Genomic DNA, 144179 nt, shown 5'->3' on the forward strand with positions numbered 1-144179 from the left:
TCCTGTTTCAAGAGGTGAGGGCCAAGATTCTATTGTTACTGATTCTCAGATTGCAGATTTACCTTCAAACAGAAAGGACTGTGGATTTCTCTACTGTGGGGTTAGCTCTGCTCTGTTGCTGCTCTATTATTCTTGTAAGGGCACACAACCTCCAAATCATCTGCTGTTCTCTCCTCCCTTCCTGCCTCAAACCATTGTTTCAGACAGGCTGTCCGGTTCTCTTCCTCCTCCTTCTCCTCTTCCCAAGGCCCTTGCATGTTTATCTGTGCAGTGGAGTTTTCTTAAAAGTATAAGAAAGTGTGAATGGTAGCAGATAAAACTTTATGCTTGACCCAAAGGCTGGCCAGTCAGCACTCTGCAGAGCCAAACAAGCAGGCTTTCCCTAAAGCTTGGGCCAAGAGGAGGGGACATTGTACTTTTGCCCAAATGTGGTGAGTGCATTTCCACAGCAGGATCACTGCTAAAATGAGGTATGCCTGTATGAGCATTAATCCCTTGTTCCTTAATGGATTCTTTTTCCAAAATAGAAAAATTAGAAGGTTTCAATTACCGACTTTTCTGTGCTAAGGCTATCTTTACTGCTGTCTCCTGTGATCTCAGTAGACTTAGGCTGCAGTCCTAAATCCACTTACTAGGAAAGTGAGTTCCCTTGAACTTGGTGGCACTTGAGTCTAAGAAAACCTGAACAGGGCTGAAGTGCTAGTGTTCACTGAAGCTTTATTGGAGTTTTTCTCCTTTCTAAACAGTGAAATTATGCCATTGTACACATGCACCCATTCATCATAGATGCCCTGGGTACTGCTTGTCTTACTTTCTTTTACCATAAATGAAATTGGCCATGCCATTATTAGTCTCACCTCCACCTACTGGTTTTTGCATGCAGTAAGTACATCATTTACTGGGGCTGGCAAGGGCTGGCAGGCTTCCTGCAGGCATCTCATTGGCCATTGTGAGATCAGGATGTTGGGCTACACGGGCCGCTGGCCTGACCCAGTAGGCTCGTCGTCTTATGCACAACTGCACATATTCATCCTAGAATTGCACCCCTGCAAAACAAAAACGTTGCAGGAGTGTAGATGAATGAGCAACTTGTGAAGATTCGAACAGTGTGGGACAAAAGTTAATGAAAGGTGACACTTAATGCTAATCTGAATATACCCACGAGCCATTTTAGAGGTTGATTAGTTTTATGAGGTTCCTAGGGGATTTTAACATCCATGCCAACACAACCTTACAAGGGGCCGCTCGGGACTTCGTGGAAAGCATGGCCTCCACGGGGCTGTCCCTGAATAAGTTTGGCACAATTCATAGTCATGGACATGCCTTAGACCTGGTGTTCACTTCTATGGATGTGGGTGATCTGACACCAACTAAAAGTGAAACAAAAGAAGTGCCATGGTCGGATCACTTCCTGGTGCAACTGGACTTCTCTGTGACCCTTCCCTTCTGCAGGGAGGTGGGACTGATTTGGATGGACCCCAAGATCTCCTGCAATCATTTTGCAAAGTTTTTTGCAGATAAAGTTGCTCAGATTCGGAAAGAGATAGACCACCATGGGAGCAGGGCCAGGGCGGGAGAGAGCTAGAGTCCTGCCTAGTCAAGTTGCATGGGATCAATTCCAATCTGTTACCTCAGAGGATGTGGACAGGCTGCTTGGATGAGTGAACAACCAATTGTCTCCTTGATCCTTGCCCATCCTGGCTCATAAAAGCGAGCCAGGAAGGGCTGGATGATGGACTTGGTGGGATCGTGAATGCTTCTCTCTGTGAGGTAGGCCTCCCAGACCAGTTGAAAGAGGTAGTCATGAAACTGCTTCTTTAAAAAAAGCTCTTTAGACCCGGCCAATATGGCCAACTATCACCCAGCTTCAAATCTACCATTCTTGTGCAAGGTGACTGAGTGGGTGGCTGCTGAACAACTTCAGGCATGCCTGGAGGATGTGGACCATTTGGATCCAGTCAGGATTCAGGCCTCATCATGGGACTGAAACTGCCTTGGTCATGCTGGTTGATGACCTCCGGCATGCTAAGGACAAGGGTGAAAGCTGTTTCCTAGTTCTGCTGGATTTCTACTGGATCTCTCAGCAGCCTTTGATACCATCAACCATAACATGCTTCTGGACCATCTAGAGGAGCTGGGGGCACTGTTATACAGTGGTTCTGCTTCTTCCTCCTGGACCATGTCCAGAAAGTGATGTTGAGGGATGAGTGTTCAGACCCCCGGGTTCTCACTTGTGGGGTGCCTCAGGGTTCCGTCCTCTCCCCCATGCTTTTTAACATCTATATGAAGGGCTGGGAGAAATCATCAGGGGGTTTGGGCTGAAAGTTGATCAGTATGCAGATGATACCCAGCTCTACCTCTCTTTTAAATCAGAACCAGTGAAGGCGGTGAAGGTCCTGTGTGAGTGTCTTGAGGTGGTTAGAGGATGGATGACAGCTAACAGATTGAGGTTGAATCCTGACAAGACAGAAGTACTGTTTTTGGGGGACGGGACGGGCAGGTGTGGAGGACTCCCCGGTGCTGAATGGGGTAACTGTGACCCTGAAGGACGAGGTGTGCAGCCTGGGAGTCATTTTGGACTTGCAGGTGTCCATGGAGGTGCAGGTCAAATCTGTGTCCAGGGCAGCTGTCTACCAGCTCCATCTGGTACGCAGGCTGAGACCCTACCTGCCCGCAGACTGTCTCACCAGAGTGGTGCATGCTCTAGTTATCTCTCGCCTAGACTACTGCAGTGTGCTCTATGTGGGGCTATCTTTGAAGGTGACCCGGAAACTACAGCTAATCCAGAATGCGGCAGCTAGACTGGTGACTGGGAGTGGTTGCCAAGAGCATATAACACCAGTCCTGAAAGACCTTCAGTGACTCCCAGTACGTTTCCGAGCACAATTCAAAGTGTTGGTGCTGACCTTTAAAGCCCTAAACGGCCTCGGCCCAGTATTTTTGAAGGAGCATCTCCACCCCTATCATTCAGCCCAGACACTGAGGTCCAGCGCTGAGGGTCTTCTGGCAGTTCCCTCCCTGTGAGAAATGAGGTTACAGGGAACCATGCAGAGGGCCTTCTCGGTAGTGGCACCCTCCCTGTGGAACGCCCTCCCATCAGATGTCAAAGAAATAAACAACTACCTGACTTTTAGAAAACATCTGAAGGCAGCCCTGTTTAGGGAAGTTGTTATTGTTTGATGTTTTATCGTGTTTTTAATATTCTGTTGGAAGACGCGTAGAGTGGCTGGGGAGGCCCGGCCAGATGGGTAGGGTATAAGTAATAAATGAGGAATGCCAGAAAAAAATAACTTAATGGAAAGACTTGCTTCAATTATAACGAGAAACTAAACACTACTCTGCATACTTTGATCTGATGCAAACTACAGCGACTTGTGAATGCTTGCAGCCAAATGAGCTGTGTAGGAGAAAACAATTTATTATTCAATGTTTTCAGAATATTACGGAACTTAACGCAATCTTTTAATTCTAGCACCTTATTACTAGAAAAGCAAGTCATATTTTTTCTTTCTTTTTTCATCTTTGCCTGATACTCTTGACACTTTGCTTCATCAGCAATTGGAGCTGGCAGCATGATGACCCTTTTTTGTGTGACATGCACCTGTTTTTCAGCATTTTGAAAAGAGCCTGAATATGGTTTATAGTGCAGGAGAGAATTTGGGTTTGTTGTCCTCTCATTTGCTTGAATCTGTTGCTCCTCTTCTGAATTTAGTAGCAGACAACTTGGCAAGCACAAGAACCCTAAAGGGGCTACATTTCCCCCAACAGAAGTTATGTGGCTTGAACAGTAAAATTGGAACAAGTGTGACTTTTCCTAGTAGTTGTTCAAGCTGAAAACCTCTATTCATAAGAGATTGTGGCATCTTGGGGATTTACATCCTTTAACATGCCTGAAATATGATCCATGTTATAATCTTACTTGTAAATAGTATATTTTCTAACTTAAAAGTGTGGTCTAACCCTGTTAAAAACCAGTTTGCCATCAATTTTAGTGGAGGTGCAATGCCCCTTTTTTAGAGAGAGAGACAAGGCAAGTAGAGGCTAGTGTTGTTACTAGGTTTCGACTCTAACAACTGTACCCCTCATATTTCATCTCAGTAGAATATTGTTCAATAGAAGTTCTTCATGGCAGATAACCATGTTTGAATAGGTAGAGTGCTTTTATTCCAGTAGGGTTTGGGGAAGATCGTTCAGACTGTAGGAGTTCTATCTTATTTGTTCATGAAGCTTTGTCTCTTGCTAGAGTGCTTTGTGGGTCTGCAGTATCAACATTTCAGTGTGAATAGGGAAACTATAAAAAGTTTTGTCTTAATTATTTGAAGTAGTTGAGGTGATCATCTGTCTTGTAACTTGCTCTGTATTCACAAAACTCCAAAGGCTTTCCTTTTTGTGTACAGTCAGTTGTTCTGGTGAAGTGAGCAGGTGTTCAGTCATCAACAGATGAGCCTTGAAGTCTGTCTGTCAAGTCTCATTCAGAGTTTTACCTTATTCTTGTATCGACCAAGCCTTTTAAAACCACATTTTTCTATGTGTGTGATGGGTAGAAGTTTCATCCCCCCCTTATTAAAACTGTTTCCTAGTTAAAATCTAGGAGACGCCTCAGTGAAAGGGCAATTTTCCTATGGTGCTCAATTTAGATGCCCTTTTCTGTGAAAGGCAATCAAGATCTAACAAAGGACTCCCACTTGTGAAACTTAGCTCTCCAACCCTTGGACCTTCTTCTCAAGATCTCCTTTGGCTCTATACAACTCCACAGAATGCAGCTACTGAGCCCTTTTCTACCTTGTTTCTGCACTTTTAAAAAACTGGAATTGCATTTTGTATTAAGTTGTTGTACAGTCTCCTTTCCTTCCTTCCCTATGTTCTCAAATGCTGCTGCTGCACAGGCAGTTGGCTACCTTCTGGAAAGCACCACTATGAGGGCACCACACTATGATGCTGCTAGATTGGCGGGGTGGGGCAAAAGGGGTAAACACCTATAAAATAGGTGTATAATTTTGGGCAAGGGATTGTTCTACAAGCTCTCTGTAAAGTTAAAGCAGGAACTAGTGGTAACATACTTGTTTTGACTTGCTTCTAAGTTGGACACACATCACATTGGATATTTACATGTTTTCTATTGTACTCTTGTGAATATTTTAATACACTTTTTCCATTAGTGGTCTGTTGTGTGTTTCATAATTTGTCAAGCATGAGATATTGAATTGCCTTTGCCTTTCACATACTTCTGCTACAAAGCCAAGATTCAGCTTTGACTGCAAGTGCTCAATCTAGCACTGTGCATAGTGCTCAGTATAGGAGAATATGCTTCAGGAGTAGCCACCGACTACTCTCATGCTCTTCCATTAACCTAGCCGTTACTAGTGATGGGCAAACTGACCCCATTCAAATTCACAATTTGCTTGCTAACTTACAAAACGAACATTATGAATTTGGTCAAAACATCTGTTACAAGATTTCCAAGTGTTTTCACATTTAAACTTACAGTAATATAGCATGGTCAGTGTATTATTTTTTAAATTATCTTTTAAAAATTGGAGTTAAAGGCTAGTTTTGTGTACACCCCCCGGAAACAAAGCTACATAGTCATGTACCACCATTTCCAGGATGCTTTTCAGACCCATATTTTAAAGTATGTGGTAGGAGCCACACTTCCTAGTCTCACAGAAAAGCTTTTACATTTGAGGAAGTTTTTACAAATCAGCTTCTCTCAACCATGGGTCCCACAACTCATAATCCCTGACCGCTGGTGCTGCTACTTTGGGATGGAGTTGGACTCAAAGGTTGAGAAAGATGTTGCTGGACTGCAACTCTTATCCTTGACTATGTTGGCTGGGGCTGATGGCAACTGGGATCCAACATCTGTAGCCCACTGCATTGCTTACCCTAATTTAGTTGAACAGGTCTGGTCAGTTATCAATACCTTTTAACTTTTGAAAGACTAGAGTACAAGTTGTCTTCAGCCTTTTTAGGACTGCAACCCACAGTGAGGCCAAACTGGTTTGGGATCCACAACTTTTTATCCTACGCAGGTGTGGTGCTGCTGTGACATACCTTAGATTACTGTGACCCAGCAGTGGGCATTTAATAATGATTAGGTCCCCACCCCGGAGTACAGAACTTAGTATAGCTCAGCACTGATTATACTTCAGAAAACTGGCCACTGCTCCAACAGTTCTGCCATGTGAAGATACTGATTTTAATCTAAAATGTTTACCGTCTGTATTTCAGGCAGAGGGATCACACAAAGCGTATTATGAATTTTAAGTATTTTTCCATCTTCAACATCTTAGTCATGACTTAACTGTGGCATGAAAAATGTAAATCAAGTTGGTCCAGTAGCACCTTCATGCACAAGGTAGTTCCTCTTGCCAAAAAGATGTGTGTGCCCAATTATCACCAAACCTACCCCCAACAGCTGTAACTCCTTACACTGCATCAAATGCTACCGAAAAGGCTGGTTCCCTTATCCTCAAGAGGAGTTTTGGGGGAAGGGGTATTCTGCAACCACAACCACTGCTCACAGCCCTTAAGTTCATGAAAAACCTACTGAAGGTATGTAGCTTAAGGTTTTATTGTTTAGTAGAAGGTTTTATTTCCATGTAAAGAGACTGCTTTCTAAACTTATAGAAAAAAACATGCTCTACCAACTTTAGTAAAAATTCACACAGGGCAAAATGAACAAGATTAAATCTAGGTCCCTTGGGAAGTTGCTTTGCAGATGAGATCTGAGGAGCTGAGCTTGAATTTCTACTTCTCCAATTCTTTGGCTTTTAGGTCTTGGTTATACCTGTCAGAAAAAGAATAGCCAATTATGGTTACAGTTCAAGGTTTAGGATACATATTTTAGCTTTCCCAGACACAATCTGGGTGCATGTGCTTCCAAGGAGGGGTTGTTCTTTGCCAAGGTTAAGATATCATATATGACTATTGGTTGTGGCAGAGGAGGGGGCAGTGACAGGAGCAGTTTTTCCCTCCTCCCCTTTCATGTTTTCTGATTATTGTTGACTTTTTTTTGGGGGGGGGTATATTTCAAGGAAGCATTTGCTCTGTTTACAACCAGACACAAAGTGAGGGAGCACTTATTGTTGCAAGGTAGGATATCTGCTTTTGAAACCCTGCCTCTTTTACAATTTCACAAATATTTGTAAGCCACTTTTTAAGATGTAAATCCCCTTTAAGCACTATTTGAAAAGTAGTTTTAATTATTCTATGTTAAAAGTTGGGAGAGGGCATATAGGTAATCTTTGGTAATATTACAGCTGATCTGCACTGGTTTTTAAAAGAGCCTGCAGTGCAACTCAAGGTGTTCATTTGGCATGGACCAAGTCTCCTCTACCCAAGGACTCCGCTCAATTAAGTAAAAATGCAAAAAAATAAAATAAAATGCTCCTGCTTAACTGTCTTAGTGTCACCTAGAAGCTAGAAGAACAATTAATGTGTGCCAGGAGCAGCCAGGGGCACTTACCTGGCCACCCTGCACTGGCAACACTGTGGTTTGTGGGAAAGGGAGAGAGGACAAGAAAGGCATTTGGCATTTACACTGTTCCAACCTCCCCACCACTACACCCTTCCTCTTCCCCTCCCAGTAATCTTCAGTGATGCTGGTGCCAGGAGGCCAAGTAAGCATTGCTGCCCATCCTCGCCAAACATTTTTGCTGTGTACACAAACTAGTCTTTCTAGAATGCTGAACCCTTAAGAATGGAGAATAAACTTAGGTAGGTTTATTCTCAAATGCTAATAGGAAGCTTTAGATTAGATCATAATTTAAACTAGCTACAACTGATGCTTATTCTTTATACCTAACATTGTGCTATAGGATGGCTTCTGCCTTTACAACTGTTGCAGTTCCAATACTCAAGACAGAATATAGACTAGCACAACACCTGATGCAAATGGACTGCTATACCCAATTGTGATCTATTTTACCAGGATATTAAGTATAACCACTGGTGGTTTGGATCAGTAAGGGATAATGCTTAAGCTTCTACATCCACTCTACAACTATGTTTTGGCAGGAGGGCCAGGGCAACATTTGCATGGCTTCAAAACAGTTTCTCAAACTGTAGAGGCTTGGGAGGGGAGTCAGAGGGCTATCATGTTATATCTTACAGAGGCAGTCAAGGCTAAGGATCTGACTGTGTGGGATATGCCACAATTCCTAAAGGGAGGAGAGGGTTGCTAGCTCCCAAATTCATATAGCATAGTTACTGCAGATGCTGAAATGGAGCAGGAAGCAGGTGGAAGAAGAATAAATAGTGCAGAAGGATTTAAGAGCCTGGCAGGGATAGGCGGGGGGATTTCCACTGCACAAGCCAAATAAAGCTTGAATATTGAGAAATACAATGGTTTAGACTGGGGATTGAGAAGCCTCACAGGGAAAGGTGTGGGAACAAGCCTCTTGGTTGCCCTGCCTTGAGTAGCATGGCAGCAAATGAAGTTTCTCTGTCATCACTCCCCATGACAGAACATTGGATGTTTCATGTGCTGTTAAAGCAAATGAGTCATGCCAGGAAAAAGGTTGAGAAGCCCTAAAGTGAAGAAAGCGGCTCAGCTAGTCTGAAGAACAGATCCTAGAATAGGCTACAACTTAAAGTCTTCTGACCTACTTGCCATACCTACCTCCATATACGGTATAGCTGAGAACCTCCAGCACAGCCAACAAAGAAGTTAACTGTAAAGAGACCCCAGTTTTTAGGAATAATAACTAGAGAATATCTTGACCAGATAAGACCTGTTGGATCATAAAGAAAGCAAAGGTTTAATATCAAGTAGATTTATTAGTACCAAAGGTCAACAATGATTGTAGTATCAGATGTTCAGATTCAGAGAAAAGTTGCATCTAAACATGATAGAAAGCTTCATGCTTATGCCATTCAAGTTGAGTGTTCTCAGTTATTTGTGAGCCAATTATCCCCCCCCCCATACTTATAGAATGGAAGGTGGCAGCACTAGGAACTGGCATCCCAATCCATAATGTGTTACATGGAAGCAATAACTGGTTCTTTCCTCCACAACTTCTATTATCAGCTGATGATTTTTTTAACATTTAATTAAAAAATAGTTAACAGTGAAGTGAGAATAAACATACCTGTGGCCGTTAGCACAGCAGATTGTGATGTGCTGAGTTTATCTGCTGGTCTGGTCATATCAGCCATTCCAGCACATACCAAGCCCTATAAAAGGAAGTAGCAGCCAGCTTTAGTGCAGTATTATAGCAGTGTGTCTTCATTAATTAGAACCTAGTCAATGGGAGTTATGGGGTGTTAGGGGAGCAGTAGCACCTCTGGTGAGGAAGACATTGTGCTCATTCTGGGGTAGTTTGTTCATCTTTAGTCCCTACCCTTCACTCGACTCTCACTTGTGGCTCCTAGAAGCTATCAGCATGCAACAGTAGCCACACCCTAGGAATGGCTTCAAATGGCTGGCTAAACCAGGTGAAGGTAACCAATGAGTCTCAAACCCTCAGTGTGTTAGGAACTTCCCCTGCATGCAAAGCCAGGCTCTGTTAGATTGAGCGAATGAGACAAATAGTGGGTCCAACGGTCAAGAAGGTAGATTTTGCATGTACCGGAGCAGGAACTGAGAGGGCAGATGGGGCTTGTCAGTCTGGGAAGGCAGCCCATCTAGGAGAAGGAAAACTCAGATCCTATACCTCTGCTGCTTTGTGGGATATCTTTGCGAGAAGAAAAGGTTAAGCAGTAAACCCTACACAAATTCAGAGTGGTGTCCCTAAGACAGTTGGATGACACCTTGTATACCTCCTGGCAATTCCTGCAGCCAAGCTGGTGCCAAACATATTGCTCTGCTTTCCTTTGAACCACATCAGCAAGGCCAAGAGGGAGGTCTTGTTGTCTGGGCAGCCCAGGACCCCCATACACACTGCCCAGGTTTATGCTCTAGGGAGGTCAGCTGGGTGCTGCTAACACAGCAGTTTGACTTCACCCCTGGAGGCGCACTCCCGTGTCTCTTTAGACAGACGGATTCCAGCAACAACCATTACTATAGTTCATGTAATTCACAATTTAAGAGCTAGAGTAACTCCCATGTTTAGGGGGCATGTTACATGGGAGGAAAAGTTGGTGGAGACAAATAAGAAATTTTAGCTGGTTTGGACAGCCAGCTGAATCTTGTGATTCTTAATCCTGTTGAGTGGATTAAGTAGGTGAGGTGCAAATAGTGGCTTGTACTACTGCAACTGAAAAAGCAAGAGTTCTTGCTGCTTTCAGAAAGCCTCCAATGTGCTACTTCGGGAATAAGGTTTTGCCTTTTTCCTGTGCTACAGGTCAAAATATATGATTGCCACTGCTGAGTGTATCTGATATTATTAGGCTTCAAATACACTATAATTGATTGATGAAGAAGCATTGCCCATTGTCCCAGACATTCCATACTTGTACAGATGAAGCAAAGCAGCTTTGCCTGTTTTAACTGAAAAAGTGCAAAGAGATTCATCTCTACAGGAAAAAGATGGCAATTATACAAGGCTGGTCCCAGACAAACTTGACACCCAGCTAAGAGTTGTTTGAGTTAATTAACATATTGGGCAGGAAATATTTTCTAAAAGCTTTGGGACTTGCTAGAGAAGACAATACAGATTTCTTGTCACTTAAAGCATCAGTGAATACTTGGGAATTAATAAGGAGAGAGTGTTGCAGAATAAAGGTGCTACAGATGAAAAGACCCTGCACCTCATGCTCACTCACCATGCCTCAAAATGTTAGGACACTGAGCAGAAGAAAGATCATACTACACAGGAAAGTTCAAGTGGAAACAAATGGCCCTTGAAATATCAAGGCCTAGGTATTTTAAGGGCTTTGTGCATCAAAACCAAATGCAATATTTAAGAACTGGAAAGTTGTGTTTCCCAATTCCAATAAGCAGTCTTGCTGTATTTATATTAAATGTATGCCCTACTGATATTAGTGGCTTCCAACTAGTGACTATATAAAGTCGCCAATGCCATGGTTGTAAGGTGTAGGTGCAACAAAATAGCACTATGCTAGTTCAGAGAGAAGACATGCAGTGTTAGTACCTAGTTTAGTAGAAATTTCTGCTAAACTGTCAGATGGCATTTCAACACAATTAAGGTGGGACTTATTTCTACATCTTTCTTCCAACATATCCAAATGCTTCTCATGGACCAGCAGAATTCAGGCAAGAAGAAAGAGTTGTCTGTCTATATATACAAACAACATAATTATTTTTAGTCAGCTTCCGTTAAAATACATGCACCACAATTTAATTTATTCATGTATAGCCTGCCCGTCTCCCACAAAGGGCTCCAGGGAGGAAACAGAGTGGAATACATTTTTTGAGGGTGGGGAGTCTTGTGGCACCTTAAATACTGACCAATTTATTATGACATAGGCTTTTGTAGACTACAGTGCACTCTTTTCAGATGTATGAAGTATTATCTTGAGCTACATGTATTGGGTGGGGGAGAAGTGTAAAACAGTGAGGTCAGAAGCAAATGAAATGCAGTACAATAGTGATAATTACTAGCAGTGGCCAGTCACCACAAAAAATTGTCAGTAGTACAAACCTCTTCTCAACTTACCCATTTCATAATAGGGGCCCAGAAAAACACTGTTTTAGGACCTGAAAGAGAAATATTTCATTAGCTACATGACTCTGCTGTGTGACAATTTGCACAAAACCACTGAATTGTGTGAATTATTAAAACAGCAAGTAGCCTTGATGCACATGCACCAACAGAATGGTTATGTTTTACACTACAGCACAGGGGAGAAGTGATAAAAGCTCTTCTACTGAGGTGCAATCAAATATATGAAAACAGGAAATGGGAGTTATGACACAAAGGACAGTTTTACCAAAGTGGTGGAAGAAAATGCAGATGACACCCACACACATGAAGAAATATTATCCCCTGCCCCAACACTGCTGCATTTGTCCAGAGGTACCAGGCACTACTTTCTGCCATGATGAGCTGGGGCCCCCATCATGTGTGGGGCAGGAACAAATATTTCTGTCTCTAGTACAGTACTTGTTAACAGTGCAATAACTACAACAGATCCACAACGTTGCTTTTCTCCTGCAACACAAGTTTTGCAATTGTCTGTTGATCCATTTTTCCTTATGTGCAATCATAATACTTATACAACTCTGTTCAAAGCACTTCATGAGGAATCTGACACCAAGCTGAATGCATATTCTGCTACCTACCTTCTGTTGTCTGACCTGTTCAAACTACTTTTGTACCTTTTTTTGTAGCACCTGAAGGTTACAAACACTTCGAGGTGTAATTAAAAGAAATGCAGAAAACAATGTTGCTCCTATGGAAGTGATGGCCAATTTCACGATTCTCTGGAGCCATTCTTCTTCAGAGATTAAACCAAGGTCTTAAAGAGTACTTTGCCATACAGTGTAACCTTTTCACAGGTGGTTTATATAGCAGCTTAATTAAGTATGAACCCCAAAATTGGGATTCCCTCCAATCCCGTGCCAATTTTTTGCAGTCATTTTGCAGTGTGAACGCTGCATTACCAAGTAATTGCTACATGAATTGGGGATCATAGGTATCACCCGGAAACCCAACACTGTTTGATTCACTCCAACCCTTTTTGTAGCAAAACCCTCACCTTTTGCAGCACCTCCAAAATTACTTTACTGTCTTACTCATTATGGGGCCATACTAGAGTTACTGTTCTTCACCTTTGTTTTTCATTGAATGTATGAGACTGGTGAACAACCACTAAACAACAGGACAACTGTCTGGCAAGCTCACATTGGTGCTAATACTCTGTTTTTACTGTATATTAAGTTTAAAACACACTTAGAAGATGCCCCGAAGAGCTCACTAGGATTGCCTTCTGGGAAGCAGAACTTGCAAGTCAACAGTTACTCACTTGTGAAGGTGCAGCAAGATGTGGGCATTTCACTACAAAAAGGTTGCAAAACCATTGCAAAACTTTGGTACTGATTTAAAGAAGAACTTCTATAGAAGTTATTCTAGAGTTAAGCTATGCAACTTGGAGAAACATTAAGTCAAGATGTTATGTAGGTAAATGAAGATGCTACTTTCAGTGATGGGATTATTCAGGTTGTTTTTTAAAAAAATCATTATTCCTAAATATACTTAAATTTGTTGCAATCTGTACATTTCTTGCAAGACAGCAGCCCAATTATTCTTGATGCATTTGAGGAATTCTAAAGAGCTTTCTATTCAGAGGAGCTACACAAAGAACAAATGGAAAGCTCCAAGTCATGTGGTACTGCTGCCAACACCAACTTTCTATTGCATAGCAACAGTCACGAAAAGCAGAGATGGCTACTTTTCAGAACTTTTCATGTCCTTTAGCAAGACTGACAAACTATCATGAAAGACAGAAAAAGTACTGAAACAAGCATAGATAATTAGGGTGTTTCACAAACCAGATGTGACAGGATTTTCCTCAGCTACTGCAGCTTGTATTCTAGGTAAAATGTCACTTATCAAATTAGGCCATCAAACTGACCTGCACCATGGACATGACGCAGATTTGGAAAATATGCCTGAATGCCAAGAGCAGTTCAAACTTGGACACTCAGTTCAACAGGTATGAAACTAAGCCACATCTTTAGTCGAAACCTTTCCTTTAAAAATGAGCCAACATTTGTCAGAAGCTCTTGAAGAAATGCTTTTTGGAATAAACTTTTTGCTACATGTGGACAGTAAACTATTATTCCATGAATTCCCTTTTCCAGAAAGTGAAGATGACATTGTGAGGAAAGGAATCTGCAACACCTGACAATAATGTATTGTATTCCTTTCATTGCTTGACTTTACTTCAGAGCCTTAATAATACAGCAAATATATGAACTACTCATAAGGTAGGTTTCACAAACATTATGTCAGTAATCCTCAGCACTATTGAGTAAGTTAGAGCAGCACTGTAATTTGCTACTGACAGAATCCAGAGCAAACGCTGAATCAGATAGTCCTCAATCTAAAGTCAGGAACTATACTAAAGTCATGACATGCAAAACTAATTTTAAATTTGCATAAATGTGAAGTAGAGTCCCAACTTCAATTTTAAAGTACAATATGACAAGTTTTGCACTACTATAATTCAGTATTTGTATTCACACTTCCCTGACAGACTGGTTTATTTCTTCTGCAAGCTTCTTTCACAAGAAATAAATGTTTCTGCCATCAGGCCTTTGGTATCAGTTGGATCATCTTTCATGCTCCTTGGTATTTTTCATTTGTGTAACAGGCATAGTACTTTACTGAATACAAGTCTCCCAATAAAAGCTGAGACTAAAAAGTAGCATAATGCAGGAACATGTTATGTTCTGCACAGAGAATTTACATCCACAATTAAGTAATGCAGTTACTGATGTATAGATAAGGTTAGCTTTTGCAACTACCAGAAAATCTTATGAAAAGTGATTCCTCTGTCCAAACACCACAAACTGGCTTGCACTAAAGAGTGGCAAAGGAAGAAATAATCTTGTTACCGTAATTGATTTTTGTCTTTTTATAAAGGCCATCCACAAATGAAACCTCTAAAGATTTCACACTGGAGAGATAGTGAAGCCAAAGAAGCCAGTTGCAGATAAAAAAGGAAAGATAAAGAGCTGCATGTTTAAAAATGGATTATAAGTAATGATAAGAGAATACAAGTACTTTCCCCAGTAAGTAAATCAAAGGGTGTTTATGGTTAAATTCAGTCTAGAGGAAAAGTCAACATCAGAGTAGGAATTTGTAATCAAGTCTACCAGTTTCCTAATTTTTAGACTATTTTGCTATCCAGTTATGTTGTCGTATGGTTGCTGACAGCCACCAAGAATCACAATGTTTTAGGAAGTTTTGAGAAAGAAAAACCTAATGGCAGTTTCCACCGAAAACCTATATTTCAAAAGCCCCTTGAATGAACAGAAGAGAATCTCCTGACAATATGATAAATGAGGGATGGTGTGGGGGGGGGGGAGGGATTACTTCCTATAACTCACTACTTTTCTTTCAACGTGCATGGGAGTAAAGTAGTCGGCTACCTTTCTAGGACCTACTGTATAATTTCTGCGGTTAGGCAACCATTAAGGCCACCTCTGGATTTTAGTGGGCCCTAAGCAACAGAACTGCAGAGAATCCTTTCTGAACATGCAAGTTTTTGAGGAGCTGGTGCAATCTGACTAAGCAGCATCCCTTCACAAGAAAATAATCTTTTAAAGGAGCAGACAGTTGCAAGATTGACCCATGCCATGTAGGAAAGCCCCAACTTTATCCTCTAAGCTGACCTGCTTCAATGAAGGACAGGCATCTTGAATTTTAAATAGCAGCACAGAAAGAGGACTTTCAGCAGGTGCAGATTCTCTTACCCCTACATGACAATTTCTCTTTGCATCTGGTCACCATAATAAATCTCTCTCACCATTCCCAGTGAAATAAATGTTTGTTTTCCCAGAAGCATCTGTGTCAAAGAGGACAAACAGAACTTTGACTTCTATGCAGCCTTTGTTAAAGACAATAACAATTAACCTGCAGGAAGCAGAAGCATAGAAGGCCTGGTCTCAGGCTGCACAAAGAAGGCTAAAAAACTGCAACTCAGTGTTCCACAAAGCTTGCCTGCCCATCACCATGGAAGAAATGCTACCACCTTGCAGGAGTTCTCAAGGACAGAGACTAAACCATCTACTTTGCCATGTCTCCAAGTACTAACCAACTCTTGACCTGGGGCTTTTAAATTTTATTTCTACCCCACTCTTTTGCCAAAGAATTCTGTCCCCACCCTGGCCTTTTCCTACTCTCCATAATCCTGTGAGGTAGGCCAGTATGAGAGATGGCAACTGGTCCAAGGCCAACGGCCATGGGGAGATGAACTCCAGTCCCTGGTCTGGAGCGAGCAGAATGACCAGATACAACACAAGCGCACATTTTTCACTATACTAGGGTGGCCTCTCCAGGTTTGTAAGCGGGGAACCGAGGCACTGGAGGGTGGGAGGGGGCTCTGTTTTGTTTCCACGCATATATTATTTGTTTTCACAAATAAGGGTTCTCTCTCTCTCTCACTCAGACACACGAACACACTTTCACATACACCATTTCACGAGTTATCCCCAGCTGGCGAGCAAGGAAACGACCTCCCCCATCTCCTCCTTCCCTCAAATACCTGCCGGGTGGTTGTACAAGGGACGCAGCCGGGGCGGCAACATGAGCTCGATTCGGTCCAGGAACCGGTGGTAAGAGGCACGAAACCCCGCGGCGGCGGCCGCCATTCTGTGTGCGGGTGACAGCGGCTGATGCAACGAAACCCCCGCTCGACCTGTCGTCGTCCTCCTTCTCCTCCGTCTGAGCAGAGGAGGGGGGAAAACACAAAAACCCACAACCCCTCCTCACGAACAGAAGCAGGTGGTGGGGCGAGCCGCTGTTCCTGATTCTGATTTGTTCACGGACGAAGCAAGAGGCGGGGCTTAAACAGCTGGCTTTCGCGTTATTGGCTAGCTACGACATTACCGGCTTTGCCACCCGACGTTGATGACATTCTTGCGGTCAATTGGCGTCCTCTTTTTATGACGGTATGAGCGGCGGACGATGATTGATGACGATTCAAGCAAAGCTTTCGGGGACCTGGCTCTCAAAACAAACATGTCCGCCTTCAATGTTTCTTTCCCTCACCCAGGATGGGTTTTGTTTGAAAAAGGCTCGTTAAGGGTAGTGGTTGTTGCCCTTTTAACTCCCCTGCTTAGACATCTTTGAGCACCCCGTGTACGGAAAGCGTAAGAAAAGCCGATAAGGCGGCTTTCTTCCGGTGTCCAGACCCGTACTGAGGGGTGACCGCTAAACGGCGACACGGACGTCTCAATGGCCATTTTTGTGACCGTGAGCGGCGGTAGGACGAGGGGCCGGGTGAATTCTCGCGATATCCTTTGCGAGCGGATCCCTGGATGTGGGAGGAGCCGAGGAGCAGCGAGGGGAGGAGCTTAGGCTGCCGTTGCTGGCGCCCGACAGGGGTGATATTGTTGTTGAGCGGCGGGGTGGTGGTGGTTACGCGCGCGTAAAGCGCGCACGCGGGTCTCCATGGTGAAGGAGGGGGAGGGGGCGGCCTCAGCAAGTGGCAGCGACTGATGTCGCTGGCGGCGGCGGCGGCGAGTCGGATCCCCCTGGTCAGCGCGCGGTGCCATGTCCCGGGGCTGCTGTACCCACCTCCTGTGGGATGTGAGGCAGCGGAGTTTGGGACTGGAGGAGCCCGGCCTGTTGCGGAGGCGATACCTAGGTGAGGAAGGAGAAGGGCGAGAGGGCGGGGTCTGAGGCGCTGGGGGGAAACTGAGGTGGTCGTGGGTCGCCCTTGGCCCCCCCCCTTTCTCCGGCTGAGGGGAAGGGCGCGCTGTGGTGGGGCTGCTTCGCTGACCCCCAGCCCCCTCCTCGGTCATCGCTCGGGGCGGGGTGGGGAGAAGAGGCGGCCCTTCAGCTATGGTGGTCGGCTCCATAGCTGACCCCATTCCGTCCTTCTTCTCCCTCCCCTTGTATATACAGCAAGTTTCCACGACGGTTTCGTGAGGGGGTGGGGATGGGAATGAGCGTCGGGTCCTTTTTGGAAAAGCAAAACCGAACTGCGACGGCACGAAACGTGCAGAAGTATTTCTAGTGTGCTTGTCTCTCTTCACGGATAATTCCCCCCTTCCCCCGTTTGCACTACGCTGGGAGATTTTTCTGAAATAATTTGGGGAGTGGCGTTTCACTCCCTCTTTCTGCAACTTCCCCTTCATCTTTGGATGCTGAGTTGGAACTCGATAGTACTTATTCTATGATATATAAATTTTCTCACACACTTGCACCCCCAGCCCGTGCAAAAAGTCGCAAAGAGAAATCAGAATGGCTTAGTGTCTCTGCTTGCCATTGCCATGAGCTAAACAGGCTGTGGATGTATTTAACTGTTGAAGGCATTTTTAAGTGTCATAAAACTGTACCTCCCATAGATCCCCCCACAACTCCCTACAAAGAAGAATGTAGCACGTGATTGCTTCTAGTATATTGATTCATAGAAAAGTTTGGCTGTTTTTGTTTGTGTTAACAAATCTGCATACATAAATAACTATATCATGCATGGTTTCTGGGTATGTTTTGTCTTGGGCAGTGATAGCTAGTTAAATGTTAAACTTTTTCTATTAGAAAAATACTAATTTCACTGCATTTTCTGAAAGCATTACAATATTGCTACAAAAATTGGATTTTTTCTTATTTTAATTCAATTTTTGATATACAAACATAAATATTCTTTGGACTCAAGACAGCTTACTTTTTTATCCAATACGGGAGGTCTTCAATCTGTTCTTTAAGATATTGCTGAATATGTTACTTTAAAAAGTAGATGAAAATTTATATGACGACATATATTTGATAGTTTAAAAGCAAATGCACCAGTCTACAAGGGATATTTGTTCTCATGACTTTCATTGATCCGCTTCCTACTGAACTTGTGTTTGATATGGATGGAAGTGAGGCATTCATCAGTGATACGCACCAGAGCACAACTAGATTTGGACTTGTGCCACAATCTTTTCCCCACATGTTTTATTACCTCCCTTCCTCTGGGAATTGGCTTCAAAGTGAAATTTAAGACTATTTAAAGGCGTTATCAAGTAGCTTTCCCCACTCTGTTCTTTATCTATGGTCTGATTGACATCATTGTCATTAGGTATAGAATCACAGATCTAATTGGCTAGAGTTATCTTATGTTGATAACTTAAGTGCTATAACTAAGTGTAAGTTACTAATAACCATGTGTTAAGTGTAGGAATGAATTGGGGAGGCTAATGCTCAAAGAAGTATTTTATTACTGCAGAAATATTGACTATGTATTTCAGTTATTATTTAATTGGAAGAAAGGGGTCTTCATAGATTTTACTGCATAGACCACCAAAAACAGCTCACTTGAAAAATATTTTTTACATCACTGCTCTTGCTTTCTTTTCTGTATTACAGCAAGGGCACAGGAACAGAGTGATGACCATGTTTTTTTTTAAGTGATCTTTTGGAGACGGTCATGGCATGTTACCTTGTTTTACTGTTTGAAAGTTTAGTTTAATTTAGAAATGAGTGCTTAAGATGAGAGAACTCCTTTGTGTATTTTGATCCAATATAGCTTTTAGATGTGTATGACATAAAGTTTCAACATATTCTTTGTTATATTTTATTTACACCTTCATGTTTTTCATTACAGTAATAAATAGTACAGCTAAGTCCCATTCTCTATTGATTTGCATCAAATGGTTGCTTATACAGTCATTTTATGTTATCTTGTTGCAGATTTAGAGTCAAAATATGTTAAAATGCTATACTTGTATATCTTGAAACATACCTAAAGAGAAACACATATTTACAAGTTAACTCAGTAACAGTTTTGAAATTCCTCAGTCATTGTGGCTGAGAAATCTGTTAAAATGTACTTTATATTGACTTGTTAACATTTTGAAGGAATTGACCTTTCCCCCAGAGAACATCAAATCCTAGAGACATGTAGAATTATATAAGTTTCATAGGCCACTTTTTACTGAAGTAATCACCTAAAGTGTTTGAGAATCTGTAAAGAAAGTAGCTAAATCTATAAGCCTTCTTGTCCTCTCTTTTGTTCTTAAAGTGGCAAGTGGACTCATTTACCTATGGTGTTCCCAACCATGTAGATGAAGGAAACAAAATTTCCTATTGGATAAAGGAACTGAAATAAACACAGTTTTGAAAAATATGTTTGTCACAGCCTTTGTCAAAGAAATTGTTTCTAATTGTAGGTTATGTGTTTGGGATATAAAATAATAATTGTAGGTAATGTTTGGCTATGTGATTCTATATATTTGGAATTTAAAAGCATTTTTATATTGTGTTCACAGTAACTGATTTTGAATTAAAATAGCCACCTGTAGCCTGAGTTAAATCAGCAACCAATATTCAAGTCTGAAATTACCTATTTTATTCCTATTGTACTTATTTTCTAACAAACCTGCATTTGTAGTAGTGTAGGTATTCATAGGTAAAGGTAAAGGTACCCCTGCCCGTACGGGCCAGTCTTGCCAGACTCTGGGGTTGTGCGCCCATCTCACTCAAGAGGCCAGGGGCCAGCGCTGTCCGGAGACACTTCCGGGTCACGTGGCCAGCATGACATCGCTGCTCTGGTGAGCCAGAGCTGCACACGGAAACGCCGTTTACCTTCCCGCTAGAAAGCGGTCCCTATTTATCTACTTGCACCCAAGGGTGCTTTCGAACTGCTAGGTTGGCAGGCGCTGGGACTGAGCGACGGGAGCGCACCCCGCCGCGGGGATTCGAACCGCCGACCTTTCGATCAGCAAGCCCTAGGCGCTGAGGCTTTAACCCACAACGCCACCCGCGTCCCGTAGGTATTCATAGCTTTATTTAATTGCCACACTTTCAATGCCACACTGAGCAATGAGAAAGTATGAAGCAGCTTTCTAAACTCAATCTGTGTGGGAGGAAAGAGCAGTGACATATTAAAGCAGCTTGGGAATACTCTAGGATCCAACTTTGTCATTGATGCCCATGTGGTTCAAAGTGCTTTCTATCGGCTGAGGCCTATTGTAGATAGAAGTGCAGTAGAAAGTTATCAGTATTTTGGTATAATCCAGATTACACTGCAGCAATGTGTTTTGTCTAGGACTGCCTTTGAATACTGTTAAGTAATGAGCTAGTACAAAATACAGCTGCAGATTTTTGATAGGGACCAGCCAGTTGGACCATACCTCATAATTTCTTAGATATCTTTACTGATTATTGGTTACACAGCTTTGGACAAGGGCTTTTGGAGGTATGCCGGCTACACAGCTAGTAGGCTAGTGCATCTAGATCATTGTGGGATTTGCACCTCTCTGTGTTCCCATCTTCTGAGGTGAGGGGGTAACAGGCTGTTTCACTTGTGATGTCCTGCCTTTGGAATTCTTTTCTCAGCAAGATCTGCCTGGTGCCTTCTTTGATACCTTTTTTGCTGCCACAATAATACGTTTTCTGGGCTTTCAGTTACTTTTCTTTTGGTTTCAACTTTTTGACTATGATTTTTATTGTTGCTGCTTTTAGTGTTTTACCATTGAGTTGTTTACAACCTTTTTGCTGTTTTAAATATTTAAATATTTTGTACTGGCTTTGTTGTATGAGCATATTTATATTGAAGGGCACCATATAAAATTACCAGAAGAAAGTTTTGTCATACTCATTTACAGACATACAGACAAATTAAGCAGGTGTGGAAAAAAGCAGCAACAGTCCTAAAGCAACGTCAGTGTAGTGGACTCAACTCTGAAATTTCTATTAAGTATCAGACAACAGCTTAAAACAGTTTCATTTCAGGCCTTTGCATCATGAACATGGTTCTAATGCTCTACGCTGATGTTTTTATTTATGTTTCAAGTTTTGTGCGTTGTACATTTTTTTTATTTGTAAGCCTCTGAGATGTGGTGAAAAGCAGTGCATATTTTTTTAAAAAAGAAACCACCACCACCTGTTGTATGAAGTCTGCTTCTGACACTGTCCCAAAAATGTAAAATAGCATTCTCATTATTTGGCCACATTGTCCTGTTAGCAATCCTGATGGTCTGATATGCTCACACTGTCATGAAGGTGGTTGCACCAAGTTTCTTCAGAGAGATACTTTTGCATTAAATAGCAAATCTATAGCAATATCTATACATTGCAATTGCCTGTATGTTAATTACTTGGGCTATATCTAATGCTGTAGCTCTGCTGGTGCAAGGGACTTGCATGTGTACATTGGGACTTCCATTTCTTCTCTTCTGTCCTGCGCCCTCCCATCAGCTCCAGAGGGTTGGGGGATTCTGCTGGTGGGTTTCTGCTGGCGGGTTTCTGCTGGCATAACATTGTCTACAACCCAGTGCAATTAAATATTGGATCACAACAAAAAGCTTTAAAAAAATAAAGTCAAGAGTTGTTTAATATTTAAAATATTTTATTTCAAAACACAGCTTTATTAGGAAATACATCTTTTTTTAAAAAATGTAACACTCTAGTGGGAGCAGGGAGAATGAAGAGACTGTAAGATAGACTGAAGAAGAGTAAACTAAATTTTAGAGAATATGTGGCATATTGCAAAATATTTACCATAAGCAACAGTAGTTAGAAGTATAATTGTTTAAGAACGATCATAGATTACCTACCTTCTTATAGCATAATCTTTAGTTCATAGCACTGCAGCTTTAGTTCATAGCACTGCAGCTTTTATTTGTGCTATCAAGTTCATTATTAATACAGTGGCATTAGTTTAAAAGGGGCTCTCTAATGCAGTTTGAAAAAGTTTATAGGTCTTGTGAGAGTTGTTTGCTTAGCATTGCATTCCATGTAGGATGGCACAACTTCAGCATGCTTGGGAACAAGACTAGAGATACTTTTAGAATATAGCCTTGCTGCTCTCACATCTGCAGATATGTTAATTTTAGAGGTTTGTAAAGTGAATAATGTTTCATTTAGGTCATTTGCTACAATTTAAGTATAGTAGTTTACCTAGCAATCTTGACAATGACCAAGTAATATTTTTTGTTTGGAAAAAGTTCAGTGTAGTAATTTTAGCAAATATTTAGTTATTTTAACACATGGTGATTTTAAAATAATTTTTAGATTCAAAGCAGATGGTATTCCTGCTTGTATTCATGATTGATTGATGGTGAGGAGGGCAATACCATATATGGGCGACTTATCTAGACATGTACCTGATATATAAAACATGGTGTGTTGCTTTGCTGCCTAAAGGCCAGTGTTATACTAAATCTGCTATTTTAGCCGTGCCATACGTACATGATAAAAATAATATGTTTGGCATTCATTCCTCAACATTTTTGACAGGGCTATAGTGCAACCAAGGTAAGTGTGTTGGTAGTGTAGAGAGGTAAATATACCAGAAGAAGTGTCTCCACCCTCATCATTCAGCCTGAGGTTCAGTGCTGAGGGCCTTCTAGCGTTTCCCTCCCTGCAAGAAGTGAGGTTACAGGGAACCAGGCAGAGGGCCTTCTCAGCAGTGGCGTCTGCCCTGTGGAACACCCTCCCATCAGATGTCAAGGAAATAAACATCTGTCTCACTTTTAGAAGACATCAGAAGGCAGCCTTATTTAGGGAAGTTTTAAATGTTTGATGTTCTGTCGTGCTTTTAATTCTGTTGGGAGCCTCCCACAGAGGCTGGGGAAACCCAGCCAGATGGGCAGGGTATAATTTTATTATTATTATTTTAAGCCCCCACCTATTTGCAGTGTAGTCTGGACACAGTGAGAACTAGGCCTAAGTCCTTGGTTTGCTGCAGAGAGCGTGAGCTTCTGCTTCTGCTAATGTTTTCTACACAATATGAAACGTGCAAAATATACCTTTTATGGTCACTTAAACTTGTAAAAGCATATAGCATATTGAATTCCCTTTGTCATCAAACTTAAGTTGCTTTTGTGAACTTAGTATTTTAAATATTTGACTTAGTCTTGCTGTAACACTGTTTACCTCAGTTAAAAGCTCAAGTGATTGTAACATTATCAGTGACTAAACAGGAAAGGTTATATTTAGCCATGCACTCATTTAAGATCTGTAGTATGTCTGAAAGTGTAATACAGCTATCAGGATTGCTACAAACAGAATTCTTTCTACTTGCACAATAGTTTTTCCCCTGTTCCTGGGTGAGAGGAAAATACATCTCAACTATTGAAATTAAAATGGGAAATTTATACTTAAATTTACTTATTGAAGAGTATTTTTAAAAGGTGATAATTCAATTAAAGTATAATGGTTGTGGTACTCAGAATACTTAAAAGTTTCAGAATTATCACTTCCCAACATCACATAGAATACTAAAATCTGAATTTTCTCAGGGTTTTTTTTTTTTATCCTGTTGGGGACAGATGTCCTCGGTGCTCTGAGCAACACTGAAATTAACAACACGTATATTGATCTGCAAAGAATAGCCAACTGTGCTGCAGGAATCACTCAGTGATCCACAATATATCTGAAGCTGTCATAGCTCTGGAATCACTGTTAAATAAAACAAACTGGGAGTGTACAATTTTCTTCAGAGAACAGCTAACATGCTTTTTTTTATGACGACCGTATAATATTTGCTAATGATTCTATGTAAGTGGAATGGCAAATACATCATCTGGTGAAAAAGATGACATAAAATCAGACTGGAAAGGAAGATATTGAAAACAAAATCATGACAATTGCCTGAAAAGTCTTGTTAAAATCAGTGTTGAAGAAACTGAAAAAGCTAAAAGCTATATTTTGGCAACAACAAACACATTTGACTAGAAGGGCAATAGCAGCATAAGAAAGATGGTATGGGCCAGCTTTAATAGATATTCATTGCATGATCATGAGTTTCCAGTGAAGACTTATAAACATAACTTTACAATACAACTATCATGCCTAGTGTGATAATTTTCTGGAATAGATGTTGTATAGGTTATCTATGCTATAGTGCCTGTACAAGCATATATGGGTCAGTCATATGGCTTATTTTCAAAAGAGAAAGTAGATTTCCTTGCCTTAATATATTTGATCTTGAGAGATCAAAAGCTTCTGCTTGGCAAACCTAAAATGCTTTGGGCCAATCCAGTGGCAAATAGAATATAACATTGATTGCATTTAGGGAAAAACAGGTGAGGATGAGTTGGATATGGGCAATTCCTCTGCTTACAGTGCTCATCTGATGTTAAGTATTAATTTCATAAAATGAAGGTTTTAATACATTCTCACAAGAATATATTTAGAGTGGAATTCAACACTTTTATTCACACAAGTCTCTTTCACTATTTCATTCTGCAGCCTCTATGTGCCCCAAAATCTGTTCCAGAGGGTCCCACAACTTCCAAAGCAGACTTTGAGGTTGTGGGGGTTATAAGGGAGAGGAGTGGAATGCGAAGTCTTACTGTACAAATGGAATGGACTCGGGCCCTTCCAGCTCTACAATTTTATGATTCTGTGGAATCTGTTCTGCATGTTGGATACAACCTTAAGTGCAACCTGTAATGCTTTTAAGACTGGTAGACTTGATTTATGTTTACATGGGTCTATTTGTAGAGAAAGCTTGTCCAAGCAATACTAGTTTGCTTTTATATGATTGAAACTCATACTGATTTGTATGAGTGGAAAGACATCTTAAACCTTTTAATTCCAATGTATTCATTTACATGATTGTGCATGCTTCCTTTCCTCATGGTTTTCTTTGCACAATGTACCAGTAATAATTCATATATTTAAGTGCTCTTGATTCTAGATTAGGGCATATGATTGTTTTCTCCCAAAAAATCACATAACAGCTGAGCAGGCATATGAAGGAACTGATTTGTGAGAGGAAAATAGCTATCTAGAACTCTTATTTGCCAACAGGTGGATACAAAGTAGCTAATATTTTACCTTAAAGTATGGGGCCAGTGTCTTACCATATCATACTGAATCTCGGTCACACAATGTTTTTGTTAAAGCAAAGACAACTTACTCATTTGGCAGTGTTCACTCTTGTCCTTGCAGATGAAACAACAGGAGGGATCAGGGGCATGTGGGATGTGCTATTCCTCAAGGAAGGGACACCAGGGAAAACCAGGACATTTTAAGTGCTGAGGCCTGTGGGGAAATCTGCTCAAGTTTGGGGGCGGGTACGTATTGCCTCTGACATTGTACTGATTGGGTGATGATGCATTATGGTTCTTCCACCTGGACCCATTTTAGGATGGGTCAATGCACGCATGGCTGGATGGAACTGAGAAGGAGTTCACCCATCACCCAGAAAATCCCATTACCTTTAGGAAGGTTCACATTGTGCTTTAAGAATCTTAGCTGTAGAGGCAATGCAATACCTTCCATAGAAAGAAAGAAGGCACCAGTACATATATATTTATAAAACACACGTATATTTATAAAGCATTATATTTTATAAATATATTAAAAAATTACTTTTGTAAGTATATAAACCTTTTTGCTAATTTTGCATTTTCCCCTCCAGGAAGGAGAGAATTTATCCAAAGATTAAAACTTGAAGCAACGCTGAATGTGCATGATGGCTGTGTAAGTGTTTTTTTTGTTTGTTTGTTTGTTTGTTTGTTTAAAAAGAATGCATGCTTGAACAAGAAGTTAAGTAATGGCAACTGGCATTTCCATGACAAGATGAACATGAGCTTTTAGTATTCTTCCCAGTATATCTACTTTATTTTATTTTATTCCCTACTGAAAATTTGTTGTTATAACACATTTTTAAAAACATGTTAGGACGTACAAGATTGTTCTTGTAAGTGTGGTAAGAATTTACTTCTACACCGCCTTATTCTTACTCAGGTGAGGGACCATCTTTTAAATAAGTAAAGGAACCAAGGGAATTATTTATTATAACTATTGCAATAGGGCAGAGCTCAACTTAATGTGATTGTTCTAGCCACTTAAGAAGAAGGTCTGACACGAGGAGCATCAGAACAAGGGATTTATAGGCACAGCACACAAAGAGTCATAAACATCAAAACATAACATTCTTAAACATCCTTCTACATACATCATGAAAGGTTACAGGTAATGGGATGTTTAAAATGTAAGGCTCCTCTGCAGTTACCTTGGGGTACCCCAAGTGCCCAGGTCATTTTGACCTCAAATGTTGCATTTATGTCACTGTTCCCCTGGCAACTAGACCTTTGGCTGTGTTCTCTTATCTCCCAGGAAGCTTCAAGGATAGCTGATTTTACACTCTACAGCAAACTTAAGGTAGAATAACATCCTGGAGGGCTATTTGTGCCACTTTCAGGGCCAGATAGGAAAGGAATGCAGCATAGTAGTAATAAAATACAGGCACACAAAATCAAGCATAATACATTCTAGCCAAAGGTTCAATACAATTAATATTGGAACATTTTTTTTAAAAAAATTACATCCTGGGACTCTAATTCTTATATCACAAGGAATTTGATCTTGTGGAATAAAGGTTTGTTGGGAACATGATAATTATTTTAATTTTCATACATATGTTTTAAAGAGTAATCAAAATATAAAAAAAATAATTTTGATATTTTCTTTTATCTCTAAAATTAAATTCTCCCGTATGGTCTTTCTCCATAGACGAGTTTAGATACTCAGTTTTTTATTCCGGGGATAATTGATAAATGCCCCAGTGAAAACGAGTTAATTTAGGCTGCAACCCTATGCACACAGGGTGGATTCCAAAATTATTTGAGTGGAAGTCTGTTCCATGGAAGAATTGGATACAATTCTTGCCCCATTTTTGTCCCTCACCTTGCCTGCCGCTTTTATGTGGCCCCTGAAAAGTTGCCCAGAAGGGAATGTGGCTCTTGGGTTGAAAAAGTTCCCCCACCTCTGTCATATGTGATGTTCTGCTGTGGTATGAACCAAAGAGACTGCAAGTGTGAGAGAAGTACTGCTCATGCAGCTGAATATACAGGTGTGCAAGTCATACAAAGTATATGCATAATTATCTGAGTTGTGTTGTTTTCTGGTAAAGTTAGATAGTTTGCATCTTAACATTGTTCGCCCCTTCTTTAGATATTAATTATTGTGTTAAATACTTGCTTACAGGTGAATACTATATGCTGGAATGATACAGGAGAATATATTTTATCTGGATCTGATGATACAAATCTTGTAATTACTAATCCATATAGTAGAAAGGTAAGTCCCTTTATCCATTTTTCTGAAAAGTTAAAATGTTATTATTATTATTTTTGTAATTGAAAGCTCTGTTTTTTGTGACATTGCATATATCATGGATTGCTTGGTTATTCTTTCAAAATAGTACATCTGTCCTGTGTAGGACAGTTACCACAAAACATATTAAGTCCACCAGCTCTGCACAGAAAGTTTTCAGTATTATCTTGATACCATGATTTCTGCCTTATTACTCTTTATATTGTCAAACCGCCCCTTACCACCTTGCACTGTACTATTGTGTTGTAGAGCAGTTGCTAGAGCTGTGCATTGGTCAAAGCCTTCAGTTATGAAATTAGCTGGGTGGTGTAGAACCATCCAGACTGTGGTGTACCTTTTTGGTCCAAAGGGCCAGGTCCTAATCTGTCTCCATCCCTGCAGGCCAGCTTTGACAGATGGCCAGGATGACCCACATGTCCAAATCCTTTGTGCAGCACATTCTGAGCATCTTACAGCCAGTGGGCTGTTTGGGCTTGGGAACCACAGTGCAAGGGGCTCTGTGCTCACTTCTTCCCAAGTGCCAAGCATAGGGGTGGCAAAGTTACTTTCTGCAAGGATTGACCGCACAATCAAGTTTCATATTGAGAACTCAGCTGCATATCTGTGCCTCTATACCTGCCCCACATCTGGTGACAGGTGTGGGGCAGATGGGTGTTATTTGGGGAAAACTCTTTCAGGCCAGAGATTACTTATCCCTGGTGTAGAACAAGAGATTGGATTATGAAGATAAAATAGTATGGTAGCCCGCTTTTTGGAATAAGGTGAGAAAGATGTGATCAATATTACCGTAATTAAAATGTTAAGCTAATACAGTAATCCTTGTTTTCTAGGTTTTAACAACCATTCGCTCAGGACACAGGGCAAATATTTTTAGTGCAAAATTTTTGCCATGCACCAGTGATAAACAGATCGTGTCCTGTTCAGGAGATGGAGTCATTTTTTTTACCAATGTTGAGCAAGATGCTGAAACCAACAGACAGTGCCAATTCACATGCCATTATGGAACTACTTATGAGGTACTGAAAATTAATGTTTCTGTTGTATCTTATAACTATAAAGTCATGAGTGCTGACTTTTGCTTATCTATTCTTTTTCAATCTCGGCAGTTTAATAACCTAAAGTTTGGCCCAATAAGATAATATGGTCCAAATTTTCTTGTTTACATTCACCTATTATTTAAGAAGATTGCCTGGGCATGATTTTTTGTACCTTGCCTTTCAGTCTTCTAAAGAACACCCTCCCACCTCCAAAAACTATTTGTATACTATAAGGTAGTCTTACATTATCACATTGCTTTTGTTACAACTGATTTGAAACGCCTCTCTATTTCAAAATCAGCTTTCCATGAGGTGTGCAGGTGGGAGGATATTTTTCAAGGAAATAATCTCAAGCCTCCTTGCATACACAACTTGTTCTATGGTACTTTGGATCCTGGCTTTTATTTTCACTTGTTTAAGGCTGTTGCCATTTTAAAGTATACAATTTGCTTACATTTCAGATCATGACAGTCCCCAATGATCCCTATACTTTTCTATCTTGTGGAGAAGATGGCACTGTGAGATGGTTTGATACTAGAATCAAGACAAGTTGCACAAAAGAAGATTGTAAAGATGTAAGAGACACTTTTATAAGAGGGTGTGAATAAAGAGCTATATTGTTTTCAGAACCTGAGATCTTATGATCCTGGCCTGTTTTGGTCCTGATGCTGTGAAATCTAGTGAGGTGACCATGAACTATATGAAGGAAAATATAATTTGTTATTTTTGAAATATGTATTACTTATCTGTCATAATATTGAACAGATATGAAAAAATTGATTTGGTTTGAATTCAGGCTTTTTATGAACTATTTGATATGTTACAGCACTTTGTTATGGAGCATCCTTAAATTCATTGATAATTAGATAAGATAAGAATCAATCCAGCTGTGAAAATAATTTACCAAATTCTTTGACTGTAATAGTAATAGGATTTATTTTTCTAATTTATACAGAGTTGCTTCCAAGTATGCATTTTACTTAACTATTTTACCTCATTTTTATAGGCTATACTCAGTATTGTTCCTTTTTATCTTGAACCTATTTGCAGTACTTAATCTCATTGCATTGCTCTTTACATCCAATTATCTGTACATAAATCTATTCTAGCCCAATCCTTTTAAAGTCGCTTAGGCAATCCCTGCCCCTTGTGATTCACTTTCTGACCTCTTTTTATGAGAAAATCTTAGACAGATGAAAGCTTTGTGTTTACAGCTGCAAGTTGATGTTACTAAACAATGCTTTTGTTTGCTTAGTCTTTTTGTTGTTGCCATACCCGTCTGTTGTCCAATAACATGCTTAAAATATATATTAACAAGGGCCAGAGTTGGCTTTTTCTAAAACACAACCATATTGATTTTTTTCTAGGATTGTATTAGTTGGTGTGATTTAATGCCACTTGTTCTTGTACATTTTAAACAAGTGCAATATTTTCCTTTTGTTCTAGGATATTTTAATAAACTGTAGGAGGGCAGCCACCTCTGTAGCTATTTGCCCTCCAATACCATATTATCTTGCAGTTGGTTGCTCCGATAGTTCAGTAAGAATTTATGATCGACGAATGCTTGGCACAAGAGCAACAGGTAGGACAATACTTGCATGATACTGTAAAACAGCTGACTTTTGAGTACCATAGTTGAAGATTATAGGATGTGAACCTCTTAATGAGATGATTTAATGAAAAATATATTTTCTGCATAAACGCAGAACTTCTCATAATTTTTAAATTTATACTCATGAAAACTTGTATCACACTTTAGAAGGTATTCTGTAATGTGGACTGAAACGTATTGATGTCCTAAAGTGAAATTTTGACTATGATTCAGAGGCATGTATGCACATTGGCATTATTTTATGTCCCATAGAGCAATTCTTCTCTCTGACCTGCTCTTTAAAATTGACCTTCTAAGAACAGTTTTTAGGTTTGCTACAAGAGCTGCTGGAAATTCCAACTTAGGGAGGGGGGATGGATTCTCTCATTGAATAAATTTGAGTGAACTCCTTTGATTTGCAGCCTGGTAAATAAATGAAGAAATTCTGCTGTTCTTTCCATTTAGTGGTTTTGAGTATTAAGAAATGATGGTGGTCTCAGTGTTCATGGTGCTTTTCAGAGAATATCAACAAAAGGGCAAGCCCTGGCCCTTCAAAGAACTGACAATCTAAAATTTGACTAGGGAGGAATATTGAGGCAACGATAAATGGGAGAATATGAAAAAAGTCCAATTACATGCATTTAGGCTTGATTTCAGTAAAGGATAAGAACTTGAGTTGTGCACTTAATGTAACTAAAAATGCCTAGAAAAGGCTGCAGAATGTGATTTATTATTGCTCTACTCTTTGTTAGAAATTATGAGGTGAGGAAAAAGCAGATGGATAGATGGATAGGATAGAAAGTTTCCATAGGGAGAGTGAGGTTAATGTAAGTACTGTGGAATTATTTTATAGTCTCATTGTGATAGTAATACTTTGAATCTAAATTTCTGTTTAGATAAAATATTCTAACTAATATTAGTACAGTTTCTGTTTCCAAATACTGTACGTGATCCCAGTTGGAAATTATGTAGCCAACTTGGTAATGTACAGTGGTGCCCCGCAAGACGAACGCCTCGCAAGACGAAAAACCCGCTAGACGAAAGGGTATTCCGTTTTGGGGGCGCTTCGCAAAACGAATTTCCCTATGGGCTTGCTTCGCAAGAAGAAAGCCCATAGGGAAATCTCCGGGGACCTCTTTTAAATGCTGGCGGTGGGGAGCAAAGTCTTTCCCCCCCCTCCGGCCTTCAGAAGAGGTCCAGGAAGGCCGGCGGGGGCCGAAAGGCTTTGCTCCCCACCGCCAGCATTTTTAAAGCAGTCCGGGATAGCAGGGAAGCGCTTCCCACTATCCCGGACGGCTTTTGAAGGCAGGCAGGGGGGGGGGGAGCAAAGACTTTTGCCCCCCGCCGGCCTTCAGAAGAGGTCCTGGACCTCTTCTGAAGGCCGGCGGGGGGCGAAAGTCTTTGCTCCCCCCAGCCGGCCTTCCCGGGAGAGCGGAAAAACGCGCTGCGATTCTCCGCTCTCCCCGACGGCTTTTGAAGGCAGGCGGGGGGGAGCAAAGACTTTCGCCCCCCGCCGGCCTTCAGAAGAGGTCCTGGACCTCTTCTGAAGGCCGGCGGGGGACGAAAGTCTTTGCTCCCCCCCACCTGCCTCAAAAGCCGTCCTCTGCTGTCCCAGGGTTTTTTAAAATGCTGGGGGTGGGAAGAAAAGCCCTTGTCCCCCCCCAGCCTTCAGAAGAGGTCGGGGGACAGACTGTCCCCAGACCTGGTCTGAAGGCGGTTTCCATAGGAACGCATTGATTGATTTTCAATGCATTCCTATGGGAAACTGTGCTTCGCAAGACGAAAAACTCGCAAGATGAAAAAACTTGCGGAACGAATTAATTTCATCTTGCGAGGCACCACTGTACAACAATATTGCGTAACCAATCACACTGGATATGTGGCCAGTTTGGAATGACAGTAGACAGCTTTTACTCTGAATTGGTGAATGCTTTCATTTCATTGTGCCCTCCAAAAATCAGCAAAGAGGAGGTACTGTGTATGTGGCTTTAAATTGTAGCAAAATGGCAAGTAACCGGGGCATAACTGAGGTTTATAAAAGAATGCAGTGTGTAAAAAAATAGACACATTTTAGGACTAATATACACAGTACAGGCATCCGTTGCGTGTAATTTACTTGCGCACCACCATGTATATGAGTGGTGCTAGGAAATAAAAAATTCAATTCAAACCTGGAAGTGGGGGGAGAAAGTTGAACAGTCCTTGCAAAGGGACCCTCCCCAGAGCCTGAAGAGGATATCAATGAGGACGGAGGAAGCCCCGAAGAGACCTGAGGTGCAGCAGAGCTTTGTTTACACTGCTCATCCTCCCCGCCTAACCACTGATGGGGGTAGTGCAGCAGCAGTAGCTGCTTTCCCATGCATCCTCCAGCTTCCTGCTGGCCCCAGAGCTTCAGTTGTACTTGTGGATGTTTTTGGATATGATATATTTGGTATGGATCGAAGAGAGAGTGGTAGAGAGGGTGTTTAGAGGGTGCTCTTGTCGTCTCTATGCAATTTCAGTTATGCACACGGGGTCTTGGATGGTAACTCCCCATGTAAGTTGGTTGACGTTCTTTAGACAATTCATAGTTAGCTTTCACTACCACAAAATGTGATGGATTAGACCAGGGTGGCCAACTTCCAAGAGACTGTGATCTACTCACAGTTACAAACTGGCAGTAATCTACCCCCTTTTTGGGGGTCCAGGTCAAAGTTGAGCTTTTTTTAGGAAGGAAAGATCATGTAGTAGAAGGCTCATTTGTAAATGAAGGCTCATGTGTATTAGAAAATTAATTCAATTATTTTTTAATGTAGGTAATTATGCAGGCCGGGGTACCACAGGATTAGTGGCGCGTTTTGTTCCTCCCCATCTGAACAACAAATCCTGTAGGGTAACATCTCTATGCTACAGTGAAGATGGCCAAGAAATTCTTGTGAGCTATTCTTCAGATTATATATACTTGTTTGATCCCAAGGATGACACAGCTAGAGAACTTAAAGTTCCATCTTCAGATGAAAGAAGAGAAGAAGTAAGTGTTCACAAATTTGGCCCCTGTCAACTTGTAATATGACTGACCTTCCATTAAAACACCATAAAATTCGCTAATTTTAGATGACTGCTTGTATTGGACAAAGAAAATCTATCAATTGTATAGTGTTAGATCGTGATCAAATTACAAATAAAACTGGGAGGTTTCTCATTTGCCATGGTGTTTTGGTATTCTGAATATCTTCAGATGTAAACCTACCAGTCTGTTCCAAGCTATGGCTGCAAAAACTTTCTGGACCAGTTTACCAATATGTAATTCTACTCTAGATATAGAAGCAGCCATGTGTTGATAACAGAATGTTTCCTTGAAGACAGAAATAGCAACATGAAGAGTTCTGGCACTATATGTGCCAGAAGAGTTCTGGCACTATATGTGAGAATCCATCAATAATATTACCCCTGCCCCCAAAACTGTCCTGTCCCACATATGAAAAAAGGAAGTCTGTGTTGTTAGCAAGCTATATGTAAACTGTGAAGTTTTTTTAAAATATAGAAATGTTGATATATAAAAAAATAGTTTATTAAATGTCTCCTCCCCACCGCCAATAATATTGATTCAGTCATTTCAATAAATTGTACAAAATGTGATGGCTAGAATTCAAAAGAACCACACTTGTTTCACATGCCCTAGGGCTTACGTTTATTCAAAAATTGCCACGCCACATCCAAATACCAATACTTGAAAGTAAGAGAAGTGGTATCCTGAGGATCATTTAGTCCAAGCTCCTGCAATGCAGGAATCTCAACTAAAGCATCCATGACAGATGGCCATCCAGGCTTTGCTTAAAAACCTCCCAAGAAAGAAGAGCCCACAACCTCAGGAGGGAGAGGTTCCACTGTTGAACAGCTCCTACTGTTAGAAAGTTTTTTTTGATGTTTAGTCAGAATCTCCTTTCTTGTAACTTGAAGCCATTAGTTCAGGTCCTAGTCTTCAGAGCAGGAGAAAACAAGCTTAGCTCCATCTTCCATGCTACAGCCATTTAGATATTTGAAGATGGCGATCATATATCTTCTCATTCTTTTTTATTCCAGGTTAAACATACCCAGCCCCCTCAACCATTCCTCATAAGGCTTGGCTTCCAGACCCGTGATCATCTTGGTTGCCCTCTGCACACATAGCATGACAGGAATGTGACTTAGTGAGCCTTGAGCTTTAGTGTGCCCCCTTTCCCCGCTTACTGTGGTGTAGCTCTGAGGAGGAGTTTGGAAGCTTTCACTTCAATTTTTGCTTCACTACAGCTTGTCATGTGGACTGAACTTCTGAAATAAAGTTAATGTTTCTTTGAAACAAGCCTACTTTTAATCAATGATTTCAGGTTCCAGTGACATGTCAGGTTGTGGTTAAGGAAGAACAGGAGCAAAAGCTTCTGAACCCCTCACAGCTGTACCAGAGGAGTAGGGAGGAAGGGAGCTAGAGGCTCACTGCAGCTTATTCACATCATGCTAAACTATGACTTAGCAGATGGGTATCCAATGTGCTCTTCAATTCCCATCAGTCTCAGCCAGCACAGCTAGTGGTCAAGGATGATGGTAGCTAGCAATATCAGGAGGGCACCATGTTGGTTGTTAGCATGATACATGAACACTGCCAATATCTTTATTATGTATGACCAAGTGAAAATAACCCATTTATTACCTATCATGTGCTTACCTGACCACCTGAATATCCAAATGTTCCACCTGGCTGAATCTGGACTGAAAATTCCAGCAGTGTTGCAGGTGTAGCTGGTGAAAGCTATGTTAACTGATCTCTTGTTTCAATTACTATTTAAATTTAGACTAGGACCCAGTGGGTTTTATTCAGGTGTCTAAAATGTCTGGTCTGCTCATGTGCTGTGGTCAACTGCTGATGCTCTCCTCTGAGTGTCCCTGCTGCTAGAGTCCTTGGCTGTCAGCTGTGACATGGGCATCGTTGGTTGTGGTGTTCTTTTGCTGCCAGGCAAATACTGTTTCTGTCTCCCAGCCCTTAAAGAAAGAAAGAACTAAATTATGTTGGTCCTTCTGCTGCTTTTGATTTATTATTGAGATCTGGTACACATGTGTTTCATGTTCAGACTTCTGCTCTACCTCTGAGGATAAGGAAAGATGCAAAATATGCTATAATGTGATATGTACCTTGAGCATAAGATTTGCATGTTCAGGACACCGTTCTACTTCTACAATTCAGTTTTATAGCTCCCCCAGATATATACAATTGTATTCAAAATATCTGAATATTTTGGAACATTAAAATATGTGTTCACTGTTGCCATACTACCTTAGTCATCTTCTTTTGATCATCATCTGTACCTAAAGAGACTTACAGTCATACCTTGGGTTACAGCCACTTCAGGTTGCGTCTTTTCGGGTTGCAGACCGCCGAAATCCGGAAGTACTGGAACGGATTACTTCCAGGTTTTGGCGGTTGCGCATGCGCAGAAGCGCCGAATCGCAACCCACACATGCGCAGATGCAGGTTGCGAATGCTGTGGGTTACGAATGTGCATCCCACATGGATCACGTTCGCAACCCGAGCGTCCACGGTACTAGAGCTGCAGAAAACAACGTTCATTCATTCTTGACAGGGCTGAGAGTTTAAAAGATTGCTGACAAATACAGGCTAAGTTTTAGTGAAATAATTAATGCATTCAATCCTTTACCCAATTACATGGAATTAAACTCCATTCTCAAGTTTCAATCAAGCTTCTTTGTAGGCATTTTCTATACCTATCTATCTTCTCATTTATGAACTTTTGAAAGTCCATAATAAAAAAATATTGAAGTGGTTTACATAGAAGCAATAAAAATACAACATCCACTAAAATCTTCTAAAAAGATAAAAACAAAATACAACAGACTCTCAAAAATAGAACTGAATGGTATACAAATAACAATAACTATTGTAATTGTGTTTACATAGATCACCTTATCTGACATAGCAGACTGAAGGGTTTTGCAGTGGCAAAATCTGATTAGTGATCCATGGATGCAAATTAAATATATGTACAAACATTTTTCTCTGGCAGATGTATACCTTAAATATTAGGCATATTAAATATGTATTACTGTATATTTTATTTTATTTAAAATATTTTATCCTAGCTTTTCAGCCAAAGACTTCATCACAAGTTAAATAAAACTGTCTATAATATAAAATCTCAGCTGCCTTACAGTTTGATACAGCATGTAGAAGATCCCTCCCTCTCCCACCCAAGTGGGTAAAAGTCTAATTGAGTACCCCTAAAGTACCCCTTGGATACAGTTCAGTTCAGATCCATTATGACTGCACTGGCATAGTTTGTTTCCTAAGCTGTATTAGTAATTGAAGCAGATTCACCAGATCAACTAAGTTGAGAAAACATTTAGCCCAAATTCTTGGATTCCTTCACTCAAAAAACAAGAATTTCAGCTTTGGTTTAATATTTCTACCTTTTCAGCTTATTGCAGAAATAAAATGTTTACATCTTAAATGCTCCTCTTGTCATTATTTCTCCAGTTACGGCAGCCTCCTGTCAAACGACTCCGACTAAGAGGAGACTGGTCAGATACTGGACCAAGAGCAAGGCCTGAAAGTGAGAGAGAAAGAGATGGTAATATCTTGTCTTTTGTAGATTGATTTTAGTTCAAAATCTGAATCAGTGAATAACAGGTTATTCTGTTATTTATTTCTGGGATTTATGTTTTAAAAATGGTATTCTTAGCTAAAAGTGAACACTGGTTAGTCAGATAGTGGCACCTTGTTTTACTTGAAGCAAATTCCAACATTCTGTTTTTTCCAGTAACAGAGCCTTTTCTTACTGCTTTTATCAGCCTTAGTTCAAGTCAGCAAGGCCACTGGCCGTTAATAACATGTACAAAATGAATATAGCAGCTCTTATCAAACAGACTACTCATGCTTGGTTGACTCTGGAGAGGGAAATTGTAGATGGATTGAAATCTCAAGCTGCCAGATCTTAACATGTAGGATTTTCCCTGTCCTAGTTCCTCACTACTGAAATGAATTTGGTATTGTCTTGCCACCAACAGGAGGATAGAGGAATTGCCAGTTAAAAGCTTGTGTACAGGTCATGAAATTACTCAGCTGGGATCACTTTTCCCTGCAGACAGTGAGTCAAACACTACAACTCTTGGCTGAAGCAATTATAGCAGAGAAGGGTTTTTTTCTCACCCCTTTTTTCTTTGTAATAGTGTAGTAATTAGGTATGATCAAACAGCTGAAAAAATGAAACCAGCAAAGCCACACAGACTGGGTGTCTTTAAAAAGCACTAAAAGCATTTTTAAAATTTTGTTTACAAAGCCTAACCGTTTCTGAACAATGAAGAATGAGAAAACCAATATGTTGAAAAAACATATTGAGAAATATTTTCACCTTTCAGAGATGTAAATATGCAAGATTTCAAGTAGCAGAAGGAAAAATGTACTGTGCTACTTCACAGTAAAAGGATTGACACCTCTCTTTATATATAGGTGAACAGAGCCCTAATGTTTCATTAATGCAAAGAATGTCTGACATGTTGTCAAGATGGTTTGAAGAAGCAAGTGAAGTTGCACAGAGCAACAGAGGAAGAGGACGATCTCGGTCTAGAGGTGAATGTTCTTAACTGCCTTCAGCATGAAATGACAAGGGGATTTTTGAAATAAAAGGTAGTAATCAACATTTTTAAAAATGGCACACTTGGCATAGGAACATGAGAAAAGCCATCTGAATCAGGCCAATGGCCCATTTAGTCCAGTATCCTGTTCTCAAGGTAGCCAACTAGATGCTTATGAAAAGACCAAAAGCAGCACTCTCACAACTTGTGATTCCCAGCAACTGGTATTCAGACACACTGCCTCTGACTTTGGAGGTAGAACCTAGCTATTGAAGCCTAGCCTAGTAGCCATTGATAGCCTTACTGTCTTTGGATTTCCTTTCTCCTCAGTCTTCCAGCTTCATCAGATATATCTTAATTCTAGGGCTATGACGGAGGGGGAAAAAACTTTTCTCTAAACCAAAAAGCTCCAAATATTTCAACCTTCTTCACAGGAGACTTGCTCCACCCCCTTGATATTTTTTTCCAGCTGTACAACATTCTTCATGAAATGAAGTGACAAGAAGTGAGCACAATATTCTAAGCACAGTCATATATAGGGTTGTAATCTGGATTTCCCCAAACATGTCCTCTTTTTCAGGTTTAAAATGTCTGTCAGGGAAGATTTTTGAAAATGTCTGGGTTTTTTTTTTACTACAAATTGACTGCTCTTGTGCAGAGTAGACAGTCTCATATAATGCATGTGTGCGTGCATGTGTCATATATACTGTATGTATGTATATATTTCATCCTCCGTGGCACGCACACTTCAATAGCACCCACTGTCTGCAATCTTTTTTTTTTATGCGCATCCGGGCCCTGCCGGTGTGCTTGGTGCCCGTTGTGTAGGAGCGGGCGGGTGGTCAACCCTATACCATATATTAGTATAATGGTATTCTGATATTAGCAGTTTTATTTTCAGTTCCTTTCCTAATGATCCCTAGCATGGAATTTGTCTTTTACAGCAGCAGCTTCTCACTGGGTCAGCATCATAATTAAGCTATCCACTACAACCCCAAGGTCTTGTTTGTGGTCAGTCACTCCAGCTCAGACTCCATGAGTGTATATGAAATTAAGATTTATTTTTTGATGCAGTGTGTATCACTTTACACTTGTTTATATTGAATTCCATTTGCCATTTTACTGCCCATTCACTCAATTTGGAGAGATCCTTTGGAGTTTATCATAATATTTTTGGTTTTAAACACTGAAGTATTGGGTACCATCAGCAAACTTTGTTATCTCACTGCTTACCCCTTATTCGAAGTAATTTATAAATAAGTTAAAAGGTACAGGTCTGAAGTGGGAGGACTCTACTTTCTACATCATCCTTTGGGAGACTATCCTATTATTCCTGCTCTCTGCTTTGAGTGATTTGACCCTCCTGATGTTCCCTTTCAACTTTATTTTTTACCAATCCCCTAATTTTTGGGAAGTTTCCTCTTTTGAAGTCATATGTGGTTTGTGTTGGATTTTCTTGGCAATTGTCCATTTACATATATGTAAGTTCAATAGCAGTATGCTCAGTGTTTCCAGTTGGTTTAATGTAGAGTTGAAAGTGTACTGTGCTGAAGATATTCTTTGTTTCAAATGTGACATGGTATGAGAGTCCTCATTTGAAAAATAAAGTTGCTGTTTTTCTTTAAAGGTGGCAGCAGTAGATCAGAAGTCTCTGCTGCTGGCAGTGTCTTAGCAAGTGCTGAAACAGAGGCCACAATGGAAGTAGATGGTCCTGAACAGCTGCAATCATCTTCATCTACAGTGTCAGCTCAAGCTCCCTCAACATCTTCCTCAACTGAAAGCCCCCCATCTACTTCCTTGCTATCCTCTCCTGATAACGAACAAAGGCCATCTTTGGAGACCCCTGCACCTCCTACACTCCATCAGTCTGGTATGTTGGAATTAAAGTTTCCATCTTTGGGCACTTTAAGTATCTCATTTATATAGGTTTGTTGAATGTGTGGAATTATGGAATGTGGATTTATTATACCAATAATCAACTAAGTTGTGTATGTGGTAGTCGAGGAATATGTGCTTCCAGAAAGAAGACGCTCAGGTGGAGTGACTAATCATTTAGTGTATAAAGACTACTATTATTTTAAATAGCCCTTCACTCAAAGCTCTGTGATGTTGGAGTTTGGCTGTAACTTGCTACAACACAGTCAGTTATCTGTTGTGATCTGCCTCCCAAATGGCATGAAACAAAATATCTAGTTCTCTGTCATCTATCATCAGGGCTCTGCCCCAGCATTTTAACATTTTTGAATATTACAGGAACCTTTCCTGAATTGCATCCTATTTGGTTGACAGTTTCCCCAGCCATCTGGGACTTAACTATTAAATTATTCTGACTATAGTTGCTTTGACTAGAAATAAGACTTTTTTGCACAGGTAATGTATTAAAGCTGAAGTAACTCCATTTTATAACTTAAACTAGCAAGACTAGAAACTTTGGGTGGGCTCCAGAAATGTGCTCAAGGGCTTGGATTTGCCATATCACAAACTGCTTTTGAAAGATTCCTCTTTTTCAAAAGTTGCTTGCTTTGTGGCATTGGGTTTACTGTTGAAGAAACATGAGTACAGTGGAACCTCTGGTTACGTACCGTCCTCCTTATGAATGCTTCGGGTCATGAGCTCTGCTAACCTGGAAGTAGGTCTCCTGGTAGCGAACCTTGCCCTGGGATGCGAGCAGAAGTCACGTGCCGGTGGCGCAGCAGCAGTGGGAGGCCCCATTAGCGAAAGTGTCCTCATGTTAAGAATGGTTTCGGGTTAAGAATGGACCTCCGGAATGAATTAAGTTTGTAACCGGAGGTACCACTGTATAAAGACTCCTTTGACACATGCAGCTAATTGTGCTGTTCTTTGGGTTCTTGATCACTGCAGTTTGCACAGTTATGTTAAGTAAACTTTCCAACAATTGTTACTCTTTAATTGTGGTAAACACACCATAGGCAAAAATTAAACAACACGTACTCATAGAGGTTTTGGTTATAATAGCACTTCATTTTGTACCACTTCTGCATCTGTGTTCATGCAGTTTGATACGTTTGCTGCCGTGATATAAATAGAAGGCACTGTCCAGGCCCCCTGCATCTCTTATACATACTTGAATTGGGCTTTTCTACCTATAGATGTGTGCCAACTTGTCTGTGCTCCGATGGCCATATCCTTTAGCAGTAGGAGATACAGTTTCTCATTTATCAAAAAGCAAGAGCTCACAATAGACCTATTTCCCTTCAGAAATGGAGTGGCATGTGTACAGAATTTGGTAGCTTTGCTATTTGGATTGTTGGGAACTTCTCCTTCCAACATATGCCTTGGCTTCCTTTCTCAGTCTCTCTGTACTGTTGTCAGAATACACTTTTTTCAGACAAAAACCTGCAACTTTACCAAGTACAGTTATAGAGAATGGGAAAGAAATAAGGCTTCTAAAGTAAGTACTATAGGGAAATGGACTTCAGAACTGCAAGTTTTGCTTCGGAGGACGTACCAAGAGGAATAGTAGTGGAATTATGCTAATTTTGTTAGGCTGCTTCACACTTTACATTCTGTTTTACAATGTCATCCCATTGTTTAATTATATGTTTTAGATTGGTTTAACTGTAAATTGTGTAAATTTGTTTGAAGCCGCTTTCAGGACAGAAAGATGATGTAGGCTTTTCTATCTTATATACAGTGCAGCACAGTATAAGGGAAGCTGTACAATTGTGTTGGAAAACTACTGTACAGAAAACTACTGTGCAGAAAAAAAATGTCATGTATGAAGATGCCATAAAATTCAGATATTGAAACCCTTCCACTCCCTGAAGCCCTGTAATTTTCAGGAATGAAACAGAGAGATCAAGTAAAAGTTTTCATTTAATAACCTGGGCAAAGGCTAATTAATGTTACGAGGCCTGTTAAGAGTCATGCTCCATTGTTCCCACATTCCTCAAATATATTGCATCCTTAGTCGCACTGGCATTTTCAAGTCAATCTAGTTGCTGGCTACTGCTCAACTGTGTGCCTCCTCCATGAGAGGTCTGGAGGGTGGCAACACGAGAATGGACCTTTTCTGCTCCCCATTAGTGGAATTCTCTTCTCAGGGAGGCTTAGGCACCAGGTGAAAATGTTTTCTATAACCAGATCTTTGGCTGATTAATATTCTATGACTTTTTATATGTGTTTGTGATATGGGGAAATATTGGTTTGTTTTTGTTTTATTATATATTTTGTGTTCTCATTTTATAATTTTATGTTATGAACTGCCCCATGATTTTCAGATGAAGGGTAGCGTGCAAATTTGATTAAATAATAATAATAATAATAATAATAATGCTAGTTTTGTGGTTCTTTGAATCCTCACCCTAGGTCTTCAGATCTTTCAGAGGAAAAATGTTTATAAATAAATATGTAAAAAATAATTACTATAGCAAATGGATTATAGAATTGTTTTCTCTTATTTTTACTTTTCTCTCAAACTGCTTTGCATGCTCATGCATAGTAGTCCTTTATGACTTTAAAATAATGCTTGTTCAGCTATAATATGGAGTTACTCCAGATAGTTATCAGATTTGTAAATGCTGAGACTTTTACAAAGTTAAATTACTGTCTGTTGAGAAAGTAGCTATTATTCAACTAAGTGAATCTGGTTACAACTTTTGTGTTCCAGAGGAGTTAGTACCTTTGTGATATACATTGTGTTTGCATGTAACATTGAACCATAGTATAATGCTGCATGGATGAGTCTGAACAAATGCACGCAAAGGATTGAACACTCTCCACTTACTTCATACTGCATGGACAAGAATGAATCATTACAAGAGTTCAGTTTTAGGAAATCTCTGCATAGCATTATGTTCAAACCAGAGACATCAACTCTCGCTTGTTTAGTAAGCCAGTTTCATAACCCTTAGTTTGAAGTTGGCTTACTATTGATGTAAGAATTAAGAGACCAAGGGTGTAGATTTTGATATTTAAAATGTCCCAATATTAATTTTATTGAACCTTTGGCTAGAATGTATTCGGCTTGATTTTGTGTGCCTGCATTTTATGACTCCTACGCTGCATTCCTTTCCAATCTGACCCTGAAAATGGCACAAATGATCATGAAGGATGCTTTGTTATATTTGTTTTGAGTTAGCACCAGGGTGAAATCTGGCATCTTCTTGAAAGGTTCCGAGGAAGAGATAGGGACAGGAATGTCAACACTGTCTAGGCCTGATTGCTAAGGAAACAGTGATAATGTAGGACATTTGAGACCCAAATGGCCAGAGCAGTTAGGGACACCACAAGGTAATTGTGGGGGTGAAGTTAACGGTATGGAGTCAATGCCTCTCATGACCTGTAACCTTTCTTGTTGTATGTAGAAGGTTGTTTTGGAATGTTTTGATGTTTATAACTCTTTGTGTGCTGTGCCTATGAAACCCTTGTTCCGATGCTCCTTGTGGCAGACCTTCTTCTTAAGTGGCTAGAACAACCACGTTAAGTTGAGCTCTGTCCAGGTCCCTAACTGGATCTGCTGGAGCTTGCTGTAATTCACTTGGTTCCATGTTTTGTTTAAAAGCTGTTCCCTTACCTGGGTAGTGAACAGGTGGTGTAGAAATAAATTCTTACCACACTGTGAAACTGACCAGAGTTTGGTTTAAAGCAGGACCTATGGTTCAAATGCATAGCAGAGCAGAGATTCCTTAAAAGTAAAACTAAACTCTGACAATGTCCTCCTGTCAGACAAGAAGGGGTATGAGGGGAACACAAAAATGTTTTCCTTAGGCTCATTCATGTAGTGCTGAACTATGTTTTATTGTTGCTTGTGAGCTAAGCTGCTGTCTCTGGCAGAGTTGCTATGTGAACCAGGTAATGCAACTCAACAGAGAGAATACAGTTTCTACTTAGCTTATTCCATTTGCAGATGCATTACTGTCATTGGGGAACTTTCATGACTTTCCTTTTCCCATGCTATGCATTATGGGTGTGTGCATGCATGTTTCTTGAGATGCTTTATTCTCTCATGAAAAATCAAATCATCCAAACAATTAGATCACAATAATAGTAATATTGTATTTTACTGTGTTGTGGCTGTTACAGCCAAACTTTTCTTTAGGCTAAATAGTCTAAACAAGTTAAGTATTAAAACCAGTTTAAAATTAATTTCCTATCATTACAGCTTAAATGATCTGTTACTCAGAGACCATTAGAGTTCTGTAAGCTTGGTTACGAAACAGACTGATCTAATTAATAGTAAATATGCAAATATATCTATATGCCTACATTAAGTCAAACACCAGCTGATCTTCCCTACCTATGAAAATATTATTAAAATCAGTAATTTTAAAGGGGAACTCACTATTTTTTCTCCACCTGTTCTTGTAGTTCCTGTTCTTATCCATTTTTAATCTGTTGACCATTTCAGCAGAGTTATCCCTTTCAGCAAAAATGCTGCTGCTTCTTTTTTGTAGACTTTGGTAACCACAAGTTTCTCACTTCTCAAAGAATCATTTCGAAACATTGGGCTGCATCAAATAGTGCCTTTGCCTTATTGGAAAACACTTCTGCTTACATATGTTAGGGCACCCGATTTTTGCTGACTGCTCCCTTGGTGAGGAGGACCCTTCTAAGTGCTGAGAAGGGATGAAAATCTGCCAGAATCAAGTGCCCCAGCTTATGTGAGCAGAAGTGCTTTCCAATAATTTCTCCAATATTTGTCTGCCTTTGAAACACTTTATACATTATTTTCCCCCTATGCTGAGATAGTCTTCATGTAATTTTTTAAAATGTATTATAACATGTGTAGAATAACACAAGGGGAGATTCGACTGCTAATCTATGCAGAAGTTGTCCATTCTGAGTATCTGCATTATGAAAAAAATGATGTCACTCTTGCTCTTATTACAATATACACAAATCTTTCTACATCAAGCTTCTCTCTCTGTATTGGGGAAAAAAATAAAACCTCCCTCATGCAAAAGTATGAGATAAGTTTCTTATTTCAGTGTTGTATTGGTCTTAAGGTTACTTCCCAGTCTCAACTGTGTTTTATCACATACCTTCTCTATTTGCTACAAAAAAAATAATCATAAATAGGGAACATGTGGCTGCATTACTTAGGAAAATTTTGTATTAGGATTTAAAAACATAATCTGGTGGGAAGAGTCACTTTTTAAGAACTGTGCTAGTCACGCTTCAGTTCTATCTTCTTCCTAATACCATGATGTGTAATGCAAAAGTAAACTTTTAAGAGAAAGTGTCATCTATTGCACAAAGGATACTCTAGGAAAGCTCCATATGTATGTGTTTCATATCATCATGCTTTTTTGGTACATTATTCTTTACTTAAATGGCTAAATAATTGGGTAATAGTTGGAGACAATGAAGCATGAATAATGAGCTTCATAATTCCTATAATTTAGAAAGGAAATAACCAATAAAACACATTTTATTTTCCTTCTGAATATTAGTAGTTTGCTTTTAAACAAAACGTTTGCTGCTTTTATTTCTCTACTCAATATCTATTACCTCGCTCTTTAGTCTTTATGTTCTTTTTATCCTATGTTCTATGCCTGTTTCTTTTTACACCCTTTTTTTCCTGTCTGTCAGAATTAATGGCGCCTGAGTTAGCTATACTCCGTAGGGGCCTGCAGCGGCTGAGGCTTAAGAAGGCTGAACAGCAGAGACAGCGAGAGCTAGCTGAGGGTTCAGCACAACAGTCCTCCAGCTCTGATCAGTCTTCCCCTAAGGGATCCCCACAAGACCCTCAGCCTACAGGTTGTCATTTGTCAAGGTTTATTAAGCAGCTGGTGTAGTTACATAGTTTGTGCTGCAATTGTTTGCTTCCCCTCAAGAACAAGAGAGTGAATGCAGTTGCTTCTTGCGTGTTCTTGGCATTTGGTGGTGTTCATTCATCACAGTGTTCCAAAGTAACTAATACTTGGCTGAATATCTCCTTACTTCTGTAACAATTTTGTTAAGTATAGTTCCTGTTTGAATAATATCTGATCCATAAGATCGACTGCTTCACTATGCAAAGTTGTAGAGTTAAGGGCTTCCCATTCCAGCCTGATGCACTGAAAGAAAACTAACCCTAGCACTCACCAATGTTTAACTTTGGTTTCAAATCCCATGCTTTGTCCTCCTCACAAACCTGAAATGAAGTGGCATTTTAAGCAGCTCTTTCACATCAGCTAGGAGAAAGAGGCCCCTTTTCAGATGAAGTTATTTTGATTTCTATAGATTCTTGTTTGTGCCTTTTTGAATTTTGCTTTGGGTGCTAAAATGACCTTAGCTGAAAATAATTTTGCCATATTTATGTGTGGGAATGATGCATCTTGGCTTCCTGTTACCCTTGGCTGTGACACATACCTCAGTTTAGGATAGATGACATTATTGTAGAACAGGGTGACTTCCATTTTGAGGGGTATCAACCATATTCCTGATCAAAGTTATGCTTCCCCCAGTCAAACTGCATTGCCACAATACTTGCTAATTGGTAAACTGTTAAAAAGCTGATGCATGGCAAAGGGAAGTTTCTCAGTTCTGTTCCTCATAATTTGTACTTTTTTTAGTAGCTGGTGGTAAACATTTTAAATAGACATATTAAGGGATCATGAGGCATAATTGTTTGTAATGAACTTGAGAAGTAAAACTCCACTTGATCTTCACATCAAAAACAAAGAGATCTGGTTCATACTCTGCATGTAGATTTTATATGTGTAGAAGCAAGTTTTTGGTCTTCCTGTCTTATACCATATGTAGAAGCTGAAGTTTAAAAGGCTAAATGCTTGAAATTGTCATAAGTAGACCCACTTCATGCAACTGTGTGCTACAAAATGGCTATGGGCAGATTATGTAGATTTTTATGCAACATGTGTAGATTTTTATGTAGCTGAAAGATTTTAATACATTTAGACTTGATGGTGAAACATTTGTGATCTTAAAGCTTGCTGCACACCCCACAGAGCCTTATACCTACACACTAGGAATATATGCAAGTAGTTAGGTGACATGTTTTCAAGTGTATGTACTCAGAAGTAAGACACATTGAATTCTGGGGGATTGGCTTCCCTGAAAGTTCATGCAGGATTGCTGCTTTATTGCCTTACATTGGAATTATTTTGAATAATTTGTTCTCAGTTCTTTGTATGTGTGATCTTAACTTTATCACTCCCTCACTTATACAGGTTTGTAGTTGAGGTGAATTTAATATATTTGACTAAAACTGATTGTAAATCACATTTTCTCTCTCAAATCACTGGTCTACCTGAGACTGGATTACTTGTGCAATGTCCTATTGTAGAAGAAATACAGTATAGATACATTTTGGATATGTTTGATTAGAGTAATTCATACTTGGATCCTATGATTTTGGAAATGGAAGTACAGTCATCAGTTTTCTCTCTATAGATTTGGGAGCTGATTAGTGCAGGTTGCAACTATGCAGGTTTTGCTGACTTGCAGATTGATAAGGTAGCAATGCAACTTATGTTACACTGCATTGCAATTCTGTGAACGGTATATACTCACCATCACTTACATGTACTCGGTACCAGGAGTGCCAACTTTGCCCCATGACCATTGGTGCCCGGGGCTGTGGATGCCATGCAGCATGCATGGCCATGGCATGGAAATTTGTGGGTGCCTGGCCCCTTCATGGGGAATTTTTTGGGTGCTCAGGCACCCAGGGCCCCAGGAGTTGGCACCTGTGCTCAGTACTTTTGGTCTTATAGGACAGGGTTTTGCAAAAAGAGAGACAAAGCTTCTGGTGCAAATCACAAGCAGTGGACCAGAGCTACCATTGCAAAACTACTTCCAATTACATTACAAACAATGTACAGTCGTACCTTGGAAGTCGAACGGAATCCATTCTGGAAGTCCGTTCGACTTCCAAAATGTTCTGAAACCAAAGCGCAGCTTCTGATTGGCTGCAGGAAGCTTCTGCAGTCAATTGGAAGCCCCATAAGCCCCGTTGGACGTTTGGCTTCCAAAAACAGTTCGCAAACCGAAACAGTCACTTCCAGGTTTGTGATGTTCGGGAGCCAAAACGTTCGAGAACTAAGCTGTTCAAAAACCAAGGTACGACTGTATTGGTGCAGAAGATAAAGCCCAGCTTAGAGAATTGCCTTCGAGTAATGATACCAACAAGACTGGGTTCTGTGTGGCAACCTCAAGTCTTCTATTGGCATCATGTCAGGAGCTTTACTAAGACAGAAGAGGCTTCCTTTCTTTGCAGAGCTGCACGTCCTAAAATTATAGATTGGGTTGTGTTGTCCAGTGATAGTTACTCTGTGTGTGCGTGTGTTTGGGTGTGATCACTAAAACTTTGAGCTATGTTATATATGTTTCAGGAGTTGGTTGTGATTGCTTCTGGTGTCTTGTTTGTAATATTATGTACTATATAAGTTCAGGCATCTGTAGTCAACCATCTTCCACCCTACATATTTTGCTCCTGTGCACCCCCCCATTTTTTGGCCTTTTCATCATTTTTGCTTATCTTGCACCAGAGAAGAAAGCTACTTATTGAAAATAGGTTTTAAATTTGTCCCCAATTGCTCTTGAGCTTTAAAAATCTGTTTTTCCTCAGGGAAAACTGAAAGGTAACAACACACAGTTACTAACAATCTACTAATAAGAAAATGAAAACAGAGTCTATGCTTCTGCTATTATTCATGTAAAGGTTGTTAAGAATGTTTTTAAGTTTACACACTTACATGAGATTAAGTTCCATTGAATTTACTACTGAATAGTGATGCCTTCGGTAGTGCTACAAAACTCTTGTTAAAACAAATCCTTGTTTGGTTATTCAAAATTACACAAGGCTGAATGACGCAGTTATAGGAAAATCTTTGTTGTGTTTTCTAGTTATAAGAACCAGCAAAATTAAGCAATTAAAAGAGTGGGAACATTGTGCTGAAATCTAATGTTTTAAGACTTCATAGAGAGACAAAGGCACAGGCAGGCAGCAAGGTGCAGAAATACAGGGTGGAGCCTGACAGCAGCAACAATTTCTAATTAAAGAGCACTAGAAGGCAAGGTTACCAAAGCACTCAGGGCCAAACTAGAAGTGTATTATTGAAGGGGTTTTTTTCCAGCAAGAGTTCATAGGAGAGAAAACGTCATGTTCCAGAGTCCTATCCCATTTCCATTTCCATCTTGATTTCGCTTCCTATTTGGAAATCACTTCCTTCCTTGCCTCATTTTCATCAATTCCTCTCTGGTTTGCCTAAAAAGTTTTATAGTAATAATTATAATTAGTATTTATTGGATTTCTATACCTCTCTTTATTTGAGGATCACAGGGTGGTTTACAATATAACAAGATAAAAATATGTAACATAGTAACAAACAAAAACAATAACTCAATAGATTTGTAATTAGGGTCTGGCAGAAGAGGAATGTTTTTGTTACTTATCTTTAGGCACCAGGCTAAAACATTATATATAATATAATAAAAACACATATAATAGGTAGCACAAGATCTCTTTGTTTTATATAATTTATATCCTGCATCTTCAGTTCAAACTAATTAATATATCCTAGGTGGCAAGTACAAATATATTAAAACTAATTTAACATTTCTAAAATCCAATGAAGCAGCAGTAACAGTGAAAACTGCAACATCATAGGAAGCTATTTTAAAAGATTTGAAAAAATAAAAATGTCAGAAAGACATGAAAGTAAAAGAACCAGATGAGCCTCCTGGGGAGAGTATTTCACAATAGGGGCACTACATATGAAAAGATAATTTCCACAATTGCCACATAATTAGCATATAGAGCAGGGCCTCCAATGACAGTTTTAATGAAAAGGCAGTCGCATGTATTTCACATACCTGGTCCTAAGACATGCTGTTCCTTTAAAAAAATTGTTTTGTTTGCTGCAGCTGTCTTCCAGAAAACATTCATATTTTTTATACTTTGAATAGAAACTATTTCCAGAAATGTACCAAACCCAACTTTCAAAGAAGAATTTTTAATTATCCATTGTATCTTGTACCATCCCATGGAGCAGCTAAAAAAAACGTTTTTCCTTCTTTGGATATTCAGCTAATTTGCAGTTCTTGTTCAGGATTCTGGTTGAAAATGCTTAAACACATTTACTGGAAACACTACTGATTTGTAATATTTAGACATTAGTCATTTACAATAGATAAGGCTCTGCGTAGATGGCATATCTTTGATTCAGCAGAAATGTTACATGTATTTCTAAATCTTTGTTTTCCACTTCACCTTATTGCTGTTGTGTTTGGACCTTTCCCCATGAGTTACAAGGTGATCATACCTAATACGTAAGCGTTTAACTTTGAACAAGCTCCGAAGCTCTACTTTTAATGAAGCTATTACTAAAATAAACAGAATTGCCCTCAGAATTATGATATCTTTACATATGTGGTATGTTCACACTTACTAACACTTTGTTTTCAGATGATGAAAAGGCAAGTCCACATCCTGGAACAAGTGAACCTGTTTTAAGTTTACATTATAGTACAGAAGGAACAACTACAAGCACAATAAAATTAGACTTCACTGATGAATGGTAAGATTGCACTACTTTTCCCAATTTTAGCTATGACTTCAGTTGTAGCATTTTGGGGTGATCAATGGGCCATTGAAATCAATGGGCTGTATTCAATACTGTCCTTGTGCAAGCAGAACAGACTTCCACTTGTGGTGGGACTTTGCATTCCTTGTCTTCACTGCACAAATCTGTTCTGGAATGGTGGGGGACCTTCTAGAGAAGATGGGGGAGTTTAGGGGGGCATGTGGGGAGGGAAGGAAGGTGATGTGAAGTCTGCTTGCTCAACACTGGATACTGCCCAATGGATTTAAGTTGTATTTTGGTTTACTCTATGGTTAACATTAGATCTCACACTTGAACTTTTTCATTTAATAGCTTTTATATGCTACACTGCCAGAATAACTTCATTAGGAAAAAGTGCTGAGTTAGACCAGAGGAATATTGTGTTAGGCTAGATGCAAGTTTTAGGAATTGTATGAAAAATACATTTATTTCATACACCCAAGCTTTACATGGTGCTTTCAGTATTTTAAAATAATTTTGAAAAGTCTTTCAAGCATTATTTCATTACATTTACTGGGATAGTAAATCGTACTGGAGATCATTTCCACCCCTGGGATTACACATAAAACACTTTTCAGTCTTACTATATGAATTGAATATCAAATTTAGCAGAGTGGGGTACAATAATTGCAGTAATAAAACAAAAGCAGGTGAAACAATAAATAACAATATTAAAACACAGAGAGCAGCTTATTCTATTATTATAACAGAGCAGAGTTGAGAATTCAAATATGCCTGAAAAATAGCAAAGTGTTAACCTGGTGGTAAAATTGATCTTAAGTTGGCACCACATGGACCTCAGAGGGAGGGAGTTCCATAGTCGGAGAACCACTGCAGAGAAGGTGCTCTCCTGTGTCATTGCATAATTTCCAAACGTGAGGTGCTGAGCAGGGCATCCCTGGAAGGGCTTAATGCCTGTGCAGGAAGACATTGAGAGAGTGGTACTGTCAAGTCAGGACAGTTACATGGCTCCAGTGAACTATTCCACTCAACAGCCTAGCAAGCAGCAATCTATAGTAGCTGCAGCTTCCAGGTAATATTCAAGGGCAGCCCCAAGTATTACAGTTACCCAAGTGGGTATCCAGTTTTTATAGCATAGTATATGAAGAAGAAAGCATTATGCACCAGATAGTATAATGGTCATGACCCACACAGCAATAATAATCAATACAATATTTTGTTACAGAGCAAAAACAAACACTATTTTGGTTATAAATATTTATAATTGCTTCAGTACTAGTATGTATACACGAACTCTTGTTATTTCTGAACTACAATGAAACTTACAAGCAGCTTTTTCCAAATGAGAATTGAAAGAGTGTGTGTGTTTGTTTGTGTGTGTGTGTATATATGTATGGGGAAGACATCTTAAAGCAGCATAGATTACATACATATTTAGATTTCCTATATTATAATTAATGGTATATAAAATATCAAACTAAATTGATGAAAATCAATATTGTATATTTAGATATATTGTACTGCTTCTACAATACTCAATGTAAAGCACAAACTATTTCAATTAATGTTTTCTTATCTTTGCTTTTCGTTGTTAGTTTTTCCATGTCCACATTTTATTGTCATTCCTTCATGAAGCATATTGTATACAACCTCCAGTTTTTTCCATATAATACTCTAACAGCCATAGCCATTCAAGATGCTAGTTTTTAACGTCCTTTAGAAATAAACACATCCATATAATTTTAAAGGTAATAAAGAGGATCTAGAGTAATTGCATATCGTAGTATGCTTTCTGTAATATTAATAATTCTCCAGTAAATTTTTCTCTGCAACATTCCCAGCAAAAGAAGTTTGCTTCCTTTTCACGCTGTCAGTATTTTTTTGGGTAGTTCTTACTATTACTATTATTATTATTATAGCAGGGTTAATATACCATCTTGTCATTACCATATAACAGTTCTTTCTGACTGCTGTCTTTAGTAAAATTTTATGGTGCTTATTACAGAGTATTTCCCATATCTCCATAGCAATATATTTTTCCTTATTTTATAATATTATTTAACTAGCTCATACTTCAATAATACTAGTAAATGGTTTTTATTCTGGGAATATATTTGAAGGGCAGGCTATAAATATCTAAAATAAATACATGCGTCTGTTGAATGTTCTTGTTGCTAGGAGCAGTACAGCTTCAAGTTCCAGAGGGAGTGGAAATTACAGCAAACCTGAAGGTCAGGAAGAATCCCTGAGAACTCAGAGTTCAGAGACACCAATATTAGAGAGTTCAGAATCAAGTAAGATGTGAATTTGTTGCCTTTATAGCAATGATACAGCCACCATATATACACACATATACATACACTTTTTTGAAAGATTAAAAGTAATGTGTATATAATTGTAAGGGCACAGGATAAAATAACACTTGAAAAACCGGGGGGAGAAAATGGAAAGTGGGGGGGGGGGCGAATAACACCTATATACAAAAAACCAAAAACTAAAAGAGAACTTATAAACATTACAAGATTGTTATTGTAGTTAACCTACATTTAACCTAATTCAGTGTTTATCGAAATGAATTCCAAATATTGTTAAATTTGTCCATGGCAAGTCTATGTTTATATGTGATTTGTTCATGTGCTGCAAGTTTGCACATATCTTCTATCAATTTGTCAAGAGATGATATAGCTATATCATTCTTGTTCCTGTTTAAGTTTATCAAATCCACAACCAGCCTGATATTATCTGTGGCTTGTCTTCTCTTTATAGAGCCTATTTGGTCATTTTTAATAATAGTTGGTATTACTGTTTGCAGCCTACTTGCCAATATTGCCATTAAAATGTTTGTATCAATATTAATCAGAGAAATTGGGCATTGGTTGGTGCTTTGGAATAACAGTAATGTACCGTATTTTTCGCCCTATAGGACACACTTTTTTCCCTCCAAAAATGAAGGGGAAATGTGTGTGCGTCCTATGGGGCGAATGCAGGCTTTCGCTGAAGCCTGGAGAGCAAGAGGGGTCAGTGCGCACCGGTTCCACAAGCGCCTGGCGGGGAAATAATTGTTTTCTTCTTTATTTCTCCCCCAAAAAACTAGGAGTCATCTGTAATAAGCTTGTGAATGTTAGATATTAGTAAGTGATTCTTGAGTCACTTTTATTGTTCCAGTTGAACATAAATAATACTCATTCACAAAGCATTATAATCTATTTTGATTAACATAAGAATGTAGAATCTACAGCTAGAGATATAGATGGAATCAGAAAGCCAGTTTATTTTTTCAGTAGTACACATTGCAGCAGTGCCTGACTTACTGTATATTTTTAATATTTTTTCAGTGCATCATTTTTGTCAGTTTTCATTACTTTCCATGCAAGCCATACAATACTTTAGAAGGCTTATGATAGTGACAACAGTATATAATAGCTAATTTCAGAAATTGCTAGTAGCCCATTTGCACTATTTATATAATTTAAATACTGAATTCCAGGAATTCCTGAAGACTCACATGGGGAAAGTACAAATGTTGAAGAATTGACACCTACAAGTGAAAATGTTGGAACACCACATTCAGGTATGTAAAATGGTAACATATGCATACTTTACCCAAAAGCTGTAAATTGTTAAAGCAAACTCAAACTCTCTTCTCCCCGCACCACTGAAATACTTATATCTCCAGGGCAGCTTATAGCTATTTATTTTTTTCTACTTTAGGTTTTAATAATGATGTCAAAGATAATTCAAAATGTTTTTAGTGTGGTAACTGATAAAATGTCATTGTTTGTTCTATCAGATAATGATGTGTCTGACCAACTGGAAAGTAGTATGGAACTAGAAAATGATCCTCATCTTGACATAACCTGCCAGACACCAGGTGAAGGTTTATCAAGAAAAGACACAGAAGAGCAAGGAAGTGTGAGTCAACAAAGTACAGAGTCCACTGCCAACTCAAATAATACAAATCATGAACCTCAATCCCAACCAGATTCCTCAGGGCTTGCTTCTCATGAAGAATCATCTATGAGAAGTTCTGCTTTCCAAGAAACTGATGATAGTGATGATGACCCTGTTCTGATACCAGGAGCCCGGTTTCGTGGAGGAGTAGGCCATAGGTTAGTATTGTAGTGCGCTCTCCCCTCCTAAAGACAGTTCTGTTGAAGTAAAAAATGGGAAATCATGCAGCAGAATCATTCAGACCTCTTAAAAGTTATGCTGTCAACATGCATTCATGATAGGCATGAAGGATTAGCCCTCATTTCACCACAGGATTCGACTTGCTCTACTTGGATATTAAAATTCTACCTCCGTGTGTTGTCTTTTTATATTTTCAGTTGGATTTGCATAATTGTCTATGTATTGTAGCACATTGTGTGATCCTTCAATGACCTGGACTCTCATACTGAAGGCAACTATCCTATACACATTTACCTGGGGTTAAATTTCAGTGGACTCAGCAGGACTTACTTCTCAGTACACATATAAGATTGTGCTGCAGGAGTTCATGGTCCCATGTGTTTTATTTATATGCCATGTCTGCATAACAGGCATATATAAAGAGGTTCACTTAGTCACTTTTTCATGCACATAGAAATCTCTTTCCTTGTACTTAACAGAGCTTGATTGTCTTCCAGAGACCTGGAAAACATTCTGGTTGTATTTGTTTTTAGTGACTAGTAGAAAATTGATATAAAATTGTTTGCTTTTTCTCTGAGGAGCTTGACACAGTGCTTATGGTGTCTTCACCATTTTATCTTCACAACAACCTTGTGAGGCTGGGCTGAGTTTGTGTAGCTGCCCGAGGTCACTTAGCGTGCTTCATGAGTGAATGGGGATGGTTAAATTGGACATGGAGCACTGTACAGTTTCTTAGCAATATTATATACATGATTTTTATTTGAATGACTTCAGCTGTTATTCCTTTCACTAGATATATAAGAGGAACAGCAGTAGGTGGTAGAATATTGAGGTAATTCAGAATTACCATCCCATGTAGAATTATGATTAGTTCCTTCACTGGTATGGTATCTAACCACCTTTTGTACTGGTTATTATACAAGTTTTAAATCTATTGGATTTCATATAGAGAGGGTAACAGTGGAGAGTAATTTTAGTTGTATGTTGTGCCCCCCCCAATAAAGGTAATTGCTGTGTGAAAGGTTTAACAAGTTTATTAACCTCTTTAGTGTGTTCATTAAAGATGAATGCAGTGTAAAAATATACAGCAGAACTAAGCCCAAGTAGTTCTCTTTTGTTAAACACATATTGTATTTTTCATGTGTCACGGCTTACGTGATTTGTTGATTAACATAATATCTAGTTACTGTAAACCATGGGAGGGGAACACTGTTCTTGTGCTCATGTTCTGCTTGCTGGTTTCCCATAGGCATCTGGTTGGCCAGTGTGAGTACAGAATGCTTAACTAGATGGGCCATTGGCCTGATCTAGCAGGCTATTATTGTGTTCTTATGTTAAAATGATTATATTGCTTGAATGCATCTGTTGGCTAATTGACAGCTTCTGCTTCAAATGCTGTCAATGGGCGACCTGCTGGTGGTGCTTATAAAATCCTCAACTTCATTATTGGCACTGAGTATAATACTCAAAAGAAAACTTGCACAGGCTGTATTTGCATGCTCAAGCTCTGCTGTCCTCCCTCTTTTTGTTGTTTGAGAGTAAAAGCAAATGTTTAATAATGTATCAAAAGGCAAAGGTTGTTTTATATGGGCTAGTGGTCTAACGCTCTAGGCACAATTAGCCTGTTTAAATCCCATTGAGGTTATTGGGATCTAAACAACCAAACTCTGAACAGGACTGCAAACCAGGTTATTATGTAGCTTTCTGACAATGATGGCCTTTCTGTTCATAATCCATAGGCGATCTGCTGTAGCTCGCATTCAGGAGCTCTTCAGAAGAAGGAAAGAGAGAAAAGAGATGGAGGAATTGGAAACACTGAATATTAGACGCCCTTTAATAAAAATGGTTTACAAAGGTCATCGAAACTCCCGGACAATGGTACATAGTTTATTGCTAAATTTATAATTTGGTTTGCTCTAAATATGTGTTATACTAACCTATATTAGAAGAGAGCTTATAAGAAAAATTAAGATATATGCACATCATAATACAGTTATGGTTACTCAAGAACCTTTGCAAAGTCTTAGTCCGGAGCACTGTATGCCTGGTCAACATTATGAAATAACTTTGAATTTAAAATAAAAGTAACTCTCTCCCCTGGTGTTACAATGGACTTGCATGGGTTTGGCTTCTTCATCCACTCGAAGGCAGGAACAGAATCGCCTCGAAGAAACCTCAGACAATTTTACCCCTGTTTTCCTGAAGTAGCAGGTTACATTTTTGCCCCTGCTGGGGGCAGTTGCCTAAGACATATTTTCTCTCTCCTTTTTTTGCTTCTTCATATCTCAGGCTTGTATTTTGAATCTGTGTTGTATTGCTGTGTGTTTATGGTGTCTAGGACTCTTGTCTGTTCCCTTGGTGCCCTGGACTGTTTGAGTGTGTGAAGCTTCATTTCCCTGTGTTTCTCGCGGGTGTTTCCTTGCAATTGATTTTGTGATGATTTTCACTGCAATTTATTTGTTCAGTGATTTCCCCTGACATGTAATTTTCTCAGTAATGACTATCATTCTTGAGGAGGGCCAAGTAATAAATGTGACATTATTGGTAGTGTGAGCCACCAGAGGGCGCCCAGTGACCCTCCAACTTCTTTCATGGATTAGGAGAGCTAGGAAGGATCTGTCAGAGGAGGAAGGCACCTTGTTGTTGGCATCTGTCTGTCTTGAGAAACAATGGAATGTACCTCCAACGGTGATGTCAAACTGTTGCGTTAGGCTGGGCAGTGTCCTGGGCTGCCCAGACAACAGAACCCCCCTCTTGGCTTCACTGGTGTCCAAAGGAAAGCAAAGCAATACATTTGGCATAAGCTTTGCTTCGGGAGTTGCTGGAAGGAGGCATACAAGGTGCCATCCATCCGTCTTAGGGACACCACTCTGGATTTGTGGAGGGTTTTCTCCTTAGCCTTTTCTTTTCCCAAAGATATCTCACAATGCAGCAGAGGTTTAGGATCAGAGTTTTCCTTCTCTTTGATGGGCTACCTTCCCAGATTGACAGGCCCCATATTCCCCTCACTTCCCTCTACAGCACATGCAGAAACTGCCTTCTTTACCATTAGACCCACTATTGGTCTCATCTGCTCAATCAGTTGGAGCCTGTCTTTGCATGCAGGGGAGGTCCCTAACTCACTGAGGGTGCAAGACATATTGGCTACCCTCTTCTAGGGTACCCTCAGGTGACCAGTCGAAGCCGTTCCCAAGGTGTGACTGCTGTTGCATGCTGACAGCTTCTTGGAGCCACAGGTGAGAGCTGAGTGCAGGGTGGGGACCAAAGGTGACTACTTCAGAAGGCGCATGACATTTCCTCCACTACCTGAAGAATCAACATTATCAACTGTGATTCAAGTTCTGGGAATAAGTTTGCAGGGCTTGAGCCCTCCCCACCACAATCAATGCGATCAGTCTTCAGTACTGCTTCTCAGCAGTCAGCCCCTGTGCAGCTGTGAATAAAAATCAGCAGTGATTCTTTAATGATGTCGCAAAAAATAAAAGGGAAGCTGATTCAGCAGCCCTTATTAACCTTTCTTCTGAAACTTTTGTTAGGTGGAAAGCTATTTAGTCATGAAGCTTTAAAAGGTGTGTTCGCGGAGTTCAAAGAAAAAGGCCATGCCTCTGAAGGCTATGTTTACCCAATTACCACCACTGCCACTATTTTTGTCTTTTGAAAACGGTAGGGATTTTCAGTCTGCCCCTGCTGCCTGGAACAGATACAGGTTCTAGTCATGAGGTCAGTGGCAGCAATCTCATGCATTTATGTCAGGTTGCTGCCCTGCCACATTTAGAGAATTTGGAGAAGTTATGTTGGTGTTTTGTGCAGTGGTACCTCGGGTTACGAACTTAATTCGTTCCAGAGGTCCGTTCTTAACCCGAAACCATTCTTAACTTGAGGCATGTTTTTGCTAATGGGGCCTCCCACTGCCGTCAGCACGCAATTTCCATTCTCATCCTGGAGCAAAAGTTCTCAACCCGAGGTACTACTTCTGGGTTAGTGGAGCTTGTAACCCGAAGTGTTTGTAACCCGAGGTACCACTGTACTTTGTTTCTATGTCTCTTAGCTTGGCAAGAATGTAATTGGTCACTTCAGGGTAACAGAGACAAAAGATTTCCTTTGAGGCAACTGTATTCCTGCCTTTGAGTGTTTGGAGCGGCAGTCTTAATTGAGTCCACTATAACATCACATAGAAATATGTTTCCAGCTAAACCAACAGTCCCTTCTATTTAGTGCTGCTTAGGGTCTCTTCTAAATAGATACTTTAAACATTGTATAGGTATATATATTGTATGTAGTACGTATATTAGCTATAGGTACTATGTAGGGCCTTGGGGCACCTTTTAAATGGATAGTATCATTTGAAACAAACTATTATTTTTTTAAAAACATCTTTATTTAAAAGTAATGGGCACAGTTCTGCCCCTGCTAAGATAAATCAACCCACAGTTTAAGTTGGCTTATTTCAGTTTGCCTGCTAAGATATTTCCCTGCTAAGATAAATCAACCCACAGTTTAAGTTGGCTTATTTCAGTTTGCCTGCATTCAAACTTAATGCTAAATTGCTGTTTGTTAAAGATGGAAGCAATTGCGCATAGCCATGTCAGGAAAGGAAAGGAAAGGAAAGGAAAGGAAAGGAAAGGAGAGGAGTTGTGAAGTCTGAGGCATGTTCATATGACACTGAACCATAGTTTAGTGTTGTGTATGAATACAGCCTGTATACAACTTTGAAAGTGAATTAGAATGTCTCGCAGCTGTGCATACTAACCATAATGAAATGTTTTGTCCCCCCCCCCCAATTTTTTTCTATACAGATAAAAGAAGCCAATTTTTGGGGTTCTAACTTTGTTATGAGTGGTTCAGATTGTGGCCATATCTTCATCTGGGATCGGCATACTGCTGAACACTTGATGCTGCTGGAAGCAGATAACCACGTGGTGAACTGTCTGCAGCCACATCCATTTGACCCAAGTAAGATTGTTTCTCTCTCTCTAATTTACAGGCATATGCATAGCTTGTAGGGAAGCCCTTGAAAACACTTGGCTTCATCCATGTTCTACCAAAATGATAGGTTATTTTCAATAGTTTGCAGTCTGAAGGACCTTAGCTAATTTGTGAAGTGGATACTAATGAGAAATCTTGTCTTAAAGTTATCCTCATAGTCTGTTTCAGATCATTGCCCACATGTTGCAAATTATGCACATGTGAATGCTCCCTAGGGAATAGAAGTTCTAATTGGAACATAAGAGTGAATTTAAAAGTGAAACCCTTATAAGAAATTGGGACGAGACGGGGAGTTGCAACAAAGTGTGCTAACGACCAAATATTATTTGTATTTGCAAATGTAAAATAATGGCTACTTAATATATTATTAAATTGTTTTAGTTCTAGCCTCATCAGGTATTGATTATGATATAAAAATCTGGTCCCCGCTAGAAGAATCCAAAATTTTTAATCGGAAACTTGCTGACGAGGTAAGATGATATTCTGCAGCAACACTCCTCTTTCCAGAATTTTCTTTCCTGACAATATTGATGTTGCTTGTTAATACTTTCTGTGCACCACTAATACCAATTTGTAACTTATAAGAAAACAATAATTTCATAGATATATTGCCATAAAAAGACCAGTTCACAGTGGGAGATGTGTCATTGTTTTTGGAACATGGAACTAGATTCTATGGTACATGCAACATGGCTCGAAACATAGTAAATTCTGTTACAGAAGTGAACTGATCGTGAATAGCCTCAAATTGGTAAAGAGTTGTGTGCACCAGTGAAACATATATATAAAGAGAAGTCTTTGGTAAATACTGATACAGTGTTTATGTCAGATGCTTATATAATAGTGGCACATAAATATACACAACAAGCCTTATTTTCTAAATCTGCTCTGTTAAATTCTTGCTCAGTGACTATTTCACTTCCTCTTTACCCCTACCCTAGGTTATAACTCGAAATGAATTAATGTTGGAAGAAACCAGAAACACAATCACTGTTCCAGCTTCTTTTATGCTAAGGATGTTGGCATCTTTGAACCATATAAGAGCAGGTAGGAAGATTCTACAGACACTTTTTAACTGAATGAATTGATTTATTACGGTCACAGACCAGAAATCACTTTTGACTAGATTTCTTATGTGAGGTGTTTCATTTCAACTAGTTGCCATTTTGGGGCCAGACGGCTCAAAAGTTGTATTTTTCAATACGACTTTTTGGTTCCTGAAATTCGTTCTGATTGTGCAGATAAAATATCATGGATAGACTTCTAAAGGATGTGTTGTCAGTGTGTGAAAACAAGCAAGATCCAAGAATCCCCAGGTGGTGGAGACATCAGGCACCATCCTGATGCCTGGGCATCTTCACTTGGTCACAAGTGGAATATTATCTGAATCAGAATTTTTAGCAGCTATTCATATTTTTTTTCCCTACTGTGTTTCCATCATATTTGTAAAAGGGAGTATATATGTTCAGTAAACCTTAAGCATTTCTACTTCATTCATCACTAGACCCTGGACAGTGGTTGAACAAAATGTCATTTTGTTTTCTGAATTGGAAAAATGGCTTTCAAATTGCTTCAGTCATTTAACAATTACTCCCATATTTTACAGACCGGCTGGAAGGAGACAGGTCTGAAGGATCTGGCCAAGAGAATGAAAACGAAGATGAAGAGTAATTGGCTCTTCTCTGAAAGCACCTAGACGTCATGAAATTTGTATAAGTCATGAATTATATTTTTCCTTACAAAGCTTTAGTGCAATTTTAAGGTTTTGCTTTTGAGTAACCTAACGTTTTGATTTTGAATGAATGTGTGCATGACTTGCAAAAGTGTGCAAGTAAAATAAGCAAAATATTTTTAAAATGTTTTGCAGTGTATGAGGGGTGCTAGAAAATGCAAAGTGCAATATTTTCCCTTAACTTGCAAACATGGGAGCTTGGATCAGTGTTTTAAAATAACTTACCTTATAGTGAAAACATTGGTTCAAATAAATTTCTATACCTGCTATTTGCATGTTTGTTGCTTTCTATTAAAAGATGTGGTTGTTTTACATTTGTGTTTGTATTTTTCTGACCACTATGTGAGGAAATCGACACATCACATTCTCTACTGACTACAGAAATTTCAGTTTCCACCCTTCCCCACAGAATCCTATTGGGGTTTGGAGACTTACATAACTTGTAAGTTGACTAGAAACTTATTCTGCCTTCTTAAAAGACATTTAAGTCAGAACTTTTATTTTATGTGCTAAAGTTAAATGTTTCATTTTAGGAGTGTGTGACTATATAGTTTCTGAATTGCTTTGGAAGCTCTGATAAAAAGCAGCTTGTCATACATCACAGAAGACTGCTGTTGCAATACTCGACTGTGTGCACAGATCCAGCCATGTAGCCTTCTGGATCAAAGTCTGTTGGAAAAAATGGGCTAAATTGATGGTACTGTATCTTGATGCTAATAATAAAGCAGTGGGTGATGATAAGAATAAGACACTTAATAATAATAATAATAATAATAATAATAATAAGAAGAAGAAGAAGAAGAAGAAGAAGAAGAAGAAGAAGAAGAAGAATATACCCCACCCTTCTAGTTGGGTTTCCTCCTACCTAATTCCTAATTAAAACCACTTAAGTGTTTTTGCAAAATTTACTTATTTCGGAATAGTAGCTATTGGAAATGGAGACTTATTAAGAGTTACTATCCAGCCACCTTAATTCTGTACATCTACAATTAATTTGTGCAGTTTTCAGTCTAAAAAGTTGTCCTAAAATCCTACATCTTAGAGCAAGTTACCACAGCAGCTTCTGTTCATCAGCTTAGAAAAACTTCATTTTCTGACTATGATGTTGCTAAAAATTTATAACAAGGGCTATCATTTGATTAATAGTAATACAGTGGTACTTGGTTATCAGACTTAATCCATTCCAGAAGTCTGTTCCAAAACCAAAGCGTTCCAAAACCAAGGTGCGCTTTCTCCATAGAAAGGAATGCAAAATGGATTTAATCTGTTCCAGACTTTTAAAAACAACCTCTAAAACAGCAATTTAACATGAATTTTACTATCTAACGAGACCATTGATTCATAAAATGAAAGCAGTAATCAATGTACTGTACTATAAAATAAATAAGACAGTATTGTAGATAATTTAAAAAAAAAATTGTTAGCTGCACTGATGATAGTCACTGTTTGGATTGGGTGGGGGGCTTTTATCTATTTCCACAGTTGTACAATCAATAAATCAGTAGCTGAATTGGGTTCCACACAGTCACAAAAACAAATTAACTGAAAAAGCCCCAAAAACAAAAAGACAAAATAAATAGCAAAAACAAAAGTACCAAAGTTAATCCTTTCCAGAAGTCCGTTTGACTTCCGAAATGTTTGAAAATCAAGTTGCAGCTTCTGTTTGGTGCAGGTGCCCTGGAAACAATAGCCGACAGCCGCATCGGATGTTCGACTTCCAAAAAATGTTTGAAAACTGGAACACTTCTGGGTTTTCAGCATTTGAGAACCAAGGCGTTTGAGAACCTGGTACCACTGTAGATGAATCATATCAATTTTAGCCAATTAATGTTCAGGTAAAAAATAAGTGGCTCTGAAGAAGTATACTTTTAATGTATTTTTAATCTTTTGTTGGAAGCCGCCCAGAGTGGCTGGGGAAACCCAGCCAGATGGGCGGGGTATAAATAATAAATTATTATTATAAATTATTATTATTACTTTGATTAGATATCTTACAACAGGCACCATCTTAGAATAGGTGTTTCTTCCTAGGGGAGAATAGGAAATTCCGTTTTTAAGATGGTGTTTGCCATCTACAGTTTTGTTAGTACTTTTATTAAATCAGGAGCATCAGATTAGTTAGTTTAGTTTTAATAGGTGACACCTTTTAAATCAATAATTTTTAAAAATACATCTACTAAGTAAACTGCAGCCCCATTTAAAATCCAAACGAGTATCAAACTTTGACCCATTTTGCATGCAATGTTGAGCCAAGCCATGGCCTGGTGCAAACAAGCATTTTGTGGGTTCCCAGAGCAAAAATTGCCATTGCACCACTCCTTTCCTGGTCCTGCCACTCCTGCGCTACCAGGTCTAAGCCCGTGGTTTGGCTTAGTATTATGTCTTACTAAACTAAAGGAGTAAACTCAAGAACAAATCTTGGTTACAGCTTGTGGTTATAGCTTGTGGTTCATCTGGAATGAGACAAACCATGAGCTAAGGTTTGGGCCTAAACCAAACCATGGCTTAGCCCTGGGTAGTGCAACAGCAGTGAGACCAAGTGAGGAGTGCTGCCTGTGATCTTCACTCCAGGAATCTACATGTTTGCTCATTTGCACTAAGCCATAATTTGACTTAGTGTTATTAGCTGTGATTCTAAACATACTTGAATGGCAGTTTTATATGGGAATGAGATGGCCATCATGCTCTCCCTTGGGCATATTGTTTGACACAAAATTTTGGTTCTAGCACTACAATAACAAACCCCAGTCAACACTGAACTCAACATTGGATTCTGCACTCCTCTGGTGTGGCCACAATAAATTTGGAAGCTTTCACTTCTGTTTTAGATTGACTGCAGTTTGCCATGTTTAAACCTTACACACTTTCCCCAACTAATCATTATTAAATTTAACTGCTTCAGGGCTTGGATGATCTAATCTAAAACAAAAACAAAAGCTTGTGATCTTATCGAGAAATATTGAATAGTAACAGGTTTCATCTGCCAGGCTTCTCTCCAGCTCCTCAGAGGCACACAGTTAGCTTCCTCTTCTGTCATCAGTCACAAAATGTAATGACACAATCTGCTGACAAAAAGACAGGCATCGCAGGAATATACACTCATGGAAAGTTTCCAACCCAAATCCTCATTGTAGACATCTAAGCTGAAATTAAAGGGTGGCAGGTGCTTAGGGAGTGACTGTAAAGCCAGATAGTAGTCCTTTTCCTACTCTGCTTCTGTACACTTCTAAGAACATCTGAAGTCTACTGTGAATGTGTGAAAAAGGTGCAAAGAACAAGAGAACATGGAATATCCATTGTTAATGAGATCTTGTAAACTGAGGGACAAACTACTTACCTGGATTCTGTTATTCATAGCACATTTCCAGAAATGTCCGAAATAAAATAACCTATGGCTAAGGAAGAGCAGGACTGCACCACTGGTCCTTACCCAAAGAAAAGCATGCTGCCATCCCCACCTTTGATATACAGTCACGAATTTTGATTGTGAGGCATGCATACAGTTGTATGAAGAGGGGTCAGAGTAAGAATTTCATTAAACTCAAAACCACCCCTTCATCACAGGGCCATTCATACAATATAGTTGCTTAGTGGGGGGGGGGCACTTGAAGTCCTTAGTCGCTGCATCAAGGTTTGTTTCTGGACTACTACAAGTTGCTGCTAAGACTGTTTGGCAATGGTATGAAGATAAACCATGTACTGGGGACTGCCCATGTTGTAAGCAGGTACACAGACACAATGGACCACAGTATACCACAACTGGGTATACTGTACTGGAATGGCTGCTTTATTTATAAAAGTATAAATCTTATAAAATACCAGGATGGTGTAAACAATAAAACGTAAAAACAGCACAAAATCATTCAAATGCCTAGCTAATCGAGAAGATTTTTGAACAGCTATATATGCCTATCAACATAAAAAAGTATTCAAGAGACACCTGATAGGATGCCTGCTGAATCTCCACTGGAAGCATGTTTCACTGCAGGAATCTGCTGGAAGTACGTAAGACCAGCAACACTAAATGCCTGACTTCTGGTTGAGGCCAATTGAGTGCCTGTAACTTTAAGGAAGCAGCCTCTGTATGAAAAACAGCCAGGAATATTGGGGGGGGGGGCAGGCTACAGATACAGTAGTTCAGTTCCTCTCTTGTAGCCTTATGAGGCTTTGCCCTCGGGTGGGAAAAATATTGCGCCTGGGAAAGGGAAGTGGGAGTCAACAGACACTCAAGGAATAGTTTTGGAGAAAAGGCTTTTATTTCTACCATCCATGAACTGGTAGAAGGAGCAAGTGTGATAAGTCACAAAAAGCATGCACGAAGTTCACAGTCCTGTGCACAAGCATATATACCCCTTCCAGACCCCTCCTCCTTTCTCCTCCTTCCAGAGTCCTGCCCCATGAGTTCCTCTGAGCATGATCAGAAAGCTGTCTTGGGACTATTGGGGCTCTTGGCACCCTTCCCAGGAAAGGGGGGGGGTGAGAGTGTTTCCGCATGTCCAAGCATGTCCAAGAAGTTGCAACTAGAATGAGATAAGATTCATTTCTCAGGCCTGCTATGAACAGAGCCTATTCATTAGCCTTTAAAAGTAACATTTTGCCTTTTGCCACAGCATCTTGTGAGAAAAGCAGAGAAGAGCAGAGAAAAGCTGTTTTGGATTTTTAGAAGACAAAAGGAGTTTTGGACAGTTTTGAGGCCTGGTTGATTATTGAAGCCTGGGGTGATTTCAGACAGGATTTGGGTATCTTGTCCCTTCATTCCCCCCTGTTTGTTTTTGGACAGCCGCCAGGCCTGTCCCAAATGGACCACTATCCTCTCTTGAGGCCACTGATGCTTGCCCCAAGTTTGGGAGCTGGGAGCTGCTTCCTGCAATTGTTGCTAGGTCAGCAATGGGGTGCAGTGGCTACCTGCTCAGGAAGCAAACCCCATGCTTGCCACATGTTCTCGTTCTTGAGCAGGTGACTTCGGGCCTAGGTGAGGTCATCTGTCCTCACCTTCCTTCACTCTCTTGTCCATTTACCTTTGGAGATAGAAAAACATGCAAGCTGTATTCTGTCCAAATGCTCAGTAATAAGTTCTATAATTAAACAACAAAATGCAGACAGATAAGCCAAATTTAAAATGACACACAATACAATATTCCTAAAATGCTCATTGAGCAATACAATAAGTCCTACCTCACCCCACTTAAAGATGGGCACAACACAGGAGGCAGAACTGGATTATGGGAGAAGGATTAATCCCCTGAATATTTCTCATTCTCAAACAGGCTTCTTCCCACCCCCTTTGAGTGTGCCTTTTTTAAAAGCCTGTTAGCAGTACTGAGGCCTAGTAAGGTGAAAGAATGTGGAAACAGTTCTTTTGGTGACTTGAGGATTAATGCTTGGACAAGCAGCCCCACTGCCTCCTACGGGAGTGTGGGAAGAACTTGCGGTGGTGCTTAAAGTGACTGTTTAGTTGTGTGGAGAGGCTGTAGGCCTAAATAGTTTCTATCCAGAATAAAAGGCAGGTTTTCCCCTTGAGATGCTGGATCTCCATAAAAACCCTATATGAAAACCCTATATTCTCCTGAGGAAGCAGCAACCACTTCCCTCATGTGTGAAAAGGACAAAGAAGCGCTCTTAAGGCTAAGCAGTTTCAGTAAGTACAAAATGGTAAGTAAGGGCCGCTCTGACCCCTTCATATTGAGAATACAACTTCATCTTTTGCAGCAGGGCTGAGAGAACCTGTGGCGTTAGCCCACCATTAGCCAACCACCTGACATCATATGATATGAGTGAGGTTTGCCCCAAACGGCCTTAAAAGCCAAATTCAGAGGCCTGGCAGTTTCCGCTCCCTATATGTCCTTAGCCTGCTTTTCCCTACAGCAAGGATAACAGCAGTGGATACTTTTTTCTGTCTCTTACTGCTCTTTAATGTCTCTTTATGATAATAATTTTTGGTTAATTAATTCTTAGTCCAGGTAGTCCTTTCTGTGCAAATGGGAATTGGTAGGTGGATTAGGAGAATGTAAACTTTCCCCTGCCTGATGATTCTCTCCTGAAATTGCTTTCTGGAGCTTGTTTTTAAATAGCTTTTTCCATGGCTGGGATCCAAAACTAGCAGCTAGCTGGGGGTGGACATTTACAGCAGAGACGTCTTTGGTATAGGGAGAGAATAAGCACTTTTCTACCAGCCACTGATTCTCCTCTTCCGATGCTTCCCACTCCCACATTTCTATTAGGACCCATGGGCTTGTAGCCGAGTGGTTGGTGAGGTCTCACCCTTGGTCAATCAGTTTTGAGAGATATTTTTGAAATCTTTACAGTCTTCTCTTCTGGATATTGCTATCCTGGATAATATAGGCCTCATAAAAACATGACTACCGTACTGTTTACCCTGATTCCAGAACAGACCGTTTATCTGAATTTGGATCCTTGAGGAACTCCACAATTACTCCCCACTGTAATTATTATTTTTTCTGTTTATTTCTGTCTCTTGTTTTTTAATCCATTACTAATATTTAGGATCACCTCTTATTCCATGACCACTAAGAATTCCTAATGCTTTCAGAGACAAATCTGCAGGTTTGCTCTGCTAATCTGCAAGGGATCCCTTTATTACTCCCTGGAAATACGAATCACATTTCCAGATATGGAAGATAGTGCTGTGGATCAGCTCTCGTATTTTGCATATCAGTATTCTGCTGGTAGGGTCTTCTGGTTGCATGCATTGAATAAGACATTCCTACTCTACACAGAAGAGGATTACTGAACAACAGTATATGTAATTTGTAATCTGTTGTAGTATGTTTTCTTGTGTGTGTCCCCGCCTTTAGTATCAGGAATCAGCTGTTGTTTTTGGCAGTCCTCTGGGAAAGCTTCTTTCATTAAGCTTTTCCGTGCTAGCATCTATCAGGCACACAATGTTATCATATTGTAATGTTGCCTGTGTGTCCAGTCAAAATTACATCTATTCAGCTAAAATCTAGATAGATACAAAGCAATTTTCAATCAGAACAAATTTGGCTCTGTGTAGGGCTTGCCGATCAGAAGGTTGGCGGTTTGAATCCCCGCGATGGGGTGAGCTCCCGTTGTTCGGTCCCAGCTTCTGCCCACCTAGCAGTTCGAAAGCACGTCAAGTGCAAGTAGATAAATAGGTACCGCTCCAGTGGGAAGGTAAATGGCATTTCCGTGTGCTGCTCTGATTTGCCAGAAATGGCTTAGTCATGCTGGCCACATGACCCGGAAGCTGTCTGCGGACAAACACTGGCTCCCTCAGCCTATAGAGCGAGATGAGCGCTGCAGCCCCAGAGTCATCCACGACTGGACCTAATGGTCAGTGTACCTTTACCTTTAGGTAAGCTTTAAACATTCTCTGGTTGTTATAATTTCTCTAAGTTCTGCAGCCTACCTCCAACATTTTGAACACTGTCTGCCCTCTCTGAGAGATTTTAGACTACTTAAATAACAAGAAAATACAAGAAATCAATATGTCCCCTTAGTCTAAAATTCTTTTCTTTCGCTACTTCATTGCAAGTTTTCATATAAAAGAAATAGCTGTTAATTCTCAAGCAGTTTTTTTAACCTTCAATACTTCCTCAGACCAAACCAAACCATGATGAAGCAGGCATATAAGAGGCTCAGAAAGGAATCCAGTATGCCAAAGTTGAACACCTCTTAAAATATCTCTCAGTCAGTGTGTATTTCTGTTGATGCTGCTGTCCACGTGACTGTAAATAGGTGGATAGTAGTTATTGCAGATTAATGAATTCAGAATAAAAGGGAGCAAGGTCTTTGTGTGTGCTCACAAGTATCTGAAGTTCAATTCACTGTCTAGCTAGGCAGGGTGAGGAGGGCATTTGGAATACATTTTTGTGTTTCCCTAGTAACACACTAAGATTATGTTGTCAGCTTCAGCTGCATCTGGCATGTTCTGTTCACAAGCACCGTCCATCTTAAGCCATTCATTTTTATTTAACAGTAATAAAAAATGCCTTACGGATTCAGATCAGGAAGGCGTATAAGCTGCTGTAGAGTTTCACACGCCACCATCAGATTTACATCTCCTCCTAATATTACCTTTGTTTTAAAACAGTTTACTTGATATGCTGCCTTGTGCAGAAAGTAAATGAGAGGATTTAGGGATGAAATTAATTCAGTGATTGGACTTGCTAAAGCAGAATGATGAAGCATCTTGGATTTAGAAGCAAAATAGCTTCACAAAATACTTGCTCAACCCATGTGATTTCCCCCTACTTCAGCACTAATATCTGATTATATGAAAATGCACAGCTGCTATGACTTCAAAGAAAATGAGAAGCTCTGAGCAAGTCAAAACCCAGTCTTACAGTTTTAGAAACATCACCAACTGAATTAAAAATGCCTCTGCTCATCTTCAAAAACTTGTGACTTTATCATTTTGTACTGCAAAGGTACTAGTGAGGCTTTCAACAAATGTTGCAGTGGGAGTGTTCCTGTTAATGTTCTAGCAAACTGACTAAACCCTCTTCTAGGAAACTCCACTCCCTGCCCTTGACCCCTAAGCTTGCTCATTTTTAACTGGGCTGTTTTGGGGTGTCCTCCCTCACTAAATTAAGAGGGTTTTTTTGGTAAGGATTTTTTTAAACTTCTGCCAACTTGGGGTTTCTTCCAAATCTGCTGATAACGCATTTTTGTGTGCATGGAGGAAGCTGTTTTTAAAATGAGGATTCAAACTTGGGAAATGAATTCATTATTGGTAGGATATCCAAAGTACCAAAATTCATGTATCTGTCCAAACAGTGGTCTTCTGCTTTCTTTCTTTCTTTTAAAAAAATTGTATGCTGCTTGTCTGTAGGGACCTGTCAAACTGTTATTTGCAAAATGCTGTGTACATAAATGGTATTATATAAACAATTAAATGAAATTTTCTGACTGATATGTATTACAGACCAGGGGTTGCAAAAACTTTTTGGACAAGTGCACACATTTCAAATTTCAGAGAGTTCTGGAAGCACCAGATTTTACAAGCAGATTTGTGATGCTATTGCTGCCTAATAGCAAAATGAAATGTTCCTCAATACCAGGAAAAATATGCAAGGTAGCCATACCACACTCACTTTCATTTTACATAAATCACTTTAAAAATACCTACACATTTTGCCCCATAACTTTCTAGAAAAATATAGTCAACCCCCCTGCAATGCATGAAACTCAGCTAAAGCGTGCATGACAGATGGCCGTCCAATCTCTGCTTAAAAATCTCCAACGAAGGAGGGAGACCATTCCACTGTCCCGAGGGAGACAGTTCCACTGTTGAACAGCTCTTACTGTCAGATGTTTAGTTGGAATCTCCTTTCTTATAACTTGAAGCCATTGGTCAATGGCTCTGAGAAGCCCACAAACAACATACAAGGGCTGTTGTTCCCAGCTACTGATATTCAGAGGCCTTTGATCTTGGATGTAGCATGTAACCATTATGACTAGCACTCATCCATGAATTTGTCAGATATTCTTCTAAGGCTGGTAGATAGACATCACCACATATTGTAGCAGTAAATTCGATAACCATGTATTGTGTGAAGAAGTCTGTCCTGAATCCTCTACCATTCAGCTTCATTAGATAATGCTGGAACGATTAATTCAATTATCTTCAAGAAAGAGGGAGAGATACCTCGTGTGTGTCCACACCAGGCATGATTTTATACATATCTATCAATGTTCTCTCCTTATTGGCCTTTGTCTAAGATAAATTAACTAATGCTAGTTGAATATGAGAATGATGATCTACCGTATTCCTGAATTATTGGTATAGCTATATTTGACTTGCATTCTTTGTAGGCATAAGATTCAGCTCCTTCACTATCACAGTTAGTTCACATTAGTTTCTAGAGCAGAGCTTTCCAAACTTTTCATGTTGGCAACACACTTTTTAGACATGCGCCATTGCGTGACACAGTAATTCAGTTTTACTAACCCCTTTCCAGCCCTGGGAGAAGCATGGGGTACGTTCACACAACACACCTACACACTGCAGCTGACACACTAACATGTAGCGACACACAGTTTGGACACACAGTCTGTTCTAGATGCTTCTGTGCAAGCACAAGCCTATCACCAGTTCTATGAAAATTGGATTCTGCCCATTACTCTCCAGTTACCATCTATCATGAGATTCTGGGGAACCCTCATATTGTGTGAAATGGAATCCAGAACACAAATTCCTGCTTCCAACCAGATTTGGAACCAGATGTTCAATGCCAAACGGACTATCCAGGCCAAAAAATCTAGTTCCTGCAAATAATTTGAATCCAATGCTCACTATCTGTTTTTATCTGGACCAGCTTTTGCTGTCGAGAGTTGAGCTGGTAAGACATTAAGATTGTGCTTATAACACATCTCTACAATTCAGCATTTGTCTCATTTGAATAGTTATTTACATAAATGTTTACTTTTAAATTGTTCACCTGCCACACATCCTAGAGAAAACAACAAATTAATCTAAGCATTTGTGGAATTAATTTCATTCTTTGTTTCAGCCCCCACACCCACGCAGGAGTGCGGATGTTTTGGTCGATAATTTCCATTTGTAGGACTGCCACAGAATATGTTATATCCTTAAAAGCTAAGCATTATGAGCTTTGCATGAGGGAAAAGTGAAGGGATAAAGTTAAGAAAACATTTTAATGGTAGCACAAAGCCAGATGTTCAATTTTATTTTATTTTTGTATTTGGGTAGTGGGGGAACGATCAATGGCTGACTCATTATAATCATTGTCCATTAAGTTGCATTTATATGTCAACACAAAAAAACCTTCTCTTAGGAATCATTACAGCAGAAAGATTAACCTGCTTTGGCGATTTATATTGATATTATGTTCTGCTCTGGTACCATTTTCTCCCCAGATTAGAAAAAGAGAACACTATACAGAATCAGACTGAGGGTTGAATGTGCTAATTTCTGTGCATAGATCCAAACTGAGAATTAACCACTGTATTTTAAAAAGAAGTATAATACATGCCACCAAAATGAGGAAGACTGTAATCAGATGACCTGCATGCCTGCTCAGTCCGCTGTCCAAGTGCTAGCAGTTGATGGACAGCTTCAAAGTCCCTTCTCTCCCTTCTTATGGTTCTTTATCTTTAAATAGCCCTTCAAACAGAGCACATGTGTTCATCCTAGCTGAGGGATACATTAACATTCTAGCACTGGATGCACTAAAGAAAGCAAACCAGTTTGGATACCTTGAAGCAATTGAGACAGGCACAGTGTTTTGTAGACTGGAAGGTTCTATAAGCGTTTGATGGTCATTTCTGTTTAGAAAGTGTAACATCTAACCACATGGCTCATAGACTCCATTACAACAGGGTGCTGGACTAGATGCATTTGGTCTAACCTAGCAGGGTTCTTAAATAAAATTTCAAGCTCTGTCTTCAAAACCAAATAATACTCTTGGTGAAGAAGGAAGTAGTACAGTTGAACAGCATCAGCAGATGTAGCTGAAAACATGAAACTGTCTAGTCAGGTCATTGGCCCTTCTGACCCAGTACTGTTTCTTCTGACCTGTAGCGGCTCTCCAAAATCTCATTAAGAGGGTATTTCTCAGCCCTGCTGCCAGCCCATGCTAGAGACGCCAAGAACTGCACTGAGGACCTTGTACGTTCAGTGTGTTCTCTATAACTGAGCTTTGGCTCCTTCTAAGTTCTGATTTGTACGAGTCAGAGGATGCGACTGGCTGCAAACGTTGGGATTTACTGACTAAATGAAAACTTGTAAAAATGCTTTGGTTAAAGTACATCATAACTGAAAGCAGCAGCTTCTTCCCCATAAATTTCTCATAAATTTATTACCACTTAATCAGGAAAACTGTAATTTGTCCTCAGATGTGGACTATAATTACCATTTCCACACACATTTCACCACTAGTGTGTGTGTTTGCATGTGTGTATTCTTAGATCTAACCAACAGCTCTGCTTTACTTACCTTAATATCTCCAAGATTCCAATGAATTGACAAACACTTCATCATCATCTAGTTTCGCAGTCGAGACAAATGCTTGTTACCGTATAATGCAGCCAGAGATAATTTTTGCCATCTATGCTACTTACACAATTTAAGCATTTTTATTGATGGGGTGAAAATGATTTTCTGCATATGCGGTAAGTAAGCTTAATTTTCTGATCTTTTCTCATTAATCACAGATTTTCATAGGGTAATGAAAGCTCTTTTTTTCCTTGTGGTGCTGTGTGGGATTAAAGGGATTAAATGTTTGACATCACTCTTTTGTCTGTGCAAGAGCTCCACTGAAGAGTACAGTGAGTGGGTGTTAAAACACTGGACTAAGAACACACCCAGAGACAACGAAAGAATGGATGAAAATGGGAATAAGTTAAATATATTGTTTTGCTTAATAGAGTCCTAAAAGGAAAACTGCAGCCTCTGGATAGCAATACCATAAGATGTGGTATGATGCGGATTTTAAGGATTTATAAAATTTCAAGAATAAGTGGATACTTCGAAGAAGAATGAAAACTGGGATGATTTTGCCTCTCCTATATTGCAGTGCCTCATATTATTTGCATCCTCTTCATCGTATGTTGTTTCTTAATAACTGGAGAATGAAAGCTTACTAATGTGGGCTGATTGAATCGGTTTTACTCCTGTGACTTGAAGACATGATCCTTGCAATTAAACTGTTGCTTCTCACCTGTATATGGCCTACTTCTCTTTTAATCAGTCACAGTGATCATCATCATCATTACCACCACCACCATCCTCAAAGGTCATTCATGAAAAGACATAACAGGTGAGCAAAATGGTCACTGGGCATCATGGCTGCTGTTCTGTTTATGTACACTCTGTATGTCTGCCGCCATCCCAAAGATGACTTGCTCTTGGTTTGATCGGAAGGACTGTTCTTGTGTGCATCGAGGAACAGAAACAGAACAATGCATTCATATAAACTAAGCTAGTAAAATTTCCTTTTCTACATTTCATATATGTATATTGTGCATGGTACTATATATAGCATATAGTGATTTATATGTTTACTATACAATAATTATTGGGTGCAAAAATACAGAAATGGAAAGTAGAGATGTAAAATGCTAAAAAGCTAAGGTGATTGTTTATAAAAGCTTATTTCTTTTCTGTATGACATATTTAGTTCTAAGCCAGTGTTATATATAATTTTTGTATTACATTTGTTTCCCTAAATGTCAGTGGTAGTAGCTATTTGTTTCTAAAAACAAAGGAAGTATATAATTAGGATTTTTAAAAATCAGTCTCAAATCTGATTTTAATCATGTTACAGGAGCCTTTCATTTGGAATATAGTTAACTGTGTTATAATACGTGGAATTATTTTATCAGCATCTCTAAATCCCAGCCTTTAAGCTAGTTAATATATTATATTCAGTTTCTAGTTGAATTCCTGAACTTAGACTTTTGCTGTACATTGCAGTTTTAGAACACAGAATCCAGGAAAATGAAAGCAAATCCTAGTCACAAGAAATATAATTCAGGTTGGGAGCTGTGTGCTTTGTGCAGGAAGAACAAAATATAGAGCTTTTCAATTATGTTTCCAACAGATTGTGCTCATAAACCACAATCTAGGGAGAGTCGACAATTTTCAGAAGTAGGTTGTTATATATAGCTTGCTTCCTTTTCTCTTCCTCAAGCATCCGCTTCCAAAGCCTGCTGCAGGTGGGAGAACAGATAAATACTGATCACCTGGGGAGAGGGAAATGAGGGAGGAGACAATCACCTTATTGTTTGATAGTCAGAGGGAGGCTTTATGCATGTGGCACTAGACATGTATAGTTTGACATGTTCCCCCCCCCCCCCCATTTTCTGAAATGGAAGAAAATCTTTAAGTACGGTAAATGCAAGTAGAGATTACATAATAGTGGATGTATTTATTAAAATTCACGGGTTTGTCTTGATCCCTGAGGTGAAGAGCTTAGTTCTAGACCCAAAGGTTACTGCTATTTAATGTATTTTGTGAAATGAATCTGTTATCTTGGATTTTTTACCAGTGGAGAAGATGCTACAGTTAAAAGGCAGGCCAGTACCAGGTTTAACTTTGGACCAAGCTAGACCTGATGACAAATGCATCTTTGCATTTAATGTGTACATTAAAAAAGATGCAAATAGCATCAGATGAGGGGGTGCACAGCTGGGCAAACCCTATGTAGTCTTATTTAGGGATATATTTCCCACCATAATTATTTGGTGTAGGATCTTATAACTGTGTCTACCCTTTGTCATTATTTTGTCATCAGCATACCTGGTCATCTAAAATGAGATACAGAAAACATCTGGCACAAAACATCTTGAAACAGGGTATAATGTGGGACACCACACCTTTTATGAATAACGAACTAAAGGCATGCATTATGGAGTAGAGCTATCCACTGGCCAAGATGAAAGTCATTGGAAGCTCTGGAAATGCAGTGGAGTTAGTGTTTGTTCAATGGAATATTGTGGAGTTGGTGATGCTTATTTCACAGAGCCTGGCGTGCTCTGGTCCATGGGGTCACGTAGAGTCGGACATTGACTAACCGACTAAACAACAATTTCACAGAGCTGGAATATTTTGAAATAAGGCAAACCTTTTGACATTTTGACATTAGGGACCACCCTAGAACAGTGATAATCTGATATTTATGGAGGGAAAGCATCTAGGTGGGGAAACCAGGGCATCCTTTTGAAGAATGCCAGCTATAATGCTTTGTGTGGAAGACTGTAACTCAGGGGTTACAGGAATATCTGCTTTGCATGCAGAAGATCTAAAGTTCAATCCCTGCCACCCCCAGTTAAAATTATTAGGTAGCCGGTGACAAGAACAATCTCCTCCTGAGACCCTTAAGTGCTGTTATCAGTCCAAGTATATAATACTGGGCTAACTCAACAAGTAGCCTCTTCTGATGCAAGACATCTTCCTGTGTTCCTGCTAACTCATACAGTTATAAGTGAAGCTCAGTGTTTTCCCTTGATCCTATTTAGGGAGCAATCCTAACTTCCCTGAGTGAGCAACTGAGGGGCTGCTGGATGTTGCAGACTTCCCTCTTGGTTCACAGAGGTCACAGACAGATGAAGTCAGTTGTTTCTGGAGGTTTCCTTAGTGCAGCAGCAGAAAGCGCAGCCAAGATTTCTCTTTCACTGTCTGTGTTCCAATTTGTGGTATGCGAATAGAAAGTGCATGTTGGGGTGCATAGGAGGCCTTAGATCAGCAGGATCCAACGCCCTCCTGTTCTCCCGACACATGCATCAAAAGGGGGGGAGACTGTAGCCTTAGAAACCAATGGGACCAATGAGAGGTCTAAGGATATCTAAGGATAGATTAGAAGGTCCCCTAGCTTTAACTTGGTAGGGATTAAGAAGTGGTAGTTTCTTCACCACGGAGTCCCCCCACCTCCCTGCCCCATAGGATTGCTCTGCCCATCATATTCATTTCAGACACAGCTGTGAGTTTAAAACCAAAATGTTAATTCAAAGTAAGGCTGCAGGGCAACATGGTGGCATCCCTGAAGCCCATTGTCTGCTGCTTATGACACATCTGTGTGTATATATGGGTTACTCAACATTTCCTAGAACTTCCAGTGGAGAACTCAAGCTCTCACATCATTCACAATTTTCCTCTGAAAGAGCCACAGCAGTCTTGATTACGTAAGCCAAATGCTCCGCTTAACTCAGGATTTGCAGAGTAAGTTGGAGCCATAATAAAGAAATCAATTTCTAAGTACTCATTATATTAACATTCAGTTACGTGCGACCAGGAATGACCCTTTTTTTTTTTTTGGGTTGAGCATGTGACTCTAAAAGGCTCTCATGTGACATAGCTAGCACCGGAGATTTGGGATATAGAATCCAAGTGATCAAATTGATATGCACTAAGGGCACAATCCTCTAGCGATGACTTTGTGACTGAGTTAAATTAACAGAAAATATGGACAAGCTAGGAAATACACAAGTGACAGGAAAGTGGAGGTAGTAATTTAGAGGCTCTTCCAAGGGCTCTTCCAGACACAATGATGTCCAGTTGATATTATTTTGTATAAAAGATCCAGAAACCTGTCTGTTGCCATGATTGGCCCAACCATAGAGGTGAACGAGGCAACTGCCTTGAGTGCCAGCATTTCAGGGTGCCTGTTTCAGTAATGCTGTTTGTCCTGGGGAAAGAGCTACTGCCAATACTTTTTGTCCATTCTCTAGATGACATTGGCTGCATTCCATGGGGTTTGACTAAGGGGTTTCTGATCACCATTGGCGATGAATTCACAGATGTTAAAAATGAATGTGAGAAAACAAGGCTGCTTTCCTTAATGTGCTGCCATTATACTGCTTAGCATACAGGAAGAAACAAGGGGGGGGGGCGGGTATATTTTATTTTGCCCAGGGCAGCAAAAAACTCTGGCTTGGCTCTGGCATTCCATTAAAGGAGTACTTCTGATGTACCTGAGACCTTGAGCAACCACCGACAGAATAGGTAATACTGGTCCTGATGGACAAAAGGTGCTTTCAGAAAGGAGCTTATATAAAAACAACAACAGAGAAAGGGCAATAATAGCCAGTCATGCTTAAAGGCAAACAAACAGAGAATAATAGATAAATAAATAAACCTAATGCACAATCAACCTGTATATACAGCTGTAATATAACACCACATTCAAAACTTCATGCCTTGGGCTGTGTGCAAGCAGAGAAGATGCAATTTTCCCCAAGGCAGCTTTGCTTGAGTGACCTGCAGGATGGGGCAGCACTGGCAGCAGTCAAATTTGTGAATATGTCCCATATGGTCTGGAGCTTCTGGCATTACCAGAGTAGTGTATGAAGTAGCCACACTGCCCTGGAGTGTCTCCCATGCTGTTGAAGTAATGTTCAGAATGATCCCTTGAAGTGGATGAAATTGATGAATACTGCATTCAATTTATAGGAATTCGGTCCACATTTTTTGTTTGGGGGGGGGGGCAGTCCAGGGAATTGAATTACTGAAATCAGTCCCTCTTCAGCACGATACAGTCTCACCATAGAAGGAAGAACCACACTGTAGTTTGCCTGTTCGACCTTCCTCCCTCTCCCTCTCCCTCTTTCTCTCTCTCACACACACAACTTCTACAGGAGCCACTTCCCTGTGCTGCTATCTGAAACACTTGACAGTGAATTATTGAAAAAAGTATGCATATGTGAAGTTATTAATAAAACTTAAGAGACCTCTTGCCTGGTTCCCCCTAATTGTAACCAAATCTTGCCCTAAAATCAGTAGATAAGGGTTGCCGCCCTTCCACTCTCAGATTTGAGCATTGTAATAACAACAGCTGCATGTGGGCAGTGGATCACATGGGTTTTCCCCACCTAGGGTTGTCGTATGTCTGGGAAAACCTGGATATATCCTCCTTTTGGGGGCCAATATGCCCATCTGGGTGGGTTTTTACATTTTAAAGGAAAATTCCGGGTTTGGAGTGGGTGGGTTTTGAGCTCAGGCAGATTGGGCAGCTCTGCACGCCGTGGCCACTGTCAGCCCAAACCAAGGAAAGAGATACGGTGACAGCGGCCTCACACACTTCTTTTCCTGGCTCGGGCTGGCAGCAGCGCACGGTCCTCTTTTTTGCTCTTCAAGATATGGCAACGCTAAATTAGCACCTCACTGGCTCTGCCCATACCTTCTTGAAATTCATTGTTCTAGCAGCCATTTGGAAGACAAGGCAGCTTGTTATTTTAAACTGACCTGTTTATATCATTCTATTGCTCTGGGGTTATAGTATGGTACACTCTGATTGAATTGTTCTGCTTTTAGTGATACTCAGTTTTAATTGTTGATTTTTAAAAACAGCAACTCCTATATAGATCACCCTCAGAAACCTCTGGCAACATGTGGTGGGGTATACATTTAATTATCTGTTGTTAATGTAGCAAACGAGAAATTAAGATGAGGAAAATTGACAGCACCAAAGTACGGCCCATGAAATCTGAGCAGCTTCTCCGTATAGAGGACCATGATTTTGCAATGAGACCTGGCTTTGGAGGTAAGTAAATTTGCCTTTTCATACTTGTTAATTGTTTTTTCTCATGCAGCAAACTGCTTGAGCCTGGGCCAAAGAGGTCATTTAAAAAGAGAATGGTATTTTTAACTCTATTTCTTCTTCCCCAAGGTTCAAAAATTGAAAACAACTTGGGATAAAACACTACTTGCTATTTAATTTCTAGCACTAGCAAATCTTCCAAAAAAAATACCTTGCTAAAGTAAGAACTGCCTAGTTTCTTTTGATTCCTGTTTTACACTCACCATGGAACCTGCGTGTTTTACTAAGATGGAGATAGACCTGGGTAACAGCCATGGGGAATTCAGCCACTGTCACCTTTATTGTTCTCTGCAGGTGTTGGTGCAAGCTAATACCTACATAGCACTCAAAAGGGCCACATTTGAATGTCTGTTACCTCCTCTCCAATTCTGTGTTACTCCAAGACTTCAACTAACATCTGCCCCCATTTCCTCCCACCCCATTTGCTGCTTTACCATCTAGCATGGCGAACTCAAAAGGTTACATACTATTTTGTGATATTTTACTGATAATAAGGCCTACTTTACAGGGCTGTTGTAACAATGCGGGTAACATGTTGCAGGGTAGAGTGCTGCTGTTCAAACTTTTAGCCAGTTCAGCCAAGTCTTTATCCAGGGTATATTACATTTCATTCCCCACATCCAGCATCTGTGTCCACTGATCCTTGGATGAAGGATGGCATATACAATCAATCAATCAATCAATCAATCAATGATAGATAGATAAGATTGATTGATTGTAAGACTGTGCTGAATTCTCCTCCCCCATGTGTTTTTTCTGTATATATTTTCTGCAAAACTTTATACACAAAACCTCAAAGCAGTTTACAAAAAGATAAAACAATAAAATCAATGAAACTTCACAAACATACTTTAAAACATACAATAGTTAAAATACTAAAACAGAATAAAATTACCTCAATTTTCTAAGCATCTGGGTAGACATGTCTAAACAATAATGTTTTTAGCAGGCGCTGAAAAGAATACAGTGAAGGTGCCTCCTCAATCTCAATAGGCAGGGAGTTTCAAAGTGCAGGTGCTCCCACACCAAACAATCAAGTCCTTACAAATGTGGAATGGGTATTATGTGGTACATGTAGTGGTGCCAGTTCTGCTGATCTAGGCAGTCGAGTGGACACATGTGGGGTACAGTGATCTTGTAGGTAAACTGGTTCCAAGTTGTTACAGGCTTTATACGCTAATAGTACAGTACTAGATTGAACTTGGCCCAGTAGCAAATCAGCAACCAGCGTAGATCTCTGAGCACAGGTGTTATATGCTGACAAGGCCTCACTCCTGCCAGCAATCGTGCTGCAGCATTTTGTACTAACAGCAGCTTCTGGATCAAGCATGAGGGAAGCTCCACATAGAGTGCATTGCAGTAATCTAGTCTTGAAGTAACCAACACATGAATTACTGTTGCAAGGCTTTCCTGGTCTTTCCACCTTTATTCAGGCTTGATTTCCTAGAATTTAAAAAAAATGAAAAGCCAAAGTTCAAGGAAATGCCTGTTTATTTATAGAGTGCCATCAGCACACATGGCACTTTCTGGAGTGCAAGAGGGCGGGTTCCTGCCCTGAGGAGTTTACATTCTAAAATTTGACATGGGGAACATGGTATCTTGATCCCATTAGCTGGCAGTAGCTGCAGAAGCGAAATGATGGTATACTTGCATAAACACAACTATTGTGGCATCCTGAACCCCGCACAGCCATTTGATGATTTTTAAAGATATCCTGCAAGGACAGAAACTGATGCAGTAAACAATTTTATGTTTAGCGTTTTCATTAAAAAATGCAACCAAAATGCTCAGAGGGTTGTAGCAATTCCCCTAGAAGGAAAGAACAACATTTGGACTTTTTAGTCAGGAAAAGAAGGCAAGTAAGAGAGGAAATGAAGAAATTTATAAAATTATGTATGGTGTGAAGAAAGAGAAGGGTTTTTGTTTTGTTTTTCACCTCTCATAATAACATTAGAATCTGGAGTCCTGCAATGAAGCTGAATGGACCCATGAAATGATGCTATTTCTTCACAGTCACAGCTCATTGCACAACTTCTGTAATTCACAGCGACGAGTTATGGTGATAGCCACCAGCTTAAATGGCTGTTAAAGAGGACTGGAAAAAATTATGGCAAATAAGGCTGCTAGACATCATAGATGCTATTTTCAGGACCAGAAGCCTCAGGACTTTAAATACCAATTGCTGGGGAGCCTAAGTGGAAGCAGGCTATAGCACTCATGTTCTTCTTTGAGGTTTCCCATAGACATTTGGTTTGCTACAATGGGAACAGAAGGCCTTACTGGACAGGTCTTTGGTCTGATCCAGCAACACTCTTAAGTGCTTCTTTCTGGATCCTGCGGGAGAAAAATCTATGACCCCCTCCCCTGTTTTCAGGTTTTGAGAGAGAAAAGTCACAGTTTTGATTTGTGAATTGTAGAAGACCATATGTACTCTGAAACAATGGAGAAATCTGAAGCAATGCCAAAACCTTATTAAACTAAGTGGTTAAACTTTTCTGAATGGCTTTTAGAACCACCACTCTCTGAGCAGGGTTTCGTTAACAAAAGAAATATATGTGTTTCACATACCTTCTAGTTTGGTCTTTAATGACAATCTTGCTGTAAGAGAGTTTTACAAGGTGCATACTTATTTTTAATTATTTAAAGCAGGTTTTTTTAATAAAAAAAAATTCACATACATCCATTTCATGGTTGGTACTTCTCTTTTCTTTCTTTTTGAAGGTTCTGTTAAACTCTCTGATGATCACATTTATTCTCTTTGTTATGTTCAAGGGTCACCAATACCAGTGGGCATTGATGTGCAAGTGGAGAGTATTGACAGCATTTCAGAAGTTGACATGGTAAGGTTTTCATTATTTCTCTACAGCAGTACTAGTATCCAGAAGTTTGACAAAAATGACTAGAAATCAGATGTCAAAAGACACAGATTTTAGAAAGCAAACTCTGCTCTTCAAATATTGATGTACCCTTGCTCACTTTGCTTGCCAATCCAGCCCCAAGCGATACTCCACTGGAGTTTCCTCTTCCCATCCCATGCAACTACTAAAACTACTCACCTTCCCAACCTTATTTTTGAAGCTCTTTCTCTCTTCTGTTCTGCAGCCCCACTTTGCACCCCCTTTTCTGCCTTAACCCTTCTTTTGTGCAACCCTCCTTTGCACACAGTCTATCCCCTTACCAATTACTTCTCCTTCTCTCAAGTTTTCTTGCCCACTGTCACCAGAGCCCTAAAACTGTTGCACACATGCATACACATCTACCTTCCTCCCTACCTCCCATATTCCCCATCATTCCTCCAAATGCTACCTCCCACCCAGTGGCGTAGCGTGGGGGGTGCAGGGGGGGGCCGGCCGCACCGGGCGCAACATCTGGGGGTTAGGGTTAGGGGGCGCAAATCCACGGGTTAGGGGGCAGAAATTACTTGCCTTGCCCCGGGTGCTGACAACCCACGCTACGCCACTGCTCCCACTCAGTTCCACATGCCTCTGCCCCAATTCCTCCTTTCTCTTCCCACCCCCCTCACCATCAGAGAACTAAAACTGTCCCACACACAGAGACCTTCCTCCCACATTAACTATAGACATGAGTCCCCTCCTTTTTCTTGCTTTCCCATCCTCTTTCCCCTGTTCCTGCCTTTAGAATCTTGGGAAATAGCCCATGAAAGCAGTGTTATGGCAGACTACATACAATGTGGTTTATTGTTTATATATTCCTCTTTATTTTCTTTATATAAAGGACTTCACAATGACTTTATACCTCAGACATTACTGGAAAGATGAGAGGCTGTCATTTCCTAGTACCAGAAACAGAAGCATGACTTTTGATGGAAGACTAATAAAAAAGATCTGGGTACCTGATATATTTTTTGTCCATTCCAAAAGATCTTTCATCCATGACACAACTATGGAGAACGTTATGTTACGTGTCTACCCAGATGGAAATGTGCTCTTTAGCTTACGGTAAGCACAATGCTCTCCTTATCTTCCAGTCGCAGGAAACAAACATAAAGGTGAGAAGATACACTAGCTCAGGGATAGACAGTGTTGCCCCCCAGATGTTGCTAGACTATAACTGCCATCTTCCCTATTTGCCATGCTGGCTGGGACTAATGGGAGCTGCAGTCCAGCAGCATCTGGAGCACATGGTGTTGACTACCGCTGCGGTAGCTCATTGTGATCCCTGCAGAAATTATAGGCATTGAAGGTTTATTCGCATGGCACTTAGAGCCCATGGCATAGTTTGCTCATCAGCTGTGTGCTGAGTTTGAGCTTCATGGCCACAGGTTCAGAAACGTGGGTGGCTCAGTTTTTGTTGCACCATTTCTGCTATTCCTGTCTTCTCCCACTTTAGTCCATCCAGTCACAGAGGTCCTTCAGCTGCCTCTGCCCTCTGAGGTAAAGTGGTGGCAATCAGGAAGAGCCTTTTTAGTGTTGTCCCCCCTGTCTATGGAATACCCTCACCAGGAAAGCTTGCCTGGTGCTCACTTTGATGTCATTTCAACAGCAGGGAATTTTAAAAAATAATTTCCCCCGGGTCCCCCCCCCTTTTAAGCTGTTGAGAGTTAAACTGCTTGTTCTGCTCTGCTGAGTTATTGGTTGCCATGTTCTCCTGCTATTTTAAATGGTTATGTAATTATTTATTATTGCATTACTGCAAGGTATTTTGATTATATTTTTATTTCATAAGACATATTGTGCAGTATTATCCAAGCTGGTGCTCTCCAGGTGTTTTGGACTACAACTCCTATCAATCCTAGCCAGCATGGTCAGTGGTTAGATATGTTGAAATCTAAATCATCTCAAACACACCAGTTTGGGAAGGCTGATTAGTGTCTGCTAAGGATATCATCTGGAAGCCCTGTGGTTCAAATCTCACCTCAGACCCTCCCACCCTGCAGATTAGGGATAATAATACTCATTTACTGTACAGGATTATTGTAAATGTTACTGAGATAATGTGTTTTGAACACTCCCAAGCGCTATATAAATCCTAAGCAGGATGATGATGATGCTATGCGATATAAGAAAGCAATATATTTCACCTAAGTTTGAATGTAATTGGTCCGATAACCCAGAAGGTTACCTGGTAATTAAGTCCTCTTGGGCTCCAGGCTTTGTACACCCAAGGAAGCCATTGGCTTCTTTATTCTGGGAAGGATTAAAAAAGGCTTCTTGGTTAGGCTTGGTATTTGCATGAACAACTTGCCTGGCTCTTGTGAGGGCTTGCATGTCTGTTCAGTGGATTTTAATTTCAGGCTGTAGTCCCAGATACTTTTCTCCTGCTTTTCACTCTGCTCATTCTGTAAGGCTGCCCAGCCTGAAGATGGCACCAAATGGAAACCCATTCTGTCTAGTATGAAAATTGGATAATGTCAATTAAGCACCAGATATACGGTTCAATTCAGTGAATTATTCCACCACAACTGCAGTTTGGGATGCTCAGGTGATGGAAAGATTAAGACTACTAAAATGATGTACATAGACAAATGTACAGTAAGCCTGCAATTTACATGCATTTCACTTGTGTGCATTCTGCTTTACATGTGGAAAGGGTTCTGAGAAAAAATGACTTTGGCAATCCCACCCACCACTGAACCCAATAGGTTTTGACTGCCATGCAATTTTGGCTTTAGACACAATCCCCGGAATGTAACCCCTGCATAAGTTGTGGGCTTATTGTACGTAGAACTATTTTCGTTTCCAAAGACAGTGGGAAACTGGGGAGAGGAACAGAGATTAAGGTAGGAGAGTGTTTCTACCTATAGATCCCCAACTCTACAGAAGTATAATGAGGAGTGATAACTACTGCTCACTTCAACCCCAAGTGGTGAGAGTTGTACAAGTATGGTCCCTTCATATTGCCAGAGAATGTTCCTGGCAGCACAGATGTTAACCCTCTGCCAGTGTGGGAGGGAAACTATAATGAAGGGAGGCAGGGGACTTGAGTTCTGAGGATACAAGCTCCTCTAGCATGCATCCCTGGAGCCAGATCCACCCCACCAGCTCCTTTTGTTGAAGGGGAATCGGCCATTGCTGCCAAAAGGCTTGCAACAGATGGGGAAATTGTGCTCCTCCATGAATTTTCATAATTTTTACTTCTCTAAATACTAAAATGATAAGGCCAAAATATTGAGCCAAAAATAAAAACTTAAGACCCCCAACTGGAATCCCTCATTCATTGACCTTAAGGCTCTTATACATAATGAAATTGTTGATATGAACACTAAAGCCTATCCCTTTGTTTTGCTTTATTGCTTTTCTGACAGAATAACAGTTTCTGCCATGTGCTTCATGGACTTCAGTAGGTTCCCACTTGACACTCAGAACTGCTCTCTAGAACTGGAAAGCTGTAAGTCTGGCTCAGCCATGGTATTGTATGTTCTACATGTATGTGTTTTTAAATAGGAATTATTAGAAGTACCTTACCTATACTGTATTTTAAAGGCATATGGCGTCTCAAGGACTTGGGGGGTCTTCAAATACTCTTCTTGGGAACTACATTAGTAAAAAGCAATGAATATTTATAAAAGGAGGCAGAACACTCCCCCTCCATAAGCAAAGAGGGAACTATATTGGAAACCTCTGTCATTTCATATGTTTGGTTTTGTTTAGGTATAATTTTGTATACCTTATTTGCTATGTAGTAAATGGCTGTGGTCTGTCTGAGGACTGTGGTAGCATAGAAGAGGAAGGTGATGAATGGCGATTTTAATGAAACACGAAGGTTTCTAGAGGACAAAGTCAGAATCTGTCATGCCGTAGCATCCCTCTCTCCCATGACATCTTTTTCCTGGTCATCAGAGGTGGCACACCAGGCCATGTTAAAGCATGAGCAAACCTTACCCTATTACTCCACCAAGTTTCTTAAGTTAAAAAGAACCATCCTGTGACAGTGAAACGTTCAAGGGAGGGTGACAAAGATAGTAAAGGGTCAGGAAACCATGTCTTATGAGGAGCAGTTGAAAGAGCCCAATAGGCATAACTGGGAGAAGAAAAGATTAACAGGAGTTTGATAGCAACAGGCAAGTTTATCTGCCATACAGAAGATGGAGCGGACATGTTCTCTGTTGCTGCAGAGAGAGGAACTAGAACCAATGGGTGGAAATTGCAGCGATGCAGATTTCAGGTAAACGTTAGGGAAAACTTCCTAATAGTAAGAGCTGTTCAGTGGTGAAACAGGTTGCCTTGGGATGCGGTGGGCTTACTGTAAACCAGGGGTCAGCAAACTTTTTCGGCAGGGGGCCGGTCCACTGTCCCTCAGACCTTGTGGGGGGGGCGGACTATATATTTTTTGGAGGGGGGGGGAGGGATGAATGAATTCCTATGCCCCACAAATAACCCAGAGATGCATTTTAAATAAAAGCAGACATTCTACTCATGTAAAAACACGCTGATTCCCGGACAATCTGTGGGCCGGATTTAGAAGGCGATTGGGTCGCATCCGGCCCCCGGGCCTTTGTTTGCCTACCCATGCTATAGATGACTGAAAATCAAATTGGTTATAATCCCCTCCCCTTGCTTACCTTGCCCACTGCTATGGGCTTCATATGAAAGGAATGAATCAAGCAGCCAAGCTGTCTTCCTGTTCAGAGTCTGGTGTTTTCAAATGCTATCTAGGTAATATAATGTGAGTTAAGGTGTAAATCAAGAGGAAAAAGAGTCACAGGCAAGTGATAGTCTGTTAAGTTTATTTATTAATTTTCCCACAGATGCCTACAATGAAGAAGACTTGATGCTGTATTGGAAGCACGGCAATGAATCTCTTAGCACAGATGAGCACATTTCCCTTTCCCAGTTCTTCATTGAAGAATTCAGTGCTTCTAGTGGGCTAGCATTCTATAGCAGTACAGGTATAGCGCCTGACAGACAGTAATATATTTTCTTGTTCTATCTAAATTCCTTTTGATCTTAGCAAAGAATAGCAGTCAGTGGAATGGTTGTTACGAAGGAAACCAGTTCAAAAGATTCTTTTCCACACCCACAGTGCATGTATCTATATTTTGATTTTCCTATTAATTTTTCTATGTGACACATGCTTTTTTTGTTGGTATATCTAAGAGACCTAGAGCCATTTCACGATTCATACAGAATTTCGATTTTGTTTCATCTACCCCCACTGTGCATGGTCTGTACAGAAAATTAGAAGAGAACTGTAAAAGGAACTGAAAATAATTGAAATTTTAATGCCTCTGTATCACAATAAATTACATAGGGGAAAGGAGCATTAAGAAGTATGTTAGTCTGAAATTAATTGCCTCACAAATTTTAGAACTTTATATACAAAGGCTAGAATTGAAAGTGTTATTATGTTCATGCTTCAGGTCAATGAATAGCAGAACCCCATTGCATATTGCAAACTGATTGTGGAATTACCCCATTTCAAATGGGATTTGCAGTGCAGTTGGAAGAGAGGGCACTTATGTTTGAAAAACACAAGTCTAACAATACAATCCTATGCATGTTTGCTTAGAAAGAACTATATTCAATGGAGCTTGCTCCCAGGGACCTGTGAGTAGAATGGTAGGCCAAATATGTTTTGGGCATACAGAACCAGTTGCATATTTCTTTGTATCCAGGCCATTCTAATTTTGTTTTTATGCTGCAGTGAATAGGTAGGCTTTTAATTCTCCCTGTGCTAACCTGGTGTAATCATAATATACATATTATTCTGGATATATTACTTTCTTATATTCAGGCAGGGTGGGATGTTCCTGTTCTTTATATGCGCTCTTCTGTAAGCAACAACTTTCCGAAACTTAGGATGAAGAAAGCCAACATTTCTGTTGGGCTGACAAAGGGCCAAGGCTAGAGCTTTATTCTCAATGCAAATATCATTGTGTAGAGGGCCCTATTCAGACCAGGTCCTCTGTAAGGGAGTGGAGGGCTAAAGCTCTCTATCCCTCACAGCAGGTTCGCAATCCAGATCAACTCCCTGCACCTGAAATTTATTTTTTAAAAGGAATTCATGCAATTACTTATTGTAAGAATGGTGTCACATCCGGCTTGACTCTAAAACTTTTTAGTGTTAAATTTCTATATGACGATATGCTAGAGCACAAGCCTGTCTGGATGTCATGCTTTATAACCTGGTAGTCTATAAGTTTTACACAAGTTCAGGATCAGTGTATACCCCAGCTCATTGTTCACACAGCCAATTAACTCATAGGGAAGAAAGCGAAGAACCACAATCCAACTTCTTTTTAAAAATCCTTGACTACCTGCCAGTAAATTGTGGTAGATCAGTATAAAATATTTTATACACAGAACAATTTCCTCAAACTTTTAGATACAACTAATTTAATTGTACAGTACTTTTGATGTATTGGCTGCAGTAATAGAGGAACAGCTTTGACTTAATATTGATAGTGTAACTCCCCCCCCCTCGAAAAGTTCAAAATAGAAAATCAAGTAACAATGCTTGTGATCTGAATGATTAAAAGTAGAAGAGACAGTGATTTAGGCTGCAATCCTATACCTACTTATTGGAAGTCAGACCCATTGAACTCCATGGGGCATACTTCTGAACAGACATGTACGGAACGTTACTATATTTGCCATTAAAGTTAGCCAATATGATTGCATATTTTAAAATCTCACTTAACTTTTCCAAGTTGAAAATATGTGGGAGACTTATACTTCAGAGCACAATCCAAACTCCCAAGCCACTGGGCAAAGGTTTGGATGGGACTTGAGAGCTCTCTCTGTCCAGCCCAGAACAGTCCAGAATCAAGCATCACTCTGCTGGCTTGGAGCTCCCTGTTCCACTCACCAAAAACACAGTCAGTGGAAGTAGTGCAACAGGCTTCCTGTGGCTGGTAGCCCATAGAAAGTTGGACAGGGAGGGACTGAGCCAACCTATGGTCTGTTTGATCCTGAGCCAGCTCCACTGCAATCATTTGACAGCACAGAGCTTAATTCAGGTATAATTGCTATGCCAGCTGCAAGTTGGTGGCACCTGGAGCAGACTTTTGCCTGCCTCTGCTTTCCACCCCAGCTAGCATGAGCAGTGGGGCTGCAGATACAGATTCAGATTGCTCTGCCAAGTAGGATTATTAGAGTAGAATTTCTACTACAATATAATGCAATGCGATTTTTATTATAAAAGCAGGCTTTTATTTTTGAAGCTATGTTTTTCTTCCTTTAACAGCATGTGTGCTGTTCCTGCAGAATTATGCAATGCTTCACTAGATGGCACTGTCTCCTGTGCAGTGCTGTTGATTCAGTAGTCAGATGCTTGGTTTAACAGCAAAAATGTGAAGCCAATGAAGAAACAAGAACAAATATAACCTGAGAATTTATTATTATGAAATATCCCTGAAGCATTTTCATAATGGTAGTACTAATCATGCAAGACATGATTAGTCAAATTCCTGGTGGATTAACTGCAGTTCTGTTGTTAGCCTGTACTTGTATAGCATTTTTTAAATTCCCATCAATTAGAGGTGTTTTTGATCTTCTAAAGCCATTACTTTAACAAAGGAACTGGCTATAGATTCTACCCCACATACACAGGATCACAGGTTTCAAAAGGACCCACCTATAACACTATTTAAATAGGTAAAGGAGGTGGTAAATGTATGCATATTAATAAGTCACAGTTCAGTGGAGGGAGAACAGAATGTGGATGTTAAGGAATATATTTACATATTTCAACAGGCTGGTACAACAGACTCTTCATAAACTTTGCCCTGAGGAGACATATTTTCTTTTTTGTACTACAATCCTATTTCCCATCTATGCTGATGGTGATGCTGTCATGGGTCTCATTTTGGATCGACCGAAGAGCTGTTCCTGCAAGGGTATCACTAGGTAAGCTCTCATATGAATATATTTAGTGTATGGTGGAAAACACGTTGTAGCAATTGGCTCGTGTTGGCTTTATAGGTAGTTCACAGAAGTATATAATCATTATCTTACTCTTCCTACATTATCTAATACTTATTTCATTTCTGGTAGAAGGAATTTAAGTGTGCTTTGCCTAGTTTTGCTATATCCAAAGTTGTTCATTAATCATACAGAGCTGTGAGATGCAGCAGTGTGAGAGGAAAGGTAGGCGGGGAACTGTCTGGAGAGTTAATTAACTCAACTCAGCATTTCTTGTGAAATCATCTGTCCTGGAGGGAGATTTCACTTTTGCTTTGCGTGAAAGAAATGGCTGACCTGGGCAATAAACCCAGACTTAATAGCTTAGTCATAAGTGACAGAGTGGTAGAAAATGTTTTTTACTATGTACTTTGTAATATGTACAAGCTGCAGGCATTTTCTATGTATGTGAGGTGGTACAATGTACCGATGTTTGTGCTCACATGCATCTCAGTACATACTGTCAAGTGCCAGCAACTAGGAACCTCATGGTTGGTGAGCTGAGTCTGTGTGAGCTCTAAATCTGAAGCCTTGGTGGCAGAAGGGAAGAGCAACGTGCAGCATCAGCCCTGATGGCAGCTGAAACAGAAAGCCTCTCAGCTGGCCAAATCTGGTATACCGTACTTTTCCATGTATAAGATGCCCCCATGTATAAGATGACCCCTATTCTGGGGGACTATAATTTAAGAAAATGGGGGGAGATGGCTATATTACCAGAGTTGCTAAGCTTTTGGGGGGGGGTTGCTTTTGGGAAGGATTGCGCAGTTTTTTGGGGGGAAATGCAGAAAATAACTAACCCCAAAGACAAGAGCTCAGAATCGCTTGCGTCACAGAATTGCCGCGATGGCAGCCAATCCAAGGCAGCCCTTGATGCAGCAACCAAACTTCCGCCCAATTAATGCAGGAGCAGCCAATCCAAGGCAGCCCTTGACTCAGCCAAAAATCACACACCAAAACGCCACTTACAAGCTGCAGCTCGCGGCTGCAACCAGTCACCTGGTCCACTAATGTACTGCCTTTGTATTAGACGAGCCCAGTTTTTAAACACTATTTTGGATTAAAAAACCCTTGTCTAATACACGGAAAAGTACAGTAAAGACTACATGTCTGGAAGCGAACAACTTTCTACTACAGTGGTACCTTGGGTTACAGATGCTTCAGGTTACAGACTCCGTGCAGCAGCGGCGTGGCAGCAGTGGGAGGCCCCATTAACTAAAGTGGTACCTCAGGTTAAGAACAGTTTCAGGTTAGGAATGGACCTCCAGAACGAATTAAGTTCTTAACCCGAGGTACCACTGTATCTGAAACTGTGGGTGGTTAACCGAGAGTCAGTTAATTAATCTGGGCAACATGGTTTCAGATGCTTACAAAACCTTACGTTATGAGGCAAACTAGTCAATACATTAAATTTGTGATCATATTTGCATATCATTAATTATTTTAAAAAGCAGCTGGTGGGAGGGGGACATGAACCTGGACTGTGAAGTGGGGGGTTAACCATCTCTTCCTGTACTATTTCTCCACAAAAGTAATCACCCTGGAGATACCATCAGCCCTGGAAGGGAAGCTGCTCATATAGCATCTTCCCTTGTGGGTCAAAAAGCTTAGAGGGATTGTCATTGAGAAAAATTATGCAGGGGAAGGGTTAACCCCCACAGGTACATCATTTGGTGGACATCTCCCTAGAACATATGAAATTCAGCAGTCCTTTTAATTTTTAAAAACAAAGACCTAATATGAAAGGATACATTTTATGAACCTAACAAATAATATATGTTTTCTACTTAGCGTAAATTATTCATCACTACATAGGAACCATGCTACTTAACCCCTTTCTCCCCTGCCGCCCCTTCAAGGATCAATGTGGCTAATGTTGAAAAGCATGTTCTTTAATGGGTATTAATACCCTGTTCTGAGAACCACTGTTTCACCATATCTTCACCTAGAATCAGGCCATATTTAATTGCTAGAGATTTAAAAGGGAATGGTTGATTTCTCATTAATCATTCTAACTAACGGAGCAGTATTCCAAGAAACTGAATTTGTGGTGTCTTGCTTCTTAAGGGATACACTTAAGGGTCATAGGTTAAAAAAAATCCCAAACATACAGAGTTTGTTAAAATATCCATTAAAGAACTATGTTTTTAAAGTAGAAAAATAACTTATTTAAAATTAATATTTTATTATTATAAAACAAAAGCATAACAAATACAGTTAGGAGATACACAGGAAAGAATAAATGTGGAAAACTAACAGTAATTATATTAAATAGGTAGTAAAGAAAATCCATGTTGAGTTTTATCAGACAGCAGTAAGATTCCTTCAAAGAGTAGGGATATTTTGTTCTAAAAGGTGACAAGAAGACTTATAAGAAAATGAAAGCCAGAATAGTCATGACATCATATTTGCCTGGGATTTGCAGCTTGGCTGAAAACCTGGCCCTTCTACGCTGGAAATATGAGGCTTTCTTAACTCTGCATGTTGCTCCTCTGAGAAAAATGTAGCTTGGAAACACCTTTCAAGGAGAAAGATAGGTGCAACTCTAATGTTTTCTGTAAAAGAGCACTTGAAGGCTTGGGAAAGACATTGTCCTCACTAACCTTGTGTTGCCACTGAGCCTTGTACGTGGGTTGAAATCTGGTGCCACCACCACAAATCCTGGGTACTCAATTCAGTTATTTGTCATGTGATATTTATATATGTCATGTGCTGATAGAGGAAGGAAGTTAGGGGGCACCAACCATTTGTACACACGTTATTACTGTGCATATTTTTGCAAAATGCAAGACCTTATTGATGCTGTCCCTTCATCTTTTCTCTCTCTGCTGGTAGGTATAACTACTGTGCTGACAATGTCAACCATAATCACAGGAGTAAGTGCCTCAATGCCTCAGGTGTCTTATATCAAAGCCGTGGATGTATACTTATGGATCAGCTTTCTCTTTGTCTTCCTGTCTGTCATTGAATATGCAGCTGTAAATTATCTCACAACAGTGGAAGAAAGAAAACAGCTGAAAAAGAGAGGAAAGGTATACACTTGCTTGTGTTCTAGTCACAGAAAACACTATTGTTTGTGATGTCTGTGCTGTGATTTGTGTTTCACAGTCCTTAGGCATTTGGGAAGCCTGTTAAAATGGTGTCTGTTCTTGCATTGTGTTCTAGAACTCCATTATTTCACCAAGCCTTAACCAAGGATTGCCTGCTTCTCAAACTCCAGTATTACAGTTAAACTCTTTTCTTTGTTAACTTCTGTAGTCTAACCTTCAGCCAGATGGTGCTAAGGTCGGCTAACAACAAAAGTAAAAGAAATTATAATAAATATATTTATAAATGTATAAATACATATTTCTAAATAAAATTAAAATACTTAGAAAAATATATAAAACCAAGGCAGGAAGAACATCATTACAGTCAATAAAAACCACAAGTTAAAAACATCAGTTCAGCTTATGGACCTATTTAAATAAAAATGTAATTGACTGCTGATGGAAGATCATTAGAGGTCTCCCTTGGCAAGGAATTCCAGAGGCTAAGAGCAGTTACCAAGAAGACTACCTCTTTCCCACCAATTGTCCCTCAGATGTAAGCAGATAAACAGAAGGACTTCTCCTGAGAAACTTAAAATCTTGACAGCCTCGTATTGGAGAATACAGTCTTTCAGGTAATCTGGTCTCAAATTGTGTTGGACAGTGCAGATCATATCTAGAACTTTCAGTTATGCTTGAAAATGGATTGGGCCAGTGAAACTGTTGTAAGTCCGGTTGCAGCATTCTGAAGCAGTTCAAGTTTCCACTCTTCAAAGGCAGCCGCATGTAGAGCATGTTACAATATTCCAAACAAGATGTAACTAAGGCATCTGTTACCATGCATGCACTTGGTGGCAAAAATAAGGGCATCCAGTTCAGGGCTAAAGCCAGGATTTACACTGCAAATCTAAGTATCAAAGAGGAGTGCAACCCACTCCAAGGTAGACGAAACCCCATTTCCTAATCTGCCTTTCAACACCAAAGGCTAATAGCTAAGGGATCACATAACAATCTCCAACAGCACTTTCTGAACCTGTCAGTCCAAGAAGATTCAGAATCACCATAAAAACTGTGCCTCAAGTCCCATCCAAGAAGAGACTGAACCACTGTAAAACTGCCTCTGAATCCTGTCCCATCACAGCAGTCCAACATGAAAGCTGCAGATAAGTCTAGCTGAACCAACTAATTTGTGTGGACAAAAAGAAAAACTGAGATTATTTTGTGGTGGGGGAAGACTTCTACATATCATGGACTGTATAGTCTACTCAGACTTGGAGTAGACTCAATGAGTTTAACTCACTGATTTCAAGGAGTCTACTCTGAATACATTTAAATACCACCCTGTTCTTTTCTTTTTAACTGTTACAAGTTAGGCTGACAATATAGATCATGTTTATTTATTTAATTAATTTATTAATTTCTATACTACTTTATATTTTTAATAAAAATCTCAAAGTGGTTTACAGCATATTAAATCAATAAATCAATAAAACATTAGCCGGGCAATGTTCCTCCGGCCTCATGAGAAGCCTTCTCCAGTAGGGCTGGTGAGTATGGCCAGGTAGAAAGGGCCTTGCAGGGAGCAGCCTTCATGCCTCACAGCCGGGCGATGTCACTCTGGCCACATGAGGAGCTTCTTCAGTAGGGCTGGTGAGTGTGGGCCTCGCCCCCTAGGCCAGGTGGAAAGGGCCTTGCGGGGAGTGGCCTTCACGCCTCACAGCAAATATGAATGTGATATATATCACTGGTAAATAACTTTTGTTTTCACAAATCTTCTGTAGTGTTTATTGAAAAAGGTAACTATGGATCCTAGGTTGTTGTCATAAGAGACACATAGTTCCTGTGTCTGTAATTTTAATACAAAACTTAATGTTAGAATGTCAATTGATTTTTAAAAAAATACTCTTCCACTTTTCTGTCCTACATGAACAACATTCATATTGTTAGACAACAAAGCCCTCATTGGTGTCACTTGTGGAAACATCCTTATTGTTGTTAAAACTATTTCCTGTAAGCGGGATTAAAAAGAAGAAGCACTTGTTCTTCAGTCATTTTATTTAACCAGCAATTGTCCCTTTTTCCCTAGGCTGCTGGATTGTATAATATTGATGCAGTGCAAGCAATGGCCTTTGATGGCTGCTATCACGACACAGACACCACCGACATTGACCTGACCACCTTTTCAGTCCCTTCTGAAGAAAGTTCAACACGAGGGCAAGCACCCAGCACCCCCACTCTAGATGCAGCTCGTATCAAGAGGAAGAGATCCTTGAAAGGGAATGTGGGCAGGATTATTTTGCAGAACAATCATGCCATTGACACATACTCCAGGGTTATATTTCCTACTGTATATATTGTATTCAACTTTTTTTACTGGGGTTTGTATATATGAATGATTATAACTGATATGTTTTTCATATGAGCACACCAGAAATGCATAGTAAAATACACATGCCATGATCTGTGTAAGCAGAGATGCTTTAGAGTTTGAACAAGAGATTCTGGTACCCAAATAACAGGTTTTTCTCCCTGCTTGCAAAATCTATTACTGTATCTAAAATGGAAGTCCCAATGGCTCTGAGTTTGTTATGCACTCTGGGCTATTATTCCTAAATGATGATAGGTGGTTTTAAGCTAGTTTGTATGACAGCAGTGTAAAATACCTATTTCTGCTATGTGATGCACAGGGTTGGTAGTTATGCAGCTTCCCACAACGCAGCCATCTAGCTTACAGAACTATTTTAAAGCTGCCAAGAGTGGCTAGACCTACACCATACAACACCTAAATCTTCCCTCCTCTGCCAACGTTGCCCACCACTCCCACCTATGATCCAGACTAGTGTTATACACTCAGCACTAGGATCTTTCTCCGAATAATTTCACTCTTCACATTGCTTCTTGCTGACTTAAAAAAAATATAAAGCTCCGTAGCCTTCATTCTTGGATGATTGAAGCTGACTAGGAGCTGACTTAGGAAGTTGACTAGGAGCAAAATTAGACCTGGTGCTGGAGAACCTAACCATAGACTGCCTGAGTTATAATAGCAGCTGGTATTCTATCCAGCCATTGGAAGGTGAACAAATACTGGCCCTTAAAAAGGTCATAAGGAGGCTGCAAGCACCTGTCGCTAAGTAGGGAGAAATTTTATAAAACATGAACCCCTGATGTAAAGTGGAAGATTCTATGGTTTTTTACATTTAAGTTCTTGTGAACCTCTTATCTCCTTGACATCTCTTTGAAAACCATGCTGGAAATTTTTCTCTTTCTTGTTTCTGAGCCAAGTCAAAGATCCCACATAAGGTATTAATCATATAATATATATCAGAATAGAACTGCTATTAAGTTTAACCAAATTAATTGCAACTTTCCTATTCTTTGGGCTCATCCATCCATACCTTTGCTCCGTGCTTTCTAGGTCCAGGTCCAGGCTTTCCATGGAAACCCAATTGACATTTGCTCCGATTCAGCAGTAAAACGCAGGCCTTGCTGGGTAAAGCAAAAGAAACACACCATACACACACAAACACAGACCTGGAAAGTTGAGAGCTGTGCCTAGAAACATGGCATAATGTTGTAGGCTAACAATAAAATGAAGTGTGGATGAACGCTTTGTTGCAATCACTGTATCACACCCACAGGAGCACTCCCATTCATTGTAATGGAACTACTGTAGGGAAAATGGTTTGTCGTTTTGCACTTCTGATTAATGTTTTATAATTTTGCAATTCAATGTGCAGTATCCGTTAATAAAAATATAAAAATATATGCAAGTAGTGGATTATAATAAAGATTTTGTTTTAAAAAAGAAGGCATTCTCTGGTGTGTGCATTTTTCCTGATGGTAGGAGGAACTGCTCTCCCTGTTTAGAAAAGGGTGCTTGCCTAGAATCTCACAAGTTGTGTATTTATTTTTTACACTTCCAGCAACTACCCTTATAGTGAGAACATTAACCATTTATCAGACACCAGTCTCAGCTGTGCCTCAGTCCCAGAAACTGGGGTGGCATGCAGGGTTACTTTCCATGGGCGTAGGCGGGGGGGCAGCTGCTCCCCTAGATCAAGTAAGGTTAAGGTAAAGGGACCCCTAATCATTAGGTCCAGTCGTGACCGACTCTGGGGTTGTGGCGCTCATCTCACTTTATTGGCCAAGGGAGCCGGCATACAGCTTCCGGGTCATGTGGCCAGCATGACTAAGCTGCTTCTGGCAAATTAGAGCAGCGCATGGAAACACCGTTTACCTTCCCGCTAGAGCGGTACCTATTTATCTCCTTGCACTGGTGTGCTTTCGAACTGCTAGGTTGGCAGGAGCAGGGACCGAGCAACAGGAGCTCACCCCGTTGCGGGGATTCAAATCGCCAACCTTCTGATCGGCAAGTCCTACGCTCTGTGGTTTAACCCACAGCGCCAATTAAAACAATAGAAATACTTTACTGACCAATCACTGCCTCCCCCAAAAGTCCTGGCTACGCCTCCGTCTTTCTTTTGCGAAACTCAAAACTGTCTCCTTGTTATGCCGAAAGGGACACTTTTAATAACAGCACAGACTTATCATCGCATTACACAACTTAATTGCTGTGGCTTCTTTCTGTGCAGTTTTAGCCTTTGCCTGATGCTCCTGCAACGCCCTTTTCGCAGTGATAAGAGTGTATTATCCCAGGTGCGTACAACAGACGTAGGCCTGCGTGAGGGACGAAAAAAACAAAAGGGAGCTAAGGCGCTCTTCTCTCCTACCCCGCCCCCAGCCTTTAAAAAATCTCATTACGAGCGTCTCCCCTTCGCATAGCTCGTTCCTTTGGGGCAGAAATACAACCGGTGCAGAGAGCGCGCGTGCGCGCTCACACCCCTGAGCCTGAAGGGGGTGCAGTGAGAAAGCTGCGCTTTTCCTGCGCGTCCACACGGCGGCTAAACCGGCACAAGGGAACAAGTCCTAACGCCGCCGCCACGAAAAAGCGCTTATTTCCGCGACCGCCCCGCCTTGCTGTTTGGGAGGCGGGCAAAAAGCAACAAGTCTCCCGCGATAGGAGAGAGGCAGGCGGGTGGGAGGGAGGAGAAGGGAAGGAAGGCGACTCTCCCTCCTCCCGCACAGGAAGCGCGCGGAGGGGCAGCTTCTGCTCACGCTGCAACGCACGTGCACCCAAGCAGGTCGGTATAAAGCGAGGGGCGGCTGCCCGAAGAGCACCTGCGGGTCTCCCCACCCTCCGCCACAGAAATGGCTCCGCTCCCTTCTTCTCCGTCTTCTATTGCAGTGTGAGGCGAGGCCGGCCATGCTCTTCCTGGGCAGGACGCCCATTCCAGCAGCCTAACCCCACAGCAACGTGGAAACTCGCACCTAGTCTCCGCTGCTTATGCACCGTCAGCACTGGGTACTCTTTATGGCCGTATCCCGACGTGCTGCAAATCTAGAACACCCCCCCCACCCCGCTACCATTAAGAAGAGCAGCTCCTGCCGCGCCGCGTGATTCTTGGCCGGCTCTTTGCTTGCCGCTTCATTTCCCATTTTGGAAGCCTAGCCTAAGCTTTTGCATGAATTCCAAGGAGGGTGATTGAAATGCACGTCCCTTCGTTGGAAGGGAGGGCCCGGCGGGACTTTCTGCTGGGATCCAGTTAGGAATACTGCCGGTGCACGTGGATATTGGCGCGAGGGGCTCGAATACGCTGCCAATTTGCCGCTGCTCTTGTGCCGCTAAGAGAAAAGGATGCAGTTGGGAAAACCTTTGGGTTTGTTTTTTTAAGGCGAGGGTAGGTTTTCCGCGGGGCATGAGAACAAGAGGGTCTGCTGTGTGGAAGGAGGTGGGCTTCCTCCACAGAGCAGTCGCTTTCCCTCCTTATTTGGGGATGGGGAACCTGAGGCCTCCAGATATTGCTGGAGTTAACACAAGAAGAGCGCTCTTGCCCTCGGACTCTGCATCTGGTCGGCCACTGAGAGAACAGAATACAGTGGTACCTCTGGTTGCGAACAGGAGCCATTCCGGAGGCCCGTTCGCAACCTGAAAAGAACGTAACCCACGTCTGCTTGTGCATGGGTCGTGATTCGCCGCTTCTGCACATGTGTGTGACTTCATTTTGTGTGTCAGCGCACGCGCAAGCGGCGAAACCCAGAAATAACCCTTTCCGGTACTTCCGGGTCGCCGCTGGACGCAACATGAAAATGCGCAACCTGAAGCAAATGTAACATGAGGCATGACTGTACAGTGGTACCTCGGGTTAAGAACTTAATTTGTTCTGGAGGTCTGTTCTTAACCTGAATACCACTTTAGCTAATGGGGCCTCCTCCTGTTGCTGCGCCACCACTGCATGATTTCTGTTCTCATCCTGAAGCAAAGTTCTTAACCCAAGGTACTATTTCTGGGTTAGTGGAGTCTGTAACCTGAAGTGTCTATAATTCGAGGTACCACTGTAGAGGATTACTGTACATGGCCTTTGGCCGGAACCAGCATGCTCTAGGTTCCTACTTTCTACATGCCCATCAGCTCCAGCCAGCCTCATCAGTAGTCAAGAATAATGGAAAATGCACACCCAACAAAATTGTGGGGTGCAAGCTGTAAGTTCCCCAACTCCCCTTAAATAAACTATTCTGCTTACTGGGTTATGAACAAATTGATTTGAATGGCTGTGGAGATAGCTACCATTGCTTGGATATTTATGACTATCCTGTGGAAAATTGGGTACATGTGTTACCTGTCCCGTTTCACTGCTCAAATGTCAGCTCAGCAGTGTGACTGTTGTGTGGTCTTCTGCAATTCACCCATTTGCAATATGGTGCAACAATACATCTTAATTGCAAGGATTACTGAAATGATGTACACAAAATGCATACTCTTCGTTGGAGCTAAGTAGACCTGGGCTTGATGAGTGCTTGGACAGGACTAAACAGACTGAATTCTGGGATGGAATAAGGGTGGCAAATAAATATACTAATAAAGTTCTTTGAACATGAAAAGTGCTGCATAAATTGGTAAGAATTACATGCTGCTGTTTTTGGAAAGAGCTGAGTGTTGCTTATTCTGAAATAGCTCATTTCCAAATACTACACAGCAGTGATGCACATCCTTAACTTGTTAATGTTTTGATTGGGCCTCCTCAAAGATTTGCAAGGAAACATCATTGCTGTCTCCTTTCTCCCTCCCTATTTTACATTTGCATCTGTCTGTTCCTGTTAACCCCAGTTTCCTGCAGCTTTTAAGTAGGTTTAAACGCAGGGGGACATAAAGTGGTACCCATTAAAATATTTAGTTTAAGATGTAGTGGAACGGAAAATGAACTAATGTTTAATGAATTACCTTGCCTGCCCAGGGGACCACATAGGTTGCTAAATGGTGCAATGGTGATGTGTGCATAATATCTTTGAGCTCCAAAATCTCAACATGCTTTCCATGATGTGTTTCTGTGGCATTGTTAACGCTACTCCCTAGCTGAAACCAGCTGCTAACAAGCAGGCAAGTGTTCTCCCAGCAGAGACTATGGGAGGGTGGATTGAGGACATCAGGGCAATTGCCATTGTCACAGAAAATGTCATGGGATCTCTGGGACTCAAAACAGCAGAATTTTAAAAGCTTTATCTTAAAACTAACATGCATGCAATCTGATAATGGAGGCTTGATGAGCTGAGGTGACCCTGCTGAGATGTGATTAAGTTTTTCCAGAAAGCCTGTGTTTTGAAAACCTAGAAGAGAAGCTGTGAGCTGTATTAGGAAAAAAATGCTAAAGGGAATATCTCATGCAGAATCAAACCAGTTAAGACTAATCTATGCGTACATGTACATCACCCAGTGTCTTCTCAATCTGTATTTGCCTCTGGAAAAGAACAGAGTTTCCAGCTAGCTGACTTTCATATATGTAGTATGAGATAATTTTGACATATTTTAATAAGGTGATACTGACTTGCCCTTAAATATACATATTTGGTGTCAGATTCATTGAGCTATCATCTTCAGTTCAGACCTAATGAATAATATATGTGAAGTTAAGGGGTTTTTTTTTTGTCTTACATGTATCACTGTACATTGTTTGAATTGAATTGTATTTGCCATTTTACCACTCTCAGTTTGAAAAGGTCCTTTTGGCACGCTTCACAATCTTTTTGTTTTAAAGACCTTGAGCAATTTAATAGGTGCAAACATGGCCACCCCTTTTGATGGTCCAATCCTCAGCAGGTTACCCAGGCTGCAGTTCTGTGCACACATAAGAGTGTGATTGAACTTGGTCTTACCTCAGACATAGGGCTCCTCCTCCCGCTTAGTCATCATTTATCCTGATTTGCTTGCACAAAGCTTACTTAGAGGTTAGATTATATCTGGTCTTTTTGAGCATTTGTTCACGGGACAGTTGTACAACGCACATTCATCCTGATTCACTTCCAAGGTGTTTACACTTCCTGTTAATCATTCATTCACCCCACACTTTTCAGTGCATTTTCCTCTCACTTTCCTAACTGCAAAAAGTCTGTTTTGTTGTTGTTTTTAAGTGGATACCTTGTACTAGGGTAACAGAGTGCCTTAATCCACTTTAATTGCATCAAGCTAAAGTTGAATTTCTTCTGCAAAGTAGTGATGCTCTAGAGGCACCCTTAATGTTTTTGCAACTTTATGCAGGACCATGCCCAAGAAAGGAGGGAGACGAGCTGCAACAGAGAAGGAACAACGTTTACCATGTAAACAAGCAAAAGTGGAAGCAACCTCCCCTTGGCTTATGAAATGTGACCATCCAGAGAGCGTATTTGAAAGTTTGATCTCTCCTGTCAAACAAGATGAATTTTTCAGAGAATATTGGGAGCAGAAGCCATTGCTGCTTCAGAGAGAGGAGCCTTCTGTGGCATTGTACTACCAATCTCTTTTTCACTTAACTGACCTGAAAGACATGGTCAAAGAGGGTTTGTACTATGGAAGGGACATTAATGTCTGCAGAAGTATGAATGGGAAAAAAAAGATTTTTAACAAAGATGGCAAAGTCAGCTATGAACAGCTGAAGAAAGACTTTGACCAGAAAAAGGCTACAATACAATTTCACCAGCCCCAGAGATTTAAGGTATGATTCATCAGGTGTCTGTTGTTGTTGGTTGCTTTTGGAGTTTTAATCTGGGATTCTGGAAATTTAAGGAGTAGTCTGTGGTACTATGAGCCTATCCTCTCTTACAATCAGCTGTTGCCAAACTGGATTGAAGAGTCCAGGGACACTGCTAAACTGACTGAGAAGCCATAAATGACTCTGTTTTTATATTGTTTGTTGTATATCAGTCCTAATTGGTAAACAGCCTATTCCCAAGCAAATGCTTAACAATATATTGCTTTTGGATAGTTCTGTTACTTAAAACATCCTCTGGTACATTTGCTTTTAACATTGGCTTGACTTTAGAAAATTGGGGAAATGATACAATTTAAGCTTAAACTTACTTGATTCATTTTTTTGTACTCGAAGGGGGTACCACTGAGTGCCAGTCTTGCAGAAAACATGGGCTCTTTTAGAACTACGATGATGATATAAAACCAATATTTCTAGTGTAGAAGAAAGAATGATTCAGGATGTCCTTTTGAGTCTTTAGGAGGAAAAAGTCACATTTGGAAGAGGTGAGTCAATGCCAGTTAGAAATTAGTATTCCTTTTGTGTACGAACTACAGATTGTTTTCAGGAGAATTCCTTTACAGAATCATGATTAAAGAATAACAGGTGGGACCAAAAATGAAAAAAAATGTTGCAGTGTGGTCTAACTGGCCTAGTCTTCTTTCAGGGCATTCTGTGCCATTTCTCTCCCCTCCTATGCCCCAGGTTTTCTGATACACACACATCTGTCCAGCATTTTGTAGCTCCTGAGCATTGTAGTTGTTTAGTTGTGTCCGACTCTTCGTGACTCCACGGACCACAGCACGCCAGGCACTCCTTCCTTAGTCTGTGCTTATTAGACCACTAGGGATTTTCCTCTCTCTTCTTGTTTCAGCAAACTTAGGGATTTCCCTGAGGATGCTAACTCAAAAGACACCCTGAACCATTCTCATTTGTACACTAGAAATACTGGTTTCATATCATCATTGGATTATCTGATACGTAAATTATATGATAATAATTGCTGTTGGGTAAAGAAGAAGTGTAACATATGATGAGAGGAACAAGATACATATACAGTACAAACAATTGCTTTTTGTTTGCTATTCAAATTCAATTTGTGGATTATGGAATTAAGACAGTTCATGAGAATATTCTATAAACTCAATGTTACATACTCATATCCCAGTAGCCCATTTTTTGGAATGAAGCAATGAGCCCTTTAAAAAAATCTGTATAATGAAGTTACTACACAAATAGATTTGTAAGGAAACACTGCAGTTAATGCGTTGGTGCCTGAGCTTGTGCAAGCTGCTTCTACTTGATTTTTGCAGATTCCCTGCTCCCACTATAGTCTTCCATGCCACACATCCAAGGCCTTTCCTGACAGTGGAGAGTGGAGTGGAGAGTCAGGGGATGTCTGTGGTTGGAAAAGCGTCATTGAGTAAGCAAACATTGGCTTGCACAACTCGCTTCATTTCAATAAAAGTAACTTTATTTGAAGGGAAAGCAAAAAGGAGCAGTGATTTGGTTGGCTGGAAGGAATGGCCCAGCAACACTATGCAGAACAGGATTTAGTAGTATATTGTTACCCGTATAAGTGGCTTAATTGTGGTTTGCATTGGCAGGCATCTTGAAACCATTTACACTGGAAAGAGACTGAATTTAGCATGTGTTGAAACTTCTGTTTTCTGCCTACTTCTCATCTAGCTTGCTGACATGTTTTCAGATAATGCAGCAGCTGTATGAATGCCTGTGTGTGCAACAGACACACTTTACCTGTGGGAAAGTTGCACTCTTTTATTCTTCTGACCTTTTATAAAGCAGGTCAGGCAGACATCTTGTTTAGAGTGATACATGTTTTTGGAACAATTGGATTGCAAATATAATGGGTAAATATGATAGGAGAATAATGGAGGTTGCCTTGGCATTGTCAACTGTTTCTCTGTCTCTTCCCTCCTTTTTTCTTTTTCTTTTTAGGATGAGCTCTGGAGAATCCAGGAGAAGCTGGAATGCTACTTCGGCTCATTGGTTGGATCTAACGTTTACATTACCCCTCCAGGGTCCCAAGGCCTGCCACCACACTACGATGATGTTGAGGTAAGAGGGCCCACGATGGCCAGTACGTTTCTTGTGTGCAAGAGTTTCGCAAAGTAAAATTAAGTTACAGGTAGGTAGCTGTGTTGGTTTGCTGTAGTCGAAACAAAATAAAAATAAAAAGTCCTTTCAGTACCACCTTAGAGACCAACTAAGTTAGTTATTGTTATGAGCTTTCGTGTGCATGCACACTTCTTCAGATACACTGAAACAGAAGTCACCAGACCCTTATATATAGTGAGAGGGTGAGGAGGGGTATTACTCAGAATATTACTCAGAATGTGTGATCGGCTGATAGGTGTGCTAAACCTGGTGACGACTGTTAATGACTGCAATTGGTCTTCCAGGAAAAAGCAAGGGGTGAGATGGCTAAAAATAGCTTTATCATGTATAATGAGATAAGAATCCAATGTCTCTATTCAGACCAGGTCTCTCCATGGTTTTAAGTTCGGTAATAAGTTCCAATTCAGCAACTTCTCTTTTTCCAGTCTATTTCTGAAATTCTTTTGTAATAAGACAGCTACTTTGAGATCTTGTATAGAATGTCCTGGGAGATTGAAGTGTTCTCCTACTGGTTTCTCTGTCTTGTGATTAATTTTGTGGAAGTCATTACATGCTTCCACAATAGTACATGGATGATGCGTGCACATATCACATGTGGATTCTGTTCGAAATAAAACCTAGTACTACTTTCAACATTTACAAGTATTCTGTTCTGAATAAAGAACTCACTTGCAACAAATGTTTATTCCATAGTGAACTTAGCTGAAAGTCTGAGGAACGGTGAAGCTTTTTGATGCTTACTGACTTACGGTCTTTGCAGGTGTTTATCCTACAGTTGGAAGGAAAGAAGCACTGGCGACTCTATAAGCCTACTGTACATTTAGCTCAAGAATACAACACTGAGCCCGAGGAGAAGATAGGGACTCCAACACACGACTTCATATTAAAGGTATTTGTGTCAGAAACACCTCTGGGTGCCTGAGCTATAGATGAAGAAAATGTCTAAGACCTTGACATATTTCGCTGTTGGCAAATAAGGTTGCCTGTACCCTCTAGGTCTTAAAGAGAGAGATTGGTTGTCTTGTTTGATATAGCTTATTCCGCTATGCCTCTCCTTTCAGTCACATTTTCCAGTGTCACTTCATACAAGCCTTTCCACTGTTAGGAGAATGAGAGGGCACAGATGTGTCCTGGTGTTGTTCTTGTTATTTAGCAGTCCCATTTTGGAAGTTGATTTAAATTTGGGTAGTATTGTGAGCTTCTATGAGCTGGCAATGCTTCATGCTTCTGTGGTAAACTGCAGTGAATATCGTGTAAATTTACACAGTTCCAGGATTAATACAGTGGTACCTTAGGTTACAGACACTTCAGGTTACAGACTCTGCTAACCCAGAAATTGCACCTCGGATTAAGAACTTCGCTTCAGGCTGAGAACAGAAATCATGCCACAGCAGCAGCGGGAGGCCCCATTAGCTAAAGTGGTACTTCAGGTTAAGAACAGTTTCAGGTTAAGAACGGACCTCCAGAACGAATTAAGTTCTTAACCCGAGGTACCACTGTACCTGTCAATGAAACAATTGCTTTGTTTGTTTGCTTTGCTGCTGTCTTATAGTTCTTATTATTTTATTGCTTAGTCTGAATTAATTGTACTTTGTTGTTTTTTGCATTTCTGGAGCTTTCTGCATTTGTTAATTAGTGCTGCGCAGTGTGTTTTATCTGCTGCTTGGCCTAGTACCTGCTGCTCTGCCTTTTTAGTATTGATCATTGTAAGGCAACTTAAATACTATTCACTTTTTTCTTTTTTTCTTTTTAATAAAAAAGTAGGTTTTTAACAGTCCATGGAGCTTAGCTGTAGGATTTTGGATGTCTGCAGCACAGCTCCACATGAAAATGGGGAAAATTCTGTAACATGACAGAATTGTCTATTCAGCTGTTTGTGTTTTTGTTATTGAGAGAGTAATTTTTCTTGATTTTGCAAGCACAGCAATGTAGCCTTAATAAACTGTCAAAATAATTTATTTTTAACTGTCCTGCCCACTTTTTCTTCCAGCCAGGAGACCTGCTATATTTTCCAAGGGGTACAATACATCAAGCTGACACACCTCCTGGGATATCACACTCTACTCATGTGACCATCAGTACCTATCAGAACAAGTAAGCACTCTGCCTTATTCTTCTAGTATGAGTTTTCTTGTCAGTGACTTTAAACTAAATGAATTGGACAAGCTATTTTTATTTTGTTTTAGCTATAGAAGATTTATATTCTATACCACTTAATTAACCAAAGCTAAACAGTTTACATAAGGCAGGCATGTCCAAAGTCTGTTTCAGGGGCTCACGGCCCTTCACTTCATCAAATTTGGCCCTCTTTGGAAAAAGTTTGGACACCACTGACATAAAGCAACATAAAACATTCATTGCATTCATTGTTTTGTTTTTAAGGAAAATAGTACTAGCTTAGAAGATCTGGGGGTGGGGAACCTTTGGCCCTCCAGATGTTGCAGAACTATAACTCCCATCATCTCTCGTGTCTTTCCAATAGGCAAAATCCTTAATTGGAACAAGAATCTCTGTTACATTAAGCAGGGATTTAGAGACAAGAATGGGAGGCAGTGAAGAAGTAGGGGAATAATGAAGTCAGATCCTGGGTTTCATGCTGGGGTTTTGTGTTCATGTAGTAAACATAGCTGAAGTTAGGTGTTCAGGCAGCAAAGTGATTTTTTAACAAAAAAAAAAATCAGCAGCAAATGGAACTATGATTCAGCAGCAAATGGAACTATAGTTAAGTTGGGACCAGAAGCAACAGAACAGTTGGTTTTTTAAGCCCATGGTACTGAATATGTTCAGGAAGAGATTTCCATGCTGTGGTACCATGAACTTCATATAGAATAGCCACAGTGCTAATTAGCCTTGTCATGAAACACTTTGTTTCTTCTGTGGAGGCCAGTGGCATTGGCAACTCTGTGGTCATTGTAGCTAGATACATACTCCTAGGCAGCCCTCTGGCTAGTTCCTCCTCCTTCAGAAGGACAGAGGACAGGAGAGAGCATTCTCTGGCAGCCCCAAAGGTGTGGAACTCCTTCCCTACAGAGGTGTGCCTGTCACCTTCATTATATAACTACCAGCAAATGTTTAAGACACACCTCTTTACCCTGCCTTTTGACTCTTGAGATGTATATTTTTAAGGCCCGCCTTATTTCTGTAGTTGTATGTTGTTTTAAACTGTTTTTAATCTTGAGTTATAATGTGCTTTGATGTTGTAACCTGCCCTGGAACCTTAGGGTGAAGGGTGGGTAATTAATAATAATAATAATAATAATAATAATAATAATAATAATAATTAATGGCCCATCCCAGGGAGGGGTACCCAACTATAATGCTGGCTTGATCAGATCACATTCCCTGGATTAAGGTGTTTGTCACTTCTCCTTTCCACCTAAATCCAAAGAAGCTCTCTAGGTTCTGAACTGGTGTATGTCATCATTAATGGACTGGATGAGGGTGAACAAATTGAAACCTAATCCAGAGGAGACAGAGGTGCTCTTGGTCAGTCAGAAGGCAGAACAGGGAACAGAGATTCAGCTTGTGCTGGATGGGGTAACATTTGCCCCCAAAACACAGGTTTGCAGTTAGGGTTTTCTCCTGGACTCACCTCTGAATATGGATGCCCAGGTCTCTGTGGTGGCCAGGAGTGCATTTATTTGCACAGTTAAAGCTGGTGCACCAGCCGCACCTGTTCCATAAAAGATGTCTGATTTGGCCACAGCCTTAGTTACATCATGTTCTAACATGCTATGTGGGGGCCACCTTTGAAAAGTGCTCAGAAACGTCAACTGGCTCAAAGAGCTACAACCAGGACTGGTTATAGGGAGCAGGCGACTCCCTTGTTACAACAGCTCCACAGGCTACTGGTCTGTTTCAGCGCACAATTCAAAGTGCTTGTTATCACCTATAAAGCCCAATATGGCTTAGGTTCAAGCTATGTGAAGTATCAGGTTCCCTCATATGAATCTTCCTGGGGAGGCCCTTCTCTCAATCCTGCCATCCTCACAGGCACACTTGCTGCAGACTCGGTGGCTGCTTCCAGACTGGAACTCCCTCCCTAGAGAAGCTAGGCTGTCCTTCCCCCAGCAAGTGAATACCTCCTTTGGGCTTTGGGGAATTGACTGCTTTTAATGAAAGGGCTGGTCCCATGCTATTTTTATTATAATTATTGGTATGTTTTAAACAGATGTTATATAGTTTTAATTCTGTCAATATTTAACTGTATTTTAGGGATTATTTTTCTATGTTTTTAGCAGTTCTTATTTTTATCTGTGAGTGTCACCAGGGGAAAAGGGGTGGGATAATAAATGCCATATTTTTCCGTGTATAAGACTAGGTTTCCCCCCTAAAATATAATGTCCAAAATTTGGGTATGTCTTATACATGGGGGCCATCTCCCCCTATTTTCTTAAATCGGAGTCCCCCAAAATAGGGGCGTCTTATACATGGGGGTGCCTTATAGACAGAAAAATATGGTTTGTTTATTTATTTACCCACCTACCTACCTACCTCGAATCCCCGCGGTGGGGTGAGCTCTCGTCTTTCTGTCCCAGCTCCTGCCCACCTAGCAGTTCAAAAGCACCCCTAAGTGCAAGTAGATAAATAGGTACCGCTTTATAGCGGGAAGGTAAACGGCGTTTCTGTGTGCTGCGCTGGTGCCGGCTCGCCAGAGCAGCTTCATCACGCTGGCCACGTGACCCGGAAGTGTCTCCGGACAGCGCTGGCCCCCGGCCTCTTAAGTGAGATGGGTGCACAACCCTAGAGTCAGACACGACTGGCCTGTACGGGCAGGGGTACCTTTACCTTTACCTACCTACCTCTGTTGAGGTGGACAATTTAATCCATTAGACTTTTCCATGCTGTTTCTCACCTACCTGCTTTTTCTGTACAGGAGACCACACTGAAGCTGTGTTACACTATCCTAAGCAATGCGAGTGGAGCATCTTTCAGGCGCTTGTAGCTAGCAGCCTGTCAATGACCTATGCTTCCTTAGGATGCCCTGAAAGAATTAGACTGTATTTCCTGATCACCTAGGATATGAGTATACATGATAGTATTTTTGCTAAACTTTCTCAGTTTCAGTCCATGTGGGTTAATAGGATGTGCTGGATGAGCACTTGACATTCAAAACCAGTTTGCTTTCTCTTTACCCTTAGCAAGAAACATTGCACTGAATTAACTGGCTTGACATTAATGCCTTTGTTTCCCTCCCCTCCCCCTTGTATGGCAGCTCTTGGAGAGATTTTTTCCTGGACGTGGTTCCTGGACTAGTGTTGGATACGGCGAAAGAGGATGTTGACTTTCGGAGGAGCATTCCAAGGCAGTTACTGATGGTAAAGATGCAGAGCTAAAGAAAATGAAGAGCAGTGTGCTTGCTGTCAGAGGAAAAGTCCATAGCCACCATTTTAAACACAGAGTAACTCCCATAATCTCCACTAGTAGTTTCATAATGTTGGAAGAGGTCAGCCTTGTTTTTTTAGCAGCAGATCTTCTTTACTGTGCGGTCACATTTGTTTGCAAAACTAAGCCAGGAAGCTTTTTAAACCAAACAGTGTACAAGCTGCACCCTGGCACCTATAATAGTCCCAGCAAGTGTAGGCAAAACTGCAGAGTTTTGTTATGGGTCTTGTAATAAAGAGAGCTAATTGCTAGCCTTCAAGTTTCCATCTGTAGCTTGATCCAGTAGCTTTCAAAGAAGAACACTAAATCCAAATTAATACCAAATTTTATGTTTTGATAATGTGGCATTTGAGTCTATGTAACTTAGCCACTGCTGCCTTCCCATAACTGGCTACAGGAAGAAGAGTTAAACCGAACACTTGTTTGTTCCGAAAATCTTGCCTTTGCAATTCTGTCCCAGCACAGCAGGTGATGATGATTACAATTTGTTATTTGCCCTTCACCCTAAGGTCCCAAGCTGGGTTGCAACAATAAAACACAACATTAATATTAAAACACAATATTGCACAATATTAAAAACTGTTTAAAACAGCTTATAATGACAAAAATAAGGTTGGGAGCCAACATCTGCAATGCCTGGAGATCTTTGGATTGCATTCTCAAGTAAATTAGGATCGTGTTTCTAACTACTAGCATAAATTCTTTTTGGTCTTTTTCTTTAGAAGGCGGATTTATCTGATTCATCCAAGCAATTAAGTGGCTTCCTGAGATGCCTTGCAGACCGTCTGGAAAATGGTAGAGAATTGAGGTCATCCGACATGAAAAAAGACTTCATTATGAACAGATTACCTCCTTTCTTGGGGACTAGCTTTGACTCTCTGGCTCCAGGTAACATTTTAAGTTTGCAGAGGGTGCTTTTCATAAAGTGTGGGGACTGGGAAGACAGTTTGTTCCATAGATGTAGCAGTAAACCAGTTATTTACACATATTACATATGGAACCGGGCCATCGATTAGTTTAATGTGTGGATTGGTTCAGAGAGCCTGTACAGATGTTACATTTCTGAAGATTCTCTTCCCTTCTTTCCTTTTTTTGATATTTCAATTAGCATTTTAAGAGGGACCTAGATTATACTGCAGCAGCTATGTCAGTGATAGATGGCATTTTGCATTTTTTTCTATTTAGGAAAATAGCCTGTGATCTTCCATGACTCTGCTTCAGCTGTTATACTGTACATACAAGGTGACTGAACTAAGGAGATATTTACAAGAATTAGCCAACTGCACTAACTTCTGCACCTGCTCTTAGTCAAGAGAGATGTAAGCAGCACAGGCTAGCTTGCTGCTCCTCTCACTGAACTAATGCTATTCTTCCTTGTCTAGGTGGAGCACTACCAAAAATAGACAGTACAATCAGGTTGCGGTTTAAAGACTACACCGTAATTGCAGTGGAACCAGACCTTTTGGTGAGTACAGAGGAAGTGCTTGTAGAGACTTGCTTTTCAGTGAGGAATTGGGTGTATGTTATTTTTAGGCTGCTTGAATCCCACAGCATGTGACTGGGATTTGCTCTGACATTATAGCAATTCAGTTCTGTTTTGTAAAGAGAAAGTGTTACACTGTTTTGTAGGAGTTTCAAAGACAGCCTTTGAAATATAACCAGGTGCTGGCCTTAGCTAAGGAATTTCCTAATTACTACTGCTAAAAAATAAGAAAGGTGAGGCTTTTAAAGTTATGGTAAAATGGAGCAGGAATTTTGCAAGTGCTTTGATGTTGATTGATAAATTACAATGTCTTTTCTGTTTCTCTCTCGTTTTTTAGGAAGAGTCTCACAAAGAAATGGTTTTTGTCTATCACTCTTTAAAGAACAAGAGGGAAGTCCATATGATGGGGGATGAGGATATGAATGAGGATGGAATAGCAGAGGTTTGTTTTTAATTCTGCTTGTTAGGTCAGTCATTGATGAAGTCCATGTGGAAATTCCTTATTTTCAGATCTGTCTCTTATAGCCCCCCTCCACACCTGGTGCTGGTCAGCAGTACGTTAAGTTTTTGCCAGACTGCTGTTTGGGTTTGTCTGTTTTAAAAGCTGTGTACAATTTGTTGGCAATATGAGAACGCTGCTGGGTCAGACCAAGGACCCATTTACTCCATTACTTTGTCCCAATTGTAACCAGCCAGATCTCCAAAAACCCACAGGTGTGGTATGAAGGTGGTAACTGATATTCAGGATATACTGCCTGTGTGCCTGGAGGAGGTTGCATTTAGCTAGCCTAGTCAATGTAATATAGAAACATGTGTTGATAGATTTATAATAACTCTGTTCATCTGTATAACAGCAGTAACTACTGGCGCAGGATATATTATTCATATTGGTGAGCATGAAATGTGTCAAATGTTTAGTTCAATATGGCGTTAATAACACACACACTCTTTCTCTTTCTAGACTCATGGGTTACGATTTCCGCTCTCGCATATGGATGCGTTGAAGCAAATTTGGAGCGGTAACACTGTCCGTGTTAAAGAACTGAATCTGACTTCAGATGCAGAAAAAGAGAACTTGGTGGTATCATTGTGGAGTGAATCGCTCATTGAAGTAGTCTAGAGGCATGATCCAGTCAAAGTTAAGTATTCGTAGGTCTCTTAGATGTTGCTGGGAGAATCAAGTGTGCCCTTAAATTAAAATAGAAGGGACCCAAGGCACCAGCCAGCCAAAGTTAAAAGTGCTTAAATCTGCCATTGCACAGAAACAGCAAAACGTTACCTCAGGCATACAAAGGCTTTTTACATAGTTTTTGTATGCGTAGTGAGTAAGGGTACTACTAGGTTTGTTGAACATAAAAATAACACACAGAAGGGTAAATGGGGAAGCTGTGGCCCTCAAGGTGTTGTTGGACTCCCAAGGCTGTGGGAGATGTGGGGAGCCGCAAGTTCAGCATCCCTGGTGCACAGTAGGAATGAATGGTTCATGCTTTTCCTGGTTTCAGCAGTAACATATGTACAGTGTGGTACCTCGGTTTACAAACTTAATCCATTCCAGAAGTCCGTTCTTAAACCGAGGCCTCCCACTGGTCGGCTTCCGTTCTTAAGACTGTAAACCGAATCGTTCGTAAACAGGGCTGTTCTTAAACTGAGGTACCACTGTACACCTAAAGTAAGGAGGCCTGGTCTTGCCATACGAAAGCCAGTGACACCCCAAATTGTGGATAGTGCCATGGGCTGCAAACATAAAAGCGTCGGCCCTTTTTTGGGGTGAAAGTGTGCTTTGTTGTACAGAAAAAGCCAACCTGCACTGCATCTCATAAAGGATGCATCATGTAATTAGTTGCATGAAAAAGCAACAGTAAAAGCACAAAGGAGCAGAAGCCACTTTATAACTATCTGCCCAAGCCAAATGATACAGAGTTTACCTGGGTGTAACTATTCAAGGTGTATAAATTGAGAAGAACCAGACACACATAAAAATGTGATAAACAGTATTGCACCACAATAAGTAAGAATGGAACGTTGTTACTTACTGTGACGCTTCCTCCTTGTTTGGTAGGCTAAGGCATCCACTGTGGGTTGTGTCTTTCGCATTTGCCTATTGTGTGAGCTTGCACCATGGGAGGAAAGAGACTGAAACAATTGTGGTTCTCGCACACTTTATCATTTGCCTTCCTTTCTAGCCAGGCAACAACTGGATTGAAAACTACCACATGGTTCAGTTTGCTTCATTGATCAATTAATAACATCTGGGCAGCACCTCCCATAGATCAGTATGTGGGGCATATGTTTTTAATGCTCCTTCATCCTTACAATTCTATACCGGTGTTGTGAACAAAACCCAGGAGGCCTTTACCACATTCTTGCCCACCTCACCCCCAAATGCAAAGCATTGTCTCTTCTATTGTTTTTATCTGCTGCTGTCCTTTACAATTTTAGTGTGACAGTGTTTTTTCTTAAATACTGTGATCTTGTATTTTATCATGCAAGTTTCCTTGTAATGGCTTGGCACCACAAGGTAGCTTAAAGCTACTTTTATATAATGAAGGTTTGAATTGATATTTGGAAAACAAAGCAATACATCTCGTGTAACGAAAATAAAACTGCTGATACTATTTTGAAGTATTTTTAATCCAATAGCAGAGAGAAAATGTCAACTATATACACTATATATAAGGTCACTTTTGGACAAAATGTGATAACTGGCATTCTGGTTTTTAGGGGGGGGAATTCTCCCTTGCATCATTTAAAAAATATTATTGCAGTTTGCGATAAATATACCATGAACAGGATAAAGGCAATCCACCCCTTCTATCCTTTAACACTTTATATACATTAAATATACACACGTACATTCCAGTCAGAATGACCCTCTAAACTCTACAGCTCAAGTATTGTGTCTCTGTGGGTACAAGCCTTGTGGATAGAAATAGTCCCACAGGTGCAATAGAGCTGATTTGGTCCCAGTACCACCATGTCTAATAAAGTTACTGGTCTTTCAAAGCACCAGTCTGTAAGTCCTTCACTTTTGGGAGCTGTGCCTGTGGTGGGACTAGAGCAAATACAGACGTACCTTAGAAGCCAAACGGAATCTGTTCGGCAACCAAGGCACGGCTTCTGATTGGCTGCAGGAGCTTTCTGCATGCAATCGGAAGCCACGTTAGACATTCGGCTTTCAAAGCATGTTCACAAACCGGAACACTCACCTCCGGGTTTGCGGCGTTCAGGAGCCAAAACGTTCAACTGGCAAGGCATTCGGCTTCCAAAATACGACTGTATCCTAAAAATCTGCTGCGCTTGAGAGTGCAACTCCATTCACGCTTACTTAGATTCCTGTTGAATCAGGCTTACTCCCACTAAGTGGGGTTTTTATTGTAGTCATAGTTACATAACACTGATACACCAAATGAGAGCATCTTATTTGAGGTTGACTGGATTTTACATAGTCTTGAAAGCACTTTTTTAAAAAAAGTATTAAATGTAGTTTCAGAATTGTTTGATTTTAGCATACACAAATTCCATCTATTAAATAAGTGCTTCAGATGAAAATACATTTAAAGATCCTAGTGACGTAAAAAATGAAAAAGTAGGTGTATTATTTATTTTACAATCTAAAGTGCTTATTAGGATGCAGTGCACACACACACATATGCAGCATTTCACCTTGCATAGCTCCCTTGGTTCTAGAAAAACTAGGTTTTTTTAGGATACGAAGACTGAACTGCTGGTAGAGGTTGTGCAAGAGCCAATCAAGGCTGCTGTTACTGGTGTGAGCTACTGCAACAGTTTGCGGCCCAGGGTGCCTCTGCTGCTTCTGCAACCAGTGACAGGAGATGTGGCAAGGTCAGTTAAGTCTCCAGAATGCATGTGGCTGATGGCACAATGCAGCAGAGTTGTGGCTCAAGCCCTTAGGTAGATGTTAATATATTAAGAATGCCATATCTTCATTATAAAAATAGAGGTTTCCCCCCAAAGTTTTTACTTTCTCCTTAACTGTGCAGCTATAGCAAATATGAGAAATCTAGTCTTGCACTGTTTGGTTTTAGCTATTCAAGCTTGATGTTCAATTGTTTCCAAAAAAATACATTAAGGTACACAGAAATAACAAACTGATCCAGCTTCCAGGTGCATAACACAGTTGCATGGAAAGCTACATGTGCGAACAGGCCCTGAACATGTGGCCACCATTTTCATTTATTGACATAAGAGGTTGCATACCTCAAGCCCTTTAAAAGTGGTTAAAATTCTGCTAAATTCAGTCCCTGTGGCTCCTCATTTCCTGCCAAAGCAGCCAGTCAGAAGGATTTTAATTACTAGGGGCTCCAGATACACTGGAGTGAACAACTGTATTAGACTGCAAATTTAGTTTTAAACTCAGACATTGTTTTGCACAATTCCAATTTAAGTTTGAGTTTAAAACTAAGAGCAAAGATGAAAGTGGAAAGGTTCTTGCAGGATAGGCAGAAGCAGAGCTCCAAGTCTGAATTTATCTTCAACTGGAATTTTCATATCCTTTTACACTTAGGTTTTCCGTATTTTAGGAAAGGGTTTTTTTTAAAAAAACAAAACCAAACAATTTGCATATGTAAAGTGGTACAAATAGTGCTGGTGCAACTTTCCAGAAAACAGCTGAATGTGTGGTGTTGACTTGTTCTCTAGTGGATGAACTACGCTAAGGCTTAGAGCTATGTTAAGTTTATCAAACGCTTTTGGCGTTCTGATTTTAATAACTCATAAGTGGAAGGGAAAAAACCCAGGGCACAATCCAGCCAAAGTTAATCACTGCAAAAACCAAGCATATACTTTAATCTCCCTAGTTAAACACTTTTTAATCTCATTGGTTTTTAACTGGCTGGAATTGTGGCTACAGTAGGTAGACTAGAACAACAGCAGAAAGTTTTCTATACAAAATCTGAATCATTGCCAATATTTCTCTGTGACAATGCTCTGTACATTACCAAGCTACTAGTGAATAGTTTAAACTAGTCACTAGATCTCTTGCATAAATTCTCCTCTACAATAAAATACTATTGAGAATGGAGAATTAGCACTAAGCTTAACATTAAATAAGCTGTCTTTTCATATACAGTTTTCAAAGCATTTGTTTTATCGCCATTTTGAGTTTCAATGATGAAACTTACCTGAGGCAAAACACTCAATTTTTCAAAAGTGAGATATATCTAGATATGAGGAAACAGTGCAATAATCAAAAAGCTTCTACTTGTAGCTTAAAACTGTAGGAGATGCATTTCAGCTCAAAGTTTTGTTGTTTTTTAGCTCTCACATGATAAGGAAAAGGGGGTAAAAAACACATAATTAGCAAGTAGAGAATGTTTGCATAATCACCACTGTAGCATTATTGCTTAATAGGACTCTGCTGAATATGCCATTGCTCTTATCTGTTCACAAGGGTAAAGAAGACAATATAAGATTCAGCATTCCATTGCCACTTAAAACATGTGACAGTTTTGGATTCCCTGGCTAGCAGAGTCAGGCACATTCTATAACACGCTCCAGTGCTGTGTGACTTCAGTAGTTTGTTCAACAGTGTTTTCATCCCACATTTGTTCAGAGTTTAAAATGGCTTTATAGTGGAGTGAGACACACTCACAATATTTCGAAGTCCCATATTTGTGTGCATTTGCTGGTGTCGAGCTGGTTTACAACAATGTGGCTCCTGTCATAATAATATCCTCCTAAAATAAGAGACATTTGAGAAGGTCAATAGTTCACGTCAATTCATTATTGATTATTTATAAGCCTATTTTTTCCATTGCACTAAATGTGCCGTACTTGTAAAATGTTAACACCTAAAAACTATTTTAAAAATCGTTTTCATTAGAAAACCCTCTTTCAAGCTAAACTGGAAGCAAGATGGTGACAATATATACACGTGATCCAGAATTAATTAGTCCTGCACAGTGTATTTCAGGCAATTTTTTTTTTGCCTTATATTTTTTCTGTTTTTCCAGCTTATGTAGGACAACTTTCCAGTGTGCAAAGAGCTGCTATCTATAAAGGTTTTCTTTATGATTCTGAGAAAAAGTGGTTGTATTAAAGCTGCAGTGACGCCTGGGTCTGTCCAGACTCTGTTGATGCCCTGGCCCTGTTATTAAGTGCCAATAATTGTATTCTTAAGCTGAGAGCCTAATGTATGCATGGCAATTTGGAACGCAAATACTGACAGACATGAAAAATCTGACCTCAAAGTCAGGCAGAAATGGCATACTTTATAACAGGGATGGCCAAACTTCGCCTCCTGCTGTTTTGGGACTACAATTCCCATCACCCCTGAACCCTGGTCCTGTTAGCTAGGGATTGTGGGAGTTGTAGTCCCAAAACAGCTGGAAGGCCAAGTTTGGCTCTATAAGGCAGCACTGCAGAGTATTCCCCCCGCCCCCCCCCAAAAAAGCTAAGCAAAATATGATCATTGTAGCTAAATGGATTATCCAAATTCAATCTTGGATACACAAAGTGCGTTTTATCATTGTTTATAAACACATGAATCTTTTATTTGGTTTCACTGCGTGCTTATGGAAACTGCAGCTGCTGCTAGCATAGCAAAGTAATATTCCTTTAGATTCCATTGTTACTGGCAAGACAAAAAACAAAGAGTCCTGCTGGATCAGACCAAAGGCTCATCTAATCTAGCCCAGCATCTGTGACACCACCTCCAGTTAACCCTCCCCTGGCTTTCCTACAGCGTTTGTACCCAGAGATAGTGTGCCACTGGTTCTGTCCATCCACTATGCTTTCCTTTAAAACCAAGCACTACAGCTTGCTTGTTCTGGCTTATAGGCTTCTAGCATCAGTGGATAAACACCTATACATGGTGTCACTATCTCTGGCACATACCCTTTAACTTGAAGTGCTTTCACCTCTTTGGATTTTTGTCACGATCCCCTACAAATACTTTGATTGCATAGTTCTACCCTGCTCTTAAGTTGGACAATTATAAACATTATTTGGACAATCAAGGCTGATACTGACAAGGGCCAGCCTATTCAGAAAGCGGGCCAAGGAACTTGGAGCATTACTAAGCTTAAAGCTAAATGAAGCAATTACTTCTGGTGAAATACTTCCTAGGAGGCATGATTTTCATGATTTGAGTATCCAATGTGATTTTGACGATGAAGCCTTTTGACTTCAGTTGCGAAAAGATCTAAGGATATTGCTATTTAGATGGACTAAATGCATTCGTGACCTCAGTGTGCAGAAGAGCTCACTATGTCCACTTTCTAAGTTCTTCCAGGTAAGCTTGACAATTATTCAGGGTAAGCTTGACATGACCTAAATCTAGTTAAAGAGCCTTAAAAGGGGAGTGAGGAGACAATTGTGTGAAGACTTGTATTTTTGTACCAAGTTAAAAGGGCATATAAAACAATAGCTAAGTCTACCTTTGATATCGAGAACCAGTTGGTCACTGAGGTATGAGCTGATGGTCCCATCTTTGTTGAGCAGCCACTTCTGTCGTGCCTTCCCATGCTCTACCCACAATGCCACTTTAGCTCCAGGAACATCTCTGCCTCCAATGACATCAAGGCAAGCATCATTAACCTAGATAAATTGGGGGAAAGAATTTGTTCATTGCCTTGGTGGGCTCTAATATTTACATATTTCTAACGGAGATATGCCCTACAGAAAAGTACAATAGCAGGAATATAGTCTCCAGCAACAAGAAGGCTGGATCCATCATACCACCCAAATAAACAACTGATTCACGGAGTACAGGGTATCACTGTTTTTAGTAGACAGTTTAAAGCATGGTATGAAGAGTAAAAAAGGACTGATGCAACAGGCCAAAGTTCATTGTTAGGCATGCATATGCTCTATAGCAGGGGTTGGGAACCTGTGGTCCTCCAGATTTTGCTGGACTCCTAACACCCATCATGGAACATGGGTCTCCAGCAACATCTGGAAACCATCTGGTTCCCCATCCCTGTTCTACAGACACAGGTCTATCTGTGACTAGTTGTATTAAGGCAATTGGAATTAAATGGTGCCTAGGACCTGGAGCAGATTCTAAGCATTGAACAAACGGAGACAGTGATCTCGGTGCCATCAAATTCAGCATACGTAACTGAGGACAATTGCCAAGAAGGAAACTTTTAAAAAAGGAGGGGATTGCGGCAGGTTTGGCCTAACCATAAAGCAAAATGTAGCAATTGCATCTTTAGTAGTGTGCTTGCTAGAAGGCATGGTTTTCCTTACTCGGTTTTGGTTTTTTACAGATGCATGATAAAGGTGCTCTGAGAAGTCTGGTACAAATTAGCACACACCAATGATAAAACACACACTAAAGTAACCGTTCAGAGAGGTTCTTCTCCCAGGGAGACATTCATGCAAGGAAATGTATCACATGCAGAGCTAATGCATTTGAACTTGAAAATGATACAGAAGTCAAAATAATTGTTCTCCCATGAAGGCTGCTATTTTAAAAAAACCAACCCTTATTTTTGTGACACAATGTGCTGTTTGCTTTTAAAATACTACCTCATTTCACCCTGAAAAGTTTGCAGTTTCAAAGCCTTATTCATATGAATTAGAAACATTAACTTGTGGATGCAATGGAAACTTGAATTTGGAACCTGGGCTGTTGAAGAAGCAAGCTAGGGACTTGTGAGAGGGAAAAGGCAGGAAGGGTTAGCTAGCTTTCCTAAGCACCTAAAGTGTTTCCACTGCCTATCACATTACCCTGGTCCCTAATTGCACAGAAGAAGAAATGGCCGGGCTTTATAAACAGACAAAATTGAGGATGATGACATTGCCGTTTCAGCTGCTAGCAAAGTACCTTGGACTTGAGAAGTCCAGAGCAGTAGCGCCAGATCTGAGTAGTCTTGCCATTTAATGGGGAAAGACATAATGATGCAGCTCTTGCATCCATTAGATTCCCAGCAACTGTCAGGTATTTGTCTAGAGATCGGTTCTTTATTCTGAAGTACGCTGCTGGCTGAAACAGAAAAGAATAATTACCACACACTTCAGGGACAGGTATGTATCTCTGTTATAAATCTGCACAAATACGTTTTTCCTTCTGATGTAAACATACAACCTCTGTTTGCATACCGCATGCATAAAAATGGTAATGTACTTCCACAACGAAATGAATACTAGAATTGGACATGGTTTAAGTTCCATTCAGCAGAAAAGAACTCCCTACCTTTGCCAAATGTAGGATCAACATTTTAAAAAGATGCATGTATTCTGCGAGAAGAAACAGACTTTGTAACTGGTACCTGCTTTACAGGACGAAGGGAGCCAATTACTTTCCAGCCACTAAACTGAGTCCAGTTCGAAATCTTGCTGGGTTCAAGGAGAAGTTGCTTCCCTAAGAAACTGCATCCTTCATATGCTATCCATCTAGTTCAAAATAGAATGTGAATTAACTATGTTAATGCGGTAAAATTTCAACTAGACAAAAATATGCAGTAAAGTGTTTTTAACTGAAAATATACTCATGCTTCGCATGATCGCATTATACTAGATGTTGAGTTGTAAGCCATTAAGGCTTCAATTCTATGCACATCTTAGGGAAGCCTACTTACAAATAGACATGTACAAGGCTGGACCCAAACATTTGATTTGTGAGGAAAGACAGCAAGCAGCCTTTGTCAACTTCAACTATAATGAAACAGAGTCCAAACTACCACATTAGATGTTCACAAAGGAGTATCACCCTCCCATTCAGATAGGATTCTGGTTATTTTAACAGGTCTGGGCAGCAAGTTGGCATTTCCCCAGAGATCTTTCTAACATGTCTCCCTATCATAAGGGAAGGAAAAGGGAATGGGCAGAAGAAATTCAAATCAACTTTAATTTCAGTTCTAATTCAATCCTTTAAAAAATCCCCCCAGAATTCTAAGTGAAAATCTCTCTTAGTTGTTGCAGCCTAGCATATGCTCAGCAGACTTTTGCTTTCTTCTTCATGGAACACTCCCCCTTTCCATCATTTAAAAATACCTTGGATGAGTAATGTGGCATTGTAGCCTATACTTGTAACTTCTAAGGGTATTTTCAAGGCAGAATATTGCCTTATGTTGTTTAAAGAGCGGCGTTTATTTTACAACAGACATTGCATCATAGTTGTTGGAAACCTGAAATTTATTATATAGCAGGTTTTCATTTTTCTCCTCTACCTATTCTAAAAGAAGGCTGGCTGTGTGTTTCCTGTTTTGCAAGTTAAATGCTTTTATCTAAGACAGTCATTTATTCTTACATTTTTTGCTTGTTCTGTCCTGCTTGAAACATGTTAGCAAATAATTCCTCTGATCTTCACTTCTGCCATTACAAAATAAAGTGCTGAAAGACTAAACATTTCACTACTTGAAGTATACATATATGCACATTTACTGTGTGTGTATCCCCAAAAAGCACTTGGATTAATACAGTTTTCCATGCAGTTCCTTCTTATGGAAATACTAGATGACGCTCATCAGTGCCATCCTGCTTGTGCAATGTTAGGACTTCTATTCTGTAGAAGAATAAGTGATACTTACAGTCCACTTTTCACCCACACAGACTGGGTAAGAAAATGAAGATCCTTATTCAGAATTGAACTGGCTGCTTCTTGCAAGTGCAGCTCTCTGCCTTCGCAATTCTCCAAAGCGAAAAGGCTGATCAAAGGCTCGGCAAAAACCTACAGAAAAGAGAAGAGCTGGTAACATCTGCACAGCAAATGTTGCTGTTTCGCTAGTGTCTCTACTTGCGAGGTGACAACTCCCCCCAGGGACAGGTATCACTGCACATTTGGCTTCTGAACAAATCAAGTTAAGGAACACTGCAAACTGTTAGAAGCCAGCAGTGAGGCTTAATAGAGTGGCAGAACAACTGCATTTGGGGCCCCACAAGTCATGATGGCCAGGGCTTAAGGTGGGGGAGGGGGCAGGTGGGGAAACCACCTTTTTGCTATGCCAGTTCCAGACTAGTACAGCAGAGAAGCCCAGATTTGGCTTCCTGCCAGAAGCTGGACAAGCTTAGGACACAGCACATCCTTGGTTGGTCCAGTTCTATCCCTTCCCTGGCCTCTGAAACACTGGGGTTTTTTTTTGGGGGGGGGGAATATGCTGCCTACTGCCAGCGGTAGCTTCCACCATGGTTTACATGAACACAGTCAGGAATTCCATAGTGGCAGAGCCCTGAACCCCCACTAGAGCTCAAAACATGAACATCTTCAACTTATTCAAACTGTGTCCATGATTGCTAGATCATTTTAAGGCTAGCAAAGGATTTGAAAAATCTGAAAGTAGAAGATAGCCAAACAATGGCACAGCCTAGATAAACAAACAGCCATCAGAGATGGGCTAAGTATACTTCTGAATACTAGTTGCTAGGGCTCATGAATGGGAGAGGGCTATTGGACTTATGCCCTGGTGATGGCCTTCTCTTGGCCACTATGGGAATAGGATGCTGTACTAGAGAAGCCTTTGGACTGCTCCAACTGGACTCATCATATGGGATGAGCAACATTACAGTCGTACCTTGGTTTTCAAATGCCTTGGGAGTCAAACGTTCTGGCTCCCGAACAATCAAAAAGCGGAAGTGATTGTTCCAGTTTTAGAATGTTCTTTGGAACCTGAACATCCGACATGGCTTCTGATTGGCTGCAGGAGCTTTCTTCAGCCAATCGGAAGCCATGTCTTGGTTTCTGAACATTTTGGAAGTTGAACGGACTTCTGGAATGGATTCTGTTCAACTTCCAAGGTATCACTCACTGTACTTTTAAAATGTCTTCTAAGTCAGCAATGCCATAAAAACTGTAAACTACATTCCAGTTACATTGGATGATACCTAATTGCCTAAAATACTTCAGCTAAACCGGGCATGGACTGAGATGCTTAAGAACCATTTTTGTTTTCTCTAGCCAAAATTAAGTACTTTTGCAGTAGCCACATGCAAAGAAGCCATCTCGGCAACTAAAAACAAGCGCAACACAAAAATAAGCCATGTATAAAATACAGGCTCAAAACAATTGTGCACAGAAGTAAATAATGTCTGCCCATTACTGCATTCTTGAGTGTTCAGATCAACATCTAACATTGTTACTAAAAGCAGCTTTCTGGAACAGCAAGTGCATGATACTGCTAAACTGCATGTTGTTTGTAAATGAAACCAGGGGAAGTTCCTCCTTGTACAGAGGTCATAATTTCCTGCTACAGAGTCTCTTGAGGACACAACACAATGGTTTAACAATGCTAGTCTCAAAATTTTAACAAATTTCAACGAATTTCAACTTAGCTGGATTCTAGCAGTATGAATTTAATAAGGGCCAAATGACATTGCAAAACAGCAAAAAGACAATATAGTTGCACACCAGAAGCATAGAAGGAATGGACCAAATGAGAGACTGATTCTTTAAATGTTATCCTCCTCCTCCTCCTCCTCCTTCTCTCTCTCTCTCTCTCTCTCTCTCTCAAAGAGAAGGGACAGTCATGAATAGGCAGGCGATAAGATGAGAAGAATTAGCCTATTCATTGGTGAAAGCTATAAAGCCATTTCAAAACATTTTTTTAAACACTCAGGGACAGTAAAACTAATCTAGTACAATGCTGAACACAAAGGGGACCAGTTTCCCAGTTTGTTCTTAGTGCAACAAAGAGCTATTAAGATTAGCAATCCACATGGTAATAAAGTTAGTCTGCTTTAGGCAATTTATACATACTATGGGCAACTTAACCTGTAAAAGCTTCAGTTATGCCCTAACCTGAAGGTTTAGAAACTGCTTGAGTCAGGTAACATATATCATTGCCTGTGATTATGGCAGGGAAATAATATTTGCTGCTACCCACTTTGCATTTGTCAACAATTAACACATCATTTACCCATTAAACAAGGCTGCACTCCTAACCCCAATGACCGAAGAGTAAGCCCCACTGAATTCAGTAGGATTGACTGATTATAAATTAGGATTATGGTGTCAGTCACAAGAATCTTGCAGCACCACACCAGTGTAGCTATTGCTGTATCATATGCTAATCCTGTTCTTGCTATTACGGATTGCTTGGTAAGCTGCAGAACTTTTTTTCTGTCAGAAATCGGGGGGGGGGGGCGCGGACCTGGCAACCTTTCAACAAATTACACTGGCACAAATTATAGGTTGCGGATCATTTGTTTAAATCAAAACAAATATTTCATTAGACGGTTGCTTCCTGTCTGCACTGCTGCTACTGCTCCAAATGAAGGACAACTGAGCCACATGAACATGCAGCCGGCATGTAAATAAAATTAGAGGGGAAACCCCTGTCAATTACCCATATTACCACTTTCTTCTGACAGAGACATGAAACTGGGACAGGACCATTGTCAGCACAATGCAGGAGGCCTGGTAGGCCTCACCACAAACAATGCCTGCCTGTGCACTAGTCTTTGCCCTTTAAAAAGTATCCCCTTGCCACCGCGTCAAACAAAGTACTATTCAGTAAGTTAATTTTTTCTCTCTAATATCTGTGTGCATATGCAGCCCAACTCTTCAATTTCTCTGCAAGATGCTATTTTCCCTGAATTTGAATTACAGGGAATTGAATAGGCTTCCCCGGAGTATGGCTGGCTATGAAACAGACCTTTTAAATACAGATCTTACATATTCAAGAGGCTTCAGGGACTTGACTGCAGCTGCTGGACAACCACAGGAAGTAAGGTCAGGGTAGAGGTCTTCTTCCAGCACACACTGATCCTCAGCAGTTTCCCCCTGGTAATGCAGTAACCAACTAGAAGGATAAATCCAAGAAAAGGTCAGCTGTCGTAATAGGTTATTATGTTTTTCTCCAAATAAAATATCAACAGAATCTGTCAACACACACCGATTTCATTTGAGGGACTTACAACTAAAGACAAAAGTCTGGTGGTATATAAACGGAAAATAAATGCATACAACATAAATTTGATACTAGCGGTCATGAAATTAGGGGCCTATTTCTAAGCATGGCACAAATCTGACTGAAGGCTTTAGCAACTAAATAGGTTAACAGCTTAAAAGAGAGATAATTTTCAAGACAGTTTATAAGCAAATATTATAATTAGAGCATTATCATATATTTTTTTGTAAACTGCCTTGAAAATTCTCTCACTTTTAAGGTGTAAATAGATTGAAATTGTTTTCCAAGCTGCTTTAAAAATTGTGAATAGATCAACTCACCATCCCCGAAGAACCTTAAAAGAACAAGGTGTAAATGATGCAAAACCAGCAACTTCTCTTGTAACATCTATACACGATCCTTTGAAATGTGTGCCGCTGAAAGCTTTAAGCTATTAAGAAAAAAAATTTTCAACACATAAATGTATAAACTAGAAAACAAATGTATATATTACGATAAGTAGTTGTCACAGAGAAGCAGTGTTTTATCATTCTGAAGTTTTAAAAAGAAAAAGTTGTACTTAAAACATGTTATTTTCCCTATAGCATTATGGCTGATTTGTAACTGATCTGATATTTCTGCTGAGATTGCTGATAACAAGTATGTACTTGTTGATACAACAGTTGCCTGTATGAAAACTATTAGCAATGTTCGTATTTATGGAATACAGCTGCGCAGTATGCAATATAATTTTTCCCAGTTAAATGCAGTTAAAGTTAAGCAGCCTAAATCAAGATTTTGGTAGAAAGTGAAGTTTTCTAGTACACTGCCTAATGGGCAGCAAAAGTATACACCATCCAGTTAGGCCTGGAAGTTGACAAAATGTGGTAGGCTTCCATCACAGGATGTGCTCCAGTAGGGTAGACTAGGAAATTCTAGTCAACTGAGAATGGACTCATTAGTACAACTGAAAAACATTATGTAAGCTTGCTAGAGAGCAAGACAACACAGCCGTTTTGGATGTAAGCATGTAACTTGCTTAACTTGGTAAGGATGCAAAAAATATAATAAAAAAATCTTGGCACCAACCCTTAGGGGCAAAAGAGCAAGAGAAACTGGAAAATCAACCAGCTGGTTGTGCTTTCCCAGGGATTTAAAAAATAGTGGACAATAGTTGAGTTCTCTCCAGTAAAAAGAAGAAAGAGGAAATTGCTTGCAAAAATAAACCCAGGATTAGTTTTATATTAGGAATTACCATTCATGTTTAGTTTTAACTCTCGTGTGTGTGTGTGTGTGTGTGTGTGTGTGTGTGTGTAATATTTAAATATGAGTTTCCTTCCTTTGAAACAGCCTATTTAGCTTAACTACTGAAAAAGCTGCTCTCAGTGGGAGGGGAACTATCCCAGAATACACAGGAGGTGGTGCTGGGGGGCTTCAGAGCCACACCTGCTTCCTCCGGAGGGCAACTTCCATTCACAAAAGGGTAAATCTTGATCTAACCCCAATATCCCACAAAAATTAATGGTGCTAATAATTGTGATTTCACAAGAACTTACCCAGTGTTTGGGTTCATGATTTCCTAGTGGCTCCTACAAAAAGCATAAATATATAAAATAGAAATATGAGTATATCATTGAGTATATGAGTATATTATTGAGAAACTGTTGATTCATCATGGAGGCTCAACTTCATTTTCTACTTGCAAAAATGAAATGAGATTCATAGATACGCTTAATATGTACATGGCATATTCTGTTCTAATTTCCTCTTCTGTAAGGAGATAAGCTGCAGATACTTGGGAAAGCTTCTTATTCAAAGTGTGTGTGTGTGTGTGTGTGTGTGTGTGTGTGTGTGACCAATAAAATACGGATTTTCTGTAAGTCAGTAGCAGAAGATTTTACCACAAGGTTCGCTTTATATGCCCTTGCTGCAGAGTATGCACACTGAATCCCACCCCCAAACACAACTTATGGATTGACTGCACACTTTTGGGGGGAAGGAAACATAAATTTTATTAAGACCTTTGGCCCAAACAAACTATTCTTCTCTTAAAAATATCCTCATGATAGCACATCTTGACACTACTTAAATTTGATTCCACCTCAGAACGACCTGCAACTACAACAAAAATTAAAGTATGATAGGAAAATTGTAAATAAATTTCAAAACCACAAGAAGTGTGAGTTCTGTGTGTGGTAGATGGAATTCACTATTACATTGTTATACGAGAGCTTTAAAATATTTGTCTCATTGGTTTATGGATTATTATAATAAAGTATTTTTAGCGAATGATATACCATTTCCCACCAAATGTGATAACTCACCAACTTAATTGGACGAATTGACATAATAGTTTCACTAGATCCTCCCCAGTCAAAAAAACATTTATATTTTCCTTTCTCCAATATATATTGTTCTCCACAGAAGTGCTTCTGCTGATAGGCAACCCATCTAGATGTGACAAATAAGAGAATTTCCGAGGTTCAAATTCATGAGACAGCTACTCAGATATACTAGTAATTCATATACTGCTCTAAAAGAATTGTCCATTCTTCATTTGTTCATCAAATATGAATTTAAAACAAGCATTTAAAATTTATGTGTTGTGGTTCAATGTTATCTGACACTAGACAGCTTTTCCCAGTTAAGCCTATAAAGCCAAAGGAAAAGACATCATTTCTATTAGCCAATTTTAATTATGGGTGAAGCCAAAAAGTTCTTTCTATTTGCAATCATATATCACAAGAACGGAAGAAGAGTCTGTTGGATCAGGCCAGCGGCCCATGTAGTTCAGCATCCTGTTTTCACAGTGGCCAGTCAGATAAGGGAAGCCTGGAAGCAGGACCTGAGCAGAGCAACATTCTCCCAGTAACTGGAATACAGTGGAGGCAAAACATAGACATTGTGGCTAGTAGCCATTGATATCACTTATAGGTAACTTTATAGGTTAAGCAGAGAATGAGAACTAAATGAAGAGAAAAAAAGAAAGATTTGGAATGCAAGCAAGTTACCGTATTTTTCGCTCTATAAGACACACTTTTCCCCTCCTAAAAAGTAAGGGGAAATGTGTGTGTGTGTGTGTCTTATGGAGCGAATGTAGGCTCCATGGCTTCAGCGAAAGCAACGCTGCACTCCGGAGGCTTCGTGTTGCTTTCGCTGAAGCCAGGAGAGCAAGAGGGATCGGTGTGCACCAATCCCTCTTGCTCTCCTGGCTTCGCTTCGCTGGAGAGGCGCTGCACAGCTTTCCCTCTCTGTGTAGCGCCTGTTCAGTGAAGCGGGAGGAGAAACAGAAGGGGATCTGTTTCTCCTGCCGCTTCTCTGAAGGGGCGCTGTGCAGAGAGGGAAAGAATATTTTTTTTCTTGTTCTCCTCCTCTAAAACTAGGTGTGTCTTATGGTCGGGTGCATCTTATAGAGCAAAAAATACGGTAATTATTTCTTACTACACAAGGATTTGAAAAAGAACTTACGCTCCACTCTTCACATTAACTGATCTTGTGAGTGAGCCAAATCCAGCCATTTCCAAATCAGGAACTTCTTGATTGGCAATGTCCAACGACTTGCCATTTTCCTCATCCGTTTCAAAAAGCGTTATTGCAGACTCCATGAAGTCCTGGAATTTCAAACCAAAAATTAGGGAGCATTAGATACAACATCCTCTTTTCCCCTTCTTTAAACAACATAAAGCTGTTATTTAATAAATTCTTCAGATATTACATATACATTTAGAGCTGACTTTGTTTTGAAAGAAAGAAGAATCTTTCATCAGGTTATCTGGACAGCTGCCACACAACTCTTGACCTGCGGAATTTCCTTGAACAAGTTCCACCTCCATATCTTTCTGTTCATCATCACAATGGCCCTATCCAAAGCTAACATGTATTTCCCTAAGCAGGGTAAATAGTAGTAAATGCAATTATTGTTCCTGAGCAATGAAATGTTAACAGTGCTGTTTCTTAACATACAGCTTGTGTGTTTGGTTTTTCTTTGAAATCACTAACATTCTTTTACAGTCTTTATGTAAAAGTTCTGCAGCCAATTGCAAGTTTGCCTCGTTCTTAAATGAAATCAGTTATACAGTATGTGAAAGATGAGTGTTTGAATATCTGCAACAATTTTGCCCCTGCTAGAGACCAATGAACTTTATTATTCATGGGGTTCCTCTCCCTTTGCTTGAATTCAGCAGTCACAATTTCAAGACTGTGGTTAGAAAAGAAAAATTATGGCACCATTCCAGAGCTACTTACCTGCCAGTTGTACACTAGATGTTACGGATCTAGGTCCAAATGAGTATTGATCGGATTGCAGCCTCATTTAACATTACAGAAAAAGAACTGTTATCAACAACCCTGCCACATAGGTGCTTAACTCAAACATCTGAGTCAGGTTCGGCCTAGGAACTTGTCTATTTTCATGCTTTGCAAGAATAATTGGTATGTCAAACTGTCTCCAAAAAGAGTTATGTAGAACACAAACAACACAAACAACTCTCTTACATTACAGCTTTCTCTCATGTTGGAGGAGTAGATATGAGAATACAATTACACCCCAAATCATTTTAGTGACCGTTGGGTCTCAGAAAAATCTATAGTTAAGATACCTGCAGAACTGTTAAATGGAAACAGATTTTCTACAAGGGATGTGGAAGATTTACTCTAGAATAAATAATTATCACTTAAATAACTATAATTATCACAACCAACCTTCCCGAGCACAAAAGCCCATTCAACTATAAAAATAATGTATCTGTATGTATTCATCTGTATAGCTTCATCTACAATGCCAATGAAAGGCAGTGAGTGGGGGTGAGTTGAAGAAGGAAATAGCCTTGAGAACCAGAAGAAGTACTTACAGCTTGCAAAAATCTGAAAGACAGCAGGACACTGCTCACTCCACCCCAAGATTTCCAGTCTTCAAATTCTCCTTCCTCTAACAAGTATTGCTGGCCTTTATATCGTTCTTTCTCATAAGCAACCCATCTGCAAAACACACAAGGAAAACCCCGATATAATAGTTCTAAATGAGCTACAAATATATCAACAGTCATTAAGTATTCAACTTTGATATCCATACATACAAAATACCATGTTCCAACAGATATAGTGGCTTCTGCTTTTTCTTAAAAAAAAATTAATAATTCTGAGAAATAACATTGGTATGCAAAATGATCTATGTATTAATGCATAATGTAACAAAAAGCTCCCGTTTAAAGAATATCAGAGGGTATCCAGGTGAAAAGAAAAGGAAAATCATAATTATAACAAGAAATATGTCAGTTTTCATTCATCAATTTCTTCTTATGTTACTTCTAAAACCACTTTCCTTATATTTTATACTAAGTTTTACATTCTAATATTCAATAAATTTATACCAACCTTTCTATGCATTTTTTTCATATTTAGTTTACCATCCCATACTTACTACTTTGTACATGAATGTCACATGCCAGATTGCTTGTTCCCATTCATTCAGGAATGACATATGTTGTACTTCTAATACTAAGGGTGGGATTCATTGTTTGCCAGTGGACAGGTCAGGGGCTACTGATCCATTTCCAATCACAATTTGAAAGTGCTGGTACTTACCTATAAAGCACTATATTACTTGGTCCTTGAGGACCTCAAGGCCTGCCACTAAAATCCCCTCAGAGATGCTTCTCAAGGTTCCCCTGCTTTCTGAGCTGAAGTGAGTTAGATGATAATTGTGGAAAGAGCTTTTTTGGCTGAGGTAATCCATCTCTAGAACACTCTCCCCAGTGAGGTCGTCTACATTTTTCGTTTTCTCTTGTTATGTAGAGGTACCAAATGGTTTATTATCCACTGTTTTAATCATATTCTTATTTATAAAGTTAAACAGTTTTAATGTAAACATGGTTGCAAACACCTATGGATTGTAATTTTTTAAAAGATAGTTCACCAAATGTTCTAAATAAAATGACACACGTGACAAAGTGGCTGGTGACATCAATTTCAATGGAAAATGAATTTGTTAATGTTTACTGTGATGAGTTTCAAGGCACAGGGTTAATTGGGTGAGTTAGGATTTCCTATGCTCACAGAATAACAGATCAGATAAGGGACTTTGGAGCCTCAGCTAGGCCACAGAGAACCTTTGCAACGGAATTTTAAAAAGGAAACTAAATTGTACTTACATTCCACCAATGACACGTATTGATCCAATTCCCTGGAAATCATCAGCATTTTCAAAAAGGTTTGGGAAACAATCAGTATTTTCAGAAAGCTCTTTATGCCATCCTCCAAAGTATGGGGTCTCATATATTATCATCTGCAGAATGTGAAATAGTCGATCCTTTAAAATACATTTCTGATATCCAGGTCTATGTTCTGTATAGTCTATGAAATTATCCTTACTTATCCAGTTTCAATCATTTGATGCTTTTTTCACCCCAGGTACCTTAATTGTGGTACATCTGCTCTGTATGTGTTCCGTTATGGAACACAATGATCTGAAGCGGCATAAATTAATCTGAGTTGAACTTGTGTATGAATAGCTGGGCCAGGGATGAAACTGGATGATTAGTGATCTGTTCCAACTCTATGGCTTTCATCCAGAGTTCTCAAGAACAGAATTTTGTGCATACCGGAGGAATACACTTTTTGCCATTCCCCCCCCCCCCCTTCCCTGGTTGCTTCCTGTGTTTTATGAAATTTTGGGCCCCTCTAGAATCGGGTGGGAGATGGTGCAGGAACTGCAGAGGGAAAGGAAGAAAATGGCAAAAATCATCTCTTTGAACCTCTCTCAACCGGGAGCCTCTGCTAGCTTACTGTCACATCTTTCACCACCCCAAAATGCTGGTGGACTTCTAAAAAAAATGATGTGGAAAAGCAGAGAACTGTACTTAAGACTGCAAAACTGAGAGAAATCAAAATTGGCAGATTCAGCCATTCCTAGTTGGGAGTTATTTTCAGTAAAGAGCAGGAAGGTACCAACTTCCATCCTGAGTGGAATGGGAGAGCACCTCTAGATTCAACCCCATAGTTCTAAGAAGGGAATAGCAAAGTTAGGCATAAGTGACATCCCTTAAGTTCTAGGATTCTATGATCTTGATGGCCTTTAAAAACAGATTAGTTTAGTGTTGCCAGGATCCATATTTACCTTAATGTTTGTAGGCATCTGAACCTTCAGGCCACCCTATAGTGTAAAACAAAATAACAAATGATCAGGTATGTAAAATCTGAATGCATGTTTCAGTTCCATTAGTTCTATGTAAATATGAATAAGTGCTATTGCAAACTGCCCTCAAAATTTGCTGAAGGATGGTATATCATCCCTTTATATAAACAAACAAATAAAAGAATATTGATTAGAGCTTCTCCATGCTCAGAGTGGCCAAAAACCTTTTTTATTCCTCTCACTGTTGATATCATCAACATGCCTTTTAAAAGGGCACTAAATATTGATTCCAAGATAAGAAACACGTTTATGAGTGCTTGATTGTTCCAGAAGAATAAGGAATTCTTCAACATGTGGATATGAAGAAAGACAGTATTCACATGGCCTGAACATCTTTACTTCCTGCAAAAGGGACTCCTATCTTTGGCAGGTTTTGAGGGGAGATGGCTGCTGACAGTGGCAAAAATGTTCATAGGGCATATAAAGAGTTAGATTTCTATTGAATCCAAAACCAACTTTATACATATCTAATTTCATTTATACAACAGCAATTTTATTTCTGGAAACTTCGTGGGAATGTTAAGAACAGATTATATCCCACACCACCTATCATTACATCCAATAAAGGCCAACATAGGCTATTATGATCCTTTATAGTGCAGATATTTGTAGTAACTACTAGGTACTAGAATCTTATTTTCTTTTAAAATGATTAATCTGAATAAATACTTTATAAATCTATTCTAAATTAGTTTTGATCATTTCAGGAGCACCAGGCAAACAGAATGCCTTATGTCAAGTCTAATCTAGACAAATTATTGACCAAAAGGCTAATTCTTTGCTTATTTCAAGACTCAGAAGATGGTGTACTGAATCAGATCTGTGCCCTGGCTGATCTCAGTCAATGTGGGTGCTCAGACATGGAATAGATTCTGATTTAGATGCACGATTGTTGCAGAAGAGGATGGATTGGTGTATAATCGGTTGAAAAACTATTACTGCCTCACCATTTTCAACGGATGAAGAGATTTTACATCAGCTGCTGAAATTTCACATGGGCTGTGGTTTTCTTCCAAAACCATCACCTCTCCTTTGTAATTAATGTCTGAATAGGCAAGCCATCTATTAGAGTGAGGAGAAAGTGGCTGATTAACCCAATTAAAGTAATCAACAGTGCTGATTCATGTGCAGTTTAATTAATAAAAAATGAACCTTTGATCTGATCCAGCAGAATTATCTAGCCCAGCATTCTGTCTCCAGCAACGGCTAGTCAGATGCCTCTGGGAAGCCCATAAGAAAAGCATGAAGGAAAACAACACTCGTCCTGTTGCTTAATTCAGTATTTATGAGGTGTATTGCCCCTGAACACATTGGATAATGCCCAATGCCCTATTTTGACTACTAGCATCAGAAAATAATTACATAATGAGAGAGCTGGAAGGGACTCTAAATGCCATCCAGTCTAACTCCTTTCCAATGCAGAAAGTTCACTAGTACAAAATCCCATAAAGGTTCCCATCCAGCCTCTGCTTAAAAACTTCTTCCTGGAACAGTCTGTTCCATGGTCAAGCTGCTCATACCATCAGGATTCCCCATCCTAATAGCTTAGTATGAATGGTTTTTCTTACTAGTTGAACCCATTGCTTCAGGTCTGGTCTTCTGCAGCAACAGAAAACAAAGCTCCTCCATCATTCCATCATTTATGTGATAGCCCTTCATATATTTTAAGATGGCTATCATATTGCCTTTAAATTGTCTCTTCTCCATGAGGAACCCACTCAACAGCATAATTGCTGTAAATAGTTGACCATTTAGAAATATATAGTGGTACCTCGGTTTTCGAACATCTCCATTGACAAACGTTTTGGAACTCGAACACCGAAAACCTGGAAATAAATGCTTCGGTTTTTGAACGAGCCTTGGAAGTCGAACAGGAAATGTGATTCCTGCCAGAAAATGTTCATTTTAAAAGAAAAATGATGCAGTGGCAGCTGTCAAGAGGGGCAATGACTAAGTTAAAAAAAAAAAGCAAATGCAAAGAAATGATGGGAAGAACATTTTGGAGTGCTTAGTTGAATATTGTGGCACATTGTATTCTATATGAAGATTTGATGCAGCCATAGTTGTACTGAATACGGGAAATTTTTTGCAAACAGAATTAATTTTAGCCAAATCTGTTTATTTTACACTGATGGCAACAGAAATTGTCTTTGGAAAAGTATTTATTTTGAAAACAGGACAATGCCTGTTTGGGTGTAAGCCCCTGTTAAATTAAAATGTAATCTAAATTTATGAGGGTTTTTTCCCCTAGAGAGTATAAGCAAAATAATAACCTATGCTATAAATTGGAAATTACTGCTGCTTTCTGAAACAACCCATTATTTTGTTTCTTCGTTTTTGCCTTAGAAACAGCCAGCAACTGTTGATTGCTGACATTTTACATGTTTTTATAGGTTCACAAACTGATGTATATATAATGGAACCTGCACTCACACTCCTGCTTTCACAAAAAGAGTATGTGGTTTGACTTCCAGTTCTTCTAAATTAGCAACTGCACTCTGGATGCAGACAGGAACATGATCTGTGCTATCTTGTGGGTAAAGCTCAATCTCAGGAACACTGCAATCCTGCAGAACACATCAGATAACAAAAACAAACATGACTGTATGAGCTGTGCATCCCTTGACTGTATTTATTTACATCCCATAAAACATGGTTCCATGAAAAGGGCTTCAAACAGGTGGTTAAGAATGGTACACAGCAGAGAGGAGTACTGACAATGGTGGAGCACCAGTGTTGCTTCAGTACCCTGAGCTACGTCCAGGTTATTTTTTAAAGAGCTGTTGGATACGACTGTGCTGAGAATAAGCACTATAAAATACCAACTTTCACGAAAGCAACTGCATTCGCAGATGCCTAACATGGGCAATATGGAAAGGGAAGTCTGAGGGGCAGCATTAAGAAAGATTGAGTTCTGGGTCTTCTCTAAAAGGGATGCCATCTGCACCATACATTCAGAACATGCTAACAGTCATGGCTTCCCCCAAAGAATTCTGGGAACTGTACTTGTGTTAAGGGTGCTGGGACCAGTGGCTCTGTGGGGAGTCTCCTAACAACTCTCACCCTCCTTAAAACAAACTACATTCCCCAGTATTCTTTGGTGGAAAGCCATGACTTTAAGCGCATGGTGTGGATGTGACCTAAACCAAAATAAAGGAATTAACAGATGGTGGACGGGAGAAGAGGAGTGAAATGGACTCTACTGTCATTGCCAGTAGAATCTGTTTCTCACAATGAGCACTCACCTTCACTACTTGTCTGATTGAACCAACTCTGAAGTTCTTTTGATGTTTCTCAATGTGAGGATTCAATAGATCATGCAGCATCTCCTCTCCTTCTTCTAGAACATATTTCTCACCCAGGAATCCTGGTTTCTCATACATAATCCAGCTATATTAATAAAATAAGCACAACACTGTAAACATGCTACCAAGAGGTAGCTAACATAGCACCAATACTAGTAAGAAGCCATGGTTAATTTTATTACAAATTGTACTATTTCTTTACCATATACAGTTGTACCTTGGAAGTCGAACGGAATCCGTTCTGGCAGCCCGTTCGACTTTCAAAATGTTCGGAAACCAAAGTGTGGCTTCTGATTGGCTGCAGGAAGCTCCTGCATCCAATCAGAAGCCGCAGAAACCCCGTCAGACATTCGACTTCCAAAAATAGTTCGTAAACCGGAACAGTCACTTCTGGGTTTGCGGCGTTCGGGAGCCAAAATGTTCAATAACTAAGCTGTTCAAAAACCAAGGTATGACTGTATGCTGAAACACACACACACACACAGCAACAGTGGTCAGCAGGGTGACAGAGGCAGAGCAGGGTGGCTCACCAGCCTTCTCAACACTGAGTGTGTCTGCCAGTTCCTGAGAGGGGGAAGGGTAAAACAGGGGAAGCTCTGTGCAGTGTAGATGTACTTGTAGGAACCTTGCATTGCATCCCTCTGACTCCCCTCTCAGGATCCAGCAGCAACACTCTGTTGGGGAGGTAGGTGAGCAAAGTCCTGCCAACCACTCGGAGGCTACTTTATAAACTGAGCTTTATAAATTGTCATCTGAAATTTGTGCAATTAGAAATCCTTCTGGAGATGGTAGAAACTATTTCTAACATGGTTTGCAAGTAATATACATTAGCAAAGTGCTTGTCATCATGAGGGGTGGACACCTATAAATAGACACAGTCTCCAAAGTCTGATAAAATGCAGGGGGAAACATTCAACATTAAAAGTTTCCAAATGGTGCACAGCCCTGGAGTGGGATTGCTTGTCACTACTGATGCCACAGGAAATATCCAAGATGTTTCCATAATGCTCATGAGTTTCATGTAGCACTCCAAGCCACATTTTTTCCAGGAGCTTTCTTTTGGGTTGCGCACCACGCCGAACATGGAAGTACCGGAATGAGTTACCGTATTTTTCGCTCTATAAGACGCACCAGACCACAAGACACACCTAGTTTTTGGAGGAGGAAAACAAGAAAAAAAATTCTGAATCTCAGAAGCCAGAACAGCAAGAGGGATCGCTGTGCAGTGAAAGCAGCAATCCCTCTTGCTGTTCTGGCTTCTGGGATAGCTGCGCAGCCTGCATTCGCTCCATAAGACGCACACACATTTCCCCTTACTTTTTAGGAGGGAAAAAGTGAGTCTTATAGAGCAAAAAATACGGTACTTCCGGGTTTTGGCACATGTGGAGAAGCACTAAATTGCACTTTGCGCATGAGCACCGAATTGCGACCCGCATGTGTGCAGACTCGGCGCTGTGGGTTGCGTACATGCCTCCCACACAGATCATGTTCGCAACCCAAGCGTCTACTGTACCTTAAACCATTTTCCTGCACATGAACCCACTACAATTTTTTCCCCAAAATTCCCGAATATATGCACATGCCTCAAATATGATGTTCTATAACTTAGCATACACTTGTAACAGTAGTTTATACAGTTCAGATAAGACATATTTTTAAATTTTAGATTAACGTTTTTCAAAAACCAAGCATTCAAAATTGAACATTCCCTTAAATTAGGGAAACTTGCAGCCCTCCAAATACTGCTGGACTGTGACTCCCATTTTCCCTGACTATAGGCATGTGGCTGGTGTGTGGGAGCTGGAAATCAACAATACATGGAGGGCCACAGGTTGACTATCCCTTCCTTAACTGATAAATTTGTATTTTTACGTATTTCTCTATCAAATCCACAAAACTGTAATTATTTAAACAATGGAAATACAGCAAGTGTTCATTAAAATATTAATTTCATCATAGGATGACAATTAAGTACCATATATGTTAACTTTTGCATACTTAGGGAACCTGATTTATCTTCACTAAAATCAGGGACATAAATAACAGTCACTTCACCCATAAAGTGCATGTTCCTTACCATCCTCTGACAACTCTGATCAGTGCTTCTTTTGAAAAAACCCAGGCTGTAGCATCTACCACATCATGATAAATTTCAATTGTGTTGCCGTGAACATCACAAATAACCATCTGAAATGACATGCAATGGTGTTAAGGAAACACTAGCAAATTCAGTTTCCCATATATAACAAATATTCTGCTTGTTGTGTTTAGCTTTATAAAGGCTTTAAGGTCTTTGTCATGTTTACTTCATGGGACTTGCTTCAAAGTATATAGAACTGCAGTCTAAACCAAATCAGAAAATCAAACGGGTCATCCACAAATCATTTACACTAGTATATTATCACTGGTTTAAATGGAGCAAAATCAGTGAAAGTTGGATTACACTTTTCATATTAAATTAACTAATCAAAGTTTTTGTTAGTTGTTTGCTCTAGCCAACAACTACATTCAAGGAAAAAGTAGAACCTAGCAGCCAGTCATCTGTACATCCAAGGAAAATGCAGAATCTGTCTACTTACTTACCTACCTACCTAATCTACCTACTTTCCATTGCTTCACTCAAATGTACATGGCAAAACAGTCAATATCTCATACTTGCTTATACGGTGAAAAGGTCACACTCACTTTTCCTGGTCTTTGATTGCATTTGAGTCCTTCCCTGCCAACAAGACACTGAAAGTGAAACAAGGAAAGAATTATTTAAGTGCTATAATGAACCAACAATAGATATTTTTAAGCAGCATGACTTTAAGCTAGGAATAGCTATCCTCATGGCTTCCAAATGCTGTGGGACTCTAATGGTGTGCAATAACTACTGACCAGTTACAAATACCATTTTTTCAGGGTTAGGTAGTGCAGAGGACAGTGGCAGAGCAACTGCAAGTGTCCTAGATGACACTGATTATCTGGATCCATGTCAATTGGGCTCAGGCCTGGTTTTAGAAGTTAATCGCCCTTGGCTGACTCAAGGATTACGTTTATTGAGAGAGGGTCAGGGGGAGTGTGACCCTGTTGCTCTTATTCTCAGTGGCTTTTGATACTACAGTGGTACCTCTGGTTACGAACACTTCTGGTTATGCAAGCTTCGGGTTACAAGCTCCGCTAACCTGGAAGTAGTTCCTCCTGGTTGCGAACTTTGCCGCAGGATGTGAGCGGGAGGCACCATTAGCGAAACTGCGCCTCAGGATAAGAATGGTTCCAGCTTAAGAACAGACCTCCGGAACAAATTAAGTTCGTAACCAGAGGTATTGACCATTGTATCCTCCTGGATAGGTATCAGAGGCACTCTTGTTACATTGGTTCTATTCATAACTGTGCAATTGACTCCATAGAGTGGATTTAAGAACATGTTCCTTGGCCCCCTTGGACTTGCTCTCTGGGGTTACATCTATGGATGACACACAGATCTATTTCTCCACAGCATCTGAATCAGGTGTGTAGCTGTGCTAGCCAGTGGAAGAATGAAAGATTAGACTGGATGAGGGCCAATGAACTGAGTTTGACTCCTGGGAAGGTAAAGCCTCTGTGGATAGGTGGCTCCTGTCCCTGTTCCATATGGGGTTGCACTCACTCTGAAGGAGCAGGTACATAGCTTAGAGTACATCTTTGTCCTTTGAGGCAAAAGTGACCTCTGTAGATTAGAGTGCCTTTTACCAGGTTTATACGGTATGCCAGCTATGCCTGTATTTGGAATACAGAATAGCCCAGCCACTGTAATCACTGATAGCCTTGATACTGCAATGCGCTCTGGTCCAGATGCTACAGCTACTGCACAATGCAGCAGACACACTGCTGAAGAGGGCAAATAATCAATGTCATGCGAACACTCTGCTAAAACATCTGCACTGGATACCCATATATTACAAGGGTCATCAAGTCCAACTGCTAGTATCCAGTAGGTGGATGTGGAGCAACTGTCTGTGCAATTTCAGTTAAATTAAATAGTAATATTTTTCATTAGTGGTGAAAATCAGTACTGACAAGCTTGAGTGGAAACTTATTACAAGTGTTTGAAAATACAAGATTGGTATATCAAATAAAAACATGATCGTAAAGCTTTCAGCGCAAACATGGGTGATGCCCTAAGAAAGAATGAACTTTTGAGACAACATTAAAAATGGTCATAAAGGTGTCTGGAGCTAATGTTGATTAAACATTAGTAAGTCTATGATTCCTGACCTGTGTGGCTCTTTATGTTAATACAAAACACTCTCCTCATATTATTCAATAGAAGATGAGGGGTCCTCATCATCTTTGATGCAGCACACATGGAAACATAAACATACGTGCCAATATATTCTTACCCTTATTTTAAGATTCATGCATGAAGTTTCTTTCCCTCACCCTACCTCACCTTGCTGGGGAAGAACAGGCAAGAAAAAGATGAGTGTTCTGCTTCGCATTTCTGCTAAGTGAAATTCATCATCTTTCTTTTCACCTGGCTAGTGTACTGTGATCCCTTCTACACAGGGTGAACTGAAAGAATGTAATTTTCCACACTATGTCTGTAAACTGCCCCCAGACAATAGCCCATGAATATAAGAAATCCTCTCTCTCCACAATGTGTTTATCCCAAAGATTAGTGTTTATGCCTATTGCCCCAGCTTAATTATTACGTGAACATAACCTCAACAATAACTGTGTTAGTAACAAAACCAAAACTGAAGTATCTGGCACAATTAAAACTGAACACGCTGATACAAATACATGCAATAGGATACTCTAAATGTATGTGTGTATGTACGCCTACAACCCCACCCCACTATGCTCATTCAATAGTTTCATTACACGTATAAAATTAATGAAAAGCACCTTACCACTTGAAAAGCTGCCGGTTTTTGCAAGCCACTACTTTCAGGCTGCTGGTCCTTTGGCACCAAAACACTCCTAAATCGAGTTCCCTTCTCGCTGGAATAAGTTCTTGAACTCTGCAGACTTTCATAGTATATACTCTTTGAAGAAGAACTTATGTCACGATCAGATTTTTGTAAAAGCTGAGCTGAAGGCATTGAACTTAAAGATAAGGTCTCTTCTGTGTTAAGTGCCTCCTTAGAAAGAAAATGTAAGTGTCTCCTCTCATGAATGTTTTCTGGGACTGCTGTGCACAAGCTGTTTGGCCCCTGACTGGAAAGATATGCTTCTTTTTCATCCTCTGGTTTGTTTTCTTCACAAATATTCTCTTCCTCCTCTTCATTCCATTGGCTGCTAGATCTTAACCGTTCAGACACTGACTGAAGAAGTGATAAGACTGACAAGGATTGGTTGGCTCTTTCAATAGGATTATCTTCTGGTGAGCCATCAGCAGACAGCAAGTCCTCTTGAGAACTGTCATCTTCATATATAGGAGACAAAGAAAAAGGGTAAACACTGAATCGCTTTGCTTCCACTGTCACAAATGCTTCTGAAGAAAGATTGTTTAATTGGTTGCTTTGTTCACAAGGGTGGACAGACTCAAGTTTGCCTTTTACAGTTTCACACGTAAGAAAATGTTGATTATTATCCAGGGATTGGTCAGGAAGGGATGATAAGGGATGATCTGGTTCTTCTGTTGAAAAGAAATAGCTTTCATCTTGAAGAGCACCTTCATACAAAATGGTGAAAGAACTGCTGTCCAACTCTTCTGGTGGAGAAGAAGCAAATAACTTGGGGGATTTATCTCCATTTCCACAATCATCATCAACATCCAGATAATATTCCTTGAGCACTGTTAAACCTGTCTCAACGACTGCTTCTTCCTTAAAGGAAAAATCTGAGTTCAAGCCAATCTTTGCTGAGCTGTTCATTACAGGCCGTTCAGACATACTGAACTGGGTGCAAAATTTATAAGCATTCTGTGGCTCTGTGTAAGCTTTCGTCATTTTACCACAGACCTTTTCACTTTCTATTTCATAATATTTTTCACATGGTTCCTCTCTTACAACTTCTGCAGAGTCACCCTCTTTAAAAACATATTCAGGCAGATTCTTCCCTAGATTATTTCCAAGTGAATCTAAAGGTCCAAATGGTGGCAAATGCACTTCATCCATTACAGTATCTTCATTTATTGAATATGAGGAATATTCAGATTCATCATCAATTGTCCACTTTGTTTCCTCACCAGCATCTGTCATGCACATAGTGCAATTGGCATGTTTACTGTTTTTGCCATTGACTATAGGAGGGCTGCATTCCAGTGTAGCTGTGGGATCAGACCAGTCATTTTCATTTTTCTGTTCTCCACCTGTTATTTCTTTGTGGTCTTCTTTAATATTAATATACAAAGATGCTGAGGAGTTTGCTACTTTACCTTCACTGATTATATTGCATACTGAAGTTCCATATATTGGACTTAAATTTAAAGGATCTTCAGTTATTTTGGGAAGTTTAGCTGTTAATTCAGTATCAGTAGTAAGCTTCTTTGATGCTTCAGTGTTGGACTTAAGGGCTGAATTTTGAAGAATGCCATTGCTCAGATGGTCCTCATGCTGATTATATGTCACTTTTCGTATGGCTGCATTAATAACATCATCAATTATTTCTTTTGCTTTTAGTGCTATTGAACTATGTAGGTCAATTTTATCTGTAATGTCAAATGGTATTTTTTCATCTTTAATATTTGTGCCAAGTGTGTCTTTTGCTTTAACTTCAGAAAGCTTTCTGATACAACCCTCATTAAAATGCTTTAATGATGAATTCCTTGACTGTATTTCTTTTGATTCTGACAGCGTTTTTCTATTTTTCTGATCTTTTTGAAGGCTGAGCCCTAATAAATTGTCCTTAATGTCATTAGTCTGGCAGACGCCAGCTGCTTGCTTTGATCTTATTTCTTCTATGGCTAAACGCAGAACTGCATCAACTATTTCATCAGCCTTTTTGAGCAAAACAGTTAAGTCTTGGGATTTAATTTGTACTTGCCTTCCTGTTTCAACATCATTCAGTGCTTCCTCAGAAAACTGGCTGCTTGATTCTGTAAACAAAGTTGTAATTTCTCGATCATCCATTTCAAAGGTATTTGAATTAGCAGCTGCAGCAGCAAGGTAATGAAGATTTAGCTGGCCTGAATTTCTTTGCTCCTCTTTTTTCTGCTGTGTAGTGAAAGACATCCCTAGTACTATCTTTACAGGTTCTATAGCTTCCACATGACAGGCAACTGGGGACAAGAAGGGGACTGGGTACTCTGCTTCTGACACTGATTTAGAGTGTAGACTATTTGATTTATATTTAGGTGAAACCTTGCCCTCCTTTTCTTCAGAATCAATAAGAAGAGAATGATTCTTGTCTAAAACAAAATCTGATGTTTCGCAGGCAGGAGAACTAAGCTTTGAGCTATCTTTAAAGCAAGTAATGGGTGACACAGGCTTGAAAGTATATAAATTTTCAAATGTAGAAACAGGAAGATCCTCTTTTGCCAGGTTAGATCTAGAGTCTACCAAGCAAGAGGCAGACATATCCTTCATTTCTTCAGAGCGCAGTAAAATATCACTTCTACTATCAGCAATTTCAGCAGTGTCAAAGGTAATCTTAGTTTCAGGAATGCTTTCAGATTCCAAAAAAGTTCCAGGAACTTGACCTGCACACCCAGATTCAGTAGCAATAAGAAGGCTCCCAGGTCCACAGTTCTCTGACAATGAGATAACTTGGTTATTTTCACATGTAGAGGCAGAACAACATATTTTACCATTGATAGTCCCCGCAGAATCACTTAGAGACTGGTTAGTGCAATCCTGTTTATCAGCCAAAGAACACAAAGCCCCCAACAAACTGTGATCTTCAGAATTAAGGACAGGTTTAGACACATCGTCCAAAATGATTTTGCTATCTCCAGAGATGAAAGAGTTACCGACCAAGACACATAACGGAGAAGAAGGAAATGATAAATAACTATTTTCTTCTGATTTCACAACAGGAGGAGAGATCTCGGGGAAGCATGTCTCTTTAGAAGAAGAGGCAGGAGGTAGACCTATTGAGATGTCCTCTTCAGTTTCATAAACCATTTTTGCTTCAGTTTGATTTTTTATTTCATCAACTAATGGATCATTTTTGTGTGCAGATATCACAATTTCTGCAGTTTTAAGAAGGGATGGAATAGGTTTGGCCACTGTAGTAGTGCCTGTGTTGCTTTTAAGTTCTGAGTTCTCTAATTTGATGGGCTTGGTTTTGTCTTCAGCGAGAGGAAGAGGACTATGTAAACCAGTCAATGCTTCAATCGGAGTTTCATCCTCAACATTCTCAGAAATATGGCAGTTGTCATCTTTAGCCTTAAGGATAAGAGGGGCACCATCCATAGTGCCCACAGCCTCCTCAGTGCTGGTATCACCTGTTTCTAAGGCAGCTGATGCCACCCGAGACACCACATTTTCATATTCAGCAGCTAACAAAGATGTGTTGGCATGGTTTACCTCAGTTGCGTTAGGAGAAGCACCTGTCATTCTAACATGGTCAAATTGTGTCACAGGCACATACAAATTATCATTGGTAAAATTATTAGTTCCATTCTCAGACGTCATGGGGAAGTTATGATTGTTTTGTACATCTGTAAGTACCACAGACTCAGTGGCCTCTTCACACTTTAGATCGCTTTTGCCAAATATATCTATGTTTTGAACCATTTCTTTGGATTGGACTGAGGCAAGCATACCGACTCCTGCTGATATAT

General features: G+C 40.1%; 5 protein-coding genes across 14 annotated transcripts in view; 3 read left to right on the forward strand and 2 right to left on the reverse strand.

Annotated features, from left to right (window-relative positions):
• Window positions 1-6556: 6556 nt before the first annotated feature.
• On the reverse strand, window positions 6557-16448 carry MPC2 (mitochondrial pyruvate carrier 2). The gene is made up of 5 exons (XM_081908862.1): window positions 16117-16448; window positions 11562-11602; window positions 9093-9177; window positions 8624-8735; window positions 6557-6790 (listed from the first exon to the last, which is right to left on the reverse strand). The coding sequence occupies exons 1-5, from the start codon at window positions 16220-16222 to the stop codon at window positions 6751-6753; spliced, it is 384 nt and encodes a 127-aa protein (XP_081764988.1). The 5' UTR covers window positions 16223-16448; the 3' UTR covers window positions 6557-6750.
• A 521-nt stretch (window positions 16449-16969) lies between these two features.
• On the forward strand, window positions 16970-61517 carry DCAF6 (DDB1 and CUL4 associated factor 6). Of its 4 annotated transcripts, none has more exons than XM_081908854.1 (20): window positions 16970-17220; window positions 25936-25997; window positions 27507-27599; window positions 28466-28651; window positions 29134-29247; window positions 30119-30254; window positions 33059-33273; window positions 36769-36862; window positions 37741-37860; window positions 39493-39735; window positions 45420-45587; window positions 50239-50350; window positions 52535-52650; window positions 53844-53927; window positions 54147-54465; window positions 56227-56365; window positions 59284-59440; window positions 59855-59943; window positions 60415-60520; window positions 61080-61517. In XM_081908854.1, the coding sequence occupies exons 1-20, from the start codon at window positions 17127-17129 to the stop codon at window positions 61142-61144; spliced, it is 2712 nt and encodes a 903-aa protein (XP_081764980.1). In that variant the 5' UTR covers window positions 16970-17126; the 3' UTR covers window positions 61145-61517. The 4 variants fall into 4 exon arrangements, with proteins under 4 accessions (XP_081764980.1, XP_081764981.1, XP_081764982.1 ...); XM_081908855.1 differs by having other exon boundaries at window positions 36769-36844; XM_081908857.1 differs by lacking the exon at window positions 16970-17220 and adding an exon at window positions 25482-25588.
• Window positions 61518-66212: 4695 nt separating this feature from the next.
• Window positions 66213-96207, forward strand: GABRR3 (gamma-aminobutyric acid type A receptor subunit rho3). 6 transcript variants are annotated; one of them, XM_081908848.1, is made up of 12 exons: window positions 66213-66857; window positions 71702-73322; window positions 73460-73627; window positions 73727-73969; window positions 79077-79189; window positions 82019-82086; window positions 82982-83205; window positions 85512-85594; window positions 86955-87095; window positions 89902-90054; window positions 92941-93137; window positions 95221-96207. In XM_081908848.1, the coding sequence occupies exons 4-12, from the start codon at window positions 73839-73841 to the stop codon at window positions 95524-95526; spliced, it is 1416 nt and encodes a 471-aa protein (XP_081764974.1). In that variant the 5' UTR covers window positions 66213-66857; window positions 71702-73322; window positions 73460-73627; window positions 73727-73838; the 3' UTR covers window positions 95527-96207. The 6 variants fall into 6 exon arrangements, with proteins under 6 accessions (XP_081764974.1, XP_081764973.1, XP_081764975.1 ...); XM_081908847.1 differs by having other exon boundaries at window positions 73460-73969; XM_081908849.1 differs by lacking the exon at window positions 73460-73627.
• Window positions 96208-98370: 2163 nt separating this feature from the next.
• On the forward strand, window positions 98371-113812 carry RIOX2 (ribosomal oxygenase 2). 2 transcript variants are annotated; one of them, XM_081908859.1, is made up of 10 exons: window positions 98371-98496; window positions 101725-102157; window positions 104150-104269; window positions 105090-105218; window positions 106320-106423; window positions 109545-109647; window positions 110437-110602; window positions 111097-111179; window positions 111535-111639; window positions 112159-113812. In XM_081908859.1, exons 2-10 carry the CDS (start codon window positions 101729-101731, stop codon window positions 112315-112317), a joined length of 1398 nt encoding a protein of 465 aa, XP_081764985.1. In that variant the 5' UTR covers window positions 98371-98496; window positions 101725-101728; the 3' UTR covers window positions 112318-113812. The 2 variants fall into 2 exon arrangements, with proteins under 2 accessions (XP_081764985.1, XP_081764984.1); XM_081908858.1 differs by lacking the exon at window positions 98371-98496 and adding an exon at window positions 99532-99674.
• The window catches only part of CRYBG3 (crystallin beta-gamma domain containing 3), a 59420-nt gene continuing 29051 nt past the window's right edge, over window positions 113811-144179 (reverse strand). Inside the window, exons 4-22 of the mRNA XM_081908853.1 lie at window positions 140362-144179; window positions 138170-138217; window positions 137562-137671; window positions 135425-135569; window positions 134613-134746; window positions 133127-133241; window positions 132102-132137; window positions 131137-131270; window positions 129838-129964; window positions 128456-128598; window positions 127312-127438; window positions 126544-126576; window positions 125329-125438; window positions 124774-124900; window positions 121694-121833; window positions 120434-120557; window positions 119989-120147; window positions 118595-118754; window positions 113811-116893 (exon numbers count right to left, since the gene is read on the reverse strand). The exon at window positions 140362-144179 is cut by the window's right edge and continues 1001 nt beyond it. Coding sequence (XP_081764979.1) covers window positions 116805-116893; window positions 118595-118754; window positions 119989-120147; window positions 120434-120557; window positions 121694-121833; window positions 124774-124900; window positions 125329-125438; window positions 126544-126576; window positions 127312-127438; window positions 128456-128598; window positions 129838-129964; window positions 131137-131270; window positions 132102-132137; window positions 133127-133241; window positions 134613-134746; window positions 135425-135569; window positions 137562-137671; window positions 138170-138217; window positions 140362-144179 — 5879 coding nt within the window. The 3' untranslated portion in view covers window positions 113811-116804. The remainder of the gene's footprint in view (window positions 116894-118594; window positions 118755-119988; window positions 120148-120433; window positions 120558-121693; window positions 121834-124773; window positions 124901-125328; window positions 125439-126543; window positions 126577-127311; window positions 127439-128455; window positions 128599-129837; window positions 129965-131136; window positions 131271-132101; window positions 132138-133126; window positions 133242-134612; window positions 134747-135424; window positions 135570-137561; window positions 137672-138169; window positions 138218-140361) is intronic.

This window comes from Podarcis melisellensis, assembly GCF_964234715.1.
Source record: "Podarcis melisellensis genome assembly, chromosome: 4".
Lineage (NCBI taxonomy): Eukaryota > Metazoa > Chordata > Lepidosauria > Squamata > Lacertidae > Podarcis > Podarcis melisellensis.

Coding starts and splice junctions, on each gene's coding strand:
- DCAF6 (XM_081908854.1), top strand. CDS start 17,127: ATGTCCCGGGGCTGCTGTACCCACCTCCTGTGGGATGTGAGGCAGCGG. Junction 27,600..28,465: donor CTAATCCATATAGTAGAAAG/GTAAGTCCCTTT, acceptor CTTGTTTTCTAG/GTTTTAACAACCATTCGCTC. Junction 33,274..36,768: donor CAGATGAAAGAAGAGAAGAA/GTAAGTGTTCAC, acceptor TTATTTCTCCAG/TTACGGCAGCCTCCTGTCAA.
- GABRR3 (XM_081908847.1), top strand. CDS start 73,839: ATGATCCTTGCAATTAAACTGTTGCTTCTCACCTGTATATGGCCTACT. Junction 82,087..82,981: donor GCATTTCAGAAGTTGACATG/GTAAGGTTTTCA, acceptor CTTTATATAAAG/GACTTCACAATGACTTTATA. Junction 87,096..89,901: donor AGCATTCTATAGCAGTACAG/GTATAGCGCCTG, acceptor ATATTTCAACAG/GCTGGTACAACAGACTCTTC.
- MPC2 (XM_081908862.1), bottom strand. CDS start 16,222: ATGGCGGCCGCCGCCGCGGGGTTTCGTGCCTCTTACCACCGGTTCCTG. Junction 9,178..11,561: donor GGGCCCCTATTATGAAATGG/GTAAGTTGAGAA, acceptor TTCCTTTTATAG/GGCTTGGTATGTGCTGGAAT. Junction 6,791..8,623: donor CAGCTATACCGTATATGGAG/GTAGGTATGGCA, acceptor TTTTTCTGACAG/GTATAACCAAGACCTAAAAG.
- RIOX2 (XM_081908858.1), top strand. CDS start 99,547: ATGGCCTTTGGCCGGAACCAGCATGCTCTAGGTTCCTACTTTCTACAT. Junction 102,158..104,149: donor ACCAGCCCCAGAGATTTAAG/GTATGATTCATC, acceptor TTTTCTTTTTAG/GATGAGCTCTGGAGAATCCA. Junction 110,603..111,096: donor CTTTGACTCTCTGGCTCCAG/GTAACATTTTAA, acceptor TTCCTTGTCTAG/GTGGAGCACTACCAAAAATA.